Here is a 144,179-nt window from a genome sequence, read left to right on the forward strand (position 1 = left end):
TAGGACATCTCAGAGCTATCCCTTGGGTCTTTGCTTGGACACAAACAAGGTTTGTTCTACCAGCTTGGCTCGGTGTAGGAGCTGGTCTAAGGGGTGTCTCTGAGAAGGGTTACGCAGACGATATTCAGGAGATGTATAAAGAGTGGCCATTTTTTCAGTCAACTATTGACCTTATAGAGATGGTGTTAGCTAAAGCAGACATCCCCATTACAAAACTCTATGACGAACAACTTGTCTCTGAGAACAGAAGAGGACTTGGTGATATGCTGAGGAAAGAATTGATGACTACTGAAAAGTATGTGCTTGTTATAACTGGCCGCGAGAAACTCTTGGAGAGCAACAAGAGCTTGAAGAAACTCATAGAGAGTAGACTTCCGTATCTTAACGCTATGAACATGTTGCAAGTTGAAGTACTTAAGAGGCTAAGACGCGATAAAGATAACAATAAGCTTAGGGATGCTTTGCTAATCACAATCAATGGTATCGCTGCAGGAATGAGAAACACTGGTTAAGAAACTAGCACAACACACTAAACGGAGATTTACAATAATCTATTATTTGGTTTCTTTTGGTTTGTTCTTGTTGAACAACAAGGTAATCGTACAGAAGAGAGCGTCGGGGATTTTAATTTATCATTGGACTAATTCCACAGTTTATATAGTTGTAATCTTTTGGGCTCAATGAAATTTGCGGCGGAATTATTGAAATAATAGGTAAACACAGAACAAAATATTGCAATGTCTCTATATCCACATATTCCATTTCCTCTATACAACCTGTGATTAAACCCCATCCTGAAATCTTATAACCGATTTCGTTGATGAACAATCAAAATGTGCATGCATGCATCATTTAGGTGAAATGAGTATCCATGATGGATTAGTACAGAAATAAAATATGTTGCCATATTTCACGCATACTTCAATGCGACAGAACTGAAATAACGTTAAATTTGTTTACAAACTGAAAGAATGTTTTAAACATGTTTAAAATGGCCAGGCGTGGATCTTCGTAGGACGGCTCAGGTGATGTAGTTAGGCATAGGTCTTCATAAGACAGGTAGTATTGTCGGTTGTCGAATCGTATATGCAATCTTTCTCATATCATAATTGTAAGATCATAATAAATCAACGTTAAAAAAACAAAAATTAATTTTTTTGTTTACGATTTCTAAATTATATTTTGATTTTACAACTTCTAAATTAAAAATATAACTATATTTTGACCTCCGCAACCGCGCGGGTGTTTGTTTTCACTTTTCTATACATAAATTATTGTTTTAGAACATAAGTGTATATATTTTTAACGTTAACCGTATACTTAAATATTTATATAACTATTTCAAATACAATAATTTTATAATTTACATGTTATAATTAATCAATTGTTTAAAACCGTATGTATTTGTCAATTCTTATTATATTTTTATCTTATTGTATTTGCATTTAGTTATTAAGGAAATTAATATATTTATGCGAAAACATATTTGAAAATTATTTTGTATTTAATTTATGCTAAATTCTGACCCATCTTTCAAAGCTGGATTTCTTTTTACCAATATTTGTTTTATGCTTATTCATTTTAGATAATATATTATTGTATATACAAAAGTCTAAGATGTGTTTATTTTTAGACATGTATTATATAGTTTGCTAATTTTAAGCCGTTCTATCATCATATTATATTTTTAAAATAAACAGTTTATATTTATGAAAATAAAATTTATAAATTTATCAATTGAATATACTTTTATCATATTTATTTAAGTATAATAATTGTATTTTAACATAATCATGACTATAAAGTAGATAAAGTAGGATATAATTTATTTTTTTTCATTTTATAAATGATAACTTAAAATACATTAAGTTATTGTTAAAATATTTTTACACAGATTTATTAGAATTTTAAAATATAATATATAAATGAAAATATATTATATTATGAAAATATAATATAATATATATTATATTTAAAATGAAAATATATTATGATTAAAGTAGTTACAAAGATTTTATATTATTAGCTTTAAAGAAATACATGTTAATTTTTATACATATATTATATAGTTTGCTAATGTTAACCCATTTTACCAACGTATTAGATTTTATTTTTGAACATAAATATTTTATACTTATTAGTATAAATATTTAAATATAATTTCGAAAATGAAGATCTTGTAAAAATCTTTTAAAACAGATTTATTAAAATTTTAAATTAAAATGAAAAGATATCAAAAGATATTAGGATTAAAATATTTTAAAAATTCTATGTATTATTAGTCTTAATAAAATAAATTTTAATAAGATTTCTAAGTGATGATCCAAATTAAAAAATCACACATGAAAAAAGTCATGAATTCTATTTTAATATATAACATTTTTAATATCCCTTGTTTCTATTTTATTTAATATTATGTTTTTGACACATCTGATGATCTTTTAACTACTGTTTTCTAATTTGGTTTTGAAAGAATCAGCAGAAACTACTTGATCACTATCTTTCTCGGATGTTAACATCGTTATTTGATTTATATGTAAATCGATATAAAGGAAAAAATTTATGAACAGTAAGATTTGAGAACAACTTTTGATGTATAAATTAATTTCACTGCCAACTTGTGGTCTAAGTAACTTTAGTTTCCTATAATTATCTCTCATTGCCAATTGCGTTTTAGTCTTCTTTTTTTTCCATAGAACACTGAAGTCTGAATCCTAGCCTACTAGCAGCCTTTACATACCTGAAAGAAAAAGAGAAATACACGGCATGAATCCCGGGAGAGCATATTCTTTAGAATATTATTATTTGCTTGTGTGGTGCATTTCTTTTGTCAACGATTGTGAGGTATGTGCAAACCGAACCGATGTTTTTCAGTTGTCAATTTTGATTCAGCTACTTGGGTTTAAATTATAGGCAGACAATTGAAATTGATTTGGGTGGGTATTTTCATTTTCTAATTTTACAATCGATACATGTATATACGTATATTAATTTATACAAAAATGTATGTAAAATTTCATATGAAGAAGGCAAATATCCAAAGCTGAGAGTACAGATCTGAATGGCAACATGCTAAAAAACTGCGGTGCGGTTTAAATAATAAGAAAAACATATCTATATATATAAAAAAATGTTTGCTTCGTTCATGTTGCGTCACGTCATAAAGTCGTTGATTGTGAGTACGACACCTGTCTTCTTTGCCTAAAACTCATCGTTTCATTAAGTTTAGATGTGGGCTGCTGCGTTTCATAATTGTTTACGGTTTAGTGGGCTTTTTGTTCACACCGTGATATAGCCCAAATTCAGAGAGATAGCCACTATAATGAAAACATATGTAAAGACTGGAACTTTGGAAACGAGAAGGAAAAGAAGGAGCGTAACGTGAGTTTCTGGATGCTACTGACTTTGCCTTGGTTGGAGGCGATATCAACGGTGACGGTTCATTTCGCCGCCGCCGTAACTCAATAACATTCAAGAGTTTAAAATTATTGGCGATGGGTTTTGCAGAGTATGAAGAGGCAGAGGGAAGAGCATGATGACCAACAACACTGAAGAGGTTAAAAAAGAAAATCGAGCCAATTAATAAAAAAATTCCACAGTTTAAGCGGTGGCGAGTAAATCAGATCGGTTTCTCAATTCCGCTATGACTCGATCAAGAGAGAAATATAGTTTTTTTTGTCCAAAGAAATATAAATATTATCAAAGCAAAGATTGCTCCGAACGAATCATAAAAAGATAAGGGAAGCAATCAAAGATTTTTATTTCATTTTTTAATTAGTTATTGGGAATTAACATGAATGGAAGTGCCATACACGCGCAGAGATATGCGTGTTGGTGAGAAATGAGATACATATTTTAAACTTAAAGGGGAAATAGACAGGAAGCAATGCGTTCAATTTCCATTGGGTCTTTTCTTTTGAGTCTTTTGTTTCAAAGAAAAACGACATAACATAACCGGATTTACTTCGGTTTAGTTTAGATTCGATTCAGCTTAAATGCATGCATGATTTTAAGCTACACAAGTTTCATTCAATAAATAAATCAACGGAAAATTTTATTGTAAGAAATTGAGTTAATTGAAATTCATAAGATAGAAAACAATAAATAATTAAATAAAATTTTATAATTATCTAGCTACTTATATTTATATAATATTTATATATAAAAATAACATAAATATGTGATTATAATTAATATTTAAATAAAAAATCCGGGCGTAACTCGGGCCGACCCTAGTAAATACATAAATATATGTAAAAAAAATTGTTACTATTAACTAAGATGCGATGCGTTGCTATTTGCAAAAGTTCGAAGCCTAAATATTAAAGAAACATTTACGACACATTTAGGGGATGATTGGTACTTGATGTCCATAGTCATATTTATTTTTACAGCACCAAATTCAGAGCAATGAAGCTTTAAATTTTTTTTTGAAACCACAGCTCTTAAAATAAACTACAGCTGTACAAGTGCTCTGCAGAACCAAATATCCAAAGCAATTTTTTAGTGCTTTCCATAAAATTTTACAGCAATAAAATTTAAAACCACATCAAAAAATTTACAAATTTTATTTTACAGTAAAAAATTTTAAAGCTACAGCCTTTACCAATCGAACCCTTACGCTTATTAATTACACCATGGGTCACTTTCTTCTACCAACGCACTTTTTCGTAACTTTTTCTTCAATTTCATTAAACAAAACCATGTGATGGTCTCTTCTTCTTTATCATTTAAAAGACAAACGTGTTTCCAATTTTCACTTTATATATCTCCCTCTCTTCATCTATAGTATTATTTTTTAGTCGCCTAAAACCGGAACCAAAGTGAATCTTCTACAGCTGCCTCCAATTACCGAGTTGACTCAGTTAAAAGAAATCAAATTAATGCAGATAGGAACTCGATTGTGAGGAAACAGATTATTTGTATTTTAAAATTTAATTTCAACTCTCTCCTCTCTCATATCGAGAAAGCATAGATAAATTCTTGATTACGGAGAAGAATGAAGGAAGGAAGATGAGCTGTGTTCAGTCCAAATAAAAAAAAGAAGCTGCTACTCGATTCAAATGTTACGGCTCATAACACTTTGGCCCCCGTGTATTCTCGTTGTTCACAGTCCCATCGGCGAATCCAAATTACAGTGGTGACTCATTCCTAGTGATTTGAATCCAAATTTCAAAATTTTCGTTTCAGCAAGAATGGAATCTGATGGACATGATCAGTAGCTGCTTTATTCGTCGCTACTGTCGTCATATTTGTTTTCCTCCTCTGCTTAGTCGCCACAATCCATGTCTTCTTCATATGGGGAATCGTCTCGAGTCGACTCGGTAAACACATCCCTTTCCCAGCTTCATGTGTTATCCTCTATAACATACCATCTGGATCTCATATCGAATTAGAATTTTTTGTATCTCTTGTACGGTTTTGTTGGAGGGGTTGTGAGATTTCATTACATGTAGAAGATAAGATTCCTATCTCCTGATCCAAGTCTACAGACTAGCTCATGTAGGCTACTGATCAATGTGTGCATCAGAGTCCTTGTACATGTGTACTTAATTTTAATGTGTCATCTTTGTATCTTTGAATTACAAAATTATATGCATGTTGATTTAATTTATTAATGTTTTTGTGCTTTCCACAACATTCGTTTATAAAACCTTATGCATTTTAGTGATGTAGTGGATATTTATAAACGAATGATGTACATATGGATATCATATAAAGGTTGTGTACATATGGATATCTTCTAAAATTGATGTGCACATCATAAAAGTGGTGTACATATGGATATATATGAATAGTCCTTTGGATCTTAAACATTTGAATCCAACTACATATTTTTTTTTAGGTTCAGGATCGGATCAATTCTTTTTGGGTCTAGGTCAATTCGGATCTATAATTAAAATATCAATAATTTTTAGGTATGTAATGGTTTCGAATCGGTTCAAATATTAAAAAATCAAAAAGACATTAAATATTCAAATATTATCCAAAGCTAGTCAAATCTCTCATATTTATAGACATTTTTTTTTGTAAAGCAGTGTACATGTGGATATTTGTTATTTGTTATACATGTGGACATCCACGTATAGTGTCCACGTGGATAGTAAAATATGTGTACATGTGATTGTTATTTGATAGTATAAATGTAATATAGTGGACACTTATATGTAAAATAGTGAAAAATTAGATCTATGTTTGAGTTTCAAAAAAAATTTATGGTTCTCCCCAAAAAGTGATATATAGCTTAGATGAAATATTTTACAGTGAGTACATGAATTTAATTTGACAATTGGTATCTACTATCTATGTACACATGAATAGTTTTTTTATGTATATATGTTCTACGATTTTTAACCATAAGAAACAAAGATAACACATACGTATATATAAACAAGATATATATTTATCTAGAGTAAATATATAGAGTAAACAGAGGTAACACATACATATATGGATAATATACTAATATACACATGTGTACATGTGATACGTTGTACAAGTGGACAAACATATTTTTTATTTAATGCATATATGAATACTAAAACATAATGTACATGTGAATTATTGTACACGTGGATTATGAAATTGTGTGTACTGCATATTATGTAAATATATGACAACACATGTACACAAGAAATGACTCATACCTTATGTAAAGAAATAGACCTAGAAAACCAAATTTATGTTACTTATTTTCCATAAAACGTCTTGGACAACAACAACAAATAACACATTATTAGTATACTGAATTGAATACATCGCAGATGTATAACTGTATATAAGAGTACTTATGGAGAATAAATAATGAGTTCTTTAGTCTAGTGGTCGAAGACGGTTGAACATTACGTATAGGTTGTGGGTTCGACTCCTATCCATCACTAATAGTTTAATTTTCGTGTTTTCTTTAATGAGTGGCATTTTCGTAATTTAATCATCATCTTCCTAAAACTCAATTAGGGTTTTCTGCAATTTATCTCCCCGGCCGCGAACCATTTTCTTCACCTTATTCATGAGTTGTTTTTTTCATTTTTCCTCCCTATTATACCTTTAAGCTTGTAGAAATGTCATTTAAGACCAGTTTTTAAGCTTTTAAACTCGAAAAATCAATTTTTTTACTTTCCCGATTTAGTGGCCGATTTGGACCAAAACACCATGACACAACTTGATTCTGCAGCTTGACGAAGCTGTGAATCGTGGAAGAGAATAAGCCGAAGAACACACTTGACGTAAAAAAAGAGGAGGCACCACGAGCTAAAGATCGGAAGAGCAACATTTGATTTCAACAACAACCTATTCAATTTCTGCATTTTGGTTTGGTGCCCGAGCAAGGTAAGAGGGCGTGGTGGTTTGGTAATACAGGGAAACTCTGATTTGGCCAAAGAAAAATGCAAAACAAAATCTGGAAAAGAAAAAGAAGATGAAAGAGAAGTGGGTCCTTGTTAGTTATGCTTTGGTTAGAAACCAACAAATAGTTAAGAAAAAGTGTCTTAGGAGTTGAAAATGGCATATTGTGATATAAAAAGTCAGAAAGTGTCTATTTTTGAAAATAACTCAATATTTGTTATGACAAGTACTGGTAATTTTAGTCATTTTCATCTTAAAATGAATTAAAACAAACCATCATTACCAATACGTGTCATAACAAAAATTTTAAACCATGGATCATAAAATTTGAATGTGAGACTTTTAATAGTTTTAGTAATTTATAGCCGTTTGTAAAAGTTCAAAATATAACATATACATAAAAATCTAAATTTTTATTATATGGTTATTGTGGTTGTTTAATTTATTTAATAGTTTAAAATTAAACAAATATGATAGAAGATCTACTATTTTTTATCAGATCTTTATTATTCAAAATCATTAATTCTCATATATACTTTAGCCACATTAGGCAATTCCGTAAATTTTATTTAAGGAAATAATAAAGTACATTAATGATGAATTTATTGTTAGTTTAATAAAAAACTTATTATATAATTAGATGGACCAACATATTTCTCTAATGATTCTAAGAATCATTCTAGTGATGACATGTGGCTACAAAAAAGAAGTTGTAATGCTTCTCAAATAATATATAGGGGATGTGTGTGTATATGAATATATAATTAAAAAAAGTATGTGATTATATATATTAAAAATTGTACTCTTATTATACAATTTCTGTGACATTTTCATAAGAGTGTATGTAACTAGATAGCTAAATTTTACCTTTTTATATTCAAAATCATAAATAAATCCCTTCATTATCCAGGTGTGTTTTTAAGAACTTAATGAAATATACAAGTATTTAAAAAAAAATATTCTAATTTTAATTTTTTTTAATTATACACTATTTGCATACCACAAGTTCATAAAATAATATTTTGACATGAACTCGTGATATAAAATAATATAAAAATAAAAGTATTTTCATAAAACATTTATTTATTATAAGAACTTATTTAGCATACGCTCAAATTTATCATATGATCTTATTTATCATACGCTCTTGTTCACATATAAATAATAACTAAACAAGAGCCTATTCATCATAAGATGTTTTCTAGTTAAAAAAAAAACTAAGACTATGTTTTTGGCATATTTTACAACAATAACTAAAGAAAGGAGTTGGCTTCATCTTATATATTAAAACAGAAGTCACAACCTTGATTCATGTGTGATTTTTTTTTAAAAAATAGACCTAATAGACCTATTCCTAGAAAGTCATGTTACATTTAAACTATAATCTTATCATTTAAATTTTGGGCCTACCAGAAATTTTTATTAGACTATCAATAATTGGAGTTAAGGAATAGATGATCCATTGGATTTATAGATAGTATAAATTAAATAGATATAATTTAATGTTGTAATACTATATAATTAAAGATGTTTTTTAAAATAACAAAAATTATTAAATAACAATGATTAATTTTTACTACCTTAAACCAATGAAAACAAAATTTAAAACTATATAGTTTATTTTAAAAATTAAACAAAAACTTAATGTTTAATTATTTATTCGATAATATAAATCTATAAAGCGAAAAGTTTAATTTTTAAAAAACTTTATAAATTTGTGAAATGTTACAATATATTTGTATATGACAATAAAACAATATTTTACTAATCTTTATATATATATATATATAGTTACGATTTAATAATGAAATAATAATCCGAAAATATATATATAGAAGAAGATAGAAATACATGTGAAGGTTTAAAACAATCTATTCAATGAAAAAATATACCGTAAACTTATTATGTTTTAAAAATTGATAGATAGATATATATATTATAATATATACCAATTTAGAATTGAAAACAAAATATTTATAAAAAATAAATGAAAACAAAAACCTGCGCGGTTGCGCGGATCGAGATCTAGTCTTTCCTTAAAGTAAAAGTGCTAATCTGCAAAAGATCAACTAGTGTATTAAAAACTTCAGTTGAAAATATTGAACCCAATTTTGTTGGTTAGTTGGTCATCTTGTATCTTAAAAAAAAAAACTAGTGTATTAGAAACTTCAGTTGAAAATATTTGCAGAAACTAGAAATTATGTGACTATACTCAATTGACAAACTAATGGTTCCCAATAAATTAGTTTGTAGCTTCGTTTAAATAACATAACGAGGTAAATTAACTGAAAATATGGGCTTTAAGTTCGCTGAAATAAAAGGAGTTAAAATTGATGGTCCCTGATCTAGTTATTATCGTCTGAAAATAAACGGGTTTATATGGCCAGTCCGTTTAGGCACATATTTAACATGTATATATTATATATTTAAATTCAAATTCGTGATAATGTTTAGGAAATTAAAAAAAAATATCAGCGGATTACCTTTTTTTTTTTTGGTAAAAAAAAGGTGTTTTCACTTCTTTGTCGGGAATCCAAGCATTGTAAATAGTCTTTTCCAGAGCGAATTGAACCCGAGTGGCGGAAGTTACAGCCGCAACCCCTTTACCATTGGGTCAACTCGACGTTGGTAAAACTGTTGTGGGTAAACTTTTATAGTGACTGACCCCACCACGAAAGGTCCCGCATCCAGGAAAACCCGTTAAGATTTTTTTGGAGAGGTTTCAGTACCACCCCGCTGTCCCCGAGTATCGAACTGGCGACCTCGGGTATCCGTGTGTAAGAAACGTTCAGTACTGCCGCTAGGCCACCTGACGTTCTCAAAACTGTTGTGGGTAAACTTTTTATAGTGAACGACCCCACCCCGAAAGGTCCCGCATCCAAGAAAACCCCTTAGGATTTTTTTGGAGAGGTTTCAGTACCACCCCGCCGACAGAGTGTCGAACCCGCGACCTCTGGCAGTCGTGTGTGAGAATCCCTTCAGTACTGCCGCTAGGCCACCTGAAGTATCTCAAACTGTTGTGGGTAAACTTTTTATAGTGACTGACCCCACCCCGAAAGGTCCCGCATCCAGAAAAACCCCTTAGGATTTTTTTGGAGAGGTTTCAGTACCCCCCGCCGACAGAGTGTCGAACCCGCGACCTCTGGCAGTCGTGTGTGAGAATCCCTTCAGTACTGCCGCTAGACCACCTGAGGTATCTCAAACTGTTGTGGGTAAACTTTTTATACTGACTGACTCCACCCCGAAAAGCCCCGCATCCAGGAAAACCCCTTAGGATTTTTTTTTGAGAGGTTTCAGTACCACCCCGCTGTCCCCGAGTATCGAACTGGCGACCTCGGGTAGTCGTGTGTGAGAAACGTTCATGTTCTCAAAACTGTTGTGGGTAAATTTTTTATAGTGACTGACCCCACCTCGAAAGGTCCCGCATCCAGGAAAACCCCTTAGGAATTTTTTGGAGAGGTTTCAGTACCACCCCGCTGTCTCCGAGTATCGAACTGACGACTTCGGGTAGTCGTCCATGAAATTGTATTATTATTTTATGAAAATCTTCTTTTTAATTTATGGGTTAGTGAGTATCTGCAATTCGAATTCAGCCAACATGTATCTTGCACCGATAATAGTTCAACCCGTAAGTAGACAAGTTAAGTAGGACAAGTTTGACCTACAGAATAATGACTCATATTCAATTGAACCACACCCGCCGTGCAGCGGATCAAATAGTGCTGAACCTACTGAATAATGACACTCATATTCTTAGAACTAATCTTGATGCCCAATAATTCGTGGAAATCCACATATGCAAGTCATCAAAGCTAAATCTGAATCAAGGATAGTCATGAAACCCGGAAAGCGATTATGTAAAAACAAGATCCTGGGGACATGGATGCGGCACTGAAAACGGGAAGCAAAAAATCTGAAAAGAAACCCAGAGATCAAAATCTTTGGATATCCATGAAAAGACATAGTAAAAAAAGAAGAAGAACAAAAAAAAAAGAGAAGTACAAGAAGTAGAAAAAGAATAAAAATGGAGATGGCAGCGAGCCATGGAACTGCCGGCGTCCAAGAGCATGGTTGATTTGGTTGAGTGCGGTAAACGTGTCTAAAAGGTTTCAAACGCAAATAAAAACCCGTTAGTTTGAGAGATTTACCGGCTTGAGAAAATGCTTTCAAACAAAAACTTCACGAAAATCTACTCTATTAAAATAGAGTCCTATTTTATCGACAAGTTTTTGGACTATTAAAATAGTTATAACAGTCCATCTAAAATTGACCTTTTAATAATATAAGTTTAAAAATAAGTATTATAGCCAATCAAAAAGTTTTAAGTTTCAAACTAATATTTGATTGTTTAGATTGTTTTTGAACCATCCTAGATTTTCTCAATTTAAATAAGATAATAATATTTATATATAAAAATATTTTAAATATATATATAGTTTGTAGATTGAAAACCTATTTATATAATTATCAATATTTATAACAAAAAAATCAGATTTCTTATATCCGTATCAAATGTACGTGCAATATTATATATTTAAATATTCTAAAATTTCTCTATTTTAATAAAATAATAATATCTCTATACCAAGAAATCATATCTTAGAAATATATATTTAATTCAAATATGTATTTATTTGTAATATATTTATAGTTATGAAAGAAAGAAATCAGATTTCTTAAACTATAATAATTATACATGTAACAATATGTACATCTTATAATCTAAAATGAAAACTGAAATTAATGATTATCTTTTGTTATGTATTCTTATATAAAATATTAAATTTAAAAAATGTATATTTTAAAATAAAATTACAATAATATATTTTATCGCAAATTTTTTTAACTATCAAAGTAATTTTTTATAAAATATTTTATATAAATTTATATCAACAAGATTACATATAAATTTTTCATCATTTAAATTATATAAAAATACATTTTAGTGTAATCTATAAACTATAAATATTTTTTATATATCATATGAGTATTAGATGTTCTTAAAATATTAAATTTGTTCCAATTTAAAACAAAATCGTGAAAAAATTTTAACGAATCCTTCAAAATTAATGTCTAACACATTTAAGAATAGGTCCAAAATAAAATTTAAATACTATTCATATAAATAGTATATAACTGTCACTGAAAATCTTTGAAACTAATAATAGAAAATAGAACCGTGAATTTATATTCAACACAATTAAAATTTAAAGTTAAAATTAGTAAAAAATGTTTACAAGTTTTATAAACATAAATAATTAATTTACAATTTTGTAAAAAGAACATAAGCCAGTTAAATAAAAATAATTTAATTTCACAAATTTATAAAAAAAATATCCCGCGTTTTAACGTGGATAGTATCCTAGTTATCTCTATAATATTATTTGAGAAGTCACTTTCCTATATGACGTGCTCACGTTAACTCTCACGGTGGTTTATTACAATGATACCCTTAACGAATTGAGTTTATTGTATAATTGACACTATTAATATTTTTTATTAATACATTCCTTTTATAACCAAATTATTATCAAAAAGAAATTTCATATAAAAGGCAATATCTATAAATATTTCTATTTCATTTTCATTTTTATTAATAAAACCATTTATGATAGTTTAATACTAATTGATTTTATTATTAAAACTGTCATTATTAAAAAAAAATTCTTTTTATTAATACATTCCTTTTATAACTAAATTGTCATCAAAAAGGAATTTCATATAAAAGACAATATTTAGAAATATTTTCGTTTTTATTTTAGTTTTTACTAATAAAACCATATTCTTATGGAAAATGCATATTTTTACTATTAAAATGCAAAAGATTAATATATTATTTCCTAGGTGGCGCGCTCATGTTAATTCTCAGGATTATTTAGTACATTGATACTCTTAATGAATTGACTTTAATATATAATTGACATTATTAATATTTTTTTTTTGTTAATACATTTATTTTATAACCAAATTGTTATCAAAGACGAATTTCCTATAAAAGACAATATCTATAAATATTTCTATTTTATTTTCATTTTTGTTAATAAAACCCTATTATGATAGTTTAGTACTAATTGAGCTTATTATTATAACTGTCATTATTAATATTTATTTTATTTTATTTTTATTAATACATTCATTTTATAACTAAATTGTTATCACAATAGGAATTTCATATAAAAGACAATATTTAGAAATAATTTCGTTTTTATTTTATCTTTTATTAATAAAACCATATTCTTATGAAAAGGCAATATTTTTACTATTAAAATGCAAAATTTTAATATATTTCAAATATCTTCTTTTTATTAAAGGAAACCATGTGATTATACCTTTTGATAGTTATTCTACAAAAATATCTGCACAGTTTTATGCAATTTTTTTTTTACATTATAAGTCTTACTCCTAATACTATTTAAATGCTTCAAAAATATTAAATAAACAACTGATTCTCATAAATCTAAACTATTAAACTATCGAGATAAATATAAAATATCAGTTAATCATTCATCGTCCACATAAAATACTTTAAATTCATAAAAACTATGTATTTTCTTTGTAGGAAAACAATTTTCATGGCTTCCATCTAAAGATTTCGTTCTTCTTTACATATATGCAAGATCAAAATAAACATTATAAGGTTTTTGAAAAAAAAAGAATATCTTAAAGAAACTGTTTCTCTTGAGATGGTTTTGATTGATGATGAGATAATTTTTAAAACTTATATATCTGTCAACTTCTACTAATCCTACAACTATAAAAATCAAAATTGAAGAAGAGGAACCGTATTCGTGCAACAAATAATTGTAATGACTTGGTTAAGAAGTTCGAGAACAAATTGGTAAAATTTGAATCCAAAATAATTAACACATCTGAGATCAATTTATACACTACATTTTAGAATTTTTGAAATAAATATTATGGCTAAATTTAATATATAGCACAAAAAAATATTATTGAACAAAAAAAAGCACAAAAAATTATAACACTGCAACTAAATAATTTATATATATAAAAATCTAATTTAATTAACATGAAAATACACAAAAATTACAACTAAAAATAATAAAAATTACACAAAATTATTACGTTTTGGTCTCTTTAAGAGGTTTATGCCCGCGCACATGGACGCGGGTGCGACACCTAGTAATTTATAGTTTGAGAGGCATCCATGGCTAAGAATTTCTTCCAAACCGGATGTACCTATTTTGGTGACAAAAGTATTTAGTTTAACTAACATCGTTTAATTATAATTTATATATTAGGTTCTATATTAAATTTCTTTTTCAGTTATCTTAGAAATCTTATAAACTTCAGAATTTCCTTAGATGATTCTGTGAATATATTAAATTTCATATGTTAAAACAAAATTGGCAGGTAAACATATAAAGACTTTATCTACAACACCTGCATGCATTACATGATGAACAGTATCTTAAAAATTAGGGGTGGGCGTTCGGGTATCTGTTCAGGTTCAGGTCGGATATTTTGGATTTTCGGGTATTTCGGTATAGAGGTATAGAACCCGTTCGGGTATTTCTGTACTTCGTGTCGGGTTCGGGTATTTTTAGTTCGGGTTCGCTTATTTCGGATCAGGTTCGGATATTTAGATTTTGAAAAAAATATTAAGTTTTTCATTTCTCAAATTTCTTATATTTAAAAATATAACTTTTACTTAACTATTTTTTTATTTTTAGTAGATTGGATGGTTAATAGATTTGGACATAACATTTTGAAACTAAAAAAGACATTGATTTGGTTATTGTTTTTAACTTTTGGACGTAACTTTTTGTTAATTCTTGAAATAAAAAGTTTGACATGCATTTTAAGTGAGTATCAAATCATTTTCTCTGTAATTCTATGTATCTCATATGAACTTAAAGTATATGTAATATCAATATAAATATTTTATATAAAATGAGAGATGTAAACTAGAAATATATGGTTAATTATACATATGTTCGGTTATCTTCGGATATCCATTCGGGTTCGGATATTACCTGTTCGGGTTCGGATATCCAATCTCTCCTAATTCAATACCCGTTCGGATATTTTGCTACTTCGGTTCGGATTTCGGTTCGGATTTCGGTTCGGATTTTTCGGATCGGGTTCGGGTGCGGCTTCGGATATCGGGTAAAGTGTCCACCCCTGTTAAAAATTGTCCAAACACATGGAATTAGCTCAAGTAGAAATACATCACAATCATAAAATACCTCCAAAGTCCAAACCAACCTTTTTCTCTATAGGATCGTGTGTATATATATTCTCTTCTCAACGATTCGAAGATAATTGATTCTTAACAATCGGCTTGTAAGAATCCGAATCCAGACACAGGCAAAACTTCATTAATCCATCGCTGCCTAAATTGAAAGCATATGCTAAACATATACTAATTAAACGTCGTTGTTACCTTACTGTAATTATAAATAAATAAAATAAATATTTATGTGTATTACTATTTAATACTATATACCGTAGAATTGCACGTGTGCAAAAGTTAATAAAACAAAATAACTTTCGTGAGAAATGGCTATAGCTAAATAAGTATACATTCTTTAAACTTCATATATATTATTTAGATTCTATGAGAATGGCGTATGCTTACGCCTTTTGGTTAAAATACATCTATGTATTTTCCAACTATTAGCTTATTCAATTCCGAAATAATATATTCCATATACAACCTTTTTTTTCTTTGACATAAAGTTTTTCCATATATATTAATTGTTTTTTTTTCTTTTTGTTTTTATGTTGAGGTGACAACAATTATTAATTATTTTTCAAAAACAAACTATTAGTTTAATTCAAAATTTTATACTTGGATAATAAATTATTTAGTTAAACTATTATATATTGACTACAAACTGAAGCATAGTTTTTGTTTTTACTAAAACACTAATCACTACGCCAAGCAACATTTTCTTATTTTTATTTTAAAATATATGTTCTTGTAAAACATCTTTACAAAAGCATATATATTATTTTATGCTAAATACAAAGCGTCTACGATAAAATGATCTTTGAATAATTTTTTTAATGTGCTTATGAGCTGCCTCTATATTATCCTTGTTACGATATTTGATATAACCCTCGCTCAAAAATTCCAAGTAGTTTAATAATATATATAATATATTTTAAATATGTTTCTCAAAATTTTATTAAACTACTTACATATATATATGTTTATATATATTTAATACTTACTTAATTTATATCTTCATCATCGTTTTTAATTGTACGATTGGTTAGCATCTCATCACAAAATATATTTTTTTGAAATTTGCTCGTATGATGCGCCATAAATTTTCTTAAAAAGTTGACGGTATATATAGAGAGATTCAACGTACATATATTCCCACATAGTCTAGAGCAGAGGCCTACATCAAAGAGAGTGTAATACTGAAGGTTGGTATCTTATTCTTACAAAATGGATTTTCTTAGGTTTAGCTCAAGTTTCTCACATGATTTAGAATTTTCTGATTTGGCTACCCTATTTATCTAACTCCTAGATTCACTATTACATGTCACCATTTGAATTTGTTTGGATTCCTTTTTACAAAAGTAACAACAAAAAATGAAGGAAAAATCGCACAACAAAACTAAATGGGATATGCTATTATAAAAAAAAAACTCGACAAAAGCATTGAACTAGCTTTGGCTAGACGTCTCTGGATACATCACTCTTATTTAATACTACCCGTACTACATTAGTCTACATGCTACTGCAATCTGACGAGCCAAATAGTGATGGTATATTTTCGGTTATGATTGTTGTAAAATGGGGTTCTTTGACAAAAAAAAAAAAGTAATTGTAAAGGTAGAAACTTGAGTGGCTGGCAATAGGCATGGGCATTCGGGGTCCCAATCGGGTTTCGGTTTTATCCATTCAGGTTATATAAAAGTTCGGTTCGGGACCGGTTCGGGTTCTATCGGGTTCGGGTCGTGGTTAGTAAATCTTCAAAGAAGCGGTATAACCCATTGTACTTTCGGGTTCGGGTCCTAATCGGTTATTCGGTTTAAAAAAAACTTGATTTGTACCTATTTTGTAACTAAAACATAAATGAAATCGGTTTTTCGAATTTAAAATACATGATTTGTACATATTTTAATAGCCAAAACATAAGTAAAATCGATTCAAAAATAAGAAAAAACATCAAACGTGATCATTCAAAATCAAGCGAAAGATAAACATAATTAGTGATAGAAAGAAAACCAGATAAATGAAATCATAAAACAAAAACTAAGTTCTCATAAAATGAGAAACATTATTCAATGAAAACAAAACCAAAATCTAAAAACTTTAGGTTTCAACCGCCAACCTTCATGTAACAGATAATTATTTTAGAAGTTCAATAATATCTTAAAGTATTTTGGATACATATTAAGAATTAAGATCATATTTGGTAGAAGTTATTTTTGTGATTTTAAATGTTTCGGGTTTTATCGGATATCCATTTAGGTCCGGGTTCTGTTCGGATAATACCCATAACCCAAAATACCAAAAAACAGGAACCATTCGGTATTTATGTCGGGTTCGGATCGGTTCGGATTCATTTATCGGATCGGGTTCGGTTCGGATTTTCGGGTTCGTTTATTTGCCCAGCCCTAGCTCGCAGTATAGGTATTTGGTCGTTTTATCATTTTCCGCTGGCTTTGAAGAAGAAACGGTGGACCAACATTGCCATAAATTGGAAGTTGGATATGTATATGATAAGGAATTTCTCTTTTTAGTCGGAAAAAGGTAAATACAAATGGTTACTCAAAAACGTTTTTGAAGTTTCAATGCCCTCCATTCGTATGGTTGCTCAAAAACGTATTTTTAAACCGCGTGCATAAAGCTTCATGAGCATCCTGTGCTTTGTAATAACATTTTCCCTAAAATATCAGATAGAAAATTTTATATTTTTTTACTGTAAAAAACAAGCAACCATAAACAGAATGAAAATGTTAGCTCCCTCAGCAAACACTTTTTCCAATGTATATGGAAACTAGAATGCGAAACTAAAAACCTCAAAATTTGGAACGTTTGCAATATATGTTTTGTTTTTGTTTGCAATAGAACGTGGTTTTTAAAATATTTTTAAATTTTAAATTTAACTTACAGTTTTGTATTTATGGAAGTGGGTTATAAAGAACATTAATACATGTTCTGATTGGTAAAAACTTAAACTACTTGAATGACTATTAACATGGTTTTGGCAGTATGCGCAACTGTAATATGAAACTATGAAATCAAAATTGGATTTGTAGTTCTTCTTCTTTTCTTCTTCCTTAAGATATACATGTTTTCAAAATCTCATTACCATCCAAAACAAATGTAGTGGAAATCGAGCTGGTCCAACCTGAGTTCATCTTTTGTGTCTCTCGGCACCTAATTTCTTTTTGGTCCATTTCAGATATATCCATTTTCCACAGAAAATATTACTAAACTACAATCTACTTACTATTTAAGGCTATCCCATTTACAATACCCACATTATATATACCCTTACCGTTCATGCAGTTCGGTAATCGGTACAAGCTTCACTCATAATTGAAACATTTTGAGTGGTGAGAGAGGTGCAAATTAAAAGACCCGGTGACCAGAGAAGTATCGGTGTATACCGGTGAGAATCAAAAGGTCCCACACGAGACAAGATTTACCTATCTAAAAGCACAAGTGGAAGAAGTATAGGATTAAAATTAGTACATGATCAGATTTAGTTTTAAGAAGGATATTTGAGAATGTGCTTTGTGAAGCATCATCAGTAGGATCAAGCAAGCCCAGTCATATATATTCTTCTCTTTGTCTGCCTTTTCTTTTGTCCAGTATAAATCCTCTCTTACCCTACACTCACAAAGCAAACACACTATCTACTTCTTTTGAGTTTTGAGTTTAAAGGCTTTTGAGAGAGAAAGATATGGTGCAGTTCACTAAGCAATTTGAGGGGCAGCTTGTTCCCGAGTGGAAAGACGCCTTTGTAGATTACTCTCAGCTCAAGAAAGACCTCAAGAAAATCCATTTGTTAACCAATGGAGTTGAAGAGGAATACACAGAAACTTCTCTCATCAAAACCATCAAGTCCTCTTTAGGAAAGCTTTCCCTTTTCGGTAACAAGGAACGGGAACGCCCTCGTGCCATCAAAGTACTAAAATTATACCATCATCCTTTGTGATTTTTATCAACTATTCATCTTTTTCTGTACTAATGATTATGATGCTTTTTTAAACAGGTTCATAGAAAGCTTGCTTCTTCTGTAAGTAACAGTGACGTGTATGAGACGGTACTCCTGGAGACGATTGCTGATGATACCGATGCTGCAAAAGAGTTCCTCATGTGTCTGGACACGCAGCTCAACAAAGTGAATCAGTTCTACAAGACAAAGGAGAAAGAGTTCTTGGAGATAGGGGAGTGTTTGAAGAAGCAGATGGAGATACTCATTGAGGTCAAAGATGCTTTCAATCAAAAGCAAGCTAATGGAGAGTCTACTCAAGAATCAAAAGAAGACGATTCCTTATCATGCACCATCTCATCCGGTAATAAAAACATACAAATCTTGCATTATAAGTATCTCAAAGTTCATTGGCTAATTGTATACATTTCAAGAAGTGGTTTGCTTAGTTTGCTAATTGTATACATTTCATGCAGAGGAAGACTCTATAAAAAGCAGAACAGAGGAAATACAACTTCAAGAATATTGCTTAGAGGATCTGGACAACAATGGGGAACAAGCATTGAAATCTCCGAGATCAGAAGAATCAATCAAAATCAACAACGAGGACTCGAAGCTGAGGAGAGTTTCTGGTAGGGTTTTCAGCTGCCAGGGGAGGAATCTGAAGATAAAGATCCCATTGACTAATCCTTCACGTAAATTCTCAGCTATAAGTTACTTCATCAAAGAAGATTTGATAAACCAGTCATCGTCAAAGAAACGTGGTCCAGATGGAGTAAATAAGCTGAGAATCAGCAAGAAAACCCTAAACCATGCCGAGAAGATGATCAAAGGAGCTTTGACAGAACTCTACAAAGGGTTGAATTATCTCAAAACTTACAGAAACTTGAACATGTTAGCCTTCATGAACATTCTCAAAAAATTCGACAAGGTAAGCTTTAAATCAGAGGATTATTTTACAAATAATTTTTTAATTTGAATATAAGAACATCCTTATGATAATGTTTTAGGTTACTGGAAAACAAATCCTTCCAATATATCTAAAAGTAGTGGAAAGCTCTTACTTCAACAGTTCGGACAAGGTAACTGGAAACCCTACGTTAGTTTTTTTTTTTGTTTTTCAAGTTTGTGCAAGCGGAAAATCGAAACCTCTTGTCCTGTCTTATCATTTTATTGTAATCTTGGGACATGACAGGTGATAAATCTATCAGACGAAGTTGAAGAATGGTTCATCACGCACTTTGCTGGAGAAAATCGCAGAACGGCAATGAAATATCTGAAACCGCACCACCGTAAAGAGTCCCACTCTGTCACCTTCTTCATTGGTGAGTCTTTTTAATTTTAATATCTTTACCTGTTGATGTTGTGACGTTTTTATTTTTCACTTTCAAACACGAAATCTTTTTGTAAGACCAACCACAAATAAAAAGCGTTTAGACCCCATCACACATTAGGATTACAACCTTTAAAATTTTTGGGTTTTGTTGGTTGATACTCTCTGTTTCATAGCATTATCTTGTCTTCTGAAGTATCACTGCAGATTATATGGGTTTGGTTTAATCTTGTTCTCAAATATAATCTCTATTCAGGTCTATTCACTGGTTGCTTTGTTGCTCTTCTTGCTGGCTACATCATTGTGGCTCATCTGACTGGAATGTATAGAACACATTCTGAGAACACTTTCTACATGGAAACTGCATATCCTGTACTAAGGCGAGTGGTCTAGTTAAAAGTTTAAATCTTAATTATCGTAATCTAGAAATAGAAGAAATTATTCAAGTAGAAGCTAATACCTGTCAGTTTGATTTATTTTTTTGTTATGCAGCATGTTTGGGCTCTTGTTTCTGCACTTATTCTTATACGGTTGCAACATATTTATGTGGCGAAAAGCGAGGATAAACTATAGTTTCATCTTCGAACTTGGTTCGAAAAATGAGCTCAAGTTCAGGGATGTTTTCTTGATATGTACGGCTTCAATGTCTGTGATAGCCGGTGTCATGTTTATTCATCTCTTGCTTCTTGCCAAAGGTTACTCATTTGGACAAGTTCAAGTGATCCCTGGCCTTCTATTACTGGTAATTAACAAACACTAGCCACTCTTAATCATGTGTGTTTTTATGTAAATTTGTAATCTAATATGTTTGTGATTTTTGCGGTTTTGAAGGTCTTCTTCTTAATAATGATTTGTCCCTTGAACATTTTCTACAAATCAAGCCGTTACCGGCTTATATCAGTCACCAGAAACATTGTATTTTCACCTCTTTACAAAGTCGTGATGCTCGATTTTTTCATGGCTGATCAACTTTGCAGCCAGGTAACAGTTCCATGGACCAAAACTGAGCTAAGAATCTGATGTTTATCATAAACTCTTAAATCAAAATCTCATCTTTGAAAAATGGTATCTCACAGGTAACTATGCTAAGAAACCTAGAATACATAGCTTGCTACTATATAACCGGTAGCTACGCAACACAGGACTATGGATATTGTATGAGAGTCAAGTACTACAGAGATCTTGCCTATGCAGTTTCCTTCCTCCCATACTACTGGAGAGCAATGCAGGTAAAAAAATTAAACTAAACATCATTGCTTCTTCCCCAAGTTTATTTTTCTTCTGTCCCAAGTATGGGTTTCCACTTTATAAAAATACTGAAAAAGTCTCTGCCACAGTGTGCAAGGAGGTGGTTTGATGAAGGCGAAAGGAGCCACCTAGTGAACCTAGGGAAGTATGTGTCAGCAATGTTAGCCGCTGGAACCAAAGTGGCTTACGAGAAAGAGAGGAGCATTGGTTGGCTCTGCCTTGTGGTAGTTATGTCTAGTATAGCCACAGTTTACCAATTGTATTGGGACTTTGTAAAAGATTGGGGTTTACTTCAACATAATTCCAACAACCCTTGGCTTAGGAACCAACTCATGCTTCGCCAAAAATCAATTTACTACTTCTCTATGGTACCAAATCAAAATCTTTTACCACCTAATCAAAATGTTTTGACACTCCTCTGTATTTTCTCATCCTCTGATTTCTTTTTGTAGGTATTAAATATAGTTCTAAGGTTGGCATGGCTACAAACAGTTTTGCACTCAAGTTTTGAGCATGTGAATTATAGAGTGACAGGATTGTTCTTGGCGGCTCTTGAAGTCATCAGGAGAGGACACTGGAACTTTTACCGGTACAATTAACCTCCCTTTAAGGATCTTTTTGAGCACCAGAATACTGATTCTTGCAAAACAAAACCAATGTTGCAGATTGGAGAATGAGCATCTAAATAATGCAGGGAAGTTTAGAGCTGTGAAGACAGTACCACTTCCTTTCAGAGAAGTTGATGAAGAAGACTGATCTAATCGAATCAGTAACCATTACTATTAGCTTTGTCAGAGATTTGAAAGAACAAGAGGAAGGATGTTCTTTCTTGATTAACCATATTGTGTGATCTGATCAAGAAGCTTTATATCATTATTATTACTATTATTTTTCTTGTCCGAAAATCTCTGAAACTATTGAAGTTAAACAAGAGAACATAAAGAGAACAAAACACTTGATTTTGTTAAGTAGAAAAAGTTAAGATGAATCTGGCAAAATCTGCTGCGCTAAAGAGGCGAGTGACTCTCCACTTTCTTTACCTCATCAACCTTCTTCAGTGCATCATCATCCTTCGACGTCCAAGTAGATATAGAAAACTGGGAACAAACCTTGTCCATGGTGTTTTTAAAACAAGTCTTGTGTTCATCCATTGGGGTATTGACGAATTCACTGAAACGATCCTTGAGGTTAGCAAGGAAAGTGCTATTCTCATCATTCACATGCTTTTTGCAAGATGTTGTCGAAGCAGCAATTGTTGGCTGGCTCTCGGTTTGAACGTTCTTGGTATCCATCTCTTCCTGTTCCCAAAAAAAAAAAACTGGTAAATATGAATAATCCAACTGAGTTCTTAACATAGAACAAAGCCTCAAAAACAAAGACCTAGTATACTACTTTCGGCTAAACCCTAAAATCTCTTCAGAATTTGCTACGATGATTCAGAATTTCTTCTTCATCTCTTGATCACTAGTCTCATGTAATTGATAAAACATTAAATTTAATGAAGAGAATCGAAACTAAAAATACCTTAATCTTTGTCTCTCTTTCGCTTGTACAACTTCTTTCTATTTTCCTTCCTCTGCAAGCACTCTTTTCTGTCTCCTAAGACTCAGCGCCTATATATATATACACACATCTGTTTAAGTGTGTATAACACGCAAAAGAAACAACGAAAAGTTAAATATAATTAATTTTAAATTAACATAATACTCTGTTTTCTTTTTTGTAATTTAAAAATTTTCTAGTTTTTTTTCCTTGGTTAGAAAGTTTTCAAAAAGTTAAATATGTTAAAACTTAAACCTAAGAATATGTTAAGCTCAAAAGGATATGATACGCAGTTTTGCTACTGGAGAGCAATGCTGGTGAAAATTTAAACTAAACATTGTTTCTTCCCGGAGTTCGGCCAATGTTACCTACGTCTCCGGACCTACTACAGATCTTTTATTATCAATTAGGGAAATTTTTCAAGCTCACAACTCACACCCCGATCCTAAATACACTCAGCTTAAAGAAGATTTTTTGTAAAAAAAAAAAAAAAAAAAAAAAATTTCTTTTTCTTTTTCTTCTTCTCTTCTCTCGTTTTCTCTCTGTTTTCTTGTTTTGGGATACCTTTCCTCTTCACCTCAGCTCTCCTTTTATAAACATGAAGAAAGTGTTTGGTGAGCTCACAATCTTTGACAATACCAACGTCAACAATTTCAGCTCACCGTCCATGCCGTCACCGTCCATGCCGACCAACACGTAAAACGTGTTTTAACAATCTCCCACTTGAAGACTGATTTCAATCTGTCTTCACACCTTTATCAATGTAGCAGGTATTTCCAGTTTGTTACTCCAACAAGCCAACTGAGGTTGCACACAACCTCAGCTTATCATATGGCACGACCTTCATCAGCATGTCTGCCAGATTCTTGCTTCCTGGGATCTTCTCAAGCACCAACATTTCATCTTCCAACGCTGATCTGATGAAATGATATCGACGATGTATGTGCTTCATCCGAGCATGGTAAACCGGATTCTTTGCCAAATCGATGGCACTTTTACTGTCACAGTACAACACACCTTTCCCTTGGTCATGGCCTAGCTCTTCTAGAAAAGACTGTAGCCATATCATCTCTTTTGTTGCCTCCGTTACAGCAACATACTCAGCTTCAAAGCTTGATAGAGATACAATTTTCTGCAACTTTGAAACCCAACAAATTGCAGTACCGCCAAAGGTGTAGATATACCCGGTTGTGCTCTTCGTGCTGTCAATGTCACCTCCATTGTCAGCATCAACATATCCCCGCAATCCTGTCTTAGACTTTGTGAAACATAGCGATAAGCTTGGATTTCCTTTTAGATATCTGAAAATCCACTTAATGGCTTCCCAATGTTCCTTTTCTGGATTGCTCATAAATCTCCTAACGACTCCCACTGCATGTGCAATGTCTAGCCTTGTACATATCATCGCGTACATTAGGCTGCCAATAGCAGAAGCATATGGAACTTTATCCATACATGCCATCTCGTCTTCCGTCTTTGGAGACTGTTCTCTGGATAACCGAAAATGACTTGCCAGGGGAGTACTGACTGGCTTCGCGTCATCCATGTTAAACCTCTTGAGGACTTTCTTCACATACTCCTCTTGTGATAGCTTAAGACCTTCTTTGCTTCTACTGATTCTCATCCCTAGAATTTGTCTTGCTTCTCCAAGGTCTTTCATCGCAAACTCTTCTGAGAGTTTCCTCTTCAAGCTATTGATCTCGTGCAAGTCTGCTCCTACTATCAGCATGTCATCGACATATAGAAGCAATATCAAGTAGGACTCTTCAATCCTCTTGAAGTAACAACAGTGGTCAGCTTCACACCTCAAGAAACCGGTACCTTTAATAAAGCTGTCAAACCGCTTATACCACTGTCTTGGAGCTTGTTTTAAGCCGTACAAACTCTTTTTCATCTTGCAAACAAGGCTTTCTTTCCCTTTGATCTCAAAGCCTTTGGGTTGCTTCATATAAATTTCCTCATACAAATCACCGTGAAGAAATGTCGTCTTCACATCCATCTGTTGAAGATGCAGAGCTTCTTGTGCTACCAGCCCAAGAACTGTTCTGATGGTCACCATCTTGACTACAGGAGAGAAGATTTCAGTGTAGTCAACGCCTTCTTTTTGTTGGAATCCCTTCACAACAAGCCTCGCTTTATAGCGCTTACTCCCATCAAGTTCTTCTTTTATTCGGTAGACCCACTTGTTATGCAATGCATTTTTCTCCTTAGGCAAATCTGCTAACTCCCACGTGTGATTGGATAACAACGAGTCCATCTCGTCGTTCATTGCAAGCTCCCACTTGATCGACTCATCAACTTGCATAGCTTCCTCATAACATTCAGGCTCGCCTCTGTCTGTGAGCAGAATGTAGTTGAGCGATGGAGAAAATATTACTGGCTTTCTGATGATTCTACTTGACCGTCGTAACTCCGTGACTGGTGTATATGGGACCACTTCAGAATCATCACTTTCTTCAGCTTCACCATTCTCGTCTTGAGAGATTTCTTCTTCTGCTGTTGCGGTATCCTGTGGCAACTCCGGTGTCAGGATATCTTCTAAGTCAACAGCTTCAGGCTCTTTCCTCTCCGAGCCTTCTCTTAGCCTATCCTTGTACAACACTTCTTCATTGAACACAACATTCTTTCTGCGGATGATCTTTCGATTTTCATCATCCCAAAACCGGTAACCAAACTCCGTGTTACCATAACCGATGAAGTAACACTTCTTAGACTTCGAGTCAAGTTTACTTCTTGCAGCATCATCAATATGAATATAAGCTAAGCATCCGAACACCTTTAGATAAGAAAGATTTACTTTCTTTCCGCTCCAAACTTCTTCAGGGATCTTAAATCCCAATGGTACAGACGGTCCTCTATTTATTAAGAAGGTTGCGGTATTGATTGCATCTGCCCAAAACGTCTTTGGTAATCCACAGTGCAATCTCATGCTCCTTGCACGCTCATTCAAGGTTCGGTTCATCCTTTCCGCTATTCCATTCTGTTGAGGCGTTCCAGGAATAGTCTTCTCCATCTTGATCCCATTATCAGCGCAATATCTCTTGTATTCGTCGCTGATGTACTCTCCACCATTATCAGACCTTAAACACTTCAACTTGAGATTCGTCTCAATCTCAACCATGGCTTTCCATATTTCGAAAACCGAAAACACTTTATGCTTGTTCTTCATGAAGTAAACCCACACTTTTCTTGTGGAGTCATCAATAAAGGTCACATAGTAGTATGAACCTCCCAGCGATGCAACAGGAGCGGGTCCCCACACGTCAGTGTGCACCAGCTTTAACTTCTCAGATTTTGGCTCTCTTCCTCCTTTAGAGAAACTAACTCGTTTCTGTTTCCCAAGGATGCAGCTTTCACAAATCTGATGATCCATCGTCTTCAGATCCGGAAGAGCGCCGTTTTCCACCATGAGGTTCATCCCTTTCTCACTCATGTGTCCCAACCTACAATGCCACAACTTGGTCTGTTTGGCATTCTCGACAACAACAACAGTGTCTTGATAACTCGTCGTCATATAAAGAGTGCCTCTTTTATGACCTCTAGCCACCACCATGGAACCTTTCTTGACTCTCCAGGCTCCATCACCAAAATTAACATCGTGCCCCGTATCATCAAGTTGACCTACTGAGATCAGATTTCGCATCAACTTTGGCACATGTCTGACCTTTGTAATCTTCCACACGTCCGTTTGACATCTTCAGGTTGATATCTCCAATACCAACTATGTCCAAAGGTAATCCATCAGCAAGATATACCTTTCTGCAATTTCCCGCAACATAATTTTCCATGATGTTATGGTGCAGTGTGGTGTGGAACGACGCTCCTGAGTCAAGCACCCATGAATCGACTGGGCTATCGACATAGGAGATTGACGCTTTGGTTGTATTTGCAGTTGCATCACGAGCTTCAATTTTCCTCGGGGAATCAACAGACACTACCAATGCATCAGCGATTTCACGTGTCACTACATTGGCTCCGCCTCTAGTGTTGTCTTCCTTCTTCGGTGGTGCTCAGCAATTCTTCTTAATGTGACCTGTCTTTCCACAATTCCAACACTCTGGAGGCTGTCTGAATTTGGATTGACCCCGTCCATTCCTTGACTTTGATCTGCCATTACTCCGGTTATTTCTATCTGGGTTTCTTCCTCTGTTTTCCACGTTGAAAGCAGAGCTCGTTGATGCCTCCCCAGAGTCTATCTTTCGAACTTCCTCAGCAAGGATACGATCTCTAACATCATTGAATTTGAGCTTTTGAGTACCCACAGAATTACTAACCGCTGCCCTCATTGGCTCCCAACTATTTGGCAGAGATGCCAACAGAATCAGTGCTCGCACTTCATCGTCAAACTCGATTTCAACTGACGACAGTTGGTTGACAATCGTGTTGAACTCGTTCACATGTGCGGCAACCAGGCCACCTTCTTCCATCTTCAAATGAAAGAGTTTCTTCATGAGAAACACCTTATTGTTTGCCGAAGGTTTCTCATACATATCAGAGAGAACTTTCATGAGCCCTTCTTGGTCTTCTCCTTCATAACGTTGTGAGCAACGTTTTTCGACAGTGTTAACCTTATAACACCCAGAACTTTTCTGTCAAGGAGCTCCCACTCATCCTGATCCATCTTCCCAGGCTTCTTGCTTAGCGGTTGATGAAGCTTCTTTCCGTACAGATAATTTTCAATTTGCATTCTCCAAAATGCATAATCTGTACCGTCAAATTTTTCGATACTGTGCGCCGAACCGGCTTCGCCTCCCATCGTTTCTGGAACCACCGTGTATTAGAACACCTACGTCGACAAACTGATGTTACCGACAAAATTCACTATTCACGAATTACTGTTCATGTGAATAGTAACTCCGCAAAAAATTTGACCGATCACCGTAACTCAAGCTCTGATACCAGTTGTTAGGAAATACACGGTCAAATTTTTGCGAAAAACCAAATTTATGGGAGCGGGAAAAGAGCACACACACTAAATTGTTAACGGAGTTCGACCAATGTTACCTACGTCTCCGGACCTACTACAGATCTTTTATTATCAACCATAGAAATTTTACAAGCTCATAACTCACACCCCGATCCCAAATACACTCAGAAATTACTCTTAAAGAAGATTTTTTGTAAAAAAAAAAAAAAAAAAATCTTTTTCTTTTTCTTCTTCTTCTCTTCTCTCGTTCTCTCTCTGTTTTCTTGTTTTGGGATGCCTTTACTCTTCACCTCAGCTCTCCTTTTATAAGCATGAAGAAGGTATTTGGTGAGCTCACAATCTTTGACAATACCAACGTCAACAATTTCAGCTCACCGTCCATGCCGTCACCGTCCATGCCGACCAACACGTAAAACGTGTTTTAACAACTCCAACATAATTCCAACAACCCTTGGCTTAGGAACCAACTCATGCTCAGAGCCGGCCCTTGGGCCAAGCGGATGAAGCCCATGCTTCCGGCCGTTTTTAAATAAGTAAAATATCGGCTACAAAATTATCAAATATCTTTCTAGTCCAGTGGTTCATTAGTCCAGTGGTTCATTAGGAAGAAAATAATTTCATGCAGATAATCCGGGTCCGAATCCCCATTGTACCGGCCACATTTTTTTATTTTGCATCTAGTCTCTATTATGCTAGGACCGGCTCTGCTCATGTTTCGCAAGAAATACATTTACTACTTCTCTATGGTACAAAATCAAAATCCTTTACCACGCAAATGACATATGAATTTAATGGAAATGTTTTGACTTTCGTCTGTTTTTTTCTCATTTTTCTGGTTTCGTTTTTGTTGGTTTTAAATCTTGTTCTAAGGTTGGCATAGCTACAAACAGTTTTGCACTCAAGTTTTGAGCATGTGGATTATAGAGTGACAAGATTGTTCTTGGCTGCTCTTGAAGTTATCAGGAGAGGACATTGGAACTTTTACAGGTAAAACTTATCTTTTTAGGTATTAGATTCAGGATATATATGTATACTTATGCTTGTAAAACAAAACCATTGTGCAGATTGAAGAATGCGCATCTAAATAATGCAGGCAAGTTTCGAGCTGTAAAGACAGTAGTACCACTTCCTTTCAGAGAAGTTGGTGAAGAAGACTGATCTAATCGAATCAATAACCATTAATTACTATTAGCTTTGTCGGAGATTTCGAAAGAACAAGACAAGAAAGAGGAAGGATGTTCTTTCTCGATCAACCATATATCATTGTTATTATTCTTGCAAACGAAGATATTTATGATGCAAGAAAAAAGAAAAGCGAATTCTATAAATAAATATATTAACGCCCAAAGACTTGAAGAGTAGTTTTGCACATTTATGCAAGGGAACTTTTTAAACTTCTAAAATCCAAAGCAAGAAAATTTAAAGAAAAACTTCAATCTATTTTATTAAGAACATAAAAAGAAAAACAGTGGATTTTATTAAGTAGAAAATTAAAGTTTTCAGTTGAATCTGGCAAAATCTGCTGCCCTAAAGAGGCGAGTGACTCTCCACTTTCTTCACGTCATCAACCTTCTTCTGGGCATCATCCTTCGACATCCAAGAAGATACAGAAAACTGGGAACAAACCTTGTCCATGGTCGAAGGAGGTATAGAAAACTGGGAGCGAACCTTGTTCATGGTGTTTTTGAAACAAGTCTTGTGTTCATCCATTGGGGTATTGACGAATGCACTGAAACGATCCTTGAAGTTAGCAAGGAAAGTGGTATTATCATCATTCACATGCTTTTTGCAAGATGTTGTCGGAACAGCAGTTGTTGTCTGGCTCTGGGTATTCATCTCTTCTTGTTCCCAAAAAGAAAAAAAATCTGGTAAATATGTATAATCCAAATGAGTTCTTTACTTAAAAAAAAATACAAAGCCTAAAGAACAAAGACCTAAACTTTCTGGTAAACCCTAAAATCTCTTAATAATTGGCTACGAAAATTCAAAATCTCTTCTTCGTCTCTTGATCACAAGTCATATGTAACTGATAAACGTAAATTTTTAATGAAGAGAATCGAAACTAAAAATTTACCTTTAATCTTTGTTTCTCTTTGGCTTCTACTACTTCTTTCTTATTTTCCTTCCTCTGCAAGCTGAGACTCAGCGCCTATATATATACATGTCTGTTTAAGTGCAGAACACGCAAAAGAAACAACGATAAGTTAAAATATAATTAATTTTAGTTAAATAAACATAATACTCTGTTTTCCTTTTTTGTATTTTTTAAAAAAAATCTTGTTTTTTTTTACTTGGTCAGGAAGTATTCAAAAAGTTAAATATTGTAAAAACTTAATTCTAAGAATATGTAAAGCTCCTGAAAGGCGGCGTCTTGGAATGATGATTACACACTAAGTTTTTTGCCTCATCTTTTTTTTTTTTGGCCAGAGATTGCGAAAAGGCAAAAGACATATAATTTTCTTACCTCGATTCAAAGTCATCAATATAGCCTCGATCCCCATCAGTCTTCTTACCATGATCTTTTCTTGGGGATGTCAGCAAACTCCATTTCCCGAGCTAGTGGAGGTGTAGTCGGAGATGCTGGAGGCGGAGTAGCTGAAACAGGGTGAACAAGGCTGGTTGGAGGTTGCCGGTGAAGCAGCAGGTCCTTGTGCATTGAAGAAAAGAGACCAAATGATTGAAGGTGAGGCCATTGTGTTGAGAGGGAAACTGCAAGAAACACAATTTGTGGAAGTAGTATGCGTATAATAAGCTTTTAGTGGTATCGAGATTTCTTGAAGTTATGATTGGAAAAAAGTTTGGTGCAACGATAGGTTAGGTGGTTTTAAGTCTTTATCAGAATGCTACGTTGCTTCTAACTATGTAGCAATAGCTACAATTATCAGGCCATTATTACGCACTAAACAAATAAAAATTCAGCATTCTTAACAGGGACCTAAACACTGGTAACTAGTCTAGATCACTGTCAAGAAATGCATAACATGTACCATTTTAATAAATGTTTTATGTTAAAAACTGTGCATAATGTTATAGATCAATGGCATTACAATGAACCAACTTCAAAGGTTTAACAAATGACAGTGAATATACAATTTTGAACAGATCAGATCAGATCAGATTCCAAAACTTGTTCCGTGGAAAAACTACTGCATTGTCTGTGCACATTATGGATCCAGAACTCCACGCTGCACTCTCACATTCTGATCCATTTCCTTCGCTTTGGGAATGACGGAAGCCATTGTTGCGACCTCTCTGAATTATATACTTGCGTACAGAGGATTTGCAGAAGACGATGACAACAAGTCAACAATAGCGCGAGTCACCGGAAAAGTGTTGTAGCATATTCTCGTATCTCACCTACCACTTGATCACAGCTATGCGGGCTTCATTAAGTTTTGTCGTCTAAGGGTTACAAAATACTGAAAACAAATTGGACAGCGATGAAACTACTCCATTGTCTATCATTATAAATTGCTTTCCTAGCTAATAAATCATCACAATTGTTGCTTGATCGGTTTTAGTAACTAAAGGTTATCGAGGCAAACTTATGTATTAGAGTTTGAGGTAATGTTATAGTCTTGGATTGTCGATATTGTCATTGTTGAGGTAGTAGTTGATGTTGGCATTCTCACTCAAAAAGTAACATTCTTATATCCCATGGACCAGCACCCTTTCATTGACCATATGAGCGTAGTTAGCTCAGCTTATTTATGCTCTATCATAGAATTTCTCCATTCCACACTCCTAAAATGTACCAGTACCATATCTTACTAGTTACTATCTATCCCATACCTTGAAACTGCATTACCTAAATACTAAGAAGCATCGTAATTATACTTGACCATTACTCTTAAACCTCAATCAACCTTTTAAATACAAAAATAAACTTGCCGATCAATAATTATATAAGCTTAATATAGGGGTTTTAAAACCTAATATATGGTATTTATATTTTTTTTTTTAACTATTAGACTCTTACCACTTTTTGGTATTTTGTCTATAAAATGTTTTCAATATATATGGTATATCAAAACTTTTCCATATATAATAACCTACCACCTATAAACTTGGTTCATGAATGACTTGTTTGTAACTTGTAAGATATAGATACAAAATGTACTAGTTTAGTTGTGTACTAAATGTAAGTGTTTAGTTAAAATAGACCAATATTACCAAATATATGTTAGGTGTTAGGTTTGTATGGTCAAAGTTTGATGAACAAGTGTTGATAGACCACATTCCAAAATTACCTAATCCCAGTGGCGGAGCCAGACTAATTATTTGACGGGGGCACATAATTAATAATAAAATAAAATTAATATAATTATAAATAAGAAATTGAGAAATTTCTTATGATAGACCTAAAAATGTTTTTGGCACAAATATAGCTATTAAAGATCAAAATGACCAAAATATTTTATTAAGTGGTATGTTTTTGGGTTTATGGTTTAGAATTTAGGGTTTAGGGTTTATGATTTAGGTTTAGGGTTTATGATTTAGGTTTAGGGTTTAGAGTTAAGGGGTGGGGTTTTGGAGGTATGATTTAAAATTTTAAAAACTAAAAAAATATTAAAATTTTTAAAATAAAAAAATCTATTTTGGTCATTTTATTTTTTGAGGTCTATTTTTGTGACACAAAACTTAAAAATGTCTATTTGAGAGAATTGCCCATAGAAATTTTCTAATAAATATTGTTAACTGTTAATAACAAAAGATAAGCAACTATAAACTATTAAAACAACAATAACACTAATTTTATTCAACTCATAATAAATTTATATTATTATTTTTACAAATGTTATAAATTACACATTAATTTTAAAATATATAGAAAATGGTCTTCAAATTATATATATATATATAACAATATGTTAGTGTCATACATAACTTTTTGGTCATCATATCATTAAAACTAAATTTTAAGTTGTTAAATTAAAAATATATTATTAATTATTAATTAGTATGAATACAATTGTGAATGTTTACTGTTAAAACAAGGAAATATGCTTCAAAATTATGAAAAGGCAAATAAAGAAAAGAACTATGAAAAAGAAAATAAAGAAAAGGCATTGCTAACAAAGAAAAAAAAGAATAATATTACAATAAAACAAAAAAGTAGGAAAATGCTACAATAATAACGAAAGAAAAATACAGCACAGCGTAAACGTGTGAAACAACCCATTAATTATAATGCAAAAAGGAAATGAAGGACACAGAGTGGGAGCTTCGAACTCGAGACATGCTGGAGTTGACAAGGGGAATCTTTACCGACAGCTCTACCGAAATTAACAGTTTTCATATATAACTAAGTAGCACTTAATAAGTAGTAGGGGGCACGTGCCCCCGTACCTTACACTGTAGATCCGTCCCTGCCTAATCCTATAGGAAATTTAGAAAGTAACACTTTGTCATAAATATCTTTTTAAGGCGTGACGCTAGGGAGAGGGATTGAAATGTGATGTCAAATGAAGGTGCAGGGTGCCTAACCATTGGCTTATGAGCTTCTTGGCACAGGAGAATATATCAAACACCATAAAATTCTTCATACATAAAATATTCAAAAATATCCAATCATTGGTACATGAAATATCTCGTATCATTACAGCCGTTTTTTATTGATCCAATCCAATAGCTGCTATGTTGTCATGTATACGTACTATGACTAAAATAATGTCTGTTAATTTCATAAAGGCGTGATGATAATATTACGGTGATGTGGGTGATGGTTTTGTTATGTGACTTATTAGAGGTAGATGCTAGGGACCGGTGGGAGTTGTAAGTAGATTGCCATGTGGTGGACACTAGCCAGTTGGGCTTCTCTGTTTACCTTCCCGTTTGTATGCTCTTTATTTCTCGTCTATTTCTGAGGCAGTTAGATTTGGCCAAGGTATTTGATTATATGTTAATAGTTTTGGATTTATTCAAAATAATTAAAACGTATATAAATATAGATAAAACCAAAAAAATGCTTTTAGCTTGAAAAAAAATATGGAACAAGAAAGAGCGCAATTTCCCAAGAAAATAAGACATGACTAAAGATATGTGATTGTGTGAAAAGGGAGATGAAAAACAAAAGAGCAAATGTGATGTGCTAACAAAAATGGTACCCAGTATTCGAATGTGATGTGCAGAAATATCATTTGGAAATGTCTGAAGACTCCGATACTGATGATATTCCATACATACGAAGACAAGTTTCCACAGTTCCACTAAATTGTGAATGGTAAAACAAGATGAGTTATTCTTGGGTTCACCCATAGGGTGAACTTCTAGGTTCACTAGCCAATAGGATTTCATTATTTCAAATTCGATATTTTTTAAAAAAAGAAACAAAATATTATCAAGTTATATTATGTTTTTAAAATAAAAAAAATGAAAAAAAAATAGCAGCTACAGAAAAAAAGAATTAAAAAAATCTTTTTAACGTCGTCAGCAAAACACTAAACCCTAAATCCTAATCCCTAAACCCTAAATCCTAAACCCTAAACCCTAAATCCTTGGGTAAACCCTAAATCCTTGGGTAAACTCTAAACCCTTGGGTAAATCTTAAACTCTAAATAAAAACACTAAACCCTAAAACTCTAAACTCTAAATCCTAAACCCTAAACCCTTGAGTGTTTTAGTGTTTATTGATTTTGATTTAGAGTTTAAGATTTATCATAAAGTTTAAGATTTATCCTAGAGTTTAGGGTTTACCCAAGGGTTTAGGGTTTAGGATTTAGGGTTTAGGGATTAGGATTTAGGGTTTAATGTTTTGCTGATGACGTTAAATTTTTTTTTTTTTATAATTACTACTATTTTTTATTTATTTCTTTTGACCTTTTAATTTTAAAAAGATAATATAATTTGAAAATATTTTGTTTCCTTTTTTAAAAGATATCGAATATGAAATAACACAATTCTATTGGTTGGTGAACCCAAGAATAAGTCAAACAAGATTTGATAATCTATACTATTAAAAGAGAAACATTCTGAAAAAATCTAGTTATAAAAGATTGTTGGATCCTTTCATTTACAATTAATTACTCTAATTATACACAATTTATAACTCTAACAACCCTTTTATCTTTTTGTGTTACCATGAAAAATTAATAAAATCCCCTAATATCGTGGAATCACGATCATTTGTTGTACGTGGATATTAAAGTTACTTGGATCACAATCATATTTAAGCTAAAGTAATATTCCATATTCCATACATCAACTAATAATATCATTGAACATATTGTACCATGAAATCTTACATTATATAGTTTCAAATATTTCCAAAATCAAATTTAATAAAAGCACTTTCACAAATCATATGTTAAAACAAAATTGTATATATATATATAACGTTAACTTAATTTTTATAAAAAGCATTATACTTAAAACAATTATTAAGAAAATTTTAAAACTATTAAAAACCCTACAAATATGTTCTATTGAATTAGTCAAACAATTTACCAAGTAAATCTTAAGCCATATCAATTTAACAAACGTAACTCTTATAAAATACACACAAAATATAATGAGATAATAGGTTTAAGTATCTAGGTCGGTTCTTTTCTATCTGGGTTTTTTGGGTTCTAAACATTTGGACTCAAATAGATATTTGAAATTTTTTCATGTCATGATCAGTTTGGAATCATAATTCAAATACAAATTAAATACATGTTATATTTGGGTACATAGCAAGTCTAGGTCGGTTCAGATATTTAAGGTCTGAAAATGATTAGAAGTACCTGAAAACCTACAAAATGATCTAAAACTTGAAAAATATTAGAAAACCTAACAAATACTCAAAATATATTAAAATACCCGAAAAATATCTAAAATACTTCCCGAGATATAATCCGTGAAACTGAAAATACCCAAACTTTTATCTGAATATCCAAAATATATTTTTTTAAAATTTGGAATTTTACCTGAAACCTGAAAGTATAACTGAAATTTCAAACCCAAAACAAAAAAAATATCTATAATACCAAAAACATATCTGAAATACTCAAATATACCTAATGTACTCAAAATATTTAACGTACTTTGGATGTCCGACCGAGTCTTGGGTAGGATTCATACTAAACTAAGATATGTTGATCCAAAAATATACCCAATATATACATTTTCCCGGACTCCGATCCGATCAGTTTTTTTTTATTCGAGTAAATGCCTAGGCTTAAGAGAGAGAGAATTATATAAAAATGTATATACAAAATCTCAAAAAAACTTATTCATAAGTCATATATATAATTTTAAACAGGTTCTTTTCTCGATATAATACGATTTTGTAACACAGTAATGTACAACAATTCCAAAATACTAATCATATCAAACTTTGTCTATAATTCAAAATCTGCGCTTTCGAATCGCGGATCAAAATCTAGTTAAGAGATTAGAAAAGCAGCACAATCATTAATCTTACGAAATTCATTAACAGCCATAGATTCATTATGTAGTTATGGGTAGCAAGTTCTCATTTGCAAATAAGACGTTAGTATTCAGACGTTAGTATTCATATTATGTATATGATATTTGTACTTATGTAGCATAATAGAATATAGTACTTATTGTTTTGTGTTATTATTTATAATTATGCATATTTTTGAAGAAATTTTCTAAATTAAAAAGAAAGAAAAGAAAATGTCAAGTACAGGGAGATCAAAAACTTATTTTATCAAAAGACTGGTCAACATGTTAACCATTTTCTCAAATCACAATTTTAGGGGAATAATTGTCTCAATTAACTGAAGATTCCGTAAACCGTATGGATTTCATCGTCAATATCTTTAACTTAAAGTCATGAACTTCTTTAGAGGAAAAGTCTCATAAATATCAATCACAACTTTAGAGTTATGGCTACCAACTTTATTTAATCATTCAAGCACCACATGATCGAAATATATATGAACCAACGTCGAGTTGGCCCTGGTAAACTGATTGCAGTTATAGTTTAAATATTCCAAAAAAGATCCTAATTCAGTATTAATAAATCACAAATAAATAAACAAACAAACAAACGTGAAACTCTTTTAACTTTTCAAGAGTGAATGATGAATATGTAACCAACAAGATCATAGGTTTCTTCTGTCCCAAGAAACATGTTCTTTATTTTCAACAGAAAACTGAAAAGCATTTCAGCTCCACATCGAGTACATTAGGGTTTATGTTGAGTCGAATTTGGTTGCCTTATAATCAGGTCCAACCCTGAGAAGAAGCTACAGAAACATGGGTTTCCAGCCTTAAAATATACATAATTATTTCAGCTTTCTTTTCCAAAAGTTACTTTACTTTAAGTGGCGTAAGTTGTTTGATAATAAAAAAACACTGTGGTGACTTTTTTTCAGCCCATAACTTTAAAAAAATACCTAAATATTTGTAAAATATATACTTTACATAATAAAATATACAAATAACCAAACACATTAGATTACTAATTTTTGACAAATTAAAAAAATTAAACTAAAAGTAAAGGTATTTGAATTATGTTTCAATTGGTTATTTTCCGCATATATATATATATATATATATAATTGGTATAATAAATAATTTTAGCGTAACTATTTGATTTATATTTTATGATATTTAAAATAAAATATTTTTTGAAAAAATTGAATGGCATTTCTTTCTTAAAATTAATAATTAAGACTGCATTTCAAATTGAAAGTCGCTCTGTGTTTCGTCATTGTTTAGTTTATCATCTCATAAAAATAATCACAGCTACGTGTGAAGAAAAATAAACAAATAATAAATAATGGAATCTTAAATTATGGTCTTATTGTTAGTATCTTTCAAATGAAAAAAAAAGTTGTGGACTTTAGCTTTATGTCGGCTTCTACCATCATCGTGGCAAGCTCTCGTCATATACGTCAACATCAATTATTTTTGTTTTCACGTCAACGTCAATTCATGTATAAATAAATCGGTATCATGCATTATATGTTTATATATTTTATACGTATGAATTTTTAGAAGCTTCTCTTTTACTGTCTTCAACACCAGATACCTACCGACGAGGCGACAATCACTGAAGATATAAGCCGACTAGTATAATTAACCATTACTATATTCAAATGTTGGGGAAAGTTTGTAGCTTGCTAGTTTGATGAATCGTTTTGATCATTTTTGGGGGTTGTGTACTTATGTGTATCCTTATAGTGTACTTCACTTGTTTAAAATATCTATGTATTCTTCAGTGTATGTTTCCTTAACAAAAATATGCTAGCTTTGAAAATAGTTGAATTGATATGAAAATAACGGGAAAGTCTAAATCTTTATTAGACAATAAGGAACTCTTTATATAGAGAATTACATAAGTATGAAACTCTAATACAACATGGATTAGGAAATACAAAGATATAAGAATATGGGCCTTCGAATATGGGCTTCCATCAGACCTTAGTTTATAACACTCCCCCTTGGAAGACCATCTCTGAAGTGGTTTGTAATACGATTTGGATGTTGCCTCATTAAAACTTTATCAGAAAAACCCAATGGGATAAAACCATGGTGAAATAAAAAGAGTACAACACGTATTACTCCCCCTGTTGAGTACATCTTTGTATGTCAGTAACGCCTTAGTAATTAGATTCACCAAATCCTCGCTTGAGTGAACTTGGACGGACAAACAACCTGTATCACCAAAATAATTTACCCTTCTTCGGGTACGTTAGTATCAAATGGACCCAAGTCTTTAGTTACTTGTAGGTAACAGAATATGTATAATCCCGTTCTAGTGCCTTTGGGTCGATCATGAGCTATATCTAGTTAATAGATTACGGTAAATTATTTATCTAGCCTTGTATGGCTCGCCAAATCCGTCAAAACTTTATGGCACTTAGACATGACATTTCGGGACCAAAGATCTCCTCATTTTCTTCATTAGGGCCGAAATTATCTTTTCTAAACTAAGGAACATTATAATTATGGGACTTGTCAATTCGTAAGCTTAGTCCATATCAAACTTCTTGAGCACGTTATCTATGTATGTCATTTGATGCATAAGGATTTTCTTTTCAAGGTGCTCAATGTATAATCCAATATATAATCTTGTTTTCCCAAAACCTTTCATGTTGAATTCGAATTCTTTCTTGATGTGTTCTATCTTTGGGAAATTTCTCCAGAGGTTCCTATGATATTCAAGTCGTTTACATAAAGATATTCAATATTGTTCTCGAGAACTTGATGTGTTCTGTAGTTCAATACCCTCTGGAACTTTCACATAAATTTCGTTATTCAGTGGACCGTATAGATATGTATTTTATTTGCCAGACTTATAAGGAATCAGAATATCGTTGCATCCACCACATAGGAGTATGTCTCCTTTATAATTGATTTCAGGTCTTTGTGAGAACCTTATGCAATTTCGCCATTCTTATTATGTTTTCTCACCAAATACTTACTTATGTCCAACTGGTTTGACTACATCTCTTCTCTTAAGAGATTTCATATACCACGCCTTATAGCATTATCAATTTGCTTAATCAATTTCTCTGAGTAATTTCTCTGAGTGCACTCTATGATAGACGTTGGTTTCATGATCCTCGCTTTTGTCAAGCGCTTTTGTATTCAAATATTATATCATCATCGACGTCGATATTATTTTACCGGTTCCATTTATAATCCAGACATGAAATAATGCATTTAGATCATATTATTTTCAGGTACCTGATTTTTATTCATGGTCATGTCTAAGGTTTCCTTTGGACAACCTTAATTTCGGATCTGCCATTTCAATTTTATGCTCTTCTTATTTTCGAGTAATACATGTATGGAACAGTCTTATCTTAACTAAGTCCAATATCAATTTTATTAGAGCATAACCCGCTGGTATATTTCAGTTTGGGTCATCAAACATGTCTGGCAATTGACTTGTTTAAGTTCTGAGAATGATTCATTCTTTGGACTCTTATTCTATATTCATATTTGAGGATCATTATTCATTCTCGAAATCGTTTACCAGCTTATTATTTTTCTCCCTGATGTTGGATATACAGATTTATCTAATCCATGGCTTAGCCTTAATCATATCTCTCGTGGTCTTACGTATTCTTATGGAGATTTATATCCGACGTATACACTTAATTCAATTTCAGATCCCATCTTATAACTTTGTGGTGGAGCAACTTATTTAAGTTCTCTATATGGGAACATTAATTCTTGACCCTTTATCAAATTCATGGGAGAGTCTCTATTTGTTCTTTGGCATTATGCGAACAAATTTTGCTGCAACTTATAAGGATTCATAAATCCACTGCTATCACCAATTACTCTTGCAAACTTATTGCAGATTTTGACAAGGATATGTACAACCATCTGTCGTCACATATGATGGATGATCAGTCCATCCATGGGTGATCAAGCCCACGAAATTCCTTGCTTATTTTCGAAATATCATGGTGAATACTCATATTATCAATTCTCTTATTCAAAGGGCCAGCATATCTTAAACCATTCAATAGAATGTCGCATACTTAACCGGAATGGCATGACCGGTTTGCCAATCATTAATCTCCATATAATCTTTCTGTTGTGCAATTTCGTTTTCATATTTGATTTTGGCCGAGTTCTATTTGGGCTATTGTTGTCGTGGATGCTTAACTTATTTAGGGATTTTGGGATTATCTGATTTTCCCTCTCGAGATAATAACACTTAATGTTCATTTATCTCGTATTGAATCCCAAACTTAGGTAATTTAATATCAAATTTTGTTCCCTTAGACAATAAAAATAATTAAATAAATCAAAGTGTGCAACAAATAGCAAGAAATAAATTAAGTCTGATTAGATTAATAGGGATTTAAATTCGGCCAAGATAGATTATTCAAAAGACTTTGGCCAAGGGGATTCGACCAAGATGATTTTATTAGTTTGACTAGATTTCATATTTGGCCAATAGAAATTTCAATTTGGCCAAGGGATTTCCTATTTGGCCAAGGTTTCACCTTTGTGGCCAAGCAAAATCGGTTAATGTTTGTCTTTGGCCAAGCTTTTGCCTTCGGTCAAGGTCTTTTAAAGGTTGGCCAAGAGAATTTAGACTTTGCATTTGATCAAGATTTAAGCTAGGCCAAGCTTCTACATTTGGCCAAGGTTTTAAAGATCATGTGATTGTTCATTAGGCCAAACATAAGTTTCGGCCAGGCCAAATCCGAATGGTTCTAGGATTCTTATAGATTTCGGCCAAGGAGTAATTTTATGATCAGATTTTAAGTTTTAAACAAGTGATCATGTCTTAAATTTGGCTAAGATTTCATTTGGCCAAGACTTTGAGAAACGATCATACAAATGTTCATATGAACATGTATAGTTTTGGCCAAGCCAAATCCAAACAGTTTTAGGATTTGGTTATGTGTTTTGGATTTGCTAGATTTTTTCATCATATGATTCAAGGTTTAAAAACACATATAGGCCAGGCAATGTAATCGAATCAAGTTTAGCATATGATGAAGTTTTGATCCTACGGCCAAGCTTTTAATCATGCGGATAGGATTTCATGCAATCTCTATGTTTTAAACAAGCAATGTCATGTGAGCACGTGATTGAGCAAATTAAATCTAGGTTCCATGCTGCATGCAATCAGATTTTATCTTTAACAATCAATCCAGATTTTAATTTCTTAGCATGCGAGCTAGGCGATCAAACAAAACAGATTTTTAGGTTTGAAGCATGCGAATCAGATTTGGTTAAGACATACGATTCAGATTTTAAACATATCATGTGATCAAGCAACCAAATCAGATTTCAATCAATAGCATGTGATCAAGGCAATTTATATTTCTAATTGGATTTAATCATGTGATTTCAATTTCCTAGGTCTAATTAATTTTTAATCAATTAGCATATGAATAATTTCAATCTAATCATGAAATTTTATCCCTAGGTTTCATATGATCAAATTCTGGAATTCAAATTTAAATTTATTAAGTTTTAAAATTTCAGGAAATACCAATAATTATGCGATCAGATTTTAGGTTAAATTTAAAATCCTAATTCTAATAGGATTTAGATACAAGAACATGTCATTATTCTTAGTCTAATTATGCAACCTCAAACATGTAATTATGCATGAAAAAAAATATCAAGTTATACAAGCATAAAATCGGCCAAGACAAAACCCCTAACAACTTTATAACAACCTTGTAACAACCTTCCTATTTTTGTAAGGGTTCTAGGTTTTAGCATGCAATTTCAGTTTTAATGTTTATGTTTCGTTTAAAACATGTAATTTCTATTAACAAACATATCATACAATCAAGTTTTAATAATCCTAGCATGTGATTAGGTGATCAAACAAATCAAATTTCAATTAAGCATGCGATTTGCAATTTTATGCCTAGCATGCGATTTCTAATTTTAAAAACATGCAATCAGATTTTCTTAAACAAACAATCAGATTTTAAAACTTTAAACAGCATGTGAAAACAAGTTTTAGAAATTTTTCATCAAGGGGTTTTAATTTTAAAGCTATGCGATTTTTTAGGTTTAAGCAAAAATGATTCATAAACACATTAGGAATCGGTTTTTCAAGCATACCAAGTATGCGATCTGATTATTGACATAATCAGATCTGAAACTATATTTTTAGGTATATGATTCAAGTTTTAGAATTATTAGAATCATATTAGATAGTATAGGTTTATAAAATTTTCGGTTTTAAGCATGACATGCGATTTTCATGTCATGCGATTTTAGGTTTAGATTAGTTCTTAGGTTTAAAACTTATGACCATGTTTTACTAAGTTTTAAACATATACTATATGATTTATAAGGATATAAATCAAATTATGTATTCATATTTGGTTAGGTTTTGATTTCTATGATCGCATATTAAGGTATATGTGATCGGTTCTCTCTTGTATGGTTCGAGTTTAATTACATTAAAATCGACCTCTAAGTAGTTTTAAAGTTTGAGATAATTTACCTATCAACTCCTTTTGATCTGAATGGAAAAGAGAGTTTGATCACACGGGCAGCAACTCCTCTCGGCTTAAACTCCTTGTTGATATTAGATTTTAATTCCCTCGGCTCATGAAACAACACAAGGAGCATTAGATAACATGAACGCCATAAGCTAACAAGATAACATGAATTAACTAAGGTATGATAAACTTATCTTGCACAGGAATTGAGTTCGGCTAGAAAATCCTTGTTGGAATCGGATTTGGTTTCCAAATCAAATCGGCGCGCATTGTATCTGTGCGTGAGGGCACGTCGGTGGTCAGATCGACAAGCGGTTTGCTCTGACTGATTAGTCTCAGCAAGGGCTTCGATTTGATATCTTGATCGTTTTCTGGGTCCTCACAGTTTGGGAGAACGGCATCTTTGAAGTTCCGAAGCAGATTTCTTTTCGTTTAGGGTTTGATGATTTTCGGCTAAGTTGAAGAATATTTCGTGGGGGCTTAGGGCTAGAGGCTATCGTGCTGATAACGTGTTATGAAAATAAGGAGAAAGTCTATATCTTTATTAGACAATAAGGAGCCATTTATATAGGAAATTACATAAGTATGAAATCCTAATACAATATGGAGTAAGAAATACAAAAACATAAGAATATGGGTTTTCGAATATGAACTTCTATCAGACCTTGGTTTATAACATGAATGAAGATATTACATGCAATTACTGAAGCCACTTTCATTTTGCATGGAATATTCTAGTCTGACTGAGGGTCTTGCAAAAGTTTTATTTTCCTTTTTTTCCATGTCTTGATCCATTATATTATACTACAACCTTATTATAGAAAACTAACGGACCAATAACTCGAGCAGATGACTAGAGAATCCGACCGATGAATGACTGCAAACTCTTTCGTGCCAGATGGTCACAGATGACATATAATTTGTCATTTTAGAAACCTTATGTTTCGAATTTCCGATTTATTTTTATTATTATTTGACAACGAATTTCCGAGATATGAATAACAATATTTAATGTAAGTTTTCGGAAAGATATATTCTCAGTTTTAAACTTTTAATTAATTTAATATGGACGGATCATACAGTTTCGTTTGAGAAATTTATTTAGATAGTTTTTTTTTAGTTTACTTTCACAAAAAATAAACTATCAATGAGAAAAATGACAAAAAAAAGTTTTATTGAAAGGTAAATATGCATTTATACTCTTAGAGTTAATTAATCTAAAATTTAAAGTTTAGAGTTAACGGGTTAGGTTCTTGGATGAGTTCAAGTTTTTAAAAATAAATATTAAATTTTCAAAATAAAAAAAAAAATTATTTTGATCATTTTATTTTTAAAAGCTATTTTGTGACAAAAACTTAAAAAAACTATTTGAAAAAATTCCCATTTGTTTTCTGTTTGGATTTGTTTTAAAACAAATTTTTTTTTTTTTTTTTACTCGAAAGAGAGAAATCATTTCCAAAAGAACCCAAAAGAGAAAGTTTACATCATTTTTCTACAGCATAATCGAAGACACAAAATAGGGTGAAACTCATGTGAAGCAGAAATTTATGGCAGTGTCTTTGTTAGTCTTGATAGTCTTTCACGCTTGATAGTCTTTCACGCTTGAAACTGATCGAACCATGTGGAGATAAAGGATTCCTGAGTACGAGATCGAACTTGATAAGATAGAGAGTTTTCCTTATCCATTCCCAACAGCTTCGCCCTGATTTGAACCTGAATCTCTTTTACAATTTGGGTGGCCGGTTTGTTCACACCCGAGTGTAAACGTGAGTTCCTCTCTCTCCAAATGAAATAAATCGCCCCCTGAAAAACCAACTTCAAGATAGCTCTAACCCGAGGTCTTACTGTGACATTTAACAACCAGTGAACAATTTGTTGTAAGGTAGATGGGTAAGCCATTCGAACCCCGCCAGCAACAAATTCCAGACTGCAGTCGAGAATTGACAATCAAAGAACAGATGGTTTGCCGTCTCCGCCGCATGACCACAGAGAAGACATTCTGCTGGAACCTGGAGACCCCATGATCTTAACCTGTCCCTTGTTAGCATTCAGCCTTTTAGCAGGAGCCAAGCCATAAAAGAATGTTTTGGGATTTTTTGACTGAACCAGACAGCCTTATACCATGAAAACAACGGCGGTGGGGGATTCAATGAAGTCCAAAGCTTTGAAGTTGAGAAGACTGACGGAGGATCATCAGGGGAGTTCCTCCACATATAATAGTCATTCTCTGGTGAATTTATGTCTGGAATCTGAGTGGGTAAGGACTGTCGAAGTCTTCTCAAAATGGGGTTCCTACTGCGAGACTCTCTCCATGCGCCCAAGGAGACGGCCTCAGAAACAAGCTGTCAATTGGAATACCCGAGACCTGAGGGCCTAGAGATCCGACGATGTCAATGAGCGACCCCAAATCCGTCCAATTATCATGCCAAAAGGACGCAAAGACGCCTGAATTAACGTGACAAAGTATGCGAGGCTTTGCCAAATGCCTTAGCTTCACAAGGCGCCTCCAAATCCAACTACCCACATGCGTGAAGTCATCGGTCCAAAAAATTTTCCCTGTTAATATATGACTCTTTATCCAAGCAACCCACAAGGAATCAGAACCAGCAAATAGGAGCCAGATTAATTTAAGTCCGTAAACGTGATTCAAACCCTGAAGTCGGCGGAGATCTAAACCTCCACAGTCCTTTGGGGTGCAGACCGCTTCCCAAGAGACTTTTGCTCCCCTTGCCGAGTTTGGAGCACCTGTCCAGAGGAAGGCATTACAAATCTGTTCCAATTCATCCAAACACTCCTTTGGAAGAGGGAAAATAGCAGACCAGAAGTTTATCATGCTGTAAATAACAGATTGTATCATATGTAGTCTTCCAGCGAAAGAGAGATGCTTTGCAGTCCAGGTGTTAAAGCGGCCTCTTACTTTGTCAATTAGAGGCTGATAGTCTTGACGTCGAAATTTGTGAGGCATCAATGGAAGTCCAAGGTATTTCACAGGAAGAGATCCTTGAACCAAACCGAAATCCGTCGCTAGCTGAGGCGCGAAGGGAGAATTATTCCCATCGACAAACACACATGTTTTCCTCAGGTTCAGAGCTAGACCTGACCTTCTCTGAAAATCCCACAGTACAGATAGAATACCACGCAACGAGTCAGAAGATCCATCAAATAAAATAAGAAGGTCGTCAGCGAAGCTCAGGTGGGTGACCAAAGGATTATGACATTTGGGATGAGCACCAAAACTTCCATCTCGAGCTGCCATATCCAAGTTCTTTGAAAGGATGTCCATAGCCATAACAAAGAGTGTAGATGAGATAGGATCTCCCTGTCGAAGACCTTTTTCCCCTGGAAAGAATCCCGCGAGTTCACCATTCAGAGATACTGACTAAAAAGGCGTCGTAATACACTCGCTTATCCAGGATATAAAAAGATCAGGAAGCTCAAAAGCTTTAAGTATATTCAAGACAAAATCCCACTCGATGCTGTCAAAAGCCTTAGAAATATCCACCTGAAGACAACCTCTTGTTGTTGTTCCATCTTTATGAAAGTCCGCAACTAGCTCAGAGGCAAGAAGCACATTTTCACACAGAAGCCTTCCTTTTACAAATCCCACCTGGTTCCTTTGGACAGCCTTTGGAGCAATAAGCTTGAGCCTAGAGGCCAACAGCTTTGCGATCACTTTGTAAACCGTATTACACAAGGATATAGGCCTGAAATCCGATAAGGATGAAGCACCCGGTGTTTTGGAGATTAAGGATATAACCGTACATTGGTTTGTCTCTGCATGCTCGGGTTCAAGAAGAAGTGCTTTACCGCTGCGGTGAAGTCCGCTCCAACCAGATCCCAAGAAGATTTGAAGAATTCCGCCGAGAACCCGTCGGGTCCAGGAGCTTTATCCTGAGGAAGGGCAAATAAGGTGTTCCTTATGTCCTCATCCGAAGGAATAGCCAAAAGAAGCTCAACAAAGTGAGCACCGCAACGGAAAGGATGGATCAATCTGATTTGGGTGATTGTGTAAGGAGTAACCGCAGCGTTGGACCGACCCTGGAGCAAAGTGTAGAATTGAACCACCATATTTTTCATCTGTTGGACATCTGTGACTCGAGAGTTATTAGTGTCTGTGAGGAAGTGGATAATATTCTTGGATAAATTTGCCTTAACACACTTGTGAAAGAAGCCAGTGTTAAGATCCCCTTTACAATTCCAGCGCACCCGAGACTTTAGCTTGAAAAAATTCTGTTCTGCAGCAGCAAGGACTAACCATGAATAGCGAACCCGACGTTCTTCTTCAAAGAGGGCCGGCGTTGGGTTTGAAAGCAGGATAATCTGGATATTTTGAAGTACCTCAAAGACCCCTTTAGTTCTCTTCTCAATCCCACTGAAGGCAGACCGATTCAGAGATTTGCAAATTGCCTTGGCTGCTCTCATCTTTTGATAAAGGGAAGAGAGAGGAGAGTAGACCAAACCGGTAGAAGACCACGCTTCATCAAGAAGCTGTGGATAATCCGAATGAGAAGCGAAGAACGAGAAGAACATAAACCTCGGTCTTCTGATGACAGTATCAAGAGAAACTGTGACAATGCAAGGAGAATGGTCAGAACTCCCAGGAGGATCAAACACTGCACCAGCATTAGGAAATTTGTCTTGGAAAGCTTCATTGATAAGAGCTCTGTCGAGCTTTCTAGACTTGGGGTTATCTGGACTGCTATTGGTCCAGGTATGGAAGCAGCCTTGATAAGAGAGGTCATACAGTTCACTATCATTTAGGCATTCCTGAAAATCCGCCATGCCTCCAATAGGGATGTCAACCGGATATAAAGAGTAAATCTCAGAAATGTCCAGAACCTGATTAAAATCCCCCATGATTATCCAAGGTGAGGTTCTTAAGGTAGATGAAAGAGATAGTTGCCGAAGATGAGTCCAGAGACTAACTCTGTCGCTTCTCTCATTAAACGCATACACAAAACCCACAGTAAAGGCTTCATGCGTTATCGGGTTGAAAACACCACACACCATAATCTGTGGTGTCCTCAAATATACCACAACCGAGAGGACTGAATTCCAAATTACGACAATGCGGCCATTTTCTGCCTTCTGGGCTATGATTGGAATCAAATGACCAACCAGGGAAGGAACTTGACATCAAAGTAGCTAAATTTTCCTGCTTTACATGAGTTTCCAAAAGGCCGCCAATCATAGGTCGGCTGGTGCGAATCCACCTTTGAACATTTAATTTTCGATTATTGCCGTTAAGGCCCCTAACATTCCAAGAAAAGCACTTCATGGAGAGATAAAAAAGTGGTGGCGAAGCACTAAGCTTCCAAAAAAGTTGAAGCTTGCTTGGGGAGCACAACCTCAACAGAGCCAAAAGTGAGCGAAGCGAATTTGTTATTGACAGAAACCTCAGAATCTTCAGAAGCAGCACTATCATCCTCACACAAACTACGCATAGTCTGGCGCTGAACTTTTCTGAACTTTTTCCTTTCAGGACCAGAAGAGAAGAGAGGAAGATCCGTATCGACAGCAGATAACCGGTTCCTAATAATCTTCTGGGCTGCACTAATCAGTTCTTCCTCTGAGTCAAAGTGTACAGAGGAGAGGGGTTCCGCCAAGGCCTGAGCAGAAACAGACTTGCTGGTAGTTGACTTTTTAGATGGTGATTTAGAACCCACTCGGACCCATCCAGAAGAGCCATTCTTTGACAAAGATTTTGAGGAGCCGACCGGAGAACCGGGTAGACTAACAGAACGTCTTAAATCCCCACCAGAGGCACCAGCTTTAGAATTTGACTCTAAGGCTGGTAATGAAGCTCGGGGAGAGGACGGAGGGTTAGCTTTAGAATTTGACTTTGAAACTGCTGGAGAAGTACCCAAATCTAACTCCTGAGATGGGGGCTTGTCCACTGTTTCCTGAGGCACTGGTCTCAACGATGCAACAGGACAGCGAAGATCAAAGTGACCAAACTCAGAGCAAATCCCACACTTCGGGGGAAGCTTCATATACTCAGCGTAGATATTGACCGAGTTCCCCAGCTTATCAACGACTTTAACAACCTTTGGCTTCTTTCCCTCCAGCTTAATGACAACCTTCAACTTGATAATCCCGTTAGAGTAAGGTTTACGCTTTGGATATTCAGATTGAACAGGAAAACCAACTCCCGTAGCAAAAGAACTGAAACCCTCGAGGGACCACAGCTCCGGTGGAATATTTCTGAAGAGAACCCATACTGGCGCAAACTCGAGCTTCATCTTTGTGTAGACAAAATTTGGAGACCACTCTGTGACCGTGAAAGAACAGTTTCCAGAGTGCCAAAAAGCAACATCAAGTACCCATTGCCTTGTGACTTCACATGGAATGAAAATCATATAAACTCCTTTTGAATGATGCTTAATCTTGATTCGACCCTGTTTACCCCAGATTGGGTTTAGATCATTGAAAACTTTCGTCAGAGATGGCGGGTTGCCATGAAATTGAGCAACAAGATAACCTTTCCAAGTTTGAGCCGAACGAAGAACAACTGATTCTGGAGCCTGCACGACAGGAGTACCATCTGCAGCGAAGGTTGGAGAAGCCATCTTCTTGAGATTATGAGAAGAAGACTTAAGCTTTGTGACCCACAGAGCCGGAGTAGGCGAAGGGTGAGGGGCTTGAGCTAAGGTCGTCGCAGAGATCTGAAGAGTGGGTGAGGTCACGGACGGCGGAGGAGCTTCCGGATGGAGGAGCAGCGGAGCCGTTGACGGTGGAGCTGAGAGATGGGTGTCGCGATGAACGATACACAGATCCGGAGGCCGGGGGGGGGGGGGGGGGGGGGGGGGGGGGGGGGGGGGGGGGGGGGGTCAGACGCAGAGAAGGATGAAGTAGCCATGAAGACCGGAGGGGGAGATTTCTCAGCGCGGCGCGTGAGGCACTGGCACCGGTGGCGAGAAGAAGAGAACCTTATCGCCTAAGAATCGCTGAAGATAGCGCGTGACGGTGGAGCTCTTTATTTTAAATCAAATTTGGTTATAAGACCATGCACAACGGGAGTACACTACGACTCCGTAGCACGAAAACTTAGGTAAAACCGAATATAATAATATTACTTAGGTTAATCGACGTAAGGATTGGTCCGTAGCCAAGGGTTTTAAGAGTTTGATCCTTAGCCACGTGTCAACTCCTGAGTGGGACGGGGTCGGTTTGATTTTGGGTTTGGTTAAAAAAAATGGTCATTCTCGACGGAGACCGAAAAAAAAAAGGAGAGCTCGAGGAAAGGCGATATTTTGCGTTTGAAATCGTCGTCTTCACGAAGGTAAATCGAAGCGTAAACCTGTATTTTTGTTCATTTTAGCTTAGTTTTCATGTAGATTCGTCTCATTTTAGTGTTTCGGGGATGGGTTTGAATCGATTTGGGTTTCGATTCAAATTAGGGTTTAAAAAAAAATTGAGGTTAAATCGATTTGGGATTTAGATCCAGTATGGGGGTTTGTATAAAGGGTTTTGACAAGATTTCGGTTTCAATCTGAAGCGGATTTGTATCTTATTTCTTAAACGGTTTCGAAATGAAATATGTTTTCAACGGAAGAGGATTTTCTCTTTTTCCTCAAGGGTTTCTCAACTTTTTAGGTTTGATATGTGTTCGTTAATCATTTGTCTCAGGTTAACCAAATGGGACAAGATTACAGCTACTCTCAGCCTTCTTCATCATCAAACTCTATAGACATGAGCTCCCTTCTTGAAGCTGAAGCTAAGATGTACGCGGATGAAGAAGATGTACGCGGATGAAGCTGAGAGTCCCTACTGCAATGCAGAGCTGGATCAGTTCCCACCTCAACCCGAGGCTGTTGATGGAATCCCTACGGCTTGCTACTGTGGTGCTCAGCCTGTTGTCAAATGCTCTTACACACCTAAGGATCCATACCGAAGATACTTCTCGTGCCCCAATGTCGATGATGGGGGCTGCCACATATGGAAATGGTGGGATGTGGCTTTAACGGAGGAGCTCAGTGAGGTTCAGAGATGTGTCAGACAGCTCAAGGATCAAGCTTTTGAGTGTGACCAGAAGCTGCTTAAGCTACAGAAGACGGTGTGTGAGGTGAAGAAGAAATCAGAGAATTCAAATGTGTTTGCATTGGCAGTTTGTGTAATGGTGTCTGCAAGAGTATTCATAGGTTTGGCTGCTATGTACCTGAGTGGTAAGTATCTCTCTTGTGCTATTTGCTTGTTTCTTCATGACATTTTTTAAAAACTTTTGACTGTTTGATTTAATGTTTATGCAGGAAGAGCTTAGAAGAAGTAAACTAGATCAACTAGTAAAGCTGAAGAGTGTCTGTATAATTAAGGTACGATTCCTACTCTCTTTTGTATGAAATGTTTTGTATTGAAATGCTTTAGTATTGATTTGCTTTAGTAATGAATGCAAGTTCATTGCTTTAAAATATTACTGTTAGTATTGATTGTGCTTGCGCATAAATGCAATTTGTTTCGTTTCTACCTTCCTACCGCCTCTGATATGATTGTTTTAAATGTTTTAGTACTTTGCAAATGGGTGTTACTTTGAATTGATTGTTTTAAATGTTTTACGCCTTTAGTTAGCTTTCTATCTTACTAACTGCTTGTTTTTATTGGCCTTAAATGCAACTAGTTTAGCTCAATGTTTAAACTCGTCTACTTAAGTCTCTGTGTTGCTATTAGAGTGACATATACCGATATTTCAAATGGAAAATAATACACCTTATATGAATCTATTGTGTAGTCAAACTCAGACTCCGGTGGACCTTGATTCAGCCGAACCTTTATGGTTCGGTAGCCAAGGTCCTAGGGAGTCTGTTGTCCCTCCTGTAGTCGAGCCTGTTGTCGAGTCTGGTGGTGAGTCTGGTCTCAGGAGGAAGTGGTCTCCGATGGAGGATAAGATCCTTATTGGTGCTTGGCTTAACACCAGTAAGGATCCTATCATCAGCAATGAGCAGAAAACTGGTTCTTTCTGGAGGCGGATTGTAGATTACTACAATGCAAGTCCGCAGCTGGTTGGGACCGTACCGAGAGAGCTAGGTTCCTGCAAGCAGAGGTGGGGGAGGATCAACACAGATGTATCCAAGTTTACAGGATGCTATGATGCGGCTTTGAGGGAGCAGAGAAGTGGCCAAAATGACGATGATGTGATGAAGGCGGCGTTGGAAGTTTTCTTCAAAACTACCGAGTCCAAGTTCACTATGGATCACTGCTGGAGGGGGCTGAGGCATGACCAAAAGTGGTGCTCTGTCTACGGGCCGAAGGAGGGTGGAAAGGAAAAGCGTAAACAAGTGATTGATGTTGATAGAGAAGAAGAGGAAGTCGGCGAACCAGAAGGTCGACCTCCCGGGGTTAAGGCTGCCAAAGCTGGTATCAAGAAGAAGAAAAGTGGTAGAGAGGAGGAGCTGGGGAAGCTTCAGGAGGTTTTAGAAGTCAAAGAAAAAGTGTCTAGAGCTAAGATTCTAGATCGTTTACTCGCGAAGAAGGAGCCTTTAACTGAGATGGAAACAAATCTAAAAATGAAACTAATGTCTGAAATAGTTTGATGTATTAATGTTGGTTAGAGGTAATGTCTAAAAATGAAACTATAATGCATTTGAAATTTACTAACCTTTGTCTTATTTGATGTGTCAGGTTTATCTAAGTAGGCATGTGAAGGAAGTCACGGGTTGAAGTCACGGGTGGAAGTCACGGGTGGAAGTCACGGGTTCTTGTCCCTCACCTAATGTATTATAAGTAGAACGCAATGTAGTCTTTAACTTTCTATCTCGGAGAGGTGTTTTCCTTTAGCCTCTCGGAGAGGTGTTTTCTCGGAAAGGTTGTAATATTTAGCCACGACTGAACTTGTATTCGGATCCTACTACAAGAACCACTTCTGTTTAGGTAATGAACTTTTTATGTATGAAATGCTTTGTGTCCTCTTGTTCTTACGTTTAACTCATTGATGTTGTGTTGAACTCACTGAAATTTAAGAGTTTAGCTCATGAACTTGTTTAATTGAACTCACTGATATGTTGAACTATACTTACTACTATATAACTATCCTTACTAACTTGAGTAGAATAGAACTTGAATTTGAATTAAGCGACTTGAGTAAAAACATGGCTTAATGTTTCAAGGAAGGCAGGGCTTCTCTGTTCTCTGTGACATCAAGACAGAGAAACATATCACAAGGTTAGCAAAAGACCAAACATATCACAAGGTTAGCAAAAACATGGCTTAATGGAATTTAAGATGAATACAAATGAGATTTTATGAAATAATACCATATATGTTTAAAATTTTAACATCTATAACCAAAACAAAATTTGGAAATAAGATGATTTGAAAATGAGAAATAAGATGATTAGAAATTGGGATTTTATGAAATAATACCATATATGTTTAAAATTTGAACATCTATAACCAAAATAAAAAAATCTATAATGCAAGTATTACATCACAAGAGGCTGGAGAAAGTTCTGTCTCGATAACAGATGCGAGATAGGAGACTTATTTGCGTTCAATGTGGTTGGAGATGGGAAAACTACTCCATTGATGTGTGTATGTCCGGAAAGAAAAGAGTGCTCTGAAATACTGAGCAAATACTTGAGCAGAACGAGTGGTGAGTCTTCATTAGGTGGTCATTCATGATCATGTTGGATTTTAATATTCAATCATCTTATAAACTCTTATGTGTAATCTTTATATTTAATCATGTTTTTATTTAGGAATTTTTCTATCTTTATGTTTAATTATTGTTTTTATTTTTAATTGTTATATTTATATGTTTAATTATTATTTTTTAAGTTTATTTCTAGTATTTTATGTTAAGTTATTCTATTTAATCATTCAATATATAAAAATTATATTTCACTAAACAAAAAAAAAAATATTTTTTTTTCCTAAGGATTCCAACTTCGGGTTCACCATTGTACACACATTTTTCACAAGAGTTCTTAACTATTCAAAAAAAAAAAAAAATAATAATTTATTCCTAAGGACTCCTTTAACCTTTTTAGGTTTTAGATCATTTTTTAGACTCGGTTGGAATATCGATATATCTATTATACACATAATCAAATTAATATAATTTGCTTTCCAGATTGATTATTTCGGTTGTTCAATTTTGCTTCGAATCGATTTTTCCGGATTAAATGCCTCTATAAATAAAAACATACCTCAAAACTACTGACTTTGTCATGTTTGGATAAAATGCATATACAAAATATATGGATAAAAAGTGACATATGAAATATACTATGTTGTCATCGTGGTTATAATATAGGAATAATAGTTGAGCATAGATATCCAGAGAATAGTAAACAAAAGTCTCAAATTCTGTTAGTTTGAGAAAATCCCAAAATTTGAATTAGGTATATATGAATCATTTAAATTTTAAATCGAATCGTTTAACTTTTCGAACGACTTTCTGGATAAGCCATGCAATAAAGTTATAGTATTAAACTTCGCATACATCAATAACCTGGACCTTGGATCACATACTTTCTAATCCCAATCATAAAAGAATATTTATATCATTCAGCATCCTTTGTAAGCTCGTTAAACACCAATAAGACCTTGGATCACATTTTAATAAAGCTCAGAACTGAACTTAGTCTCCCTCCTTCGTTCTATGTCCTCTGGACGATCACATTTTTATTCTAAAATAAGTGTACCTTAATGATATAAATAGTCAAAATATTTTTTAAGCTTTACATATATCGCGATGTGATTGAATTAAAGCGATGTTAATTACAACGATTTACAAAAGACGATGATTGTGTGTGCATGTAACAAAACACATAAATAATTTGATAACGATCTTCAGAGTCTTCTATTGGTAGATTTTACAAACTTTAATTTCATTGTTTTTTTCTTTTGAAATTATTACTTTATAATTTCATTGTTGTAGCATACTAACGGCAAAAACAATTGAAAACCTACGAGGCTACAAACAAAAAATAGGCCTCTTGCAAACCTTTAAACATAGTTTTTGTCACTAAGCTAGAAGTTGATTGATTGTATAAAGGGTTAAAACAGAGCAAATATAACGATTTAGGAATCAATAGGACGTTCAATTCTATCTTTTAAATTGATCTCTCTTATGAAATGGGACCGGCAAGATGTAACCCACGAGGTATTTGTGAACGGGGAATTACATTTAGGTGAAACATAAAAGCATTATCCATGCATTAAATGCTGCATACCAAACTATACAGAAGCCGGTGGCATGTTTTATGCATTAAAGTCAAAATTTTCCTCTAATTAACCATACCAAATCCTAGAGAATATAAAGTCTTTCCCCCAACTAATTACCATTAAGAAAAATAATTTTGCTTCGAAATTCAAGCACAATCGTTTTAACTAAAAAAAAAAGCAAAATTATTATTATGATGACTTAAGTCTTTGTGAAATTTGAATTTATAACCAAACAAAATTTTGCATATGATGCTGTACATTTTTTTCTTTCACAATAAACAACTACACAATAATGATATGAAAACATCCAACCAATGGTCTCAAAACCAGGGCTTTGTGTAGTATATAAGTTACTCATCAGATCATCTTTAATCCTATTTTATTTTTCATTTCAAAATAAAATTTGAGTAAAATTTTCTTCACCTTTGATTTATTTTGTATTTCATAATAAAGTAAAAATGAGATTATTAAAAATAAATTAATGTATTTATTTTCTACTCATTATATTTTTAACTCCAAAATAAAATAGAGTTTGAAAGAAATTCACTTCACTCCATTTTTTAAAAAAGGTAATACAATATAGATGATCTAAAATGTCGACTACAAGTCTACAATGTGTTTTCGGCGAGTCCTATGTGAGCTGCATTCTGTTTTGATATTTTTAATATTCATCGAACCTTACTCAGTTACTCTGATATATGAGTTTGCAATCTGCATATTTTTTTCTGTTTGTGTCACATCTTTATAAAAACCAGAGAAAGATAAAACCTAGAAAAGTTATTAAAAAGATTTATGGGGATATCCATGTCTATAAGAAAAAAATAAAAATATATGTTTTGCTAAAGAGAAAATGAAAAGGAAAATTAGCCCATTATATGAACACGTTATGGTTCTAAAATAGATGATTTCATTTTCATTTAAATAGATGATTTCGCCTAATTCCTCTAACTAAAAGGTGTATATTCACACTCTATTTATGGATGGGGTTCCTCCTAATGCTGCAAGAGTTTGACAACTACGGTGAGGAACTTAGTAATATATACACAAAGTAGGAGTGAGTAATTAGAGAGAGAGTATGAATTAAAATCAGAGAATTCATGCATCTAACATGAGTGCATTTTTTTTTGTTTGGTCACATTGACTGCGCAGCTAATGTTCATCCAATCGTTCCTTCTTCTTTACCGTCTCTAATGTTTCTGACACTAAAAGTCTCTTTAGATTTGAAACTGGAGATCATATTGGTCTCTGTCTTTTTTTGTAACTTATTTTTTTGTCTTTTTTTGTGTTCTTCAACACAGAGACCATTATCAGATCACCAGATTCCCATTTTCCCGGGAAAATAAAAACAGACTATTTCCTTGTCGCATCTATTGAATGTTTTTTTTTTGTTTGGAGCATTTGATTTGCTGTTCTTATTCCATCAAACATTATAATTATTATTCTACAACTTTGGCACCTTCTCTCTGTTTTTTTTCTTACATTGCCTATAAAAAAAAACAGAGGAATCGAAAAATTCATAAGATCTCACTCAAAGCTCCATTTTCTTGGCTTACATGATTAAAAAATCTGATCTTTCTAATAGATACCCTTCTTGATCTTGAAAGATTCACACAACTTTTGCAGCTCTAACTCACTCAATTTCCAAGGTAACCAGAGAGTCGCAGATAACAAGGTCGGAGAAAATATAACCAGTCACTGTCTTGTCTGCTTTTCTCTTCGGTCCTGCCAATATCGGTACTGTCTTTTTAAAAACATTTTCTTTTTTTCTCTTTTATTTAAAACATTTTATTTCTCTGTTTCTAAGTTTTAAAAATGTTCGGTTGGTTGTCTTCCTCTGATTCTTACTCGTGTTGCGTGTCTGAATTGTTTTGTTTTACTATTATATTCTCAGGGCTCTGCAACTTGTTAAAAAGATTCAAACCTTTGTCTCTCCTCTAGATCTTCCCAATGGCAGGAAGTGGAACAAAGAGACCAAGAAGAAGAAGAAGAAGAATACATCTAAGCAAGCTCTACACACTAACATGCACCCAATCATGCTTCAAACAAGACCATTCTCAAATCGGAGGACCTGGTTACTCTCGTGTCGTCTTCTGCAACGAGCCCGATTCGCCTGATGCTGATTCTAGTAACTACAGTGACAACTACGTGAGAACCACTAAGTACACTCTCACTACTTTCTTACCAAAGTCACTCTTCGAACAGTTCAGGAGAGTCGCCAACTTCTACTTCCTGGTCACTGGGATCTTGTCTTTCACTCCTCTTGCTCCTTATACCGCTTCAAGCGCCATTGTTCCTCTCCTTTTCGTCATCGGTGCTACTATGGTTAAAGAAGCTGTTGAAGATTGGCGCCGCAAGAAACAGGTACTCTTTCATTTCTTTCTTTGTTGCAATCTTGTGGTCTTGTTTAGTGTTGGGCATTCAGGTTTACGGTTCGGATCGGGTTATTTGGGTTGGGCTTTTTAGGATCCATTTAGGAACCAAACATTTTTCAGATTCGGGTAATGTCAGGTTTGAGTCGGGTTCAGGTTGTGTTTTCATTTTTTATAGAGTTTAGAGTAATAGGAAGCGTTCTGGATTTTGTAAATTTTTGTTGGGTTTCGGTTGCGTTTTTTCGTCTGATTTCGGTTGGGTTTCTATTTTTATAGGGTTTTAGAAAAATAGGAACCGTTTGGGGTTTTATAAATTTCGGTCCAGTTTTTGTTTCGTTTTCTTGGTCCGGTTTTGGTTTTGTTTTTTGGTTCGACTCCAGTTCGGTTTTGGTGTTTGGGACACTATGCCCAGCCACCCAGGACTAGTCTTATTCTTTGATATTGTCTGAAAGATACAAGCATTTTCATGTTATTAGGATATTGAGGTGAATAATAGGAGAGTGAAAGTGCATAGAGGAGATGGGAACTTTGATTCTAAGGAGTGGAAGACTTTGAGTGTTGGAGATATAGTTAAAGTAGAGAAGAATGAGTTCTTCCCTGCAGATCTTGTTCTTCTCTCCTCTAGCTATGAGGACGCTATTTGTTATGTAGAGACCATGAACCTTGACGGTGAAACCAATCTGAAAGTCAAACAAGGACTAGAAGTAACTTCATCCTTGAGGGAAGACTCTAACTTCAAGGGCTTTGAAGCATTTGTCAAATGTGAGGATCCAAACGCTAACTTGTACTCCTTTGTTGGAACCATGGAGCTTCAAGGAGCCAAGTACCCTCTCTCACCTCAACAGCTTCTTCTCAGAGACTCAAAACTCAGGAACACTGATTTCATCTTCGGCGCGGTTATCTTCACTGGTCATGACACAAAGGTTATTCAGAACTCAACAGATCCTCCTTCTAAGAGAAGCATGATTGAGAAAAAGATGGATAAGATCATCTACCTCATGTTCTTCATGGTGGTTCTGATGTCATTCATTGGTTCTGTCATCTTTGGAGTTACAACAAGAGATGATTTAATGAGAAGATGGTACTTGAGACCAGACAGCTCATCTATCTTCTTTGATCCCAAAAGAGCTTATGTTGCTGCCATCTACCACTTCTTAACAGCTGCTATGCTGTACAGTTACTTCATTCCAATATCTTTATATGTCTCAATAGAGATTGTTAAAGTCCTTCAGAGCATCTTCATCAACCAGGACATCCACATGTACTACGAGGAAGCTGACAAGCCGGCTCTTGCAAGGACCTCTAACCTGAATGAAGAGCTTGGTCAAGTGGATACAATTCTCTCAGACAAGACAGGGACATTGACTTGTAACTCAATGGAGTTCATCAAGTGTTCTGTTGCAGGGACAGCTTATGGACGTGGTGTCACTGAGGTTGAGATGGCTATGGGAAGAAGGAAAGGTTCTCCTCTGGTGCTTCAGAGCAATGAGGATGATGTGGAGTACAGTAAGGAACCATTTGTTGAAGAATCTACAGTGAGAGGATTCAATTTTAGAGATGGAAGGATAATGAATGGGAACTGGGTCACTGAACCTCATGCTGATGTTATTCAGAAGTTTTTCAGATTACTCGCGGTGTGCCATACAGTGATACCTGAAGTAGATGAAGACACAGAGAAGATCTCTTATGAAGCCGAGTCTCCTGATGAAGCAGCATTTGTTATTGCAGCAAGGGAGCTTGGGTTTGAGTTCTATAACAGAACTCAGACTACTATATCTGTAAGAGAGCTTGATCTTGTGACTGGTAAAAGAGTTGAGAGGTTGTACAAAGTCTTGAACGTTCTTGAGTTCAACAGCACCAGGAAAAGGATGTCAGTGATAGTGGAGGATGAAGATGGAAAGCTCTTACTACTTTGTAAAGGAGCAGATAAGTAAGTGAGCCTCTTTAACTTATTGTACAAACTCTTTGTACCTTATTGTACACTCTTTGTTTCATTTTGAAGTGTTATGTTTGAGAGACTTTCAAAGAATGGTAGAGAGTTTGAAGAGGAAACAAGGGACCATGTGAACGAGTATGCTGATGCAGGGCTGAGGACTTTGATACTAGCATACCGCGAACTCGAAGAGAAAGATTACAAAGTTTTCAATGAGAGAATCAGTGAGGCCAAGAGTTCAGTTAGTGATAGAGAATCACTGATAGAGGAAGTCACAGAGAAGATTGAGAAAGATCTGATTCTTCTTGGAGCTACTGCTGTTGAAGATAAACTCCAAAATGGAGTAAGCAAGCTTATCATGCTATTCATAATAAATCAATTTTTAGTTCTTGAGCTGACATATCTTATCAGGTGCCTGACTGCATTGACAAGCTAGCTCAAGCAGGAATCAAGATTTGGGTTTTGACTGGTGATAAAATGGAGACTGCTATCAATATTGGGTATCATTTTCTCGGTATCACCTTAATGTTTATCTACTCTTTTGAGTTCCTGCATATAGTTTTTGTTCATTTTATGAACCCTTGTGTATGTATCTCTTTGACAGATTTGCTTGTAGTTTGCTCAGACAAGACATGAAGCAGATCATAATCAACTTGGAGACTCCTGAGATCCATTCACTAGAGAAAACTGGAGAAAAAGATGCTATTGCAAAGGTAATATAAAAAAATGTTGTTTCTGAACAAGATTATGTATACAAAGTGGTTGATGTTATCTTGCAGGCATCAAAAGAAAGTGTCTTATTGCAAATAATCAATGGAAAGGCTCAGCTAAAGTACTCTGGTGGAGACTCTAATGCTTTTGCTTTGATCATTGATGGTAAATCACTGGCTTACGCGTTGGATGATGATGTCAAACACATCTTCTTAGAGCTAGCTGTTGGTTGTGCTTCTGTCATTTGTTGCCGCTCATCACCAAAACAGAAAGCTCTGGTCAGTTTCTTTTTTCACTTGTTCTTTGGTTAAACCTTTTTGATGTTATCAAGATTCACTCAAGAAGTACTTCCTATATATAGGTGACAAGACTAGTGAAATCCGGAAATGGTAAAACAACATTAGCCATTGGCGACGGCGCAAACGATGTTGGGATGCTTCAAGAAGCAGATATAGGCGTTGGAATCAGCGGCGTGGAAGGCATGCAGGCTGTGATGTCAAGCGACATCGCGATTGCTCAGTTTAGATATCTGGAGCGTTTGTTACTAGTCCATGGACACTGGTGTTACAGGCGCATCTCAACAATGGTGTGCTACTTCTTCTACAAGAACATCACATTCGGTTTCACTCTCTTCTTATATGAAGCGTACACAACATTCTCAGCTACACCTGCTTACAACGACTGGTTCCTATCTCTTTACAATGTTTTCTTCTCTTCTCTTCCTGTTATTGCTCTTGGTGTCTTCGACCAAGATGTATCTGCACGGTATTGTCTCAAGGTAAGCTTGTTTTTCTCATTACAATCATGTCAAACAAGCTGTAACCAAACTCTTTCTTGGTTTCACAGTTTCCACTATTATACCAAGAAGGTGTGCAGAACGTGCTCTTCAGTTGGCGAAGGATACTTGGATGGATGTTCAACGGATTCTACAGCGCAGTAATCATCTTCTTCCTTTGCAAAAGCTCTCTTGAGCCACAAGCCTTCAACCACCAAGGCAAGACACCAGGGAGAGAGATCTTAGGTGGGACAATGTACACATGTATAGTCTGGGTTGTGAACTTGCAGATGGCATTAGCCATCAGTTACTTCACTCTGATCCAGCACATTGTCATATGGGGGTCCATCATCGTTTGGTACCTCTTCATCACGTTCTACGGAGAGCTTCCAGCAATGATATCAACAGGTGCGTATAGAGTCTTTGTTGAAGCTCTGGCGCCTTCACTTTCTTACTGGGTCGTCACTCTCTTTGTGGTTGTGTCGACTTTGTTGCCGTACTTCGTCTACTCGGCGGTTCAGATGAGGTTTTTCCCAATGTACCATGGGATGATCCAGTGGTTGAGGTACGAGGGTCAGTGTAATGACCCTGAGTACTGTGATATGGTGAGGCAGAGATCCATAAGGCCAACAACTGTTGGTTTCACCGCGAGGTTAGAAGCTAAAAGGAGATCAGTGAGGAGATCTGAGTCTATATGACAGGCAAACAACCTCTCAACTGGAGGAGGAAGCTGTTTTAACCAGTTTCTTGTACATTTTTCTGACAAAGAAACATCTGAAGATTACACATGAGAAGAGAGATGCATCTCTAAGTCTTTTCTCTTCTCAAGATTCCTTTTAATCTATACTGTAATTCTTAGAGCATAGGGTAAGTTATGTATACCTCTTTGGTTCAGTCCTGTTAACGCTTTGTTAATTGGATTCTTGAATGCAATAAGTCACATCTTGTGTGATGAGCAAGACAAGGAATGATCATTGTATTGTGAGTTTCTGGAATCCAAATCGTTTGTAGAGTCTCCTTGTCGCCAGAAACTCCCAAACACAAACTCTCCCTCCATGGAAAGTTCCTGCAACATCTCCTCAATACCTTCCATGCAACTAACTCTGGACTCATCACCAGACAAATGTTCTTCCTCCTTTGTAGGTAGAAAGGTTTTCATGTCTCTCCTCTTCTTTCTTCTGATGACAAACTTCCTCATCTTGTGAGCAAGTTTTTGAGGGATCTTGAAGAAGACAGAGAGAAAGAACTGTAGCATAAAGCATTCACAGCAGCAACAAAGGACAACACAGTCTGCTGCAAAAGCACCACAATCTTGTTCCATTATTCTTGATGCATTAAGGTGAAACAACAAAGATATAAAAGGAAGATGGAGGAAACAGAGCTTAAGAGGTTGCAGCAGATTGTGTCCAAGGAAGGAATATATTCCTTTTGTTGCCAATATTGGTATCAACAATGCAACGCAAAGCAACACCCCCATGTGTTTGTGTGTGCTCATATAGACACTTTATAGAAAGCATTGTTTAGGTATTTGGACGTCAAAGCAACTACTTACACGGTGAATTCCACAAGGGCAAATCAGTCTCTCTAGATGTAGAAGTTGAGCCGACAATAAAGAGACAAAGAAAAGATCCGTGTTGATTTATCATAACTCTTAAGCATAAGAATGAGACAAGATGACGAGAAGGTAATGTCACAGAATGTGCAAACTTGTAAAATAAAGATTTTTAAAAATAGATACAAAAAAGTACTTTCATGTAAGAAACAAAAAACCTCTCTTGTTCTCATCTTCCCACCACATGCTCCTCTGGAAATCCTCTATTACTGCAAATTGTATTTGGTTAGTTTCACTTCACCAAAATGGAAAAAAAAAACATGAATACAATTCAAGAGTAGACAAAAAAAGAAGAGAGATTCTTACTGTTTTGGGTACTCGAGAAGGTTCTGCATTGAGATTTGTGGGCTTGAGGTGCAAAAGGATGGGAGCTTTTCAGACAAAACTTGGATGTTCTTGAAGGGTTTTGTTGCCTTTTAACACCGAGAGATAAAAAAACAAACTTGTGTATGGATATTTACACGTTTTGGTCTCTGCTGTCGTGACTACTATGTGTGAAAAAATCTGTACTGTAATTTTGGCTACCAAACGCCATTCTCCTGAACAATCTGATCTCAGCTGACTGTTGAGCTGAGTCAAAGACCTCGCTTTCCCCTAGTCTCATCCCATTGGTGAGGTCTTCCGCAGATAAACTCTCAAGCGCTCTCACAACCTGCAACAAAAAAAAAGCATTTCAAGATTCCTTTAAGTTTAAGACTTTGTATTGAGGAAAGAAAGAAAGAGAAGGAAATGGTCTTGTACTTGTCCCATCCGAGGTCTCTTGGCAGCTGAATGGCGCACGCAGGCTCCCGCTGCTTCAATCATTCTAAACATTTCGGAACCCACATAGTTTCCTCCAAGCTTGGGGTCTTCTAAAGAATCAAACTCCTCGGTTTCTACGGCATGGCTTATCAGAGGCCTTGCCTGAATAGCAAAAGGTCAAAAAGTCATATGATGATGACATGAAGAAAAATGTTTAAGAAAATAGCGTGCGTACCCATTCAACAAGGCTCTCCTCTCCCAGTGGTTGAGATGAATCCACCGGTTTACGTCCAGTGATTAACTCGAGCAGAACAACTCCAAAGGAGTATACATCAGACTTCTCTGTTAGTTTCCCACTTGATGCATACTCAGGAGCTAAGTAGCTGAATAAAAAGATGCAATGTTTGTGAGTTTAGTGGCCTTTTAATCAAACTAGGCAAGCGAGCACGTACCCAAATGTTCCCATAACCCTTGTGGTGATATGAGTGTTACAGTCAAGAGCTAATCTTGCAAGACCAAAGTCAGAAACCTATAAGGAAATGAGAATGTTATGTAACTGAAACCTTGAAAAATCAAGAATAGCCAGACTAAATGTTGTACCCGAGCATCAAAGTTGTTCTCTAAAAGAATGTTAGACGACTTGATGTCCCTGTGAATGATACGAGGATGACCTGGCAATAGACAAATGTTTAGAAGCCTACCCTTAAGAAAAAAATGGAAGAAAACAACTTACAATCTTCATGGAGGTAAGCTAGTCCACGAGCAGCACCAGCAGCGATTCTAACACGCGTTGCCCAGTCAAGAACTTCTTTAGATGCTATTCACAAGAGGCAGAAAGAACACACTGTGAGTACTACCAGTTGGTGTAAGTGTAATATCAGAAAATGTATTTTTGTTACTTTTTACCATGAAGGTGGAAGTAAAGGTCGTTGTTAGAGACATAATCATAAATGAGCAATCTACGGTCATCAGAGATGCAATGTCCCACGATTGAAACCAAGTGCCTGTGATGGATTCTGCTAAGCGTCTCGACTTCAGCTTTGAACTCTCTGTCACCTTGCCCTCCACCGATCTTAAGCTGTTTCACAGCAACTACTCTCCCATCTGGTAGCACCCCTTTGTATACACAACCAAATCCACCTTCCCCCAATAGATTCTCTTGAGAGAATCCGTTTGTTGCCTTCACAAGTTCCTCGTATGAAAAGAGTGGTCTTGAATTGCCTAAGCCCCCGGATTGTGATTGTGAGAAGTAACTCCCTGAACGCTTTCCGGATACTATTGGTGCAGATGACTGTGTCCTAAAGAAAGCTGCATCTGTACATATGTCCAAAACAAGTCAAGAAACAGTTTTTACTTGGGCTTAAATGAAACTAGTTACCTGGTCTTGAGGAGGATGAGCTCATTGGTGATGGTGTGACATAGCCACCGCTAACAGCTGAGAGGCGTTTCTCTCGTCTTCTCACGCACCAGACAATGAGTCCAATAAGACTGAAAACTATGAGGGCTGCAGCGACACTGATGCCAACAACAGCTCCAGTACCAATGCCACTAGTATGAGTAGAGTTTGAGGTATCAGGAGCACTAGGAGGAAGGTTGTTTTGAGGTGTATTGTTGGAACCTGGTGGTACAAGTATCTCGGATGGAGAATCTTGAACAGGAGGAGGGGAGAATGTTGGTGGTGGTAGAGTATCTGATGGCGGTGGAGTAGTATCCTCTGGTGGTGGTGGTGGAGGAGACTGAATGGGACGACCTGACGGAGAAGAAGGAGGAGGTGGAGAAGACTGAATGGGACGCTCTGGAGGCGGTGAAGGAGGAGGAGACTGAGAGGGACGCCCTGAAGACGGTGGAGGAGAGCGTTGAGAGATTGGTGGGGAAGGAGAAGGGCGTGGAGGAGGAACAGATGAAGGAGGTGGAGGGGAAGAAGGCAATGGTGGCGGAGGAGAGGCTTCTGGTGGCGGCGGTGAAGTTGAAGGAGGAGGTGAAGGGATCACTGGCTGTGGCGGTGGGGGAGAGGTCTCAGGTGGTTTAGGCAGAGGAGGAGGTGGTGGTTCATTTGGTGGTGAGGTTGTAACCGGAGGAGGAGCATCATTTGGTGGCGGCGGTGATGGAGTCAGCGGCGGTGTCACTGGTGGTGGTGTGGCCGGAGGAGGAGACTGAGAGGGTGGTGGTGAAGTAGCATTGTTAGTCGGAAGAGAACTGCCTAACGGCGGAGAAACAACCGGTGGAGGCGGTGGAGAAGTTGAAACAGGAGGCTGAGCCGGCGTTGTTGCCATCTAAAAATTTCCGACAAGCTACAAATCTATCACCGACAAGCTTCTGGGTCCATCAAAATACCTCAAATTCTCAAACTTTTTTGCTGGGAGAGATGATTGGGATCACTTTCAAACCAGTCTCCTGAAAGCACCAAACTTTCACCAACCCTAACAATACTAAACGTGACGAAGCGGCAATCTTTCCAGATCAAACACACACACAGCTTAAACCCTTAATTACTCAAAACATCTAAAGCTTCACGACGAAGCAGAGACGTGAAAGAGCTTCTTCAGATCTCCTTTAAACCTCAGATCTATCTGTAAGAGCTTTCTTCACTCGAACACCATAACTGAAACAAACACAAAAGAATATTAAAAGTTGACAGCTTTACACATCTTCAGACATTAAAGACCATCAAACAAAACACACAAGTAGCTTTGTCTTTCTTCTTCTAAACTCTTTCTTGAATCTCTAAAAATGTATCAAATATTCTTACAGAATTCAGAACAATAATTTTTTTCTGAACAAAGTAAACAATCAAAATCAACGGTCAAAGAAATCAAAGATTATATTTTTTAGTTTTTATAAGGAAATAAATTAATTTCTGTCCACAAACGAAAGAAATCAAAATAAGCTACTTACCAATTTCACTTGTTTTTTTTTTCTTATGTTTTTTTTTTTTTTTATTCAAGCTTGTACGCGTCTTTTTGTTTTTAATATAATAACGCGGTTCGTCATCAATCTATCGATGATAATCAGAAATAATCTCACATGACCTCCGACCTTCTTTTTTAACTTGACGTGAAGTAAACCATTAACTGTTAATCAAATTGGCATATTCATGTTTTCTAGAGTATTATTTCAATGACATGTAGGTGTCTGGTAATGCTAATTACGTTTTACTTGAATATCGAAATAAGTTCAAGTATTTAATATGTTGTGTTAATTCTTTAAGTTGACTTTTCTATATCAAGTTGTAGTTTGACTTGACCGCTTGAGAAATTAATACTATAAAATTACGTTTTTTCTTTCTTTTGACATCATATATTGCATTTAAAAAGGAGAAAATTTTGTTTAATATATGAGTTTAATATATAATTATATATTTTAGCACATGACATCTATTAAAAAATTAACACTGGAAGTTTATACGCTTAAAGCATTTCCAACCCTACTTCATAATTTATTTAAAGTAAAAAATGTTTCAATCATATTCAGTTTTTAACTCGTAAATATATAGTTATTCTATAAATAGAATAATCATTTTATCTTCTATTAATTATTCTATTTTTCTTCAAAAATATAATAAGAGTAAATTTAAGGGCAAATCTCCAAAATAGCATCTTTCTAAGTTTATATCACAAAAATAGCACTCAAAAACTAAAATGACCAAAATAGCACCTTTCTAAGTTTATCCTTTGAAAATTTTAATTTTTTTTATTTTTCAAAATTTGAAATCTTATCCCCAAAACCTTATTTCTCAACTCTAAACCCTAAACCCTAAACTCTAAACCCTAAACCATAAACCCTAAACCCTAAACTCTAAACCCTAAACCCTAAACTCTAAACCCTAAACCTTAAAATCTAAACCCTAAACCCTAAAATCTAAACCCTAAACTCTAAACCCTAAACCCTAAACCCTAAATCCTAAACCCCACCCTTTAACTTTAAACCCTAAGTTTGTGACTTTTGATAAAACATTAAGTGCTATTTTTGTGACTTTTGACCTTGAGTGCTAGTTTGGGAACATAAACTTGATTTAGTGCTATTTTTATCTTTTTCTCTAAATTTAACTTAATTATATAATTAATCAATTTTAAAATATTCTGATTTAAAAATAACCTACTATATCAAAGATAGTTCACATTCGGATTACAAAAGAACTAATCATCTTGTAATATCAATAAATTCGGAAGATTATGTTTTAACACAATATAGTTAAAAGGACGGCTATCTGACTATATTTGCAAAGCAAATTATCAAAAAATTATGTTTTAACATTTTGTAATCGTTCAACGAAATTTTGTCATATTTAAATATATTCATATACTAAATGTTATCATAAAATAGACCGGTAAAATTAGATTCATAGCCAGTTTTATAATTCGGAAGATTTGGTGGAGTGAAACTTCGATGAAAAACCGCAAAATTGGACATTTAACCACTTGATTAAATTCAAGTCAATTCCTAGCTTCTATTGTTTATTGTAATTATGCTATTAATCCGATATATCAGTCACACATAACACCAATTTATAAATCTTATATATTTAATAAAAAGCCAATAACCACGTGTTTTACATTACTAAGCACACTATCCAGCCTGAAAATGTTCTACAATTTTATAGCCATAAATATTGGGACCATTTCTACCTCAGTTGATCCAATCTATTTGTATTGGTCCTAATTGATTTTAGTGTTCGTATTTGTAAGATTAGCGTGAAGACTCCGGTGATGACATATGTGCACTCATCACAACCTTTGACGTTTGAAGAATGAGATCTTAAACATCTCTTTCTAATAAAGAAATACAAATCCTTTAATATTTTCCAATTTACACAGTGCAATTATATATTACGTTTTCAAAACATAACTTAGTATGTCATTTAATCAACAACGGTATATCAATAATTATGTTATTTGTACTGTTGTCACCTACAAATGGATTTCAGTCTAGAAAATCCATCATAAATGTTAAAACACAGGTTGTGATCATAAATGTTAAAACACAGGTTGTGCTTGTAGATGGGCTAAGCTGGGTACACGAGTGTCCGTGTGTAAGAACATTTGATCCTCTTAGACGTTTTGCCCTATTGGAGTTTCAAGGTTTACCTTGTGCCAGTGTTATGTTGCGGGTGGTGATTCTTGATGTAAGCGTGGTGTAAGTAGTTCGGTGTTATTGCTCGTTTCTATTACATGATCCTCTTCGCCGGTGTTGTTACTTGTTGGGATCGTGCTTTGACTTCCTCTAGATTGGATACTCCGCAGATCCTTAGTTCTTAGGTTCAACTCCAGCTACAAATTGCTTCTATGGAAGGGTTCATGTGTGTTTCGTGCTTTCAGCTTCGGTTTTGTATCTTTAGGTCTTTTTGCTTGTAATGCTTTAGATCCTTTGTTTGTTGTTTTTGCTTTTGTAAGATCGTTCTGTTTATGTCTCCCTTGTTTGGACTTCTTATCTTCGGGATGTTCGTACTTCGAACTCGCCGGCTTCACTTCTGGAAGGATATTAATCATGTCCGGCTTCACTTCTAGAAGGATGTTAATCCTTGCCAGCTTTGGTTTGTAACTTTTGTTTCAATCTTCTAATAAACTTTCAGTGTTTAAAAAATAAATGTTAAAACACAGGAATGAGTTGGGAAACATTTAAAGCAATTCCATTGAAGAAGTTCTCAGCTTTGAATATTTAATAAAAATGAATATTAAAAATATTAAGATACACATCCAAAATATATTTAATAAGATGTTTGAACTTGAAAAATACTTTTAGATGATATCTCAACATTTGAAAATTTTATTTAATTAAATATTGGTATTTTTACTATTTAATCAAGAGCTAATTGGGTGAAAAACAAAAAAAAAAGTCGAAATTAGGTAAGTACCAACACAGTGAAAGTTATGCAGACATGGAGAAAGATGTGGGTTGATAAAGACGAAAATAACCTAGCTATTTGGCTACCCAACTTCCGGATAGTAGGCAGACAATTGAGATTTTTTTAGATTTATATAGATTGTCCAAAGATTTGGTTTAGATATTGTGAATTTGCCTGCGTAAACGATAATATACAGTTCTCTCCAAGCTTGATCTCCATCCACACGATAATTTATTTTTAGAGAATTTTTTTGATTTTTTATTCTTATTTGAATTATATGCGTCCATATTAAAATTGTATGGCTAAATTTATAAAAAGTTTACTATGGCTATAATTTACCGTCTAATAAAATTATTGGTTAGCTATCTAAAAAAAATTATGTTTTGAAGTCATAAAATTAAACTCTAAATCCAAAATCGTAAACACTTACCAAATCATAAACCATAAACTCTAAACCTTAAATCCTAACCAAATTACGAACCTTAAACCTTAAATCCAAAATCGTAAATCCTCAATTCCCTAACCAAATTATAAACTATAAACCCTAAAAACTAAACCCTAAACCTTGAAGCTTAAACCCTAAATCAATACCATAAACCTTAAACCCAACAGTAACACCTTAGACCATAAAAAATTGATCATAAACCATTGACATTATAATACGATACAGTAAACCATATTGACAAATCATAAAACCTAACCAAATCATTGACCCTAAACCCTAAACAAAGTAAATGAACCCTAATCAAAAAACCCTAACCAATAATCCCTAAATCAATATTGTAAGCCTTAAACCCAACAGCGACACCTTAGACCCTAAACCATTGATCATAAACCCTTGACAATATAATACATACACTAAACTGTATAAGCAATTTCGCTAAGCCTAAGGTTTGGTAGATGGAGAAGAAATATAAGTCAATTATTAGCTGTCCAGTTTTCCTCATGGATAGTTACCACATTTTTTGGATGGCTAACACATTTAATGAACAGCTCAATAATAAGATTAGCTATAAAATTATTATACTCCTACCCTCTGTAGTTCTAACCATAAATCGAAACTCCTAATCCAACGGTCTATGGTATGAAATTGCTTGGTAACTTTGTAGTTAGATGTGTAACTTGTTTGATAGCTTGATGGTACAATTAGCCCTGGGACGGATCCGGATATCCGGGAAATTTAGGGTATCCGGATCCAGATCCGTCGGATCCGTGGATTTAATATCCGGATCCGGATTGGTGATTTCCGGATATCCGAGTTTCGGATATCCGTCTCGATATTCTATTATCCGCGGATATCCGGATCCGGATCCGTCAAAATAATTTAAAATAAATTTTTTAACAAAAAATACTAATTTTTTTAATATAATACATAAATTAAATATTTATAAATATATTTAAATATGTTTATAATATTGTAAAAACTAAAATATAATATTATAAGATTAATTCATATAAAAATATTAATATATCAAATATAAATATTAATAAAATTTAAAAATTTAATGTATTTTAAAAATATGGATCCGGATCCGGATATCCGGATCCGGATATCCGGACCTAAAAATTAAGATATCCGGATCCGGATTCGTTTTGCACTGATCCAAGATTTTACTATCTGGATTCGGATCCGGGCACCCCGGATATCCTATTTTCGGAGCGGATCTCGGATCGAATCCGGATCTCGGATAATAAGTCCCAGACCTAGGTACAATAACTTTTTTAACTATCCATTGAATAAAGTTGACGGTTAACAATTTTGCGAGCTGGTAATAAATTTAATTATCCAAACAGAGATGTTACAGGTTCCGCAGCTTGGCCTTAGCGAGAAATCCTTATTTTTTGTCACCAATGGTAGGCACATATACAGTTGTTATAAGATCCATGTCGTCAGACTCCGGAGGATGACTAACACCACGGAATGAGCTAGTACCAACTTCATCATCACCAGCCACGACCTCTTCAACCTCCATTAAAGGATACTCTGATTCCATCGTTGGCCTTACCACATGCTCAAACTCCTGAAAATCATTCTTATCACCACCGAAGTGACCCATCCTCATCATCATCTCCTCTCTATGCACATTCAGAATAATCACTGGAATAAGAAACCATCTTCTCCTCAGGCACGGAGTTGGGAGTGGTGAAGCTCTAAAGGCTTTTGCTTTATGTGTGTGGTGAGAGCTTACTTATGAACAATATTTTGAATCATTTTATACGAAGCTTGTCCATGAAAAAACAAATACAGAGAAACCTCACTTACTAGGATTGCATAAAGATTAGAATTTGTCAACATCAGGTAAAAAATGGAAAGAAATTACGTAAATACATCGCCAAAAGAATTATCTATCAAACAGAAGATGGAGAGAGAGTGAGAGTTTGTGTGTCTACCTATGGAGAGAGCTTGAAGAAAAGTAGAGAGACGTAGGATTTATATGATTTTAGAAGAAGATATGAGTGGAGTAATAAGATTTACCCAAATCTTTATCAAGATTTCTCTTATCATGCTAGTAGAATGCATTATGTTCATGTAGGGGTAGTAGAGTAAAAAAAAAAGACATACAGTAAATTTAACAGTACAAATTGGTGTATCGTTAATTATGCATAAAGTCTTTGGTATGAGTCTTAATTTCTCTTTAATCAAACATGTCGCCGCAAAACCTTAAAACCCAAAAGAACATTCACCAACTCGTGATCCCAAAATATTCAAACTACAAATTTGCAACTCGTAATCCCAAAACATTCCAACTACAATTTTGTTGATTTTTTATAAGCGCTCCTCAGTTAGTCACCACGTGGAATTTCTCTATCATTACCACCAAATGAAGAGAGTCCTCAAAGTAAAAGAAGGTCCCGTGTCATCAATTGATTACTGGTACATGTGGTGTGAGAGCAAAGTGAGGATCTTGAAGGGAATATATACATGATCAATAACTAAAACGCACTTTGTTAATATGGCATCATTGAACAAGAGGTGTTATTTATACACACGTCACACGTGCCACCTCTCCGCTGTCTCCAACTTAGATATTTCCACAAACTGGTTGCTACATTAACTCTATTTTAGTATATAAAATGGAAATATATTCCGCATTCATATCATTAGCATGTGTTGTTGATGTGGATGCACATTGTGTTCAAACTGGTCATGGTGATGTATCACTTCACATGGGATCTTTTCAAGTGTGGAATTGAAAATGTAAAAGCTGTGTGAATAGGCCTTTCTTTTAGGAAACAAGAAAACTAATGGATTCATATAAACCAAATCCAAATTCGGATTCACAAGAGCAAAAAGTAATTTTGTAACAAAATGTATATTAAAAAAACAAAAGCAGTTTTATTTATTAAATCAGAAAGACATCTGAGAAATACTGAGCTCTTGAAGAATGGCTACAACTTCCACTTCTTGTTTTTTTTCATTTGCTCTCTGCATCATATATATCCGTTCTGTGATCTCTCTTTAAGGAACAAACAAAACAAAACAAAAGAACAACCGAAAGAGAACTATCAACATTAGCATTTGCATCATGCAGTTACTTTGCCTTATATCAACATAATGAACTCATGTTTCTGCCTGTGTCAACAAAGCTAAACTATCAAGAAAACAGCTATAGACCCAACCATTTCTCAACACCTTAATCTCAGACACTACTATCAAGAACCTATGTAAACTATGCTAAACCCCATAATCTATGTGGTCTAACCACATAGCGATCCATGGCTACTATGCTCATCACTATGTAGTAACTCTATCAAGTATCCGGACATGGCCATTTCAATAACAAAAACTTTATCGCTCTCCTGCATTCAACTGGTTGTTAACACTTTCCCAGAGCTAAAAAAACCACTCTTCACTGCAAAATTAAGCCTAAAACCCTAAAATACATTTTCTCTACCAAATCTTCAGACAAGAAGACAAAAGCAGATATACAAGTTTTAGAAGCCAAGGAGCTGTAATAAAAATTGAAAATCAGACAAGAAGGCAAAAAAAAAAAAAGAAGAGGATACACGAGGTAGAAGCCATGAGCGAAAGCACCGGCGAGGACAAGACCGAAGAGACGGTCCCTGAGAACAGGCTGATGCCTTAAAGTCAAGCGAATGAGAGGAAGAGCAGGCGCGTAGATGAGAGGCACCAAGAACTTGATCGGAGCTCCTTTCTTCTTCCTCTCCATCCCTGTTTTCGACGGATCGCTTGACGACGACATTGGAGATCCCTTTTGCTTCAGTTCTGCGATTCAATTCTTTTGCGATAAAAAAAAAAAAAAAAAAAAAAAAAAAGGTTTAAGGATCTATAACGGACCTCGAAAGATGGGCCCATTATTCAGCCCACGAGAAGTTTAAGAATCTTTTTGATTTTTTTAGTTCGATAATTAGATTAGAAACTTCGTAAAACGCAGCGTTTGGGTACAGATGCAACGTTGAACCTTCCATAACCACCAGTTACTGAATTTTTCCGTGATTATAATTGCTCGGTCCTGATTTCGTTTGTGTGTTGACAGGACAAGTGTGAGAAGCATCCACTCGACCGAGAAGAGAGTCAGGCATGGAGACTGCGATATGTGGGAGATTAGCTCTCGCACCAACCACTCTCTTCAATTCTATCTCAGGTTCACCCTTGTGTGGGTATCATCTATCATCGGATTATTTTTTGCTCTGCTCAATGAAAGTTTGAAACTTTATCAGCTTAATTGAAGCTATTTGAATTTAATATTCCTGTGCGAACAAAAAAAAAAAAAAATCAGAAGTAGAACTGTTTGTTGGAAGTGAATCTGATTGGTTCTGAAGATCGTACAAAACATACGTTGATGTTTCTGAAAATGTATTTTTTATAAAAAAGATTCAGACTTTTTTTTTTTGGCTTTTGTAGTCTTGGTTTGGTTTCAGCTATATGCTTCGATTGAGTCTTTTTGAATGTTATGGACGAGATTGTTAGCTCCAGACTATTGGTTTCTAAGGGGTTAAGTAAGTTCATGTGTCCGTCATTTAGTTTGTCTTGTGATAACAGCGGATCTCTCTCTGTCTCTTACTTGATGATGGTGTGCAGGGGACAAACACTCTGTCTCAAAAGGACCATGCGTTAATAACCGTGGAGTTCTCATGACCATGTCTACGTACGCTGCATTGGGTAAAGGAGGTGGTGTGTTGGACAAACCAATTATAGAGAAAACTACTCCTGGTCGTGAATCCGAGTTTGATTTGAGGTATACATTTATTTGCCTTGCCCTACAAGATCATCTCCAAAATGCCAAAGCTCATTGTGTGATTTTTACATTGCTGTGGTTTCTTCAGGAAATCAAAGAAGATGGCTCCACCATACAGGGTGATACTACACAACGACAACTTCAACAAGAGGGAATATGTGGTTCAGGTGTTGATGAAGGTCATACCAGGCATGACTGTTGACAACGCAGTTAACATTATGCAAGAAGCCCACATCAACGGTTTGGCAGTTGTGATCGTCTGTGCTCAGGCCGATGCAGAGCAACACTGTATGCAGCTTCGCGGTAACGGCCTTCTCAGCTCTGTTGAACCTGATGGTGGAGGCTGCTGAAAAACAACTAGTTTAAATTTCGTATAGTTTCCACAACTCTATTTAGTCCAAAAAAAAAGAATATGTATATAAAAATCATAACTTTGGTACTAAGACTGTTACTATATGCAGTGGACTTTGCTTTATAAATCTTTTGTTGAGTTTATCTTTGAATAGTCTAAACGTATGAATTGAACTTTAGAATGCAAATAACATTAACTTTCTTGAAATCAAGATGGTGTTACAGACGAATCACTTCTGTATATATCTAAGCAAAAGTTAAGGGAGTGTGAAGTTTTTTTTTCAGCTTCAGCTCACCAAAATGCATTCAAGCCCCCAAGAAACCTGCAATATCAAGACAGGGGGAAGTCTCAAAAGAGGTATATATATATATATAGTTTTGCTCAAATGATTTTTAGATGCAATTGAATTTACTACCATATTGTTATAAAGGATCAACTGGAGAAAGAAATGATTGGATGCCGAAGATAATGAAAAGCATTCCACCGGAAAGAGCGCACCTGCAACAATATTAAGACCACCCATTTGATCAAATATCTTACTCTTAAACCATTGTCCACGCCCAATGGATTTTTTTTATCTGCAGCCAAACCAATAGTCGCAAGCTAACAGTGAGTATGTGAAGTAGTAGCTAAATGATGTAGAAAGAAAGCTACCTGGCTCTCTGCCAGTTCTTCAGAGCCCCTGAACCCCTGCATATTAATCAGATTTCGATGACAAAATGTTTACATGAATAGATATAGTGTCCTCATGTCATTAGAAGTAGGATCAAAGATCTTGCTACGTGGGACCTACGGAACACAAATTGAAGTACGGTGTGTTTACTGTTTAGTTTATTGTTCCACTGATGTTCCATTACATGCTTTACATCACAAGACAATACACACAAATGCTATTCCATGTTTCGGCGAAAACTGGTTGGGAAAATTGACACAATCAAAAATATTGTGGATATGTGAGCAGTGAGCTGATTCTTAGCCTTCCGTTTGATTTTGGTAGGAAAATGTTTTTTTTTCTTTTGTCGTATTAGGTTATCAAATTCATATCTCTTTAGTCTTTAGGTAGATTCCAAATGCTAAAGAGTATTATGTTGATCAGTGCCTAAAAATGATGTAACTGTCCCTGTACCATATGTCGCAAGTATGAGCATAAACAACAGATATAAAAAGTTTCCTACGATTCTCACCACAAGGCAAGATGCTCTATCGAGGCAACAAACTTTACAATAGCTTCATAGGATTCTCACCACAAGACAAGCTGCTCGTGCCTTTTTGGTCATCCACGACTATATAAGTCGGCTTAGAGCTGTTAGCTCTCTATGGTTAGCCCGTCCTAGGGACTAATAAGCCCTGTCATGACAAAGGAAAGCATAGCTCTCCTCCTTTAGACTTCTAAATCATCTTTTATCAGCTTAGTGAACATTATAATCCAGAATCATTCATCTTTTTTACTTCACTTTTCTCCCTAAGCTAAAACTAAAAAAAAAAAAAAACATAAGCTAGCAAGATCTATATATACATTCATACAACGTAAGATACAATCATGAAACTCTTCAGCGGTTCATGCCTGGTACAACTATAGGAGGAGTTACTTTCTCTCGGCTCCATTTCTCTACATTCGAAAGCCAACCTGAAACAGTCACAATAAAACATATTTAGTGATTTCTTGTAGAAAACGTTAGATCTTTTTTTGTTTCTAAAGACAATAAGATTGCATACTGATGGAAGGATCGGCACCACGGTTCTTGAGCTCTCTAGATTCTTGGCAGATAGCACAAGAATTGCAAAAAAGATGGACCCAAAAGTCACCGCATGGTTCCTCAGGCAATGCGAAATGTTCCCTAAGCCTTGACCTGTTTGGAAATGCGTAAAGCCAGCAGCAACCCACAAACCCTAACGCTAGATGAATCAAACCTGCGTCCATACAAGCTGCACCCCCAAAACCCAAATTTCAGTTTTTTTTTTTTTTTGTATAAACAAATCAATGTTAAAATGAGATTAATACGTTATACGTCTTTCTTACGTATGGTTCCTCTGTTTACGATCTCGGTGTTCTGAGCGAAGGAGATGCATGGCATTATAGCTGTCTGAACACCTTTTCAAGAATCCATTTTTGGGACAAGAAAGATTAAAGATTATTCAGAGAATGAAGAGATTAGGTTTTTTTTTAACAGAAGAGAATATGATTAAGAAGGGAACGTACAAATGTGACCATCTTGGTGACAATCACAGAGACCGGTGGTCCATAGGCCCTGAGGAAGTTCTCTACCGTACGGTTGATCCCGGAACGACGCTCCTTCTGCCTTGAACACCGGCCCATCCCCGTACATTTTGCAATAAATTTCAGTAATTAATAATATATAATAATTCTCAAATCAATTGTACTAACAAATAATAATTTATCACTTTCGTTTGATTTTCTCTAATGTTGTTCGTCAGATGGATAAATTTTACCAAGTTTTGTAGAGAACTTGAAAAACTAAAATTTTGTTTTTTCCGGTGAGAAAAATTAGAAAATACGGGGGGAAATTATTTAAATGTATACTTCTTTTGCATTTGGAGCTAGACATAGGCATCAAAACGCTTCAACAAAAGGAGATAAACGAAAGTTCTGTTGGTGGGAAACTTATAAGAAGATAATATCAAAAGGGAGTAACGTTTTTTATCTAATCAATAAAAATAGCGATTTTATGTTCTTCTTCTAAAAGAAAAAAAAAGCTTTCAAATAACAATTTATCTAAATATAGAAATACTGTAGTGTAATATGAACTAGTTTTCGTTATCATGAAAAATAGGTTAGATAAATTTATCCACATTATTATCTGCAATCTATAAGTTGACTAGAAAGACGCTACATTTTTAAGATTTGTATAATACCATATAAAATCTTGTAAATTTGTAAAACGTTTCCTTAATTTAAATTTTAAAAGAAATTGTTTTCATTAAAACCATATTTTAGATTTTATTTCTTTCAATTGTCTCATAAAAACAATAAAGATTAAATAACTCACTACGGTTTTATCGAAGAACTTGACATGTTAAACTAAACTAGAGTCTGATCTGTGCGACTGCACGGGTATTTAGTTTCATTTTTATAAATAAAATTTTGTTTTGTATAAATTATATTATTTAAGTTTTGACGCATATTATATAATTGTTAAATATAACATTTTAAACATAATAATTCTATTTATTACATTGAGAAATTATATTTTGTTTTTAACATTCAATTGCATCACCATATTTTAATCATATAAATTTATTGTATTTGATTTTGAGTGAAATTTAATTTGTATAAACTTTGACAAAATTATATTGTAAATGAAATGATTTTTTTTTAGTTTTTCTATACATTTACTTAATTATTTTAAATCTAGTTTAAAAAGTTCATATTAATTTATTTAACCATTGGTATTACTTGGTGTAATAATGTAATTATGGTTGTTAAATATATATACATATATATTTATCATATTTCCATTATTTTACTATAGCATCAAAATATATTTTATAATAGTTTATAATAATTCGTATTTCTATATTTATTACTCATAAAATCTATACTATTAAAAGAAAAGTACAAAAATAAAATACCACTTAATTTTTCAACTTATTTACAATGGCATGCCATTGAAGTTATTAATTAACTTACCTTTTGTGATTCTTTGTCTTTTCTTCTTTAATTAATTTATTTCCAAAATCAAATTCTAACTAAAAATTTATGGCAACAATAATTAATAAACCTAGATTTTTGTATTCTTTGTCTTTTCATATTTATTTTATATATGTGTGTTTGAAAATAATTAATTTCATATATAAATTTCATAATTAAATACATACACTATACGGTAATTATTTTACTAATTTCAGATACACATAATATATAGTATATACAACAATTTTACTATACATTTTCATAAAATTTTAATCCATATATAGTATATACAAAAAAAATTATTACATATTATCATAAAATTTTGATCCATAAAAAATAAAAATACATTTGTTCGGATGTACAGATCATATTCTAAAAACATTGATCATACAGTTGATGGTTTACATGATAAAATAAAATTACTCAATATAAACAATAATATTATTGTGTTTAGAAATGTCATATTAAACAATTATTTGAACGGATAAATTTTAAAATATATATTATAACTAATACAAATAAAAATGTATTTATAAGAAAAAAAATAAACACTCGCGCGGACGCGCGGATCAAGCTCTAGTTTATTTTTAAGAAAAGTTAAAACAAAGTAAATTGGAAAAGTATTGATTATAAATCTGTTTAAATTTATTAAGGCATGTATTTTTATAATTTAAGACTTGCCAATTTCGAAGATCCTAAATATATGAATTTTGAATTGTGGTGTATTAATTAAATTTAAGATTTATTATGAATTTGTTGTGAATTTAGTTTAGGTAATTGTATATAAATTAGGAAAAGACGGTTAAAGTTTAAAGATAAAATTAGTTATTACTTCAATGGCATTGAGGCGTAAATAAATTGGACTTTAAAGGGTTAATTTATAAGTGTATTTTTTTTAAATAATATAGATTTGCCGGATAATTTCCTCATTTGGTACTTAAAGATATAAATATTTCGCTTGTATAAATTACAGCATTTAACACCCCGCCTATTTTCAACTTTGAATAATTTTATAGAAGAAACTGGCAAAAACTGAAATGGTCAATATTTATGTCTTAGAAATTGATTATGCATGTTTTCCAAAAGTCATAGGTAATCATAATTGTGATTGTATGAACAAAAACAGCAGGAAAAGGAGAAGAAGAAAAAATGAGGTTGCCTATCAAAACCAACCACGAACTAAGGCTTTGTTCAAATTTGTCCCCCACTAAACAATTGTCTTCAAATTTTAAAGACATTATTTTAGACTTTTAGTTATTAGTATTTTGGGGAAGTTTCACCATACTATCTTAAAATTAAGAAATATATATTATTTTATTGAATACTATCAAAAATATTAGAAGTGAGATATTTTAAATATGTTCACTTAATTATTCTTATGTTCACTTGATTATTTTTTTTTGTCACGAAACTTTTAATTAAAAGGGAAAATAACAACTACATCGGCCCTGGTGAAGCCCAGTCCGACATGACCCAATTACGCTACAAGGTTTCTAAGAGTGTCCTTAACTTATGAGATATTATGAGATATTACAGTAGTTATTCTTGTATTCATCCCCGATGAATTTATAGGTTCCACCAACCATTAGAATTTGATTAACTGCAAACAAATAAAGAGCCCCTGCCCGTTTGAATTGTTGCGAGCCGGAAAGTGTACCGTCAGTTTGTGTCGCAAAAGGATTGCTTGCGATATTTTTTAAAAAAGAAAACAAAATATTGTCAAGTTATATTATATTTTTAAAATTAAAATAATAATAATAATAGTAACATAAAGAAGAATTTAAAAAAATATATTTTTAACGTCGTCAGCAAAACACTAAACCCTAAATCCTAAACTCTAAACCATTGGTTAAATTCTAAATCTTTGGATAAATCCTAAAATCTAAATTAAAAGCACTAAACCCTAAATCCTTGAGTGTTTTGGTATTTAGTGTTTTTGATTTAAAGTTTATGATTGATCTAAGCGTTTAGGATTGATCCAAGAGTTTAGGATTTATCCAATGGTTAAGGGTTTAAGATTTAGAATTTAGTGTTTTGTTGATGGCGTTAAAAAAAAATTGTAATTGCTACTATTTTTTATTTTTTTTTACTTTTTATTTTTAAAATTTAATATAACTTGACAATATTTTTTTTTTTAAAAGAGATCGAATATAAAATAATAAAATAACCCAAAAATAAGTCATATTATGGTGAGAACTGAGAACTCAAAGATGCTTTTACAACTTTGGTTTTGAAATTTGGCATGACGTCAATTAATATTCCCTCTTTCCTTAACTCACAATAAAAATTCTTTTGTCCAAATTCATTTATCCAACGACACACGTTGGGCTATTAAACACTGAACCGAATTTAGATAATATTTTTAATTGTAAACCACGTTTGAAGCTCTAGTTAAAGTGTTAAACTAATCCCCTGTATATTATTTGAAAAACATTACAACTTCTTTTTGTAACTACATGTTATCACTACGATGATTTTTAGAATTATTAAAAAAATAAGTTAGTCCATCTAATTATATAATAAGCTTTTTATTAAACTAACCATAACTTCATTATTAATGTCATTTGTTATTTTTTTAAAATAAAGATTACGGAATTGTCTAATATGGCTAAAGTATATATGACAATTAATGATTTTGAATAATAAAGATCCGATAAAAAATAGAGTACCTTCTATCAAATTTGTTTAATTTTAAACTATTAAAAAAATTAAAAAAAATCACAATAACCGTATTATAAAAATTTAGATTTTTCTGTATATGTTATATTTTGAATTTAAAAAAATTACTATAAATTACTAAAACTGTTATAAGTCTCACATTCAAATTTTGCGATCCATGATTTAAATTTTTTTTATACAAAATACAAATGATTACAAAATTATATAAGTAAAAGTCATATAAGTAAAAGTCTAATTTAATTAATCATTAAGATTTAATATTTATATATATGTATATATATCATTCTAAATTAAACTATAAACCATATTGAATAAATAAATATTTTAGTTTCAAAATTTACTTTGAATAATTTTTTTTTATAAAAGTTTTGAACTAACATTGATAATTTTTTTTAAATTATAAATTACTAAAATTATTAATCCCACAATGAAAATTTTGTTATCACTAATTTAAAATTTTTGCTATTAAAGATACATATGATCAAAAAAACATATGAGTAGAAATCATCATTTAATAGACATTGATATTAAAAATATACTATGTATGTTAATATCATTTAAATTTAATTACATATCCTATCAATTTTTAAAAAAAAATTGGATTAATAAAAATTAATTTATACGTTTGCACCAATTTAATTATATATGTAATAGTTACTGACTTTTAATTATTCAATATATATTTATTATTTCATAATATGTAAGAACATATAATACATAAAATAATTTATATATATAATGTTTATTCTGCGCAAGGCGTGGATCTTAATCTAGTCTCTTAATAATCGGAAAACCGAAACTCATATATATTAATCCTAAAACATACACCTGCTTTGAACATTATAGTATTTATGATACTAACATATAAAAGCCAGCATTGAAAAGAAAGAAAAAGGGTTATACAAACACAACTAATTTAAAGGGGATCATAGTGGTGAATGAAAGAGTCGATGTGGCACAACATCTCATCAGTTGTGGTCTGAGCAAGCTGAGACTTACCCAGAATGTGAAACGCGTGACCAACGCCTTTATACACCACGCGCTTGATCACTTCCTCATTACCATCGCACATCTCCATCTCTCTATCCATCAGCACATCCATCTCCGCCACGCACACCAGCGTCCTCACCACCATCTTCTTCGCCGGTTTACAATACGGATGCTCCCTGTTTTCGCCACGTGGCAAAGCCAGCCTCCACCACGCGTCGGACGCCGCCAGTGTAAGTATGGAGCTCTTAGTATTGTTCTCCACGCCCCTCTCACTCTCCGTACGCGCCTCCCCGCCGAAGAAAGGCTGAATCAGGATGGTTCCTACTATCCTCAATGGCTTTAGATCATCCGCTTCTGTTGCTAATCTTGCGGCGACATGGTGAGCGATGTTGCCTCCGGCGCTGTCTCCGACCAAGAATATTCTGCTCAAGTCACATAGTTTGGCCCACAAGCTATTGCTTCTTCTTTTTTTGAGCCAGTAAATAACATTGACGCCATCTTCGTAAGCTGCCGGGAGAGGGTTCTCGGGGGCTAAACGGTAATTTACAGACATGACCATGCAACGCGAGCTAGCGGACAATCTGGCCAAGAACTCGTGGTAACACGACCAAGAAGCCGAGCCGACGCAGAAACCTCCACCGTGGAAGTAGACTAGCAAAGGAAGCTTAGAGTTGGTATCTACCGGGACATAGAGACGTGCCCATACGTTGGTCAACTTGTCTATGTAAATATCGGAGCAAGCTACACCGAGCTCCAGGGGTAGTGAGGGACCCACACACGGCACGAGTTGAGATCGTTCCACGTGGCCGTCTTTGTAAACTTTAATTAGGCCTTCCACTTCGTCTACGACCGGTCCATGAATGTTTGTGTTATAAGGGTCAATGGTCATCACATGGGTCAATGTGGTTGCTCCCATTTTCTCTGATTTTAGGTGTTTTCTGCTGATTTATGACACAAAGAGAGATTTTAATAGATGGTTGTAAGAGAGATATGGATCTTTTATTAAAAAAAATTGGAGATTGATGTGTTTGGGAGGTTTCTTACATAGGAGGAGGATATATATAATGGAGGGTGATGGAGACGGGTGAGGTTGGAAATATTTCCACTTTACTTTTTCCATTAAAATAATAACAATAATTGGTTTCCTTTGCTAGTTATTTATTGTTAACTTTTTCCATTCTCAACTTTTCATTCATGCGATTATGCGAATCAACTCGAAGAAACCAAAAAAAAAAAAACTTAAGAACAAAATGAATTGAAGCGAATACCCATTTTGGGTTTATCTATATCTATTAATCATATGAATTAATGAATTTACAATCTCTTAGATCTGTATTTATAATAGCCTCAAATTTTGATTTTCTTTTACTTTTATGAAAACATCTTTACTCTAAAAATAATTTTCATTTTTACTAGATTTAAAACACTTCCAGAATTAACAAAACTAAATTTTGTTGGCTACTCTCTTTATCATTTATGATTACCTATCTCTTTGTAGATACTGAAGTTAATGTCTAGGAGCAGATATACCACGTGGTTTTTTTGAATATGATAATCTGACCGTTAAACAACCAAAAATACAATAACTTGCCAATTGGAGGAATTGGTCTTCAGCGAGAATTAGTCGTACCTATATAAAAATGAATTATCTCTGGTTTTTTCATTTTAAACTAAATTCAGAATCGTCACTGCTGATATAATAGAAACGTGTGAATAGACTTAGGTTTCGAATGTTTATAACCGCTCTGCCCCGCACCGCAGTCAATAGTAACAAAAATCTTTACATATATCATATATCTATATGTTTTTATAACTGTTAAAACCGCACTGCAGTTGAACCGCTTGTCCCGCACCGTTTTCACTATTCGGAACCTTAAAAGGGTTGTTCTTATCCAATGGGTGAGGGAGGGCAATGTTCAACTTCAACGTGACTATTTCTTTGTAGGCTAGTCGATGGACTATAGTGATATGTTTTTTAATTCCGTTTAACAAATGTGTTGTAGTTTCTATATAATAATAATTGGAAATATGAAAAGGTGGTACGTGGACATCAAATACTGTGGTGGTGGGGAGTGGGGAATAGTCTTCCATCTTTCAACGGCAAAGAGTCAGAAGAAGTATGGGATTGGTTGAATGGTTTTGTCAAAATGCACTTAGAAAAAGATACATTGTCCACTCTTGTTCTTCATTGTTCATGCACCAATCTTTTCATTTAAAAAATAATTTATTAAGTACGTGAGAAAACATTTCAACATGGTGTGTATAATTATGATAGTTTCAGTCGCTCAGCTAGCTTTTTTTTTTTTTTTGTATATATTGGGTGTCAAATCTCTATGCTGAAATTAGTGGCATAATGATTAAACGAGAGATTTGTCCCCCAAAAAAATGACTAAACGAGAGATTTCTTCTTGATGTAACTATAAGCAAAATATGGTATAAAAACAAGTTAATAATGTTGTTTGTTAAAATTATTACGAAAAGTTGATTTAAGTATGGGTCGGGAAAGTTGATTGGTGAAGTTTGTGTTAGCCAATAAAAGAATGGGCAAGTAGGCGGAGAGCTTAAGTGGGATATATAATGTAGTGTATTATAAGAAGTTGATAGTGTTGACAAAAGTGGGACAAAACCCATTTCCATGTTTGGGAATTTTGATTTCTTGGCACGTAACACCTTTATAATTACTTCTGGTGTGCTCCACATACACCCACACTACACACATACAATTTATTACACCAGAGTTTCAAGCTATAATTTGTTACATACCGTAATGGTTGATTATGAAACGCAGTTATCAGTCTACATTGGTAGGAATCAAATACTTTAAAATAAAATTTTGCAAATACAAATTTCACCGAAATGACAATCTATTTCGTACCTGGCCTTACAATTACCAAACTTCAAAATGTTCTTCCATAAGTAAAGAATATGGATATTTAAATTACAATGTACATTGTGGTTGGTTTTAAAAAAAAATGTACATTGTGTTTTTTTTATAAGAATATTGAGATTTTATAATCCTTAAACTTCATATATTTGAAATCCTTTAACAAAGAAAAAAACTGCATATATTTGAGAAATGAATCTTCAATCTAACTTGGTTTGAATTGAAGTTAGGTTTGTTGTCAGTGTTTATGTATTTTAGAAAGAAAAAAAAAAAAAATCACATGTTGGCTTCTTTTGCTTTTTAAGAGACTCCTTACAAGCGAATAATAAGGAACCTACACAACATGGACACACACGCAGAGAATATTAACTAATCCAATCAATACTCAACACACAATATGACTATATGAGTGTCAATTATGAGAGAGTACAAATTACGTCACAATAACCAAATACTCCCTGTGTTTTTTAAAGATGAACGTTCTACGATTTTCACAAGAAACCATATTAAAACTTAGTTATTAATGCATAGTTTTTTGTAACTTTATATTTCTTATATTTTTAAACCAATAGGATTAAAAGAAATGTAATTAATATTTTTGAAACACACAATTTTTTATTATTAGTTGATAAAATATACTTTAAAAACATGAAAAATATATCTTTTAGAAACAAAATATTTTTCTAGAACATCCATCTTTAAAAAACAGAAGAGAGTAAATAACATAGTTTATTATTCATGCAAGTGTCTCAAATCTCCGTGCAACAATAAATGAGCCCTGGAGTAAATAAATAAGTGGAACTGAGCTGAAAATAAAACATAATAAAAATTTGAGAAGCGAATAATAAGGAACCTACACAATAAATGTAGAGAGAGAAAAAGAAAACCATAATAAATGTTTTTCCCGTTTTTCTCTTGTAAAAGTTAAGAGTAAAACTTAAAGTATAAGTATTTTTCTCTTGTATACAGTAAATAACTGAAATGGTGTAAAACATTTATCACCTGATTGGTAAATGTGTAGCTGAAACTAGAGTAAATTTAATTTTAGAGTAAATATTTATTCTATTAGTGCAATACAGTCAAACTCTTCATTTTTAACGCTTCACGTTATCTTTTTTTCAGCTCATCGTTCAACACACATTCAACTTACAATGGTTTTGTTTAATAAAATTCAACACTCTAATTTACTAATTAATAGTTATTTTTCTATATCCAAATTAAATAAACATAGTCTCTATTTATAGAAAATTTTAAATGATAAATTTTCGTATAAGATATAAAAATAAAGTATTTAATTTATAATGTGAATATTGGTTTTAAATAATTAAGAGGATATGAAAATATCAAAAATCTTTAGAAAGTGACATGTGTCGTCACTGAACTCCAATTTCTTCTTGTTCAACATATTGAATCTTTTCAACATCAAGTAATCCACATCATTAAATTTTATTTTTCAATAGTGATTCAACAGTTGAATCTTTTATTCAACACCCTCATTGTATATGGTCTAAAAGAAAAAAAAATCAAGTTTTGAGATAATAAGATTGTAATTTATTCATTACCATAATAATATACAAATCATAAATGAGTATTTGTCTCAATACTTTTTTGTTCTTGAGATTTCTTATTGTTTTTCAAGTTGATTTATGTTCCTTCACAATAACTAATCGTTAATACAGAAAAACCAATCTAATTGTCGTAAAAAACCAATCTAATTAATTGAACCTGGACAATGGAGGCTGAAGTCATGGAGGAACCGCAGAGGCAGGTGCAGCCACTCGTGCCTGTTGTTCCATGTTCCAATGCCACCCCTACGGACAAGGCGCGTTTGTGTTGAAGCTGCCTATACTCTTGAAAAAGAGTGCACGGCTCGCAGCAAAATTGGACGCATTGAAATATATATATTCCGACAAATAGAAAGTTTTTGTCTTTCAACCAAAAATCGGTCCAAACATTTTCATCTTCATGGGCTTTAACAGAGTTTTGTTAACTCTTAAACAAAATACTGAGCCAAGTCAACAAAGCCCATATAATGTCATATCAATAGTCAACTACTTTGGAGTTCCAGTGCAACCATATCTTCTTCCTTATCCATTCCAATAAAATCTCTATTGATCTCTCAAGAAACAAGAAAAAAAATGATGTCATCAATGGCACTCCACTCATCTGCTTCCCTCTGCTCTTCTTTCATCCCTCAACATCCAAAACTCTCCATCAAAGCTTCTCCATTGTTCCATAACCAAGCCACAAAACCCATCTCTCTAATAAACCGGAAGATTGTGGCTCTTGCAGCTCAAGATTGTGGCTCTTGCAGCTCTTGTTGGTTCACTACCTAAAACACAAGAACAACTCAGATATATTTGAAACAGAACACACACAACCAAAACAGGTAAACAACAACAACAACACACTCTTCTTTTATGTGTTCTGTTTCAAATATATCTGAGTTGTTCTTGTGTTTTAGGTAGTGAACCAACAAGAGGAGAAAGCAAGAGTGGTTCTCAAGTTTGTGTGGATGGAAAAGAACATAGGATTAGGATTGGACCAGCATGTCCCTGGACATGGCACAATCCCACTAAGTCCTTACTTCTTCTGGCCAAGAAAAGATGCGTGGGAAGAGCTTAAGTCCACTCTTGAAGCTAAGCCATGGATCTCTCAGAAGAAGATGATCATTCTCCTTAACCAAGCCACTGACATCATCAACCTCTGGCAACAAAGTGGCGGCAACTTAACTTCCCAATAATCTTCTTGTCCTTTGTCTATGATATTTTGCTATTGAGAGTTATTTGTTACAATCATATCTAAACAATATCCATCACATTAGACATTAAAATATTGAAAATGTTTTTATTGCAAAGAAGATAATAAAAGCAAAAAAAAACTAAGCTAAGCGACATTGAGTTGTTTTCCTGGAAGAATGAAACATCCTACGCTTGAAGATGGAGATTTTGCAGAGAAGAGCTTCACCATATGACTTGGAGACTCTCCGGTCACCGGAGTATGTACATGTCAACGTCACTTTCTTCTCCAACACACTCACCAATATTGAATATGTTTCTGCTTCCCAAAGAAACAGAGAAAACAAGAAACAATCTGCTGTGAGATAAAGAACTAATAGTGGTCTTCATCATCTGGAGAAGTAAAACTATAGTTCTCACCGATCATCCTTGACATTATGTCAGCGATCTTCTCTTGGCAGTCACTACATCTGATGTCTGCTGATAAAACAATCTCCTGTATCTAATAACAGACAAGATCATAACTCAAAACAAAAACTACGAGTTGAATCATTCTAAGAGATAAGTGTTTTAAGAGAGTAGCTACGGACAAGAGGCATGGATAAGGATGCGACAGAAGCTAGACTGCTTTCACTTGTTATTGAAAGCTTGCTTCTTGGTGATGCTCCAAGCTCTTGCTCAACGATTTCAGACAGAGAAGCCATAACAGTGTCTCCTTGTACCAGGAAATATAAATAGAACAGGAATCAAGAATCCTACAAGTTGTCGCTATCAGGAAAAAGGATGAGCTAGCAAATCTTCTTAAGTGGATGACAGAAGAAGCCTATCTTTACTTTTGCTTCACTCTGTGGAGAAAATCAAGTTTAGAGAGACAAGAGATGTTAACACACAAGACAGACATATACAAATTATGCTTTGGATCCTTGACTTAATTGTAACATATTTTAGAGTGAGAAAGTCAAGACGTTTTGGCTCTTCCTTTACTTTTCCTCTGCATAGTTTGAAAAAGATGCTTCACTCACAAAAATGCAACCCCACCAAGAACATTCAAGTAGCTCTTTATCTTTCTTTCATTACCCCACTTCGGTATATCCCAATCACAGATAAGCACAAAAGGGATATTAGGTACAAAGTTAAAAAGGGGTTTAAGATAAAAACTCTCACCTTTTATCATAACAAGGGGTTTATTATTATAAGCACTCTTACAGTCTTGCACAGACTGTAAAAAATCTCAAAACTGAATCAATGAACCGTTCTCATAATGGTTCCAGTTTCCACAAAGCATCAGTTGTTACCAGCTATAATTTACAACTTGTAACCAAAGAGTATTGGTCCCGTTTGGATGCTGTAGAAGACAAAACAATTAAGGGGACATGGACAATGACAGAAGTAATTTACGTACCAATCATGTGTCCTGCAACTTCGAAGAAATCAAAACAAATGCCTCAAAATTCAAATAAACGACGTTACCACATGAGCCGCCTCAAATCAGCTCTAAAACAATTCACAGCTAAGAAGAGAGTATGTATATAACATGGACACTGAAGTTGAACTCAAGGTTTTAAAAAAAAGATGTTTTATTTGATGATACATATGTTACATGAAAAGAAAGATCAATTCTAAAAATACACTGTTTAGTGTCTAAAACCCTAGTGAGGTAATGTGCTATTATTACCTACTCTCTACTGCATCCAAAAACTTGCTGCCTGTATTGAAGCGCTCTATGTCTACTGTTACACATACGTACACAAGACAAATTTCGATGCCATGATGAGCTTAACCTATACTTCCCCAACCGCAATCTTGTGTCACAATAATCTAAAACCCAAAATTTTCATCAAGCAGATGCACATTAGGTAATATGTACCTCACAAGACAAGACACTCTCCAATCCCCAAGCTGATCATCATCTTGACATCAACAGGCCAGCCAAATGCTGCCCAACCGAAGAGCCAAATACAGAATCTCCCATGAACTTGCCGTTCTCACAACCCAATGATTTTTCACATGAGAAACCATCAGTTAAGCTAGGATCATGCGGCCAGCAACTGACAATGCGATTGCGCTTCCTTGGGCCAACAACTGACGAGCTAAACAGAGAATCTCCCAAGGAACTGGTTCTTTTCCGCTTGTTCGACGCTGTCCACTTCAAGTCAGAAACCAAGACGTGTTTTAGAAGATCTGGAACTGGTTTCTTAGTAGCTACTGGAAGAGATACGGTTAGTTTAGCTTCATCCTTTAGTGACATAACGAAATCATCAACACCAACTTCACATAGCTTCTCCTCAGGTTTCACCTCGACCTCATTCTTCATCATCGAGGATAGGACGGAACTAACGACATCAGATCTTGGTTTCATCTGAACCCACTCATCTGCCGACCATTCCAAAGATTGTCTGAGATCACTACGATGGAAGGTAGATATTTTCTCTTCCCCTGGTAGGTAAACTTCAACTTTCTCTTCTGAAAGTTTCTCCACCACGATGCCTTCCCACCATCCATCACACCACCGCACGTCCACAGGCATACCAACATCGACAGCCCACACATCGCTTTCATTGCTCGGCCTCAGATTCGGACGCACTACTTTCCGTCCTGGGATTCTAAGACCCAGATGATCACTAGCAGCAACCCGAGACGCCAAAATCCACTCCTCTAGCTTCTTTGAGTCATCATCTGCATCCATAATGTCTTGGTACTGGACCTTAACCTTATCCTTGTGCTTCTTTACTACCAATGCAATCAACCAACAACCTCTGATGCCACTATCTTGGGAAAGAACTTCAACAAGTGAACCCTTTTTAATGAGATGGGACGAACCATCTTCTGCACCTTTACACATAGAAGTATCAGAAGCCTCCAAGTCAACCAGAGAAGCTCCTGCTACTGGGTCAGTGCCAAGTGGCTGGACACCTTCACCTGACTTTAGAATGGAAACATTCAAGTATCTAAGCACTTCTTGTCTCCAGTAACCTTGTAACTGTGTAATGTCATAAGGCTCTATGCCATCATCTCCGTATAACTTCTGGCAGAAGAAAGGTGCTCGCTGAAATTGCATCGGCACCTTGAGAAGTTCCTCGTAATGCTGAGGGCTGAGGACAGAAGCCAATCCATCTATGCACTCGATTTTGATGTCTTGAAGACAATGAGAAAAGAAAATCTCTCTGTCGTTAGCATCGTCGGCCAAAACAATACCAACTTCATCAGCTTTGTGAAACCACCGTACCACGACCATCTTGTTGCCTTTGGAGTCCTCGTAAAGGTCTTCCAAATATGCAATGAGTCTCTTGTGTTGCTCCGCTAGAACATACACAAAATCATTCACCTGTGATGAGTTTGTGGAAAAGGATTAGTTTTACATAGAAAATGACACCAACTGAACTTCAGTGAAAAAACATTAAAATGAAGAACTCACCGAGACTCTGACACCATTCCGGGAGAAAGATGGATAATGCTTACGACGTTTCCTGCAAGTCCAGGAAGAACCCATCCACGAGAAGTTTATGGTCGGATGAATAAGCTCCTGAGGCTTACCATTCTGAAAAGAAACAAAACAGAAACAAATAAATATTTCATTTTCTAACAAGAACTGAAAGTTAATTAAACACAGTACCATAAAAGTGGCAATATTGAATACCCCAGCAGCTGGTACATCTGCTACATGAGGTATTTCACCTAAGAAATCAAAAGAAAACCACAAAAATGATTAGCCATATTTCAACAAATGTTATCTCTAGATACAAAACTGAAAATCAATTTGTGCAGACATGCTCAGTACCAAAAGGTGGGAGAGCTGATCTGTCTGCACCAAATTTAAGTAATTAATAGAGTTAGCTGCAAAAGACGCAACGAGAGAAGGTAAGATCTCTAACACAAAGAACAATATTAACACTAACATAAAACAAATAAGTACCTATACAAGACTTTGAATATAAACTCCTAGCAGACAATTATAAGAGCACGACAAGACTTCTATCACATATCCGACAGAACATGAAACAGAAAAAAAAAACTCAAGATCCGAACTTTATCTCGTTTCAGGAGAAACCCAATAAAACAACAACAAAAGGGCACATAAAAAAACACGAAATGGATTAAAGAAAATCACCGGAAACAATGGTATCGAGCCAACCCTTGACGTCTTCCAAAGAGCTAAGCTTCTTCAAAACAGAGCGGTTCCTTTTCAACGCGTATCTAAAGGACATGCGTTTAGAAGCTCTCCTCAGCCTCCCAACAACAGCCAGATCCGCACACCCGTCTCTCCTCTCTAGGTAATAATGAACCTCCGTCTTCCCTTTCGCGTTCTTCACATTCAGCTCGTTCCACCCGCAATACGACGGCGTTTCAGACGACCACGCCATGATATCTCCCACACAGACAAGATGAAGAAGAAGAAGGGCGGAATTTGAATTGATTATAAAAAAAAAAGCTAGGGTTTTCGATTTGGGGATAAGTTTAAGGGTAGTGATTAGCTCCACGTTGAGCGTAGATTGTTAATTACGTTAGTACCCTCTGAGGTTAGAGTTGAATTACGAGTGTGCCCTTGAGAGGGGATTTCTTACGGGCTTTCTCTTTCATCTGTGAGGGCCCCCCCCCCCCCCCCCCCCCCCCCCCCCCCCCCCCCCCCCCTTCGATTTTTTTATAACTGTAAAGGACAAAAGACAAGTTGTGTGCGTTGAAGCGCGTGATTTTCGGATTCTTGTATTTTTTTTTAAAAAAAGGAGGAAGGAGACTCACTCTTTCTAGTTGACAGCTGTGTACACGTCTTTATAAATTATTTTTAAAAGATAATTTCAATATTTCTGTTTGCATTTATTTTTATTTATAACTTTGTTATTTTTATTTTGATAGAGTTTCGAAGAATAAAAACGATAAGACTTTTAAGAATAAAAATGCGATATTCAATTTTTAGGGTCTCACGGATAACAATCATATATGAACGTTAGGAATACATAAGAAAAAAGCATCTATCTAAACTATTAAAATTGAAGTCAAATAGTATTTACGCCTAACTTTTGCCAAATAATTACATTTGACTGCCACTGGCAGTAAAAATCTATCCTTTTAAAATTTTCCAAAATCACCGTAAACAAATTGACGTCCCTTATCCTAAAATAACTTGTAACTAAACCGGCTGTATTATGTGATATATTTACCATTTTGTATTTCATATGTGTATTACGTTTAAAACCGGCACACTCCATTATTAATACTTCCAATTTAATTTAATTCATACTCTAAGGACATAGTTTTAAAACCGATTCAATCCATGATAAACATATTATTTAATTGTAGTAAGATTCTAAAAACATTGTGTTGCACCGTGCATCGAACCTGAATTTGTATTGGTCTGTTTCTTCTTCCCTACAGAATGACCACTTCAATTTTATCTCTCGACCTTCGAATGGTATACACTATACAATTTAAAATTTCCAATTATTAAACTAAACCGGGATTGGATAAAAGAAACTGAATCGGCCATACCAAGTAATTTTGGTATTAAATTTATAAATGTCCTTCGAATATGGTATATTCAGAGTATCTGCTAAAAATATACGTAGATTTTGAAAATAAACCGTTTTCGTCAACCTAAGATCACGCTATTACTCAATATCACACCAAAAACCACACATATACTAACTTTAAGATCGATATTCCAAAATCACGTAATATCTAACTTATTATCTTTCCTAACTCTCAACTTATTCCAAGATTTATCCTTTAGTTCAAAAAATTTAGGTATACTTGATAGACATCCTAATAATCAATTTTTTTGGCCCATCTATAAATAAGAGCAATTCATTACAAGCTATAGAAATAAACAACAACAACGCAAGATTATTTTTCTTTAACAAATTTATTTTAATAGAAATTAATTCTAAATATGTTTATATATTTTATGTATTTATAAATTTATTATTTTTGTTTTTAACGGATGCTAAGATTTTGGAATAGGAAAAAATTATGACTCATCCCTATATTATTTTAGTTAGGAAATTTAAATTTATATCAGAATATTTTATTAATTTTTAATTTTAATTATAACTACAAAGATTAATTTTCAATCTAAATTTATGTTTAAATATTACTAATACATAATTTAATATAAACAAAAATCTAAAACATAAAATAAATATCCGCCCGACCGGGCGGGTCAAGGTCTAGTATTCTATTAAAACAGCAGTGTGACCCATTGATAACAAGTTATGTCCAATTGATTTTTTTTTTATAACTGTATCTACTTTAATTAAATCAATAACACGTTCTCTTTGTATAATAAACAGTTACGTTTTCTTCCAACACGAAGAAGGAGTTTTTGTCGGTTTATGATTTTAAAATTGGGCCATGGGCTTCGATTTTGTTTTTAAAATCAACTGATTTGTTCCATTTGGTCTGATTGCAAGGAGCCATATAAATTTATAATGCTTTCTTAACCACATCTAGGTTTATGGCTAATTTAATTTTAATAGAAGAAGACTAATAATATTGATTATTAAACAAAATTGCAATTATACTCGATTATTATCTATTATATTAAAACATAAATATAACCAATTGATAAAAAGTTATGTCCAACTAAAATAACTAATTTTTATATAACTGCACAAGTTATATAACTTCATCTAAATGAATATATTTTAAAGTCAGGGATAACCACTTTAAGTCATGTTTTAAAGAACTATGTATATGGCAACAAAAAATTATAAAAATATATTTTTGTATTTTTTGTTATTGGGTGTTTAAATAAAAATATAAACCCTTATATATGGCAACAAATGTGTGATACGAAAAAAGCCTTATACAATTGGTCATGTACCATAAAAATATAAACCCTTATAAAGGTTAAAACTAATTCTCCACATTAAAAAGACATTTTTGTTACCAATTATTTTTGTTTTTTTTGTTATTGGGTGTTTAAATAAAATTTTTTTTTTGATTTTAACCTTTTATTTGATTAATATAACACATTATTTTATATAATTATGTATAGCGTTACGTTATTGACATAATATAATAATTACTAGATATTGACCCGCCCTCGAGAGGGCGGGTATATTTTTTGTTTTTAAATTTTTTACCTAATTTAATTTATATGTTTGTGTGTTTGTATAATCATATTTTTGTATGATATGAATTTAATAGAACAGATAAATTTTGTAAATATATTAGATAAATCAAGTTTAATAAGTATATAAGTGTGTATTTTTGGTACCATATATGTATTTTTTTGTAATCATATTTTTGTTTTTATTTGTGATCATATTTTGCGTTTTTTTTAAAATGATTAGTAAAATATTTTGATAATTTTATTAAATTCGCTGACAAAAAAAAGAGTTGTATTAAATTTATTATATTGTTAAACTATACACCATAGTCTTTTAACACATTAATATGGTACTTAATTTTCAAACAGTATTTTTTTAAACGTAACAAACTCTTTATATAGTTTTGTTTAGTAATCTATACTATTATTTGAGAAGTGATTTTGCTTAGTTATCTCTTCTCCAAAATTTTAGGTAATTTTGATTATTTATCATTGTTTATTGTTTATTTGTCTTATTTTTCATAATTTTAGAAACTTTACTTATTCTTTATGTTTTAATAATTTTAATTTTTTCTTATTTGTCATGCTCTGCACAGTTTAAATTTTATATATATATATATATATATTTCATATTCTTAGTAATTTTAATTCATAATTTTATTTATTTATAATAAATAATTCTATGTGAGATTTAGCTTACTTGTCATATTTTCCATAATTTCAGGTAATTTCGATTATTTGTCATTTTTTACTGCTTATGTATCTTATTTACCATAATTTTAGGTAATTTACTTATTTGTTATGTTTTGATAATTTTAACTTTGCTTCTTTATTATGCTTTTCATATTTAAATTAACTCATTTATTTGTCACATTTTTAATAATTATATTTGATAAATTTATTTATTTGACATATATAATTTTAGGTGATATTTTTTTTTTTAAATTATCATGTTCTCTATGATTTTAAGATATTTTGATTATATTTTATGTTTTATTATTTTGAAAAACTTAAATGTCATATTTCATGATTTAGGTTGATTAATTATATATACTATTATTTGAGAAGTAATTTTGCTTAGTTGTCATCTTCTCCATAATTTTAGGTAATTTTGATTATTTGTCATTTTTTATTGTTTATTTGTATTATTTTTCAAAATTTTAAGAAATTTACGTATTCTTTATGTTTTAATATTTTTTTTATTTGTCATGCTCTCCACAGTTTAAATTATATATATATATATATATATTTCATATTCTTAGTAATTTTAATTCATAATTTTATATATTTAAAAATAATTCTTAGTGAGATTTTTCCATATTTTGCCATAATTTTAATTCATAATTTAATTATTTGAAAAACTTATTTGTCATATTTCATGATTTAGGCTGAGTCATTATTTTTAATAAATAATTTTTAAATTTTTAGTTTTAAAACATTTTTAGTGATTATTTAATAAATATTTACATTATATTCAGGGATAATTATGATTAACGAATATTATCAAATTTTAGAAATAATTTTATAGTTTTCATCTTATGTTTATTTTAGTTATATAAAATCAGTTGATGTTTGTATTAATTGTTTTTAAATGACATTTGTTTCTAATTTATATCATCGAATTATCTTACCAATCAAAAATATGAGTCTAAAGAATGCAATCTTTTGCCGTTATTTTTTTTTACAAAACAGCTTTTATTAGACATATATAATTATTATTTTTAATTTATAAAATTTTAGTTAAATAGAAATATGTTTTTAATCGTTGTAGATTTTGTTAATATGTGTCACTACAAACTCCGATAAAAGGAAATTCATATAAAATGCGAATAAATTTTTTATGAAGAGGGGATAAGTTTTATAGATTTATCTTTTATGTTAGTTTACAGTATTAATAAAATTTTATTATATTATTATAATGATGATACTTTTATATGTGTGGTTTGGTGATAGAATAAATGAAACTTTTTGTAAGTATCAAAAACATTTTATCTATGTTGTGTTGGAGTAAATAAAGTAAATTATATCTTCTACTTAATTTAATATTTGAAATTAATTTAAAAAATCAAATCAAAATTAAAAATTATGTTAAAATTTGATTTATTTGGATATATATTAGTCCGCACAAGTGTGCGGGTCATCATCTAGTAAATCAGTAATTAAACAGACAGATTAAATAACTGCAATTTTTTTTTCATAAATTGGAATTACTTAATTTTGTATATAATTATAATTACATAATTATTACACATTATATTACACATAATAATTTGTATAGAAATTATAAATGGGTTATGAAAATCAAAATCTGTGGCCCAATTTTAATGGGTTTTGTAACTGTTTCCCTGTTCTTTCAATATTTATAAGAGGATGGTGATAGAAACGATTGTGGGGAAGGAAAAAGTTTTTAGTTAAAAAAATTGTTGGAAAATATGAGGGCATATTTTACGGGATTAAAGAGTTAGATGACCAAATTTCGAAATTGATTTTAGAATAATTGATTTCATTCCTGGAATGTTCTTGTTTTACTGGATAAATAATTAAAAAAATAGATATGCTCCATATTATTAAGATACAATCGATTATTAACTATGGTATTAAGGTTGCATATTATTAGCTATCGATAATATGGTGTTAAAGTCCAGAAAAATATATTAGTTGCTAATTTAACTGATAGTAAATAATGGTCCCGATTAGTAGGAAAAAAAATTGTAAGAAAAGGAAATTAGATATAAATAGAGGTTCCCTATATTATCGCTGTGATTATGATGTGGGGGTTACTTTAGTTTGTTAGCCGTGTGAAGGATAAACTAAAGCTATTAAGGAATAGTGGTTACGTTGGAAAATTATATAAATGGGTGGTTATGCTCGAAAATGATGGATGCATGTATTGTTGCCATTAATTGTTGGATCCAACTTTTATCAATAGGTCACACAGGTGTTTTAATAGAATAGATTCCTCATAATTATAATAAAATTTGATATATTTTTTTCAAAAATTATTATCACACTACAACAGCATAGCTTACATCTCCGCCAAAAAATTAGATTTATTCGACTAGACATTTTTCTTTCACATTTTAAATATTTTACACAGACATTAAGTTTATCAATTAACAAAGCATTTGATGTTAAAAATAGGATTTAATAGGGTTTACGTGAAATTTTAATGGAAATAAATATTCATATAAATGAAACTCATTTAGTATAACGGGTTTTAAATAGGTTATTCGATTAAAAAATATTTATTAAATGTAATTTTACTTAAAGTTAGTGAAGGTCTTATTAAAACTAAAACTTTCAAAAATAACTAAAACAAAAAATATACTCGCCCTTTCAAGGGCGGGTCAAAATCTAGTATAGAAATAAAACTCTAGGAATGACTAAAACGTTTATTCCTTATCATATTTATTAAGGAACATATTATCGTATATTTCTACGCAGTAAAAAAATGATAAAAAAAAACTATTCTTTATAAATGACAAAAAAATTTAGGAACATTTAAAAATACATTATTTCTCGTCATTCTTTGGTCACCCTTTATACCCTTATAGAAAATTCAAAATATCGAAATGATTATGAAACTCAATTTAACATTCTTTCAAAAAAAAAATTGAAACTCAATCGAACCAACAAATAGAAGATATGTTTGGAGAGAACATGATATTTTTACAGGTTAAACATGGTTTTACATTCTAGGCGGCTCCACTGATGGACATTGTGAGGACCATAAACATCTAAAGAAGTTTATTGCTTTTACATACATAATGTAAAGTCTTGATTTGGACGATGAAATACATGAAAGTCATATATTTTACGGAAATGGTATTGCGACAAACTATTTTTAACTAGTAAAAAAAGTGTTTATACCTACAACATGATAGACTTTCATTTCTAGTGGATGAATTTCGACAATGTAAGAAGTTCTTCTCTAACTTTAATATTGAACATATTCCAAAAACAACAAAAATGAGAGAAAATCTTGCACGTGAATCTTAAATTTTATGTTTAGCTATGGTTTATGTTGATTTTACCCGACCGATTTGATTTGCTGAATCGTTGTCTTTTTACTTTTTGGAAGTAGTTTATTTTTTGTTGGCAAAAAGAATAAAAGAGTTCAAAACTTTAAATATGAAATATAACATAAGAACACTTTATTCAATGTTCTGAATTTACTTTTTAATTTTTTATAATAATTAAAAAATTATTACGGCCAAAATTTTAATTTTATATATCGGCAAATACTTCTACAGAATAATGGTTAATTATATTTACACCAAACAATGGCAATTTGTTATTTTCATTCTATATACAATCAAAGAGCAAAATAATGTGTTTTATAGGTGTTTCTTGCATGATAGAAAACTATGGTTTATTCAAAAAAATAAAAAAAATCCAACCAACTTATTTAGTCTTTCCACCATTTGGTAGCTGTTGCTCTTCTACATCATCAGAGAAGTTCTCTCTAGCGTTGACTGTGCTTAGACAGTTTAACGACGATTTTGAATTAGACAATTTAAACGAAATGGTCATTGTTGGACAACAGTAAGAAGAATTTGCCAGTGTTGGATACTTATCATACATGAAATGTAAGATGGATTAATGTCCTTTATTTTATTTTTTGACAGCAAAACATTTACAGACTCATGTTGACTCTGTAAACCAGATCGGTAACTCCGCATCCATGTGAACGACAAAGGACGATTAATGTCCTTTAAGACAACTCCAATCATAATATTAAATTTGGTGTTGAAATAACACCAAATCTAGTATTTTGGTGTTCTACTTTATTTTAATCTCCAACTATATTACTAAATTTTAGATTAAAATCTAGTGTTTGGTGTTCTATTTAATTCTCTCGATCAAGTCAAGGCTATCTATCTGATTTGTATTTTACAATTCAAGTTGATTCAACAGTAGCTTAAGAAAAGCTAATTCGGAACAGAATCGATAAAAACAAATGAAAAACAAATATTTAAAATGTCTTAATATTGTAATATTATGATAAAAGGTTTAGAAGTTTGTTTGCTATTTTTCGGTATGCAAACACCTAATTTTTATTTTAGTTCAAAAATGCTACTTTAGAAACACTAATAATGTGTTATCGGTTATGTTTTCTTCGGTTAGTTTCTGGTACTAAGAAAAAACCATTATTTTATTAATTTATATTTATTATTTTTATGATGTAATATATTTTAAACCAGGTAAAATAAAACAAACTGTTAAAAATAATAATGGCCAAAGTCATTCTTTCAGTTTTTATTATTTTTATAAATATTACAATTGATTTTATTATATACCCAAGACTCAATATATAGGCTCATGCATCAACTAAGTTCTTTTTGGATAATTGTAACTCACCACTAACGGGACTATTGACTTCCTTGCTATGATGCACCTGAACCGGCTTGTATGTGTAAATCTTGGTGCACCAAAGATAATACACAAAATTAATAGCTTGTAACAAAGTGATTAACCAGTAAAAATACTCAAGTCTCCCATGGTTTAAATTTTTATCTGGCAACCAATTTCTTCCATCCGGTTTAGCACTGAATGCATGAACCAAAGTCACAAGTAAAGTACTCGCATAGTTTCCGATCGAAATTGACATCCAGAAAAGTGCCATCGCCGTGCTCCTCATACTCTCCGGCGCTTGGTCATAGAAAAACTCCAAACTTCCTATTGACATGAAAGCTTCAGCAATTCCGTGGAGGCTATACTGAGGAATCAACCACATAAATGAGATCGGAATCACCGTGTGTGGTTTATCCAAAAGCCCATGCTCTAATGCGACTTGTTTTCGTTTGATCTCAACAAACCCGGCAACGAGGGTTGCAATGAATGAGATAATGAATCCAATTCCCATTCTGTGGAGGAACGTGATGCCTCGCTCGAGACCAGTGAAGTTTCTGGCAATTTTTACAAAGATGCGATCGTAGAAGACAATTGTGCAGAGCATCGCAACAGTTGTGAAGACAGACATTGAACCGGCTGGAATTTGGAATGATTTGGTTAGATGTCGGTTCATAGTTTTAGCTTGTTGAAGAGAGAAGGTTCCTTGTTGAGCATATGCTGTGAATAGGAGGATCCCAGAGGCTCCAATTGGACCCATCCGGATCACTGATTTGAGTTCTTCAACTCGGTGGACTGTGCTTAATCTCCATAGGTTAGGGATTTGACCCGACTTCAAATTGTCTTCCTCGGTCTTTATCGCCGCTTTGTCCAAGAAACTATAAATATAAAAGCATAAATGTTAGTAGGCTTATGACAAATGCAATGATTTGAATTAATTTTAGAAGAAATTATGAGAACCAGAATTTGTGTGAGCTTTAATAATTAAAATTAAGTAAAATTAAAAAATATTATATGAATTATTTTAAGTATTTTTGTTTTTTGTTAATTGCTATCTATTATCATGGATTTGCATATTTTTTTTATTTTTTTGTCAAGAATCACTGTTTCAAAATAATATATATATTTTCTGAGAAAATCCTGAAACTTTTTTACGTAGAAATAAATATTTCATGTTAAATTAGTTCTTTTTATGCTGTTAATAATGATTTTATTTACATTTTTTGTTATATGTATCATATATTTCTATCAGGTTGTATATTAGTATTACATATATATTATTTAGAAAGCGAAACAATATGCTAATTCCCCATCCTCAAAATTTTACTTGATTTTTGTTTCAATTGTTTCATGATCTTTGTTTAATACATCGATTTATTTATGTCTTGATTTATAAGTTTTTACGATTCTGGATAATGTTGTTTCAAATTACTTTTCCGCCATTTTTATGATTTTCAATTTGAATTTTACTGGTTTTCTTTTATATGAGAAAATAAAATACTTTTTACGTTTTTCGACACAGGTCTCAAGAATTTTATGAATATATATGAAATTTTTTAACTTTAATTTTTTGAGTAAAATTATGAAAATTACATTTCAGTAACAATAAAATTTAATAAGGTTGTAAAATGAATAATAACTAAAATTTTAATATAAATCTTTAAAATCTTTAAATTGGCAATAATAGATTTTACAAAAAAAATTACAAATCATTAAAAATTTAATCTCAAAATTTTCATAATTTATTAGAATATATGTACTAGTAACATGAATACTCAATCTTGAAATATATATTTTTATTTCAATAGTTTAAACTTTATATTTCAAAGGAATCATAGTATACTTTTTCTTGTTCTTGACACAAATTAAATTAGTAAATCAACTATGACGATAGTCAAAACTCAAAAGGCCTATAATAAGTTAGCACTATTAAAAAATATCGTACTATTTGTATAGTAAAAATATTTTGCCACTTATCTCTAATATAATCAAATTATTCGACTATATGTTAGTCCTTCCGAAATCACCATGGTATGTATCGTAGTGCACGAAGCCTTAATTACCAGAAGTTTCGATATGAATTTGAAGAAGAAGAGTCCCCAATAGATTTTATTACCTCATGTGTTTGGTGTGTGTGAGTATACCGTCTACGGAGATAGCAGCATCAATCTCATCGTTGAAATAGAGAAGAGTATGATCAGAAACCATACTCAGTTTCCTTTTGTGAAACGCTGCAACTGCTACTTGGATCAAGCGGGTAAACGGACTACCCGATGGATGCAAGTGACGATAAAGCCTGAAACCGCCCACAAAAGCAATAACAGACAGGAACATAGCCAGTGTTGGGATTCCCAAACCTACACCCCACCCAACGTTATCTTGGATGTACACAAGAACCGTCACCGCCACTAAAACCGCTGCACCCATGATAAAGTAGAACCTAATAATTTGATTACATCAACAAATTTTCATTATTTCTGGTTATAGCAACAACAACGATAGCTAGAAGGAAATTACTAGCTAGATAATATTTAAAACATGGGTTTCTAGTTCCATCAAACACATGATCATAGTTTGTTTGTTTTTGCTAACAATAGTTTATTTGGCAAAAAACACACACAGGATCATAGTTCATAAATTCGCTTTACACAATTATTACTTTAGTTTAATCGATCTACCAAACTTTAATAGTTGTATAATAGTTTATTTTCATTTACAAAACTATAAGAAAGTTGTTCCTTATTGAGCTTCCATCAAAACATTTGCACGTCCTTGAAAAGCTTTAACCTACACAAAAAGACTTAAATCCAAATAGCTAATACCTGCTATTTAAGTACAAAACAGGAACTTTCCTCTCTCTAAAACTCTTTCCACAAGAAAACCAGATCTCGTTTTTTGTCCGGTGGCCGGTGGCCCTCTCACCGCCGGTCACCCCCTTGTTTCTTCTTGCGCAGGTTCCCGCCTCACACGCTCCACTCTCTTCTCCAAGTAGATCCGATATGCGTTTTGCTCTATATCTCCACCGGTGTTGACCTCTGGCGGACCTAAAATTGAACACACGGGTGTCTGTGTTTCCTCTGGAGCAAAAGCGAGGTATCTTCTTTGGTCTAAGGTGGAGGGTTCCGGACAGGGTACGTTCTACGGCGGGTGAAGACAGATCTGTGTAGATCTGGTTCTCGGAGCCGACGGAGACAGTCTGGGAGCGTCGCTGCCTCCTCCTTGTTCCCGCTCGTCCTGCTCTTCTCCGCTGTCGTTTGTTTACTTTCCGGTTAGTTCAGAGTTTCTCATCTCCTTCTGAGAAAGGCGGTTTCAGAGGCAGCCGCCGAGGACCTCTGTTTTTAGATCTGAAGTCAGCAAATCTAGGCGTCACTCTTCTGCCGTTATGTCTCATTCGCCGTCTTCCGGAGGCTCTGAGCTTTGAGGACATGCTTAGTTTCGTTCTCCTTTGTACGGTGAGGTTCCTCTCGTCAGTCGTGTCGCTCTGTTTGTGTGGAGCTCCTGCTCCGGTTCTTCAAGCGCTCGCAGGAAGGTTGTGAGGAGTGTGTCCTGCCTCTTTGTCGATTGGAAAGCATCTATCTCTCCGACGCTGTGGCCGGTGTAAGGAGTTTAAACCACCGCCTGCAGTCCACGAGTCTCGTTTCTTCACCGCTTGCTTTTCCATTAGTCGGATTGGATCAACAGCCGCATCTTCTACAATCTTCTGGTTTGTTCGGAGTGGACCCTTGACGGAATGATAGCCGGGGCCGGGACGCCTAACCGCCTCCGCCTGTCACGTCCTCTGATTCCTTTCGGGATCTCATCCGCTCCTGAACTTTTCCTAGACCTCTAATCTTTTTTGCAGGTTTCCCGCTTTAAAGTGTCCTCTGGGTCTTCGAGTGCCAATCTCCATGTTTAGTCTTAGTCTTCATAGATTAAGCCTAACTATGTATCTAAGGATCTTTTTTTATCTTTTTGGGGGGGGATCTTTAGGTAGCCTTTGCTAGTTCTAGCAGATTTAGATCCAAGCTTTTGTATCTCAAAGCCATTTCTATGAAATGAATTCACATTTTGTCAAAAAAAAAAAAAAAACCCTGCATTTTTAACTTAATAGCAGCATTAGAAAGTCATGTATATAGTTTTTAGGGTACAGACAAATCTTTAATACTAAAAATATTTCAATGTTGTATAATCTATAAGACCAATTAAACAAATAATAAAAACCACTATGCAATCTCTATGAAAGGACTCGGAATTGTTGATATACATATGCAATAGAAAAGGTGTGAATAATATAAATTACCAGTTGAAGTAGTTCCAGGGTTTGGTGGTTTGCTCTGGATCCGACTCGTCGAACTGATCCGCACCAAACGCAACAACGCAGGGTCGGATCCCACCTGACCCGATAGCTCCAAGAAGAAGAGCTATATACAGAACACTCAACTGTGCTGTGTCTGCTACTACACAAACTTCTTCTCCTTTACATGGTGGTGGCCTTAGCGTCGGTATTATTGCCGATATCGTAAGCAATGTCATCCCCTGTACGTTTTTATTCGGTTTACAACTTCTCGTTAGAATACTATGATAAAGAAAATGAAAATTTGACTAAGACACCGTCGAGAAGAACTCAACTTTGGTTTATTCCGAGTTTCCTATGGTTTAAGTATAATTTTGTTGATAAAAGTTCTTTATTTTATTTTATTTTGTCACTGAAAAATTCTTTATGTATAAACATACGATTTGGTAGATAATGGAAGCGAAAGTGATGGTCCAGAAGCGGCCAGCGAAGGAGTCGGCGATAAAGGCACCGACGAGAGGAGTGAGACTCGAAGTTCCAGCGAAGTTAGTGAGAGTGTTGGCTGCTTTGGTTAACGGAAGATGAAGCTGTGTCGTTAGATAGCTTATCATGTTTGAGTGAAATCCAACCACCGCCATTTTCTCACACATCTCGTTAGCTGATAATCCATATCAAATATTAGTTATAATTAGCTTCATATTTTTTACACAAAACCTAAATAATAATCGTATAGAATGTTTCTAGTCTCATACCGAAGATGAAGGGCATGGTAATTAACCCTCCCTTTCTTCGACTTGGCTTCCCATGATGTTGTTTTTCTTCTTCACTGATCTTGTTCTTGCTCTGCTCTTCCATGTTTGTTGAATATTTGCTTGTAATGATTAGTTATGTTTATTGTTTGTTATAACTTGTGAGTGTTGAAAATGGCAATATTTATAGGCTTTTTGGTGTATATATTAGTGGGTGTTTTATACTAGCCTTGGTCCGTATGAGGTCTATAAAGGAACACGCCGACGGTGACGTCCACTGATTCGCAAGCAGACTTAAACCATATTTGCGCGTTACTCAACGATAGTTTTTTTTTGAAAAAGGGCATGTTACTCAACGATAGTTTAGTGGAAAATTATAACAAATGACCATGAAAAACTTATTTAAGTAAATGACCATCAATCAGCATAAGGTATGATATTATGTATATTTATGTGTCAGTGATAAAATCGTCTATTTGAAATTAGTTACTACCACACATTTTATTCATTTATTTGTTTTCTTTTTTTTTCCATTTTCAAATCCTCTATTTCTTTATATGTTCTTCAAATTTTTATTATAAATAATTTTGATCTTACTCAAAAACATGAAAAACTTCTGAACATTTAGTATTTGATTTTTTCAAAAAAAAATACATATTTCTAATATAAATATGTACATGCATGTTTTATTCTACATAATAACATGTTTGTAATATTCTATAGAAAACACATTTATTTTTATATACTTTCAACATTTTTATTATTTATATAACTGAAACATTTACTCTTTGTTATGATTTATATTTTTGAATATAATGTTTAGTATTTTTATTCTAAAGTTGATTCATCTATTTTAAAATTCAAAATTTTTAGTATGATTAAGAATGCAATGGTTTGTACAAACCTACAACATATAGTATAGTAATATGATGTATTATATAGTACCGAAGTTTTGAGTAAAATACTATTTACTTATTTGATAATGTGAAAAGATGGTTTTCTGAAATTTGTAATTTACATTCAATCCATATAACATTTTTATATGATTTATAGAAAAGCATATTTTAACTATTTTTCACTCACAATATATGATTATATTACATTTTGAACTTATCGTATTAGTTTCGTTGTTACACAAATGACAATACAACAAAACATACATGAATTATTGAACACACATAAACTAGTTTGCCAAATATTATTGTGTTGATTAGATCATGTATGGTTATCCTTTTTATTTTATCAGCTATGTGACACAACTTTTTGACAAATTCCACTGTGTAATTTACATCTCATACGATTTATGAGAATTTAATAGAATAGTCTACTTGTCAACAGCTTTTTTTTTTTTTGTTCTTACATTATTGTACATGTATCACTATTTGAATTTTAGAGACATACACATATCTTTTAAAAATAGACAAGTAGCTTTGCATGTTTATATAATAAATTCATACTTTTAAAAACGTATTCTATTCTATATATTACAAAATAGTATTATAAGTTATATAATATGTTGAAGGAAAGTAAGGGATATTTTCGTCTATCTTCAAATAGGCAGCAGTTAGACGTATTATAAGGAATTATTTATTATATTGGAGCTTAGATTGATTTTTGAATACCTATATCAGTTTTTAAAATATGGTTCAAAAAAATATGGTTTGCACCTAGGCACCGCATAGCCCAACTTTTAGAACACTGTGTGTATGGTTTGTTATTTATTTTCAACTTACCATGGCTATATTATTTATTAATTGTCATAGTCAATATATATGGCTAGTTGGCAAATTATTCCTAGTTTAGTCCCAGCTTAAGTTATTCGACAAAAACCTGAAATATATAAAAACAATACACAAGATAACAATTCTCTTATGAACTGTTGTTTGATTCCATGACCGTATGAACTAGTGTACTTTTAGGCTTTTAGCATCTTCTTAAGTTTTTCTGCCTACGTGCTTAGTTTATCGTGAACAAAACATGATCAATGTGTTGGTGATCAACTGATCACGTGGGAGTGACTAAAGTTTGAGGAAGTTTATAAAATTTTGTTTTACTTTTAGTAATTGTGGAGAACAAGTATCAACTATGGATAAAAATTACAAGTAGTTGTTATATAAGGTCAAATTTATGATCTTACGAGTTCTGAGGGAGTCTTTGTAGCAGATATATGGTATTTAATACTCATTCAGAAAGATAAATTGATGTTGAATAAGTTGATTGAGATCAAAGAACTGGCCAAACGTTTATATTTGTTGGTTTAACCAAATGGACGAGACGACTTGGTCAATAACTTAAATAGATCGATAGATGCCACTAGGACTTGGCATTCGGGTACCCATTCAGGTACGGATCGGTTCTTTTGGGTATCGAATTTTTTGGATTTGGAAATTAGGCCATGTTCGGGTATTACAAAATTTCGGGTCGGGTTCGAATCGGGTCATCTCGGATCCGGGTGGGTTCGGTTCTGATGTAAAAGAACCTAAAAATAACCGAATAACCAATGTATCTGAAACGGGTTTGGATAATAGTACCCAAAGTAATCATATTACCCGATTCGATTCGGATATTTTGTATCCAAACTACCCAAATGTACCAAAAAATAATCAAAAATACTCATTAGATACGGTTTTGTTTGAGTATTTCTATCGAAACTATCATATTTTATCCGAAAATACACAAAAGTATTGAAAATAACTAATATATTTAATTTATAATTTAAATTTAAATTATTAAAATAATTATACATATAATTATAAATAATATTTGTAAATATATATGTACATTTCAGATATCTTCGGATACTCATTCGGTTCTCGGTTCGGATCGGGTTGGGTACCGGTTCTTTGGATACATCAATTCAAGACCCATTCGGTTATTTACCCCGGTTCCGATCTGGTTCGGGACCCTGATTTTCGGAGGTTTCGGGTCGGTTCTTCTATTCCGGATATTTTGTTCAGCCCTAGATGCCACACAACTTTTAATAAAGCTATGAACTCAAAAAATCAAGGGGGTCCACATAAGAAGCTCAGATATCATGATAAGAAAAAATCTCATTCTGTTTTTGTTTTTTTTTTTAGTAAAGGAAAATCTCAGTTTATTGATGATATTTTGAAAGGTGTGCTTTACAGTATCACATACAGAGTTTTTTTTATTAATAGCTCTTCAATTTTGAATATCTAGGGTCTCAAAATAATGAAAAGGAAACTAAATACACATCACATAAAAGAAAAGATACAAATGATAAATTTATTGTCTAAATGATAAATCTTGGAAAGAAAAGGGACTTGTTATAAACGTCGGAGATCCTATGCTTATTGCAAGTATATTGCCGGCTTAAATATCTAGCTCACTCCTTATGCTTTGCCATTTTGGACTTGAGTGATACTAAATATATTGTTTGGGATTGGTTTGTCTTCAAAAGATGTCATGCGACCGTTGGTGCATGTGTCATTAGGCACATGCCTAACTTGAGTACTTTTTAATGTCTTTGGACTTCATTGCACGCCTCTAAGTCCTGGTCCTTGAAGTTTCCTTGTTTGTACATGTCGTCTAATTCTTCTTTTTTTTATTGACAATCTCTCTATTGCCTAGTTGGATTCTTCTCTTATGATTCTAGTACTGGATCTTGTTTAGAGTGGTGTGAATTTGCGTCTTCATAATCTATGGAAACTATGGACTTTAAACCAAGTGGTGGTGGTCGCCTAGCGATAAAAGGTCCAGAGACATGGTGTAAATTCGCTCTCCCTCTATTTTTAATTAAGAACTCTTACACTCTCACTTGGTTAGTCAAAATGGTGTCAAGTTACTCGAGAGTTACACTCACCATGAGATGTTAACTAGGTTTTTTTTAACATCATTAACTAGGTTTTAAAAGTGGATCAACCCTAACTATCAAAACCTAATGGACTTTAGTACTTTACCGAGAAGTGTTAACTATACACGTAAACTTTCTAGAAATTAAACGTGATAAAAAGTTTTGACAAAAAAAAAATGATAAAAAGTAAGATCCATGATTTTCTAACGAGGTTTGATGGATGTCATATTGTTGTGTAATCTGTTCTTACATCTTCTTTTAGACACCTTTTCTCAATTTTGTACAGTTTGTTTTATTTTTTAGTAATAATACTGTTCTCTTTTGTGTATAGACCTAACAATACAATGTTAGTGAACACATAAGTTAATACGTATCTGCTTCTTTTTTTTATTTGTTTTCACATCTTTAGCGATAGATCAATAACAGATAAAATTGAATACTCCAGTTCTTAAAGATATTAAATGGTTTTAATTTGAGTGCTAGTGTCTGTGTTGAAGTGTTTTCGCATGCGTTAGAAAGGGACTGCAAGAGAGTAGAGTTGGGAATCAGATAATATCACAAACATTGTGGGGACTCTCTAAACCTTTTTGCACAGCCAAACCCACTCTAGTGCCAGTGACTGCCACCCAATGACTTTCACTTATATAGGACTTTTCTTTCTCCTTTCATTCCAAAAATATCTCTTCATGAATGATTACAAATTACAGCGAATACAATTAAGTGATCGTAAAGCGTACTCGCGATATGTGTATTAAATTGTTATATCATTCTGACATCACGATGCTTTATCTTTTTTATTAATCATGGAGTCGTTGAATTGGAAAGGAACAAGTTTGCTTTTTATAGGGTGAATTTGTATTTTTCAACTAGAAACAGTTTATAAACAATGCATGACTGATAAGAGCATCAACATCAGTGTGCTCTGACACCTGCTCTCTTAATAAAAATAAATATAATCAACTAAATATTATTATCTGAGAGCATGTGTATAGAGCAAACTGATTCTGATGCTCTTATGTTCGTCTTATATACGTACATTTTTCACGTTTTGTGGTTTGTCATGACTTCGTCCTCGTATTCCAAAAATGATGTCAAAGTTTAGTTATTTTACTAATTAATCATCACAATCCTTTTTGTGATTTTCATCAGTCTAAACTGCTATATATGTTGTGCTAAAAACATATTATATATGTGTCTAACCATAGTTAATTTGAATTTTATGTAGATGCTCGTCGGAAAAAATGTAGATGATTTTTGTTGTCAACTATATATAGACGCTTAATATGGGAAAAAGAAAGGCAAAACTGTCTTTAAAAAAAAGGCACAACTGTATGTTAAAAATATGTCTAATCAACTAAAAATTACATATACATATTACATTTCTGGTTTTCATTTTTACATAAAAGTATCTCCAAATTCAAAGTGTTTCTCTCCAAAAAAAACTTTAAACATAACTTTAGTTTTTATATTTTATACTATAATCTTTCTTACTGATAAAAGAATAGATATCAAAAAACTTATATAATTATAGAACACAATAAAATATTATAATTAATTTTAATTAATAAAAATCGTAAGAAAATAAAATATAGAATTGTCCTTCCAATTATTTCCATAATAAAGCTAAATTTATTGAAAATTGTATTTTTTTGTTAATTGATGTAATATTTGTTTTCATGTAAATTTATTTGTATTTTGTCCTTTTGTATTTTTTATTAATTTTTACGGTAATATTGTTTTGTATAATAGTTTGATTTATTGTTATTTAATATATTTTTTATTTTGTATAAGATTAAAATTATAATTATGAAAGTTAGCAAAATTAACTGAAAGACAACAGTAAAGATTTAACAATATGAACTTTAAATATGAACTTTTGAGCAGTTGAACTTCGTATTTAAAATTTTATTGTAAAGTTTTGAAACATGTAAAACTTTATATTTGGAATTTTGATGTTTCTTTTGAATATGTTTTAAAACAGTGTTTTAAATGTTTTATAACATGTTTTATAGAGCATTCACAACTGTTTGTTGCAATAGCTGAGTTTAGTTTTTTTTTTTTTTTGTCATCAACTTATACAGACTCATATTGATTATGTGAATCAAATCGGAAGATTTGCATCCATGTGAACGACAAAAGACGGTTGCTTTCTTATACTGCGTGCTAAGCTGTCCGCCTTTGAATTTTGCGTCCTTGGTACATAGATGATCTTTGATCGGAGGAAACTTTCTTTCAGGATTTTAATATCTTCCAAATAACTTGCAAAAGCTGACAATTCTTCTGGTTCCGAAACTATCTTCACCAATTGAGAATAATCCGTTGCAAACGTGACCTCAAACTGACGTAAGTTCCTCATACATTCCATTTGCCAGAGTTGCGCTTCCTTCTCCGCATGAAGAGGAGAGAGACTAGCCCGAACATTCCTCGCCCCATCAGCCCATCAAATCCTTCTAAAGTATTGAGCCAACCTTGTCCGGAGAAGGTATCATTCTCTTTCCAGGAACCATCTGTGAAACACCATCTTCCTGGAATTGACGGTAGGGTCGTAATCTCTACGTGTGGTCTTGTCCTCTGTTCGTTCAATATATGTGCATTAGCCCAAAGTGTTGATTTTGTTTCTGCCAATTTGAGTGTTTCCCTAGGATCAATGTCCAGATTACTAAAGACTTTATTATTCTTTCCTTTCCAAATGTACCATAGTATCCATGCAAACTGATGATCATCCATCTGCGAGAAAACTCTCTAGAAGAGATGATTAATGGGAAAAGAGTTGGATTTGATGGTATCTGTGAGAGATCCCAAACCTGAAGTGTTGGAGGACATTCAAAAAACACATGGTTTATCGATTCCTCATGAGCTCTGCATCTTGCACAACATATGTCCCCTTGTATCTCTCGCGCTTGCAAATTCTTCTTGACTGCTATACATCCAGTCACCAATTGCCATAGAAAATGTTTTTATCTTTGGTGGATTTAGTTTAATTTAGTTTAATTTTTTTTTTCCTTTTTATTCTAAAAAAAAGTTTTTTTTTATCTTTTTGACGTTATGATTTTTACATAGAACAATATAGTGCATATGGTGGCAAATATGAAAAGAAGTTAACATAACTAAAGTGCTGCATCGAACAAATCATTGGCATTCTTTGTTTTTTTTTTTCACACTAAAGAACACTTCCATTCATGATTTAAAACAGCGAAACCATTACAACCCTATACCAAAGGAATTCACTACAATCAATTTCCACCAAAAAGGAATAAAGGCTTGTGGAATCCTTAACCCAAAAAGGAAGACAACCAACGAGGAAAACCACAAGCAACATATGATTGAGGCAAATTCTTTGTTAAGATGTATGAAATATTACCTACAAGAAATATTTCTACACAAATTGCATTTCAAACGGGAAGTTCGATAAAGATTGTGTCTCCTCGATTGGTAATTGATACCCAAATGATTTGAAGTAAAAAATAAAATAAAAAAGTGAAGATAATATGTACTCACAGTTTAAATGATAGTTTATGGTTACCGCCTGATATTAGTGAGAATGTATTCAAACTCGGAGTATATAATATGGTAATCAGTGCAATCTATAGCAATTAGTTCGATTTTCCCAAGATCGATCGGATCAACCAATGCAACATATTGAAAACGTAATCAATGCCAAAACATATCGTGTTCCCCATTTTGCTATTGCGATATTACTGCTAGAACAATGTTATCAATGAGAACACTAAAAAGTTCCTTAAACAAAAAAAAATATTTTTTAATAAATTATAATTAGATAACTAAAAGTTAACTATAAAGTAAAAATTCAACCAATCCATAGTTTTCAAGTGTCGAATGGAGTTCTAGTGAATTTCTAAATAGTTCTAAAGGTATCTCCAATTGTACTCTATAATTCTCTTTATATTAACTCTATTATAGAGTTAGATTTAAAATCCAAACCTATTTTTCCTCTATAATTTCTACTAAAATAGAGTAACTCTATTATAGAGTAACTCTATTATAGAGTAACTTTTGCTCCAATTATTTACTCAATAATTCAATAATAGAGTTATTCTATTACAGAGGAGAAAATAGAGGGATATAACTTTTCACTTCAAATATAGAGTGAAAAAGTAGGGCTATGAAAAAATGTTATCCCTCTATTTTCTCATCTATAATAGAAACCATTGAAGCAAAAGTTATTCTATAATAGAGTTGTTATATTTTAGTGAGAAATATAGAAGAAAAAATTGAGTTGGAGATGATCTTACTCCAATAGTGTTATTCTATAATAGAATTACTTTATTTTACAGTAGAATACAGAAGAATATCAATTTTTACTCTATTTTAAAAATAAAAACATAATATTCATATATATTTTACCCAATAATAGAATAATTCTATTATAAAATAACATCACTAGAGCATTTCCAACCTGACTCTATTTTTTACTCTAAAATAAATATAATTGGAATAAAACTCAATTCTATTATATGGTTATTTTGTGGAGAACAAATTAAACTCTATAATAAAGTTTTTTTATTTTAGAAAAAAATATAAAGTAAATTATACAGTTTCATCGGAGATGATCTAATAAAAATCATACTCTACTCTCTCTCTCTCCTCTTTTGATTATTTTTATCCCTTTTTATTCTAAGAAATCCATATTAGAACCTCCAGCAGTTCTTAGAAGATTGGATAATGTTATAATCCTAAAGATTGGTCCACGCCACTCAAAATCGCAGTTTCTAAAGTGGAATCGTATTTTCTTCTCGAGTGTCCATTTCAAATTGTGATCATTAGTATCTCAATTCTTAAAAATAAATAAAAAAATAAAATTATATATTAATTTATGAATATAAATAATAAGTATTTGAAATTTGAGATATCCAGGCAAACTTATCTAATATATTAAATATTTTTGTATAGATATCTTAAGTTTCAATCTATATTATTTTATAATTTTTTTTTGTTTATTATTATTTGATTGAAAAATTAGGGATGTAGATTGCTTTTAGAGATAGTACATGCCTAAAACAATCCTTTGTTGTGTATATTAAAGTGTCTCATCTTTTTGTAAAATTAAGGAATCTTATTTACAAATTTCCTCTCTATATGATGGTATGTAGATGATATGTGATGTGTCTTCTTACTCCATGTTATCCTAAAACATGTGAGACCATTTCAGCCTCATAAAACATTAGGACATATTATGACACACCACATACAAAGTTATGCTACGCAACAATTAGCAAAATCCTAAATTATAAATCCAAAATATAGAAGAGGTTATACAATATGGATTACAAAAAAAAAATCTCTAAAATACTACTTGTATGGTTTAAACTTCTACTTTCTAGCCATGTTTATTATGCGGTTTTTTGTGGCAACTATTGTAATAATAACAATGATCAATTAAACAATGAATTATAGTTTGTATTGAACTAAGTAATCATTAATCAGCAATATCGACCAAATTATTGTGTTCTCATTGGTTCAGCTATGTGTTTCCACAACATAATTCAACGATTAGCGTTTAAAGATTAAATAAAGGAATGCTTAGATTGTGGATTAGCGATTACTCTCTAAAACTTATTGATGCTGCTAATAACTAGCTTTCAGGTGGTCTTGATCATTAATTTATCTTGATCATTAATATAGAAGCTGAAAACTATCCCCTAGACATTATTTGCGAAGTAATTTGTCACATGTTCTCTGTACAATTACTTTTACAAAAAAATATATGACATGACTATTAAAATTGATTACATGACTAATAGTTAAATATGACATAGACAATTACATTTAATGTTGATATATATTTTTGGTAAACTTTATAGAATATGGCAATAACTGATACATTATATTTAATGTTGATTTATATTTTTGTAGTTTTTTTAGAATATGGTAATAACTCATAAATCATCACCAAAATAAATATGTTCTAATACAACTTTATAAATTTCGAAATATTATTTAATTTTATTTTTATAATTATACAATTTTCATCACTAAATTTTTTTACAATTTTTATTTTAAAAAAATACAAATTTTTAATCGTATATCATTAGTTTCTTTTGAACATCTACAAATTTTATAAATATTATTTGGTTTTAATTTTTGATAACTATACAATTTTTATATGATTTTTTTTAGTAATTTTATATAAGTTTATTTAATATATTTAACCAAAAAAGCAGATAATAAATTTATCTAAGATTATAATTTTCAATATATACATATATATTCTTAAATATAATTTAAAATAAACAAAATGTTTTTTTTTTTAATTTTATGCTTAATTAAATTAAATCTCTATTAATATAATTTAAATTTGGAAAGATTTATCACTGTATATGGTGCAGAAAAACACCTAGTATCTTCTCGATGATACATGTGGTCTTGATCATTAATTCATACTAAAGATTTCAAACTTTAAATAAACGAATGCTTGCATTTGCCATTACAATTTGGGCTATATTTTTGTATCTGCTTAACGAGTTGGGCTATATTTTGGTCTCTATTTTACTATATACAGCCATTCTAGTTAGACCTCTCTGTTTAAGAATATGGGCCATTTATTTGTTTTATATGGTTTGGGCCCTTTATTTACCTATATAATTTAATATGATTTTCAAATGGAACATCAGATTCTAAACCAAAAAAAAACACAAAATCACTAAAGAAACTGAATCGGAATGACTCAATTCGATATTTTGTCAACATTTATTTTAAGCTAAAACATGATAAACATAAATGTATATATTATAGGGGTTTTTGCCAAAACTAACCCACAACTTGATTTTAACCCCAAACTTATACCCAAATTTGAATCAAATGCAAAACTAACCTAACAGCCTAGTGAAATTACAGCTCAGCCCCTTGTGACCAAACAAAAAAACAGAAGCCATTTTTACGAATATAGCCCTAGTAAATCGTCTGAGTCGTCTGAGATGTTGGAAGTCGTCTGGATGACTGAAGTGTAAGTCGTCTGGTACCGGTTTATTTTAAAAATAATTTATAAATCTTGTAAAAAAATATTTTGATGTGTGAAAAATAAAAATCAAGTAATTATAAACAGTTTTAAGTGATATAAATTAAGATATGATAAAATTGATTTGTTTTGAAGATAGATGAGTGGAAGTAGTGAATCATGAAATACTTTGGTTTAGGAGTTTGGCAAACATATGTTGTAGTATTGTATGTATTGTCAGGGTTAGATTTTGGAAAACTAAAATGTTTTTTTCAAAAATTAGTTTTCACCTATATGTGTTTATTTATGTGTATAGTAAACACTTTTCAAGTTTGATTTGATTTTATGAAGTCTTTAATTAGATAATTAAGTTTAGGGGTTATGTTTAGGGTGTGGACGACTTATATTTCAGTCGTCTGTTGAATAATTTACTCGGACGACGTATATTTCAGTCGTCTGTTGAATAATTTACTCGGACGACTTACATTTCAGTCATCTGGTGAAGAAATTAAAACAGACGACTTACATGTAAGTCGTCCAAATATTTCCGCCTAAATTTTTTTTAAAAAATTATTTTCCCGCTTAAATAATTTAAACCAGACGACTTACTTGTAAGTCGTCTGGAAAGTCTTCTATTTTAGTTTCCCGCTAAAAATATTTAATTTCCCGCTAAAAATATTAAACTCTTCTGGACGACTTACATGTAAGTCGTCTGTTTTAATTTCTTCACCAGACGACTGAAATGTAAGTCGTCCAGGAAGTCGTCTGAGTCAAAAATATTTAACCTAATTGGATTTTTTGTCTCCCTATATAAAGAAAAATTTACACATTCTCTCTCCTCCTCTCAAATGGCTGCAACAAAAATGTAATGTTCATCATTCTAAAACTTTCCAACCTCTCTCTAATCTCTTTGACTTGAAAACACCAAACTTTATATGAATTTTTCAGTTTTGTCTCATGTATTTCTTACTAATCTATCTCTTTTGCAGGTTTTTAATCAAATGGTACTCATCTTCCACTAATTTAAAGGTAAATCTATTAATTTTAGATATGTATTTTTGTGTGTTCTATAAATGTAGATTTATCTAATCTTCCACTCATTTTCTCTATTTTAAAGTCATTTGAACGTTTCTGGATATGCAAGTTTTTCAGATCTGGATTTGATATGCAGGTTTTTCAGATCTGGAAGACTTCTTGGACGACTTACCTGTTAGTCGTCTGGAAGTCGTCTGGAAGTCGTCTGGACTTCTTGGAAGTCTTCTGACAAAGTCGTCTGGACTTCCAGGAAGTCGTCTGGACTTCCAGGAAGTCTTCTGACGAAGTCTCCCTTTCATAATAGATCTGAGCGTTTTGGTAAGTTCTTATGTCTGATTTTTCTTCATTTGGTAACTTCTTGTTGTATAAAGTTCTTACTTTTTTCCCAAACTAAAACTCTCCAAACCCACTTTAATCTCTTTGACTTGAAAACACCAAACTTTATATGAATTTTTCAGTTTTGTCTCATGTCTTTCTTACTAATCTATCTTTTTTGCAGGTTTTTAATTAGATGGTACTCATCTTCCACTAATTTAAAGGTAGATCTATTATTTTTAGATATGTATTTTTGTGTGTTCTGTAAAGGTAGATTTATCTAATCTTTCACTCATTTTTTCTGTTTTTAAGCCATTTGAACGTTTTTGGATATGCAGGTTTTTCAGATCTGGATTTAATATGCAGGTTTTTCAGATCTGGAAGACTTCTGGGACGACTTACCTGTTAGTCGTCTGGAAGTCGTCTGGAAGTCGTCTGGACTTCTTGGAAGTCTTCTGACAAAGTCGTCTGGACTTCCTGTAAAGTCGTCTGGACTTCCTGTAAAGTCGTCTGGACTTCCTGTAAAGTCGTCTGGAAGTCGTCTGAACTTCCTAAAAGTCTTATGACAAAGTCGTCTGAACTTCCTGGAAGTCGTCTGGACTTCTTAGAAGTCTTCTGGACTTCTTAAAAGTCGTGTGGTCTTGTCTACTCAAGTGGAATCCAAGCTTGTCTTTGTAGAGGAATGATCTATAATAGTTTTGTTTGTGGTCTGTTTTGTGAATTGCATGTCTACTCTTTTAGTTGTGAATTTTTTGTAAAATCAGTAATAATGTTTTCCAAGATGTATTAAATGTGCTAACAATGTGTTTACACATTTACAAATCAATGAAATAATAGACTTCAGTAGCCTTTTTCTTATCTTTGGATCTCTCATATGCAATAATAAACTCCAATGGCCTTTTTCTCATCTTAATAAACAAAAATGTTGGTAGCTTTATATTGATACAACATTTTAAGAAGCATTTTAACCCTTCTTCCAACTCATAACAATAGTCATCATTATTGTCTATAACAATAATACTTAAGAGATGGAAACAAACAATAGTAACTAGTCAAAGCATATCATATTTTATTATAAGTTTGCGTTGAAAAACTTAGTCAAATTTAGTAAAACTAAGGGAGAGAACATATTTTGTAAATATGAGTTTTACATATCTTGAAGTTACTTATCACTCTTAAAAATACAAGTTATTCAAAAACTAACGTAGAAGACTTAAAAACTAGCGGAGAAGACGCGGACGACTTCAATCTAAGTTGTCCAGACGACTAAACTATACGTCGTCTGGTCAACGCAGAGGTTATTTTTGCAATTGACTTTGAAATCTGTTATTTCGGACGACTGAAAAATAAGTCGTCTACTATTGTTTGGCTAAAAAAAAACTCCAAAAAAGCTAGACGACTTACATTTCAGTCGTCATAGGTTAGTTTTGCATTTGACTGGATTATTTCAGAAGTTTGACTTTTCTGGACGACTTACATTTCAGTCGTCTAGTGAAAATTAAAATAATAATGTTTTTTAAAAAGTAGACGACTTACAGTTAAGTCGTCATAGGTTAGTTTTGCAATTGAAAAAAAAACTTCAAGATTTAATTATATACAGACGACTTATAATTCAGTCGTCCACGAGACGACTGAAATGTAAGTCGTCTAGGATTTACGAGGTTTGACCAGAATCTCAGAAAAAAATCCTGGACGACTTACAAGTAAGTCGTCTCGTGGACGACTTACAAGTAAGTCGTCTCGTGGACGACTGAATTATAAGTCGTCTGTGTATAATTAAATTTTGAAGTTTTTTTTTTCAATTGCAAAACTAACCTATGACGACTTAACTGTAAGTCGTCTACTTTTAAAAAAATATTATTATTTTAATTTTCGCCAGACGACTGAAATGTAAGTCGTCTGGGGAAGTCAAACTTCTGAAATTATCCAGTCAAATGCAAAACTAACCTATGACGACTGAAATGTAAGTCGTCTAGGGTCTTTGGAATTTTTTTTTGAAACCAAACAAAAACAAACGACTTAACTTTCAGTCGTCTCAGGTTACAGATTTCAAAGTCAATTGCAAAAATAACCCCTGCGTTGACCAGACGACTTCCAGGTAAGTTGTCTACAGCCAGACGACTTCCCAAGTAAGTCGTCTGACGAACAGATCTGGAAAAAAATTCGATGTCATACCTTAAATTGGTGAGATAAGTTCCTTAGCATACATAAGGCTTCTCCAAGCACACAGAATCACAAACGAAAGTAACCCACCCAGAATCGTTAGCTTCTATGACTCTATGAACCATAAAAAATGTAGAATCAAAATCTTGGGTTTTTTTAGCTCATTGTGGAGAGAAAGTGAGAGATATGTTGTGTTTAGTTCACAAGAATGGAAAAAGAAGAAGGGTAAATCGATTTTGGGAGCATTAAGAGCTTCAAATTGGTTGTTCATGGTGGTTGTGGTATTGATAACAATGACAATCTTGTAATTACTTGAAGATGATGAGGGTGAGAGAGTAAAAATGTCATTTTCGAAGAAAAAAAGAAAAAAAAAATTGATGGCATTTTCGTAAATTATATGAACTTGTGGGGTGAATAGGGCAAAACCAATTTTCAAAAAAAAAAAAGGTTAGTTTTGTGTTTGACTTTAAGTTATATGTCAATTCTGCAAAAAGCCCTATATTATATTAGTATAGATTTGTACTTTTAAATACCAAATTAAGTGTAATCGATCCAATATGATACATTCATCTAGCCCTGGGACGGATCCGGATATCCGGGAAATTTAGGGTATCCGGATTCGGATCCGGATCCGTCGGATCCGTGGATTTAATATCCGGATCCGGATTCGTGGTTTCCGGAAACCCGGATATCCGTCTCGATATTCTATTATCGGCGGATATCCGGATCCGGATCCGGATCCGTCAAAATAATTAAAAATAATTTTTTAACAAAAAATATTAATTTTTTAACAAAAAATATTAATTTTTTTAACAAAAAATACTAATTTTTTTGATATAATACATTAATTAAATATTTATAAATATATTTATATATGTTTATAATATTGTAAAACTAAAATATAATATTATAAGATTAATTCATGTATAAATATTAATATATCAAATATAAATATTAATAAAATTTAAAAATTTAATGTATTTTAAATATACGGATCCAGATCCGGATATCCGGACCTAAAAATTACGATATCCGGATCCGGATTCGGTTTGCACGGATCCAAGATTTTACTATCCGGATTCGGATCCGGGCACCCCGGATATCCTATTTTCGGAGCGGATCGGAGCGGATCTCGGATCGAATCCGGATCTCGGATAATAAGTCCCAGGCCTACATTCATCTAACATTATTAGATTTATTATTCTATCAAAATATATTTAATAATTATATAAGTACCAATGTACTTCTGAATTAAAAAGCTCAAAGCATTTTCAATGAAAAGTTCTAGTTCCAGGATTCTAAAAATACACACATATATATATATATTATATATTTTTAGAATTCCGGAACTAAAATCTTCCATTAGAGATGCTCTCACAAATATTTGTGTAGATGTCACCATATTTCAAATTAATATAAAGTATTAAATTTTAAAATTTATTTACAGCGTAATGGTTTAGTTAGTCCATTAAAATGTCAAATTTGACATTGCAACATACCTGTTTTTTGTCTTTTTCTTTCTCATTTTCTAGAAAAGATGTTTGTTAATTGAAATTTAGAGATTATTGTAGACAACAAATAAACAAAATAATTTGGGACAGGCCTGGAAAATGCATATGGATTAAATATTCAAAATCGATTAAACCTAAAATTCATGAAATTCTTTATATGAACTGACTTAGCTGAAACTATGTAGATGAGAATATAGAAATTCAGGTAATATAATGGTATTAACAATAAACTAATAAAAAAGTAACATATATAGTAGAAACTGGAAACATGATAAATTAATATTTCATAGTATTTCTCTGATTCAAATTGGACCCGTATAAAATATAACACAATTCGATAAAATTTTAATATAATAATATGTAGAATTTTTTTACTTAAATATATAGTCTAATTAAATTTTAAATTAATAATTACTATATATATAAAGTTTTATATAAACACTATTTTATTGTTTATATTTTTAAAAATTAATTTATTTCTTATATTTTCATTACAATATTTTAGTGTTACTCCTATGAAATGCATTTGCAATTTATGTACATATTCACCATATATAAAATATATCAAATAATCTAATTAAAAATATAAAACTTAAATATATAGAATTTAAATAATATATAATATCGTAAAAGAAAATATATTTTTTTATATAAGTAAATAAAAATTATTTTTAAAATAAATCTAAAATTGAAATTTTTTAAATCAATAACTCTATAAATTAATAAATATTGTATTCTTAACATTATTAATTTATAGAATTTTTACAGTATAACAGTTTTCTAGTTGATCAAACAAGTATAAGTTATTGTTTCTATACTTCTTTTTTAATCAAAAAAAGTATAAAAACAAAACATATAAAACACACGTGAATCCCTGATCGAGACCTTCTGATAAAATTTTAAAATTTGATAACTAAAGAAGTGAGACAATAATATTCTATCTTTTTCACCAAAAGAAAATGGCCCAACCACGATAAAATTTAAAGATTTTAGTAGAAAAAAGTAAGCATAGAAAAAAAAAATGAAGCTGCAGAGGAAGTCACGAGAGTTGATGAAAAGATTAGACGTGATGCGGGCTGTAACGTACCACGTGTTTAAAGGCCCACTTTATTCACGCCAATTGGCCCACACATTCTTCCTTCTCCCTTTATTACAAATCCCACCAGAAAATATCTACCGATTTTAACGTCCGTTTGTACGAGATTGAGAGAGCTCACATGGGTTGTAACTCGTAAATGTACGTCGGTATAATAGATCTTTAAGATATAATTTTTTTTTCTTTTTTTCTATGACCAAGAGGTTCCGGACCAAAGCCTAATCATTCTCCTTAGGGGTGCCAAAAACGGACGATTCATACTCGTAGCGTCGTAGCTATAGTGGTTTGAGTTATGTTTTCATTTGTGAATCAGCTCAGATTCGACACTTGTTTCTGCCTTTTTTTTTATTGGTAATAAGTATAACTAAAAAATCTGACAGATTTTGATTCCTTTATTGAGTATCTTAGTTTCCATTTTTATATATTTTATCAAATGCTCTAACCTGTAAGACAAAAACAAATCTAAATCTTATTTATTTTTCTAAGAGCATCTCCAAAAATGAATTCTATTTTGAAGTTTCCAAAACTCTTTATTTGAAGTTTAAATGTGTTTTTCTCCAAAAGCAAAATTTCAAACTTAACTTCAAAACTATTTGTATTTTATAATATGAACCTTATATTTGTCATAACTAATTTGAATTCATAAAACTTTTGTAAATAACTAGCACAATAAACATATTACAACAATATTAATTAATAAAATATTCTATTAAAATATAAAAAATTAAATAAAAATAACTTAATTAATATTAAACTTCAAACAAAATACCATATCATTCCATAAAATGATTTTCGTAATGCATATATGTGATCTATTAGTGCATTTCGAATTAAAAATTGCTCTCCTCATTTTTACTTTGTAGATTACGAGCTAAAAATTGTTGAAATCGGGTGATATTGATACTTGTAAATACATTAGATCCGAACAAGAAAGTAAAAGAGAAACATAAAATATTGCTAAAAGACTAATTTTTTTCCGATGATATTAATACTCGTGAATATATTCGATATGAACAATAAAGAATTGTACAAGAAAAGACATCAAAAACAACAACAACAACAACCATCTTCAGTTACACAAAAAAATTTGGACAATATTTGAAAATTTTGAAGTTTCCGGATCAAACTTACATGACTATTATTGTTGTTGTAATATTTAAATTTGTGTAATAGTTATGGCTTCATGTAATTTTTTAAAAATCTTTTTGTTAAGTTTCTTTTGTATATTATTGTTGTCTAAATCTAGTTTAAAATATTTTAAATTTTATTTTAAAATTTTACTTAATTTTTATGTGTAAAATTTAAAATCTGTAAACAAAAATTAAAATATTTATGAGATATAATTTTTTAAGTATTGAAACAATAAATAAGAAAATATTTATGAATCATAAATGTGATGTGTGATTGTATGGACTAAAATTTGAAGTTTCATATTTGAATTTTTGAAGAGTGAAACTCTATATTTGAAGTTTCACTACTCAAAATTTGAAGTTTTGAAGTTCTTTTTGGACAGCAAAAAACTTCATATTTAAAATTATAGAGTGTCTTTTGGAGATGCTCTAAATAGCAGCAATTTACCACATACAATTCATCTTTCTTTTTTTCCTTTTTTACTTTTTGTTAGAGATTCAACAATTTCTGGATTTAGTCTTGCATAGTCGATCTTCACCGTTTTATTATCTTACTCATGTATGTGTTTCTTCTCCTTCTACTAATTATCTTCATTTTCACCCAAATATCTTTAAAACAAAGAACAAATATAAAAAATATTCCTTGTTGGGTTTAAATACTACTCTCATGCTTTGACAATTGAAAAATTCAGGAAAATTTACAAACTAAACAGATTTCACAGTGATCGTTGTCTTGTGTTATTGTATTTACCAATTATGTATTGCTTTTATTTTCAAAAAAAAAGTGTTTCAAAAGTAATTGTAAAGTTATCCTAATTTTCATGCATTTGTATAAAGAAAGTGTTGCTGGAAACAACGCAAGAACTCGGCTAAGTAAACAAATTGATGTAACCCGAAGCTATGATTTTCTCAAGTAACAAGTTCAATGCAGAGAAGAGTTTACGAATCATTACTTTTTCTATTAGATCAATTTGTAAGCTTTTTGATGAGACTTTGTTATTGCAAAAAACAAGTTTGGATTTTTTTTGTTTTAGAATAGTTTCTTTAAAAAAATTCTTGTCAGAGTAGGCAGCATAGGAGTAAGGACCGGCACTGCCTTCATGGTCCCTACATTATCGGCAACCAAGGGTCTTAACCACTAGACCAACTCAAAGTTAGTTAAGATATCTATCCTATACTAAAAGCACGATATGAAGTGTTTTTAACATGTCCACGTCGACATATTTAATTGCCCAATCAAAACATTTGAATAATACACGTAGGATTACCGAGGCGTTCGTTTTGATTTTCTGGGACGCGTCTTTATCGGTTTGATTATAAACAACCAATTGCGAACCAATTGCGAGACCAATTATACACGGTGGATCTCATAAGATTTTGTTTGGGCTTCGTTTTGGTTTATTGGGCTTGGTCTCTATCGGTATATTAAAAAAAAAAACAACGCGAGACGGAAACCCCGATGCTTTGCGCCTCCATCTCTTCGTCTTCACCCTTTGTTCTTCATCGTAACAGATCTCTCGATCCACATCTCTACAATCAATACCCCACGACATCTCCATCCATCAGATTTAATTGCCCAATCAAAACATTTGAATAATACACATAGGATTACCGAGGCGTTCGTTTTGATTTTCTGGGACGCGTCTTTATCGGTTTGATTATAAACAACCAATTGCGAGACCAATTATACACGGTGGATCTCATAAGATTTTGTTTGGGCTTCGTTTTGGTTTATTGGGCTTGGTCTCTATCGGTATATTAAAAAAAAAAAAAAAACAACGCGAGACGGAAACCCCGATGCTTTGCGCCTCCATCTCTTCGTCTTCACCCTTTGTTCTTCATCGTAACAGATCTCTCGATCCACATCTCTACAATCAATACCCCACGACATCTCCATCCATCAATTTCTCCTTTATGAGTTCGTTTCAGTTTGCTCTTTTCCTGCTCTTTTTTATATTGTTCATCTCTTTTGAGTGGAAACCAAACCTCGAACTTCTCTCCTTAATCTATGGCGATCAAACCGAATGGAAAATCCCCTGTTACCTCCGATCACGATGAAAAAATCATGGTTTTCCGCAATGTCACACCGGGTCCCCACGAAACCCAGCTGCGTTTCCGGTTGATTCATTTCTGGGAGGCTTGGAACCCTCTAAAGAAGACGCTTATTGGCCTTGAGATGCTTTTAATTGACGAGCAGGTATTTGATTTTCAGCCAACATAGTTTTTAGCTTCGTTGTTATTTAGATCGTTGTTAGAGTTGTTATTTAGATCGTGATTAATATCGATAAGTTTCTTCGTTCTTTGTTATTTAGATCGTTCTTAGATTTTTTTTTTAGATCGTTGTTAGAGTTGTTATTTAGATCGTGATTAATATCGATAAGTTTCTTCGTTCTTTGTTATTTAGATCGTTCTTAGAATTGTTTTTTAGATCGTGATTTTATATCGTTAAGTTTCTTCGTTTTTCCATATTAGATCGTTCTTAAAGTTGTTAATTAGATCCTGATTTATATCGTTAATTTTTACACTGTCGTTAATTTTTACAAAATTAAAACAACTATTTGATTGGTACTGTATTTTCTCGCAGGGATCTGTTATCCAAGGATTCATTCCGCCAAGCCGTATTGAGAGACATTTGCCTAAAATGAAGCCTGGATCGCTTTACAAGCTCAACAATTTTTATGGATCAAGCAACAAAACCGTGTATCGGGTTTCTGATCATGCTGTCACAGTGTCGTTCTCATGGAACTCGGAGCTCTCTGTTCTTGAAGACAGTCCCACCCCTTTTGATGAAGACAGATTCCGTTTTCATTCCTTTGAGGATTTTCAAGCTAGCTGTGATCGCAAAGGAGACCTCTACGGTAATCTCTGTTATCACACACACCATCTATGAGTTGCAATGCTTGATGATTAGATGTGGTATTTGTCTTCGTTGCTGCTCAGATATAAATCTAGAATTTTGCTTACAATGTGCTTAAAAATTGATTTTTTATATGGTTGTATTGTAGTGTAGTGGGGCCAGGATCTGTTAGCGGCTTCAGTGCATTGCGTGTTTGGTTTTGTTTGCTCACTCGAATAAGATTCACTAATTCCGTTTGTACCCTGAGGAAGGATTTTTTTACTACACTCGGTTTTTGGTTTTTTTTTTTTTTAGGATCTGTTAGCTGCTTGAGTTCGAAGTCTGGTTATTTTCTATGAAATTGTTGAAATACTTTTCCATATTTAGAGTAGAATGCTATTGCGTAGTCTTCTTACTTACACGCTTGATGAATAATGGTATAGATGTTGTTGGGCACATGAAGCTGGTTAATGGACAGTGTCTCATTGGGACCCCAGTTCTTGATGAAGTGGAGATAGCTAGGGCGAGGCATGTGTTGGTTCATGTGCAGTCATACGAGTAAGTTTTTTATTATTTCTTAAACACTTTATCTGTCTACTTATATTAACCATTCAGTGACAATATTTTGCAGTGGACCTGTGATGAAGCTCTACCTTTGGGACCAGGCTGCAAGAGACTTCTGCAAAAAATTCAAATCATACGAAGGCACCCCCACCGTGTTATTGGTCACGGCCGTTAACACCAAGAGTCTCGGAGGTTCAATTTCTAACTTTAGAAAACTTTCTTACATTTAGATATCTACTCTTTCTGGTCTTTAAATGGGTGTTGCTTAATACAACAGGTACTCTTGCACTGACTTCAATGTCCTCCTCACGTGTCTTTATGGACTGCGACGTCCAACCTACGGTCGACTACTTTAGCTGGTAAATTTATATATATTTTCATTTATATATTTAATCTTTCGCTGCCTCACCCCATATCAATGATTGAATGGATCAAAATGTTACTACTCTGTCTCAGGTTGGGCTCTAACCCACAGAGTGCTGAACTGGTTAATGCAGAAGTGGTTATTAAAAGGGAGACACTGACCATAGGAGAAATATTCTCCTACATCAAGGATGGGTCTAATAAGGTACGACTTGGTCTAATTATTTCTTAGTCATTTATCAAAAACTTTGAGTCTTATATAGCTTTGCTGTCTAGGAGGCTTTTTTTGAGTGCACGGCTACGATTGATGATGTGGTCCATGGTTCAACCTGGTATTACATATCATGCAGTGGTTGCCATACTAAGGCTACGAAAGGCCCAACTTCTTTGATGTGTTCAAAATGTGGGAAAGTCAACATATCAGGAGTACCACAGTATTTATTCTAAACTCACTTCTCAATTCTCAGTAACAATTTGAATGGTATTAGCTTCTAAATTTTTCATGGCAGGTACCGTGCACAGATATCTGTCTATGACAACAGTGAGCAAGCTGTTTTTGTTCTGCTTGGTGATGCTGGTTTTAAGTTAACTGGGAAGCATGCAGCCGAGTTAGTCAGCAGCTATTTTGAGGTAAGTTTCATCACTCGGAACTCTTAGTATTGGTACTCTCAATATTGGTCTTCACGTAAGAATTGAATATTGGTAATCTTGAATGTCAGGCTAATGGAGACCAAGGAGTTACCCAAGAGGTGCCTCTCCCGAAAGCTTTAATTAGCACTATCGGTCAGAAACATAACTTTTGTGTGAAAGTTACAAAGCACAACTTAGATGGGAAGTCTCGATCTTTAACTGTGACCAAGATTCTCCCTCTGGAATCTCCACCAGTCACAGAATCTTCGGGAGGAAACTACAACCCGACAACTTCGGAGGAGAGATTTGAGACTGGAACGATGGTGTCTGAAGCTTCCAAAGTCAGTGTGGATTCGGCAGAGGGAAGTAAGAGCAATGGTGACATTGATGAGATGGGCAAAGCAAAACGCCTCAAGCGTGGGGTGTAGATCTTTCGTGTGTCGTATCATGTCTTGCATGGGATTACATCTAAAGTTTTTTTTTTCTCACTCTGTTATGGACTCATGATTTCTTTCAGTTTCTCTAAAGTTTTTTATATACTCTGAATGCTTATGTTTTGATAATCATTATTCTACTTCTTAAGGCTTATAACTCTGTTTCTTTAGGTGTTTTGAAATATAGCTTTGTGACAAACAGGTCAATCATTTCTGAATTTGAAAATCATTCTTCACGAACTGTGGATGTTCTTTGAAAAGTGTCTGTAATGAAAGCAACATTTTCGGAAAAAAAAAGGAGGTTTTCAAGTACATATTTTACTTTAGATAAAAACGTGTTTTCCAATCAACATAATTACTCCACTTTCCATAAAAGTGTTGAACGGCATAAATTTAGTACTGTTAAATGAAAAAGAATCAATCAAGTAATTGATATTTCTTTCCGATAACGTAAGAGAATATTTGCATATCTTATGCATTAGCTGCAATACCTAAAGCATTGTTTTTTTTCCCGTAACTCTCAGCAAAATAAGAAAACAGAAGTACAAAGCATCCCCTTAAGCTGCTGCACGGAGAACCAAGCTTTCTATTTCCGTTGGAAGTGTCTACCAATCTTTAATCAACGCTAGACTCCAACCAACTGTGAAAGGGTAAGAATTTTTTAATCATCCAAGAAGATACAAATCTTATTCCATCAGTCTAACTGTTAATCGGTTTCATTATAAGGATAGAAATATATAAGGAATGGAGCAGCCACCTCCTGCAGGTAAACAAATCTTTGCCCCTTTTTTTTAGTTAAAACTTATGTATTATCCCATAGAAATATTTAATAACCCGATCAAATAATGTCTATATTATATTGACCGTTACATATATTCCGAGTGGTGACTATTATACAATCTTACTATCTATGAGTCTTTGTTTTGAGTTATACTTTATATTGTATCAATATATTTAGTTATACAGTTGGCTATCCACCTAAGAAAAGCACTATCAATATTTAGCTATCATCAGAAAGTATTATATATTCACTTAGAATTTAATCCAAGTATAAACTTAGGGATAATATAAAAAGGTTGAATTTTGGTGGGATGGGGTGTAGTGATCGCCTTATAGCCATGGATGTCGCTAGATATATTATGTGAATATTGGGTTATAGATTACTTTTTTGGTCTTCTTTTTATTCCAAATAATTTTGATTTAGCTTCATTATATTTTGCAATCGAATAATAAGTAGCATAGAGTTCTCCGACCAAAGACAGTTGGTGACACCATTGTTCCAAACACAGTTTTTGTGTTCAAACAATCAACACCTAAATCTAATATGATATTTTGGTTCAACATTTTCTTAGAAAATAACCCGGGCGTAGCCCGGGAACTGGCCTAGTAATTTTAAATATAAAATACAATCAATTCACGTTTAATTATTAGTGAAATTTTCTATATACATATAATTGAGGAAAATTAAATAAAAATGTAGTATTAGATTGTTTCACAAACACAAACAGTAAAGACCAAAACATACAATGACTAAACAAACAAAGTTTTGCAGGTTGTTCGAGTTTTTTCTTAAAGGAGTACTTCACATATGTAGAATATTATAATTTAATAAAAAAAAAGAATAAACATATTATTACCTTGGGAACGAATACCGTCATAGATTTTTTGTCAGAAAAAAGAGCTGAAAGTTGCAAATTCTTGGTTCCAACTTCGGATGTTGAGTTAAGACCAGACTACTTTTTTTCCCTGAAAGATACTTCAAATTCACATAAACATCAAGAGTTACAGCATGATAAACCAAAGCCGACGGAAAAAAAAGTTCCTCGGAGTCAAAGCCCTACAAAAGGGAAGCAAACATACCAAAGATACACCAACAATAACCTTAAACAAGAGCAGAAGATACACTAACACACAAGCTCAGACCATGGCCACAAACATTTCCTAATGAAGCAGAGGAATAACCCGCTGGATTGTAAAAGATTAAAGACTAAGCGTGAATGGTTCAAACAGAAATTAAGAACATTGAAAAGGACCAGAACATTTGCTTAACCATCATCCCAGAGATGTCTTACCAGCGAGGCCACAATGCTAGTTCCGGTGACCAACAATTTCTGAAAGAGTCACCTAACCAAAAAACACAGACTTAGAGAGAGCTAAAGAATCACAGAGGGAGAACCGGTAACCACACTACTTATACTATTACATTACGGAAATTTTATGAAATTAAGACTTCAAATATTTTTCCTTTATTTCAATTTATTTAATGTTTAAAGATTATGTACACTAAATAAGAAGCAAATAAAATACTCTATTAAACTTCATTTTTCCATGTTTATTTTAATATTGCCAACAAGATTTTTCTGAAAGTTTATAACAGTCAAGTTAACAAAGATAACTTAATAAAATAATTATTTTTTCTAGAATACTGAAATCATCACTTATTTTATGACAAGATTTTTCTAACACCAAATAATTGATATAGATGAAATATATAGTTTTAAGAGGCGAACCCTCCATAATTTTCAACTTCTTTCCAAGACTTATGAGTAACATTGTTGTACTGATCCCTTTTCAAAAAAAAAAAAAAAAAAAAAAAAAAAATTGTTGTACTGATATTTTTATTATGTACAATAAGAACAAAAAGAAAATTGGAAAAGATCAAGTTCTCCAATAAAGATTTGTCTTATTTTAATCGAAAAGGAGCCGAGGAAGAGATGGGTGAGACCGTTTTCCTAGAGAACTACATACTGATGCTACTTTCCCCCATAACTTCATTTCTAAAGGACGTAACAACTTTGATTAATGTGTGATTTTTTTAAAAATAGACTTAACGAACTTATTTCTATAAAGTAATATTACATTTAATATCTAATTTTATCATTTAAATTTTGAGTCTACCAGAAATTTTGATTGGGCTATCAATAATTGGATTTAAACAATAGATGATCCATTGGATTTATAGATACAATAAATTAAATAGATATAATTTAATGTTGTAATACTATACTTCTATATGCTAAATATTTAAATATTTGTCGATGTTAACTTTTAAAATTATAAAGATTTTTTTTAAATAACAAAAATCATATTATCTAACAATGATTAATCTTTACTACCTTAAACCAATGAAAACAAATTTTAAACTATATAGTTTATTAAAAAAATTAAACAAAAACTAAATGTTTAATTATTTACTCGACAATATAAATCTATGAAGAGAAAAGTTTAATTTTTTAAAAACTTTCTAAATTTGTGAAATGTTACAATATCTTTGAATATGACAATAAAACAATATTTTACTAATCTTTATATATATAGTTATGATTTTAATAATGAAATAATAATCCAAATATATATATATATAGAAAAAGATACAAATACATGTGAAAGTTTGAAACAATCTACTCAATGAAAAAAATATACAGTAAACTTATTATGTTTTAAAAATTGATAGACACATTTTATATATTAAAATAGAAGTCACAACCTTGATTCATGTGTGTTTTTATTTAAAATGGACATAATGGACATATTCCTAGAAAGTCATGTTACATTTAATATATAATCTTATTATTTAAACTTTGGGCATACGAACAATTTTTATTGGGCTATCAATAATTGGATTTAAACAATAGATGATCCATTAAAATTATAGATAGTAGATTAAATAGATATAATTTAATGTTGTAATACTATACCTCCATATGCTAAATATTTAAATATTTGTCGATGTTAACTTTAAAAATTATAAAGATTTTTTTTTAAATAACAAAAATCATATTATATAACAATGATTAATCTTTACTACTTTAAACCAACGAAAACAAATTTTAAACTATACAGTTTATTTTAAAAATTAAACAAAAACTAAATGTTTAATTATTTACTCGATAATATAAATCTATGAAACGAAAAGTTTATTTTTTAAAAAACTTTATAAATTTGTGAATGTTACAATATCTTTGAATATGACAATAAAACAATATTTTACTAATCTTTATATATATAGTTACGATTTTAATAATAAAATAATAATCCAAAAATATATATATAAAAGAAGATACAAATACATGTGAAAGTTTGAAACAATCTATTCAATGAAAAAAATATACAGTAAACTTATTATGTTTTAAAAATTGATAGACACATATATATTATAATATATACCAATTTAGAATTGAAAACAAAATATTTATATAAAAATAAATGAAAACAAGAATCAGTGCGGTTGCGCGGATCGAGATCTAGTATATATTATAATATATACCAATTTAGAATTGTTAACAAAATATTTATATAAAAATAAATGAAAACAAAAACTCGCGCGGTTGCGCGGATCGAGATCTAGTTTCTTTTATTTAAAAGGTCTTTAAATTTATGGATTAGTACAAAAAAGGTAAAACCCGTAGGTAATTAAAAGAAAGGATAGTTACTTTTATTCCATCGCATTATCTTATATATTAAAACAGAAGTCATGACTTCTTTCATGTTTGATATTTTAAAATGGACCTTCTCCTAGAATAGTATTTAGATTATTTTGTATTTGCATAACCTAATCCTAACAATATATTTAATTCCTCTTTTCCAGCAAGATTAAACAAAACAATTATTTTGATTTATCAGTTAGTGTTTAGATTCTTTATGTGAGGGATCGAGTGCTCCAACGTTCTTGGACAATTAATCAGCCCACTACCAGCATAGCATAGCTATTAACCTTTCTTCATAAAATTGCAGTCTCTGTAGTTATTTTTGAACTCTAAACCTAACGTAAAACAAACTATAACATGAAATTATCAAACAAATTTGAGCTTATTATGTTCTGATTATTTAGCTAGGCTGTTACATAAAAAAATCCTGGTCTAACGTTGATGACAAATAAGATTCATAATCAACAATATATAGTAACTTAAAAAAAGAAATTTAACTTTTGTTTCTTTTAAATAGTTGAATCATGTGTTATGATTTCAAACAATACAGAGTAAGTCACTTATAATATACTTTAGACACTAACACAATGCAACTATTAAAACAAAATTCATAACTTTTTTACATGCGTAATTTTTTTTATTTGATCTATCATTTAAATAAGATGTTTAAAAAAAGATCAATCATTTAAAATTTTTAATTCATGTATTTTTGTATTTGTTTTACATCATTAATGATATATATTGCAAGTAGGGTGTTCAACACGGTAAAAGCAAACCAACAAAAACTAAACCAAACAGAAATAGAGAAAGTGATTTGGATTTGATAATACCGAATATACCAAATGAATGTTATTCTTAAGAAGCCGTGGCATATGAAAATGTTTGGTATATAAACCGATCAAACCGAATAAACCAATCAATTAAAATATAGTAATATAATTATATGTAAATTATATAATTTAATTAATAACATATGCATAATTTATTTTATTGATATAATCTTCATATAATATGTTGATTTTACTAATTTAATGTTTTTTAAATAAAAAAAAAATATTTTTCATTTTTATCAAATTAAACAAAATATAGTTTTACTTTTCATTGAAAAATATGTGTCCTAATATTTAGCTATTTAATTTATAAGCAATTTCAATTTCATTATCTGACTTCTTACCTTTTATATACATTTCCTATTACTATCTACCTTTTATTACTTTCTTATTAATACTTTCATAAACTCATTATTTTGTATATATAAGTCATTAACGGTACATTTTTAACAATACACAAACTCAAAATTTTATACAACCTGATTAATAATAAAGATTATTTACTACGTGAGTAACATTTGACCTCTATCAAATGGAGTTTAAGAATGTTTTAGACCATTTCTTCAAAAGTCAATAACTTTTAATTAAATAACTTTTAATTAAAATATCATTTATTTTCCTAATAATAAAACCTACGAGACTCATTAATTTTAGCAAATTAAACTAAATATTTTAATATTTTAAAAATAAAATATATAAAAGGATATTCTAGAGATTTTTCTAAAATCGTAATCTAATAAAATCTTACTATATCTTTTTGAAAAGTATAAATACCACTAAAACAGGATAATGTTATGAAACTAATCTTATAATTACATGGTATATTATCATTTGTGACACTAAGATTTAATTAGTTTCCGAAGCATAGGTTATGCCAAAAAAATATATTAATTTATATATTACAGACACAATTAGTCGCTTTATATAACAAACTATGTCTATCATATTTTATGGCCCATCTCAATTCACGTATTACCACATTACGAACATTAACCAAGCAAGTGAAAATTTATACATAGAATACATTATCAATCACATTTTGAATTTGATAATTTAGTCACAGTTGATCCAGTAGGTCGGAGTGGTGGATTGGCGCTTTACTATAATAATGATTATCAGGTTAAGGTTTTATATTCAAGTAATCGAATGATTGACGTGGAAGCAGTGACTCTGGGGAAAACGGTTTATTTGACTTTTGTGTATGGGGATCCAGTCAAAGATTTGAGGGAACAAGTGTGGGAACGCTTAACTAGATATGGACTTTCAAGATCGGAACCGTGGTTCATTTGAATGAGATTACAGGAAACCATGAAAATGAGGGTGGATCTCTCAGGAGTGCGGATTCATTTGTCCCTTTTAACAATATGATTAGGAATAGTGGATTACTGGAGTTCCCAGCTAAGGGAAATAAGTTCTCATGGCAAGGGAGAAGAGGTAAAGGAAAAGGGGCAGTAATGGTAAGATGTCGCCTAGACCGTGCACTAGCAAATGAGGAATGACATACTTTATTTCCATGTTCTCATACTGAATATTTAGGGATGGTGGCATCTGATCATCGACCTCTGGTGGCTTTTCTCGACGATAAAGTTATACGGAGAAAGGGCCAATTTAGATTTGATAAGAGATGGGTTGGCCAAGACGGTCTAATGGATTCAATTACAATGGGTTGGTTGGAATATAATGAAGGCACCGGAAATGGTATAGTGGAAAAGATTAGTAATTGTCGTCACCAAATAGCAAAATGGCGGAAAAATAATCCACCTTATGGAAAGGATAAAATTGCAGATTTGCAGAAGGCCCTTGAGGAAGTACAAACTGATGATACTAGGTCTCAGGAGGACATACTGGAAGTATTCAGGAAGCTACAAGAGGCATATAAGGATGAAGAGGAGTATTGGCACCAAAAAATCAGAAATATGTGGTATTCATCTGGGGATCTTAATACAAAATTCTACCACGCTTTGACTAAGCAACGAAGAGTACGTAATAGGATTGTAGGACTACATGATGCAGCCGGAAATTGGATTACAGAGGATAATGGAGTCGAAAAAGTAGCAGTAGACTATTTTGAAGGACTCTTTAGTACCACATCTCCATCGGAGTTTGACGATTTTCTCTCGGAAATAACACCGGGGATTACTCCTCAGATAAATCAATGGTTACTGAGAATGGCGACTGAGGATGAGGTCAGGGAGGCTCTCTTTATGATGCATCCTGAGAAAGCACCAGGACCGGATGGCATGACGGCTCTTTTTTTTCAACATTCGTGGCATATTATTAAGAATGATTTGATAGAGATGGTGATAAATTTTCTGGTCTCGGGAGAAATGGACGCAAGGTTAAACATTACTAATATCTGTATGATTCCAAAGACTGAAAGGCCTACAAGGATGACGGAGTTGCGATCAATCAGTTTATGTAATGTGGGGTATAAAATAATATCGAAGGTTTTGTGTCAACGGTTGAAAATCTATTTACCCTCTCTCGTTTCAGAGACTCAATCGGCATTTGTGGCAGGGCGTTTGATCTCTGATAATATTCTTATAGCTCAGGAAATGTTTCATGGATTAAGGACAAATAAAGCGTGTCAAGGAAAGTATATGGCAGTTAAAACGGATATGAGTAAAGCGTACGATAAGATAGAATGAGAATTTATTAAAGCTTTACTACAGAAGATGGGTTTTCATCAGCATTGGATTAAATTAATGATGGAGTGCATATCCTCGGTTCAATATAGAATTCTCCTAAATGGCCAACCACGAGGGCTCATTGTACCACAAAGAGGTTTACGACAAGGAGATCCGCTGTCCCCTTATTTATTTATTCTGTGTACTGAGACATTGATTGCAAATATCAGGAAGGCGGAGAGAGGGAAACAATTAACAGGAATTAAGGTACCCAGAGCATGTCCATCGATTTCACATCTATTTTTTGCGGATGATAGTTTGTTCTTATGCAAAGCTCAAAAGGAAGAATGTAACACTATTCTCAGGATTTTAAAGGAGTATGAGGTGGTTTCAAGGCAACTGATAAATTTTGAAAAGTCTTCGATTCAATTTGGACATAAGATTGAGGAATCGGCCAGGCAGGAGTTAAGAGATATTTTGGGTATTCAGAATTTGGGGGGAATGGGATCTTATCTAGGATTACCGGAAAATCTTGGCGGTTCGAAGATTCAAGTTTTCAGCTTTGTGCAGGATCGTCTAAATAATAGGGTCAATGGTTGGACTTTTAAGTTTTCACAAAAGGAGGGAAGGAAGTGATTATTAAATCAGTGATTACGGCATTGCCGAACCATACGATGTCGTGTTATCGTTTACCTAAGGCAATCACAAAAAAGTTGACGAGTGCTGTAGCACAATTCTGGTGGAGTCCTAGGGGTAGTTCAAAAGGACTGCATTGGAAATCATGGGATAAAGTATGCGTCAGTAAGGAAGACGGGGGCTTAGGTTTTAAAAATATAACTGATTTCAATGCTACAATGCTTGGTAAGCAGTTATGGAGGCTGATAGAAAAGCCAAACACTTTATTCTCTCGAGTTTTCAAGGGATGGTATTATAGGCATGCCTCACCTCTTGAACCGATCCGCTCATATTCTCCGTCATATGGCTGGAGGAGTATTGTATCTGCTAGATCTCTGGTAAGCAAAGGACTAATCAAACGGGTGGAAACATGTTCTTTTATATCTGTATGGAATGATCTCTGGCTCCCAACCACTCGCCCGAGACCAGCCAACAAAAATCAACACAATTTGTATCCAGATCTTACAGTGGACTCACTTATTGATCCCACTTCGCGAAGATGGAATTCGCAGGTCCTACGGGATTTGGTAGACCCACAGGATCTGAAAATTATAGAAAGTATACCACTGAGCAGAAATCAGATGGGCGATAGAGAAAGATGGCATTTCACAAACAATGGAAGATTTACGGTTAAATCAGGATACCAAGTCGAGCGGATCTACCCGGATAGGGAACGACCACCATTATTGATGGGACCAACAGTTGATGCTCTGAAGGCATTTTGTTGGAAAATCCGGTGTCCACCAAAAATAAAACATTTTCTTTGCCAATTGGTATCAAGGTGTATAGTAGTTAAGAAGAATCTGAAGGCGAGAGGGATGCAAGGTGAGATTTTGTTGTGCAAGATGTGGATCGGAGGAGGAGTCGATTAACCATGTGTTTTTCGAATGTCCTGCAGCACTTCAGGTTTGGGCTCTTTCAAAGATACCAACAAATCCAGTCATTTTCCCAACGAGTTCTCTTTTTACGAATATGGATCATCTTTTTTGGAGGGTTGTTCCACAGATGGAAGATCATCAGTTTGCTTGGATACTATGGTATATTTGGAAAGGAAGAAACAATAAGGTTTTTAGTAATTTGGATATGGATCCTATGGATACTCTAAAATTGGCAGAAACAGAATCTACACTCTGGGCAGAGGCACAACTTTTGAATGAACAAAAAAGGGGATCTCAGATACAGGTAACGACTCTTCCGTCAATTCCCGGACGATGGTGTTTTACAGATGGATCATGGAAAAAGAGTGATATTTTCTCTGGTCAGGGTTGGTTCAGTACGTTAGAAGGATTTGAGGGACTGATGGGAGCAAGGAATGTACGGGCCACTATAACACCATTACATGCAGAGATGGAGGCGCTACTATGGGCTATGGAATGTATGAGAAACTTACGACAATTTTAGGTTACGTTTGCAACAGAATGTTCTCAATTGGTGAAGATGGTTTCGGAACTAGAAGAATGGCCAGCTTTTGCAAGTTATTTGGAAGATATAAAGAGTCTGAAAGAGAGTTTCATACGATTAGAGATTATTCATGTACCAAGAACGCAAAATACAAAGGCGGATAACCTAGCACGCAGTGTCAGGACACAAACGTCTTTCGTCGTTCACAAGGATCAACATCTCCCAGCGTGGTTTACAGGGTCAATATGAGTCTGTAATGTTGTTGACAAAAAAAAAAGAATACATTATCATACATTTTACAACAAAATTCATTGGACATGAAAATAATTTTCATATTCATTAAATTTTACATATATTATAATGTCTAACTAGATCTCGATCCGCGCAACCGCGCAGATTTTTAATTTCATTTATTTTTATATAAATATTTTGTTTTCAGTTCAAAATTGGTATATATTATAATATATATGTGTCTATCAATTTTTAAAACATAATAAGTTTACGGTATATTTTTTCATTGAATAGATTGTTTCAAACTTTCACTTGTATTTGTATCTTCTTCTATATATATATTTTTGGATTATTATTTCATTATTACAATCGTAACTATATATATAAAGATTAGTAAAATATTGTTTTATTGACATATTCAAAGATATTCTAATATTTCACAAATTTAGAAAGGTTTTAAAAATTAAACTTTCCGCTTCATAGATTTATATTATCGAGTAAATAATTAAACATTTAGTTTTTGTTTAATTTTTAAAATAAATTATATAGTTTAAAATTTGTTTTCATTGGTTTTAGGTCGTAAATATTAATCATTGTTAGATAATATGATTTTTGTTATTTAAAATAAAATCTTTATAATTTTAAAAGTTAACATCGACAAATATTTAAATATTTAACATATGGAGGTAGAGTATTACAACATTAAATTATATCTATTTAATTTATACTATCTATAAATCCAATGGATCATCTATTGTTTAAATCCAATTATTAATAGCCCAATAAAAATTTCTGGTAGGCCCAAAATTTAAATGATAAGATTAGAGATTAAATGTAACATGATTTTCTAGGAATAGATCCATTTTTTAAAAAATCACACATGAATCAAGGTTGTGACTTCTGTTTTAATATATAAGATAATCAAACGAAAAATCCAACAAAATAAAATATAATAAGTAGCTACAAATACAATTTTCGGTTCAAATTATAATGTGTGGTAATATTTAGTTACTATTCGCTTCAGTTAGTCGCTTTATATAACAAATTACTACTATCATATTTTATGGTCCATCTCATTTCACGCATTACCACATTACGAACATTAACCAAGCAAGTGAAAAAATTAAAAATTTATACATAGAATACATTATCATACAGTTTACAACAAAATTCATTGGACATGAAAATAATTTTTATGTTTATTAAATTTTACATATATTATAATGTCTAATAATCAAACAAAAAATCTAACAAAATAAAATATAATAAGTAGCTGCAAATACAATTGCCGGTTTGAAACAATCAGTTGGATGACAAACAACTAAAATATAACATTACTGTATTTAAATATAAGTCATATACACTTTTAAAAATATGCTTAATGTTTATAATATATCACTAAAAAAGTAAAATAAAAAATTATATAAATATAAATGAAAATAAACACCCGCAACCGCGCGGATCGAGATCTAGTTTATAAATTAATACACTAAACACGGGTTAATTCAGAGGATGATCGGCTAAAAATAATATAACAACAGTTTTTTTTGTCCGATGTGAATGGATATGCTTCTCAAGAATCTCAACAATATTTGGAAGATCCTCAAAGCTATGACATGAAAACCCTACAATCTGTCCGGATGCAGATGTCTCGAATCAGGAAAAAACAAGCGCAGAAATAAAATCAAAATAAGTGATATTTTATCCCCATATTTTACCATGCATTCTCCTCCATAAGAAGAAGGAAAAAAATTCAGAATATTTAAAATATCTAAATTCTCACGCTCCCAGTAAAATTTCAAAAAATCTAACTCTAGACTTGATTCAGCTTACTAGAAAAATGTTTAAAATAAACGGGAAAGCATTTTAACCTTACTTCTCACGCACATTTTCGACTGATCTAAATATTTCACAACATATTTTCCGAATATCTTCTCTCAGTTAACTGATACATGATTTTTGCAAACGTTTGAGGCCTAACCGTCTCATGCAAATTAAAATGAGAGGTAGAGGTGACTTCTATAGGAGAAAAGGCCATCTAGAAACACGACCAAGACATACAGTTAGTAGTAAGTACTAACGTACTAATCAACATTCTAAGATTATAAAAATATCACTGAATTGACCAACATTTTAAACTTTGGGTTAATATCTAGATACTACACTAAAAAGCCAATCACTCAAAAATACCAGTTGCGCATATTTTTGCTGAAAATGATATTTTAGGTTGTTCTTATTATTGTTTGGCTTATAATTTTTTGGGGAGTTTTAATCATTTTACAGTTGTTCAACATTCAGAGTATGCTTCCAAAAAGAGGAGATGAGAGGTGTATTAAGTTATATAACTAACTGATGAGTGCATCTGAAAGACAAATTTGAATCTCGTGAATCCTTCACATCAATACAGCGATTGAGTGTCTTATAGTATGATTTGATTAAGTTGGGTGCAATAATGAAACAAACTAATGTGATAGAACTAGTAGACAATGTTCTTTTCAAAAAAAAAAAACTAGTAGACAAGGTATCACTCATAAATCGAGACGCTACACATCGATCTTGGAATGTCTCTAATCCTCTCTCTTTTTCTTTTAATAACTGTCGTCGGAAGTCCAAAGTCCTATCTGCGTACCAAGAGTCCGAGACTTTTTTTGGTTCAACGGCAACTTTTCATTAATGCAAGTAGTATATACAAAGTTGTAACTACTAGAGATTTGTTGCTCAAAAAAAAAACTTCTAGAGATTTAAACCAACGTACACATAATGAGATCTTTTGTCATCTAGGAACATTTAGAAATATTTTACGCTATCCAAACATTTTTTTTAAAAACAGGAGACTTTGCTTCTCGTGTATTTTGTTAAATAAATTTTAATTTTCAGTGGATGGATAACATAAAACTTTGGTAAACGAGGTTAGCTACACGATACTTATGTCACTTTTCATTTGCAAGTTTTAAAGCTTCGAATGTTTATAATCGCACCACACCGCATTTGTTTTGTATGTTGCCATTTGGATCTACATTTTCTTTATCTCTAGTCACTTAAATTTGTATACATTTTTATATCTACTCCTTTTCTGTAATTTGCAATGATATTTTTTAAAAATAATTTGAAAACCTTTTTAAGAAATCGAAATCACGCTTCAATTTAGAGACCAAGATGTATGGAGCCACGTCGAAACAAATCACATCCTTCTATTTATTTATTTTGATAAATCAGTTCAAACTCTTTATTGCTTTATTGGACATCGCATTAATTCTCAAATACCGTAATAACATGATATTTGGTCCATGCGAACATAAATGTCAAGATATTGTATAAAATTATGCTGACAATAAAATAAAAGAATAATTACATTCGGTTCACTTGGCATATAACATGATTTTTGTCCACTTGGTATATAATTATATTTTAGATTTATAATTCAGATTTTTGGGCATTTTGTAATTTTAGGTTCTTAAGATATAAGAAATTAGGTACCAGTCAAATTTATATATTGAATTGAAAACTAGTTCAATAACTTAAACTAGGACTGATAGATCTTTGAATCCATATATTTTACATAACGCTTTTGTATAGCTGAAGTTATTTATAACCGTTTCTGTGCTCGTGTACTTTTGTTGCTTGATTTGATTTTCTCAACATCAACTTCCATTGGCCAAAGAAGTGAATACATGATTTTGACCACAAAGATTTAAACCCAACATACAAAAGACAATCTAGTATAGCCTAAAATCATTAAGTTGGATCCTACACTACCTAATTAACCGTCGCTGTTATTTTAGAGGAATATACTAGAATAAGTTCCACTTTTATTATAATTTTTTCTATTTTAGAAGCAAAAATATAGTAAAATGTATTAGAGATTTCCTTACACGTTTCTATCCTTTTTTTCTTTTGCCATATGACATACTAATTAATAAATATTCAAAATTTTGGTTGAAATTAGTAACTGATTTTTCAAATATAAAATATAATTTATTTTTTTGAAAACTACTATATTTGTGAGCAAAATCGTAATTCACTAAAACTCACTTGTTTAACTCTTATTTAAACAATTAGTAAATTCATTTATTAAATAAATCTAAAGACAAAGTTCAACGCATGAAAACTGAAGCAGAGCGGTGAGTCAGTTCAACTCATTTTCACACATCATTTGTTAGCATTACTTAATCCATTTATAGGGCACATAACCATACCAGTATTATGTATTTACCTAAAAGAACTTGAAACATTTTCTACTATTTATATCCTTGTTAAGTGTTTCACAAACTTATCAAACCTTTAATTAGAGGGTCTCTTTTACTCCCTCCCTCCCTCTCACTCCCTTCATTGCTTACACTACAGTGTAGCCACTGTAGAGTGTAGATCAATACTACACTGCAATGGCTTCTCCAAAAACAGTTGTTTCATCTCTTTCTCTCCTTGTAGCTTTAATCATCTGTTTTTCACCCGTCCACTCCTCAAACACCATCGGCAAAGGCTACCGTTTGATCTCAGTCGAAGAATCTCCAGACGGTGGTTTCATCGGCTACCTCCAAGTCAAACAGAAGACCAATATCTACGGCTCAGATATCACCACTCTCCGTCTCTTCGTCAAGTAAGCTTACTACTTACACACACCCCTTCTTTAGATCCTCTACTTCGCGCCCTACGTAACCTTCTCTATTTCTGACCGTTGGATTTTTTTAGACACGAGACTGATAATCGCCTCCGTGTTCACATCACCGACGCTAAGAAACAACGATGGGAGGTTCCATACAACCTCCTCCCCCGAGAACAGCCACCACGAGCGGGGAAAGCCATCGGAAAATCTCCGACCACAGTCCATGAGATCTCAGGCTCCGAGCTGATCTTCAGCTTCACCAAAGACCCATTCACATTCGCCGTGAAACGTAGATCCAACGGCCAAACGCTCTTCAACACAAGCTCAGACTCAAACTCACCCTTCGGACAAATGGTGTTCAAAGACCAGTACCTAGAGATCTCAACTTCATTACCAAAAGACGCATCACTTTACGGTCTTGGCGAGAACTCGCAAGCCAAGGGGATCAAGCTGGTACCTAACGAGCCTTACACGCTCTACACGGAGGATGTGTCGGCGATAAACTTAAACACCGATCTGTACGGTTCGCATCCGGTTTATATGGATCTAAGGAACGTTGGAGGTAAACCGTATGCTCATGCGGTTCTGCTTCTCAACAGTAATGGCATGGATGTGTTTTATAGAGGAACGTCTTTGACTTACAAAGTCATCGGAGGAGTTTTTGATTTTTACTTCGTCGCTGGACCTTCGCCTCTTGATGTCGTTGATCAGTATACTTCGTTGATTGGACGGCCAGCTCCAATGCCGTACTGGTCTCTAGGTAAGAACACACTGGTTCTGTTTCACTGTCTTTGATGAATTTTATTTTAATTACATTAGATTAGAAGACAATTAAAGCCTTTATAGGATTAGTGATTGTGTTTGTGGGTAGACATGTCCTATTCAACTCTATATTTAGAATAAAAAATAGTGTTACTACTATATAAACAAACAAAATGTAGTTTTTATTTCACAGAAATACATCTGAAGAGTCAAAATAAATTACATTTTTTAGTTTATTCTTAGAGTTCAATAAAAAAAGAGTTGGAAATAGTCTAAT

The 144,179-nt window shown here is 33.0% G+C and overlaps 13 protein-coding genes, 1 long non-coding RNA gene and 1 pseudogene across 18 annotated transcripts in view; 8 read left to right on the forward strand and 7 right to left on the reverse strand.

The window, feature by feature from the left end:
* The window catches only part of LOC106409956 (phosphoenolpyruvate carboxylase 4), a 7,604-nt gene extending 6,265 nt beyond the window's left edge, over positions 1 to 1,339 (forward strand). The window contains exon 20 of the mRNA XM_022705222.2: positions 1 to 1,339. This exon is cut by the window's left edge and continues 313 nt beyond it. Within this exon, the coding sequence (XP_022560943.1) occupies positions 1 to 512 (512 nt within the window). The 3' untranslated portion in view covers positions 513 to 1,339.
* A 16,999-nt stretch (positions 1,340 to 18,338) lies between these two features.
* Positions 18,339 to 22,864, forward strand: LOC106409876 (phosphate transporter PHO1 homolog 1-like). The gene is made up of 12 exons (XM_022704402.2): positions 18,339 to 19,466; positions 19,554 to 19,857; positions 19,970 to 20,424; positions 20,504 to 20,575; positions 20,689 to 20,818; positions 21,083 to 21,206; positions 21,319 to 21,568; positions 21,658 to 21,807; positions 21,903 to 22,055; positions 22,164 to 22,442; positions 22,527 to 22,663; positions 22,740 to 22,864. Exons 1-12 carry the CDS (start codon positions 19,242 to 19,244, stop codon positions 22,828 to 22,830), a joined length of 2,370 nt encoding a protein of 789 aa, XP_022560123.2. The 5' UTR covers positions 18,339 to 19,241; the 3' UTR covers positions 22,831 to 22,864.
* Positions 22,865 to 29,850: 6,986 nt separating this feature from the next.
* On the reverse strand, positions 29,851 to 34,158 carry LOC111206789. The gene is made up of 3 exons (XR_002659062.2): positions 31,008 to 34,158; positions 30,618 to 30,708; positions 29,851 to 30,408 (listed from the first exon to the last, which is right to left on the reverse strand). It is a non-coding gene; the product is annotated as an uncharacterized LOC111206789 (long non-coding RNA).
* Positions 34,159 to 50,561: 16,403 nt separating this feature from the next.
* Positions 50,562 to 51,655, forward strand: LOC106409509 (annotated as a pseudogene).
* Positions 51,656 to 52,148: 493 nt separating this feature from the next.
* LOC106408335 (glutathione S-transferase T3-like) lies at positions 52,149 to 52,967 on the forward strand. Its single transcript, XM_013849127.2, has one exon. The coding sequence runs from the start codon at positions 52,149 to 52,151 to the stop codon at positions 52,965 to 52,967; it is 819 nt and encodes a 272-aa protein (XP_013704581.2).
* A 3,651-nt stretch (positions 52,968 to 56,618) lies between these two features.
* On the forward strand, positions 56,619 to 62,405 carry LOC106410554 (putative phospholipid-transporting ATPase 9). Its single transcript, XM_022703981.2, has 9 exons — positions 56,619 to 57,336; positions 57,494 to 57,963; positions 58,448 to 59,901; positions 59,974 to 60,247; positions 60,316 to 60,404; positions 60,509 to 60,617; positions 60,684 to 60,893; positions 60,977 to 61,393; positions 61,462 to 62,405. The coding sequence occupies exons 2-9, from the start codon at positions 57,550 to 57,552 to the stop codon at positions 62,086 to 62,088; spliced, it is 3,594 nt and encodes a 1,197-aa protein (XP_022559702.2). The 5' UTR covers positions 56,619 to 57,336; positions 57,494 to 57,549; the 3' UTR covers positions 62,089 to 62,405.
* A 594-nt stretch (positions 62,406 to 62,999) lies between these two features.
* On the reverse strand, positions 63,000 to 66,714 carry LOC106410555 (proline-rich receptor-like protein kinase PERK9). 2 transcript variants are annotated; one of them, XM_048760136.1, is made up of 10 exons: positions 66,639 to 66,714; positions 65,122 to 66,345; positions 64,650 to 65,057; positions 64,477 to 64,560; positions 64,344 to 64,414; positions 64,196 to 64,272; positions 63,979 to 64,126; positions 63,744 to 63,905; positions 63,309 to 63,654; positions 63,000 to 63,211 (listed from the first exon to the last, which is right to left on the reverse strand). In XM_048760136.1, exons 2-9 carry the CDS (start codon positions 66,014 to 66,016, stop codon positions 63,460 to 63,462), a joined length of 2,040 nt encoding a protein of 679 aa, XP_048616093.1. In that variant the 5' UTR covers positions 66,017 to 66,345; positions 66,639 to 66,714; the 3' UTR covers positions 63,000 to 63,211; positions 63,309 to 63,459. The 2 variants fall into 2 exon arrangements, with proteins under 2 accessions (XP_048616093.1, XP_048616092.1); XM_048760135.1 differs by lacking the exon at positions 66,639 to 66,714 and adding an exon at positions 66,426 to 66,606.
* Positions 66,715 to 72,792: 6,078 nt separating this feature from the next.
* BNAC06G25720D lies at positions 72,793 to 73,848 on the reverse strand. Its single transcript, XM_013849697.2, has 2 exons — positions 73,594 to 73,848; positions 72,793 to 73,032 (listed from the first exon to the last, which is right to left on the reverse strand). The coding sequence occupies exons 1-2, from the start codon at positions 73,788 to 73,790 to the stop codon at positions 73,002 to 73,004; spliced, it is 228 nt and encodes a 75-aa protein (XP_013705151.1). The 5' UTR covers positions 73,791 to 73,848; the 3' UTR covers positions 72,793 to 73,001.
* A 122-nt stretch (positions 73,849 to 73,970) lies between these two features.
* On the forward strand, positions 73,971 to 75,283 carry LOC106411412 (ATP-dependent Clp protease adapter protein CLPS1, chloroplastic). Of its 3 annotated transcripts, none has more exons than XM_013852171.3 (3): positions 73,971 to 74,192; positions 74,630 to 74,786; positions 74,875 to 75,283. In XM_013852171.3, the coding sequence occupies exons 1-3, from the start codon at positions 74,129 to 74,131 to the stop codon at positions 75,134 to 75,136; spliced, it is 483 nt and encodes a 160-aa protein (XP_013707625.2). In that variant the 5' UTR covers positions 73,971 to 74,128; the 3' UTR covers positions 75,137 to 75,283. The 3 variants fall into 3 exon arrangements, with proteins under 3 accessions (XP_013707625.2, XP_013707624.2, XP_022560854.2); XM_013852170.3 differs by having other exon boundaries at positions 73,977 to 74,204; XM_022705133.2 differs by having other exon boundaries at positions 74,174 to 74,547.
* Positions 75,284 to 82,251: 6,968 nt separating this feature from the next.
* LOC106406951 (probable carboxylesterase 6) lies at positions 82,252 to 83,604 on the reverse strand. Its single transcript, XM_013847710.3, has one exon. It carries the CDS (start codon positions 83,373 to 83,375, stop codon positions 82,386 to 82,388), a length of 990 nt encoding a protein of 329 aa, XP_013703164.1. The 5' UTR covers positions 83,376 to 83,604; the 3' UTR covers positions 82,252 to 82,385.
* Positions 83,605 to 87,016: 3,412 nt separating this feature from the next.
* On the forward strand, positions 87,017 to 88,200 carry LOC106408336 (30S ribosomal protein 3-1, chloroplastic-like). Its single transcript, XM_022705286.2, has 3 exons — positions 87,017 to 87,662; positions 87,698 to 87,732; positions 87,808 to 88,200. The coding sequence occupies exons 1-3, from the start codon at positions 87,482 to 87,484 to the stop codon at positions 88,084 to 88,086; spliced, it is 495 nt and encodes a 164-aa protein (XP_022561007.1). The 5' UTR covers positions 87,017 to 87,481; the 3' UTR covers positions 88,087 to 88,200.
* LOC106407047 lies at positions 88,144 to 89,416 on the reverse strand. Its single transcript, XM_013847824.3, has 3 exons — positions 88,672 to 89,416; positions 88,502 to 88,583; positions 88,144 to 88,400 (listed from the first exon to the last, which is right to left on the reverse strand). The coding sequence occupies exons 1-3, from the start codon at positions 88,783 to 88,785 to the stop codon at positions 88,225 to 88,227; spliced, it is 372 nt and encodes a 123-aa protein (XP_013703278.1). The 5' UTR covers positions 88,786 to 89,416; the 3' UTR covers positions 88,144 to 88,224.
* A 224-nt stretch (positions 89,417 to 89,640) lies between these two features.
* On the reverse strand, positions 89,641 to 92,528 carry LOC106410592. 2 transcript variants are annotated; one of them, XM_013851131.3, is made up of 5 exons: positions 92,190 to 92,448; positions 91,860 to 91,915; positions 91,695 to 91,756; positions 91,497 to 91,619; positions 89,641 to 91,406 (listed from the first exon to the last, which is right to left on the reverse strand). In XM_013851131.3, exons 3-5 carry the CDS (start codon positions 91,695 to 91,697, stop codon positions 89,988 to 89,990), a joined length of 1,545 nt encoding a protein of 514 aa, XP_013706585.1. In that variant the 5' UTR covers positions 91,698 to 91,756; positions 91,860 to 91,915; positions 92,190 to 92,448; the 3' UTR covers positions 89,641 to 89,987. The 2 variants fall into 2 exon arrangements, with proteins under 2 accessions (XP_013706585.1, XP_013706584.2); XM_013851130.3 differs by lacking the exon at positions 91,860 to 91,915 and having other exon boundaries at positions 92,190 to 92,528.
* A 7,833-nt stretch (positions 92,529 to 100,361) lies between these two features.
* On the reverse strand, positions 100,362 to 105,708 carry LOC106410700 (protein NRT1/ PTR FAMILY 3.1). Its single transcript, XM_013851263.3, has 5 exons — positions 105,504 to 105,708; positions 105,192 to 105,409; positions 104,758 to 104,993; positions 102,595 to 102,918; positions 100,362 to 101,356 (listed from the first exon to the last, which is right to left on the reverse strand). Exons 1-5 carry the CDS (start codon positions 105,604 to 105,606, stop codon positions 100,447 to 100,449), a joined length of 1,791 nt encoding a protein of 596 aa, XP_013706717.1. The 5' UTR covers positions 105,607 to 105,708; the 3' UTR covers positions 100,362 to 100,446.
* Positions 105,709 to 142,798: 37,090 nt separating this feature from the next.
* LOC106410923 (alpha-xylosidase 1-like) overlaps positions 142,799 to 144,179 on the forward strand; it is a 4,189-nt gene continuing 2,808 nt past the window's right edge. Inside the window, exons 1-2 of the mRNA XM_013851560.3 lie at positions 142,799 to 143,134; positions 143,227 to 143,900. Coding sequence (XP_013707014.1) covers positions 142,920 to 143,134; positions 143,227 to 143,900 — 889 coding nt within the window. The 5' untranslated portion in view covers positions 142,799 to 142,919. The remainder of the gene's footprint in view (positions 143,135 to 143,226; positions 143,901 to 144,179) is intronic.

This window comes from Brassica napus, chromosome C6, assembly GCF_020379485.1.
Source record: "Brassica napus cultivar Da-Ae chromosome C6, Da-Ae, whole genome shotgun sequence".
Lineage (NCBI taxonomy): Eukaryota > Viridiplantae > Streptophyta > Magnoliopsida > Brassicales > Brassicaceae > Brassica > Brassica napus.

Excerpts from the sequence above, each read along its gene's own strand:
- LOC106406951 (XM_013847710.3), bottom strand. The coding sequence starts at position 83,375 with ATGGGAGCAACCACATTGACCCATGTGATGACCATTGACCCTTATAAC.
- LOC106410592 (XM_013851130.3), bottom strand. The coding sequence starts at position 92,442 with ATGGCGTGGTCGTCTGAAACGCCGTCGTATTGCGGGTGGAACGAGCTG. Across the intron at positions 91,757-92,189 it reads GCTCGATACCATTGTTTCCG|GTGAAATACCTCATGTAGCA; the intron begins GTGATTTTCTTT and ends TTGATTTCTTAG. Across the intron at positions 91,620-91,694 it reads TCAATATTGCCACTTTTATG|AATGGTAAGCCTCAGGAGCT; the intron begins GTACTGTGTTTA and ends GTTTCTTTTCAG.
- LOC106407047 (XM_013847824.3), bottom strand. The coding sequence starts at position 88,785 with ATGGCTTCTCTGTCTGAAATCGTTGAGCAAGAGCTTGGAGCATCACCA. Across the intron at positions 88,584-88,671 it reads CATCCTTATCCATGCCTCTT|ATACAGGAGATTGTTTTATC; the intron begins GTCCGTAGCTAC and ends GTCTGTTATTAG. Across the intron at positions 88,401-88,501 it reads CATAATGTCAAGGATGATCG|AAACATATTCAATATTGGTG; the intron begins GTGAGAACTATA and ends TTTGGGAAGCAG.
- BNAC06G25720D (XM_013849697.2), bottom strand. The coding sequence starts at position 73,790 with ATGTCGTCGTCAAGCGATCCGTCGAAAACAGGGATGGAGAGGAAGAAG. Across the intron at positions 73,033-73,593 it reads GCTCATGGCTTCTACCTCGT|AACGGATATATATGATGCAG; the intron begins GTATCCTCTTCT and ends GAGAGATCACAG.
- LOC106408335 (XM_013849127.2), top strand. The coding sequence starts at position 52,149 with ATGAATCTATTGTGTAGTCAAACTCAGACTCCGGTGGACCTTGATTCA.
- LOC106410554 (XM_022703981.2), top strand. The coding sequence starts at position 57,550 with ATGGCAGGAAGTGGAACAAAGAGACCAAGAAGAAGAAGAAGAAGAATA. Across the intron at positions 60,248-60,315 it reads AAGATAAACTCCAAAATGGA|GTGCCTGACTGCATTGACAA; the intron begins GTAAGCAAGCTT and ends ATATCTTATCAG. Across the intron at positions 61,394-61,461 it reads CTGCACGGTATTGTCTCAAG|TTTCCACTATTATACCAAGA; the intron begins GTAAGCTTGTTT and ends TTGGTTTCACAG.
- LOC106409876 (XM_022704402.2), top strand. The coding sequence starts at position 19,242 with ATGGTGCAGTTCACTAAGCAATTTGAGGGGCAGCTTGTTCCCGAGTGG. Across the intron at positions 20,576-20,688 it reads ACTTCAACAGTTCGGACAAG|GTGATAAATCTATCAGACGA; the intron begins GTAACTGGAAAC and ends GGGACATGACAG. Across the intron at positions 22,443-22,526 it reads CAATTTACTACTTCTCTATG|GTATTAAATATAGTTCTAAG; the intron begins GTACCAAATCAA and ends TTCTTTTTGTAG.
- LOC106411412 (XM_013852170.3), top strand. The coding sequence starts at position 74,129 with ATGGAGACTGCGATATGTGGGAGATTAGCTCTCGCACCAACCACTCTC. Across the intron at positions 74,205-74,629 it reads TATCTCAGGTTCACCCTTGT|GGGACAAACACTCTGTCTCA; the intron begins GTGGGTATCATC and ends GATGGTGTGCAG. Across the intron at positions 74,787-74,874 it reads GAATCCGAGTTTGATTTGAG|GAAATCAAAGAAGATGGCTC; the intron begins GTATACATTTAT and ends TGGTTTCTTCAG.
- LOC106408336 (XM_022705286.2), top strand. The coding sequence starts at position 87,482 with ATGATGTCATCAATGGCACTCCACTCATCTGCTTCCCTCTGCTCTTCT. Across the intron at positions 87,663-87,697 it reads TTGTGGCTCTTGCAGCTCTT|ATATATTTGAAACAGAACAC; the intron begins GTTGGTTCACTA and ends AGAACAACTCAG. Across the intron at positions 87,733-87,807 it reads AACACACACAACCAAAACAG|GTAGTGAACCAACAAGAGGA; the intron begins GTAAACAACAAC and ends CTTGTGTTTTAG.
- LOC106410555 (XM_048760136.1), bottom strand. The coding sequence starts at position 66,016 with ATGGCAACAACGCCGGCTCAGCCTCCTGTTTCAACTTCTCCACCGCCT. Across the intron at positions 64,127-64,195 it reads AGGGTTATGGGAACATTTGG|CTACTTAGCTCCTGAGTATG; the intron begins GTACGTGCTCGC and ends CTTTTTATTCAG. Across the intron at positions 63,655-63,743 it reads AGAGACCTCGGATGGGACAA|GTTGTGAGAGCGCTTGAGAG; the intron begins GTACAAGACCAT and ends TTTTTGTTGCAG.
- LOC106410700 (XM_013851263.3), bottom strand. The coding sequence starts at position 105,606 with ATGGAAGAGCAGAGCAAGAACAAGATCAGTGAAGAAGAAAAACAACAT. Across the intron at positions 102,919-104,757 it reads CCCTGGAACTACTTCAACTG|GTTCTACTTTATCATGGGTG; the intron begins GTAATTTATATT and ends TCAAATTATTAG. Across the intron at positions 101,357-102,594 it reads ACACACACCAAACACATGAG|TTTCTTGGACAAAGCGGCGA; the intron begins GTAATAAAATCT and ends TTATATTTATAG.